Genomic DNA, 140,826 nt, shown 5'->3' on the forward strand with positions numbered 1-140,826 from the left:
TTGGGGGGTTATAACATTCTCCGGGGTATTCCTGGACTTTGGATTGAAAAGACATAAGAATAGTGACAAACACTGCAACCTTACCTGTAGAACCAATAGTAAAGGTGGTGGCAGCGAACAAAAACAAAAACTCGGTTAAAGCAAAGTACTCTTAGGAGCGTTTTCATTTGAGATGGATGCTGATGATCTTTCAAATAGCGTAGTCAAAATTCGTCTTTCATTGAAACGAGATTCTCAGCAGAAATAGGCAATGAATATTCCGACAGCACTTAAAAGGAAAATGATCATAATCGCTTATCCAAAAAAAAAAGAAATAAAAGGGACAAATCATTCACAAACTGGCAGAATGACCAAATCGTTTTATGTATAATGGGGGTGGGACGTGGCTAAAAGCAGAACATCAATGTAAGCTCATATTTGCGGTGATTTTGAGGATTGAAATCGAAAAGAAAATGATGGAGTTTAAGCAACTACAACGGAAGTCATCCCTTTGGACTTGGCCACACAAACACACACACTTGCTCTGTATATATCTTTATGTTTCTACCCAACTATATATCTATACCAGGTATATCTTTATGTCTCTCTCTATCTATGTTATTTTATCTATCTATCTATCTGATTTTCTATCTATCTATTTATCTATATATCTCTCTTTATTATTATCTATCTAGCTATCTGTCTGCTAGTATGTTTCTATGGCTAGTTAGCTAGCATTGCTGTTTCTATTCATCGAATCGTGCGCCTTATGTTCGAGTCCCCGAGGGAAAGGGGACTTGTAGGACAAGAACAGTGAGGAAACAATCTTCAAGAGGAAGAGAAATGTATCGGAACCAGAGTAGTTGATCATGGCACCGATGTTTCCCGTCTCACCTGGGCCCATTAGCGGCGTGGTTGAAGTGGATGGCTTAGCACCTCCCTCATTGTCCCGTTTTCAATAGGGGGCGTGCCAAGGCATTTACCCAAACACTTGTGCCGTCGGATCGAGGAAGAGAGGTATACAGCCAGCCTTGTTTGCACCTTTTAAACCTTACTACTTTGCAACCGCTTGTTTCCCTCTTATACCCCCCCCCCCCCCTCGGGACCAAAGGTAAGGGATGATTGAGAGGGGAGAGAAGATTCGATGAGGGGGAAGTTTTGTAAAAATCTAAGCACATAATGAACATGACAATACGTCCTCGTACACCTGGTGGCTTTCAGCAACTGGGAGATCAAACAGGTCCTTTGCCATGAGTGGCAGCTGACAGCTAAGGCTGTACACTGTGTGCTCTGACAGAGTTCTCGTTAATATTTGAGAGTGGTATGAGAACGCCATTTTGTATGCGCCTACAGGTGAAGTTGGTATAAGGAACGTCATTTAGTTTCAGTTCATTTTACCTCATTCTCGTTTGAAACGTATCATGTCCCTCTTTCAAATTTATATTATATATATATATATATATATATATATATATGTGTGTGTGTGTGTGTGTGTGTGTGTGTATAATATATACATATACGTATACATATATATAATATATATATATATATATATATATATATATATATATATATATATACATATATATGTGTAATTTCATTTCTCTATATCTTTGTTTAATAACGAATACAATTTACAAACGAAAATACAACAATAACAAAATAAGGTTTTCTACGGAAAATCAAGTTTTACAAACAAATTCACTGAATCATTTAGGTAGGCCCTACACAAAATACAGCAACTTTCTGCAATATTCTTACATGCATGTTCCATGTTACTTGGGTCGTCTCAACAAACATAATTACGTAATAATGCTTGATGAGATGACAAAACGACTAGAAAATTATTCTTGAGTATATTATTATTATTAAAAAGAAACCATATTATCCATCTTATTTCGAAGGTTCGAAGAAGGATGTGAATTGCTTCAGATTATTAAAGATCCGCCAGAGTTTAAAACTTATGTTTGTATTTCGAGGCACGGTTTTTTTACTTATTGCCGAAATGAAGTGAAAGACAAATTCATGTGATTCTTTCACTGCGGATAACCCGCCGATTTAAAAACTACAACCATTTGTGGTGCTAGGTGGTTTAACCACCACGCCGCTTTCATTGGAAATCACATAACGAAATGGATATTGGCAGTTACTTACCTGGAAATCGTAGTTGGCGCTATACAAGTAATAAGCGCAGTTCGAGAATACGTCTCTTGATATTATTCTCTCGAGACTGTGAGTGTGTTCTTTCTTTCTTTTTTTTTTTTTTTTCTTTTTGTTCGTCTTTTCGCTTCTTCCTCTGCTTTCTCGTCTGTTTATTACTCTTGTATCAATATGTATTCATTATTATCATTATCACTCGGATCATAATCATCATCATTATCAACACTGGTATTTACCATTACTATCGCTGTGGGAAGTTGACGTTGTTTCAGTACTTGCGTTTTAGTTTGCTCTTGTTTATGTAGGCAGAGGCGCTGGTGGCGTTGTTTTCCTTCTCTTACACGCAGGACTACTTGACTAGTAATGGAATCTTACCATAAATTCCTAATGCATTTTGGAAATATATCGAAAAATAACAATTCTGGGATAGTTCATGAATCGGGAGAACTCTACCACCGTCCTTCAACCGAACAGAAAAACAAGTTGTCCTCGTGTTACCATACAAATGACTCACTTTCTTTTAAACATGAGAATTAAGAAGACAATGATAATGATGATAATAATGATAATAGTGTCCCATATTTGAACGTCTTGTTTCAGCTGTTAGATTCAAACAATATTGTGCTCAGTTACTTTGTTCAATTGACTTTGTGTTGCATTTTATGTATGAAAAAGAAATACAGAAATGAAATCAATCAAATCAATCAATCACCAATCAAGATAAACGATTTATACATTTGTAGCTAATACGTGATTTATTTCACTCATCAGATGTCAAAAACAAAATCGGATGTATGACGTATAGAGTTATGAATCATGACCACCAAATTATCATTTTGACGGTCATGATTCATATTAATAACCTTTGAAATTTAGACATAAGATTTATGGACGAGCAGAAGGAAAATGATAATTACTATTAATCAGCGTCATGTCTCTATAAATGAATCTCACTGCAATTTAAGCTGTCATGCCTTACATCCTCTCGATTTGTTTACGATCTGCACAACGTCTTCAAGCAGTTATTTTGGGCAGAAATTTAGCCACCAATATTTTGCTACCTTCATCTGCAAAATGGAAAATCAAATCTTTTTTTTTTTTTTTTTTTTTGCATAAGTTTGTTGTTAGATGTTTGTCGATTTTTTTTTGGGGGGGGGGTTGGCTGTTGGTTGTTGGTTTTTTTTTTTTTCGTTTTTCCTTTTCTTTCTTTCTTCCTTCATCTCCTTTTTTCTGAATCTAGATGACCATGGTTAGCTAGAATTTGACAATAGAGGTCTCACATTAAAAAAAAAAAAAACAATTAACAAATTGCAACCCAAGCCCAATCATTTTTTTTCGTATCAAATATATTAAAAATAAATGGGGGAAATATGTTTTATAAAAATAAGCCATACATGTCTCTCGACAACAACAACAACAACAAAGATATGGATGATTGGTAAGGATGAATCCCTCTTTAAAATTCACTCCATTTACAGGCTGGAAACGCTTTTTTCCAAATTTAATTGAATTACATTTCTCTCGACGCAGATTTAGAAAACGCGATAACTTTTTGAGTGATAACATCGAAATCTTTAGAAAACTGAGCTGAGTTTGAGCGGACAGGCCCCTCTTGCAAATTTAATGGCAGAAGTGAAATGAGTTGGTCTAACTTAGACTTGAGACTGCGAATCCTTCGTTCAGTTTACATAATTTTGTAATCATATTTTTAACAATTGCATTGTGTCTGGGGAATCATTGACAGATGCGAGACCTCCGCTAGTTGGGGACAGATAAGTTTGTTGTTGAGTAGACGAGCGCCATCTACGACTTAATCATCGTACCCTTTCAGAAACTCGCCAGAACAGTGTCGATTTCATAATCATTTTGCAAGTGCGGTATTTGCTAAAGAAATAAACTAAGGCACCCCTCTGATGCATAATTCAGTTGAAGAGAATGCTTTATGCCTTGAAAGTGTCATGGATGTATTTGATTTTCATTAACGATTTATACTTTGGAAATTTAAGTAAAGAAAGTAAAGAAAGATAAATCCATAATCATGCACAACAGTTTGTTGGTATGTTTGGCACGCTGTAGTTATTAGTACGCGGAGTAAAAACCAAAATGTTCTCAATAAACAATACCTGTTTGATATTGCCGATTAGAGTGTACGGTTGATATTGCAGGGTTAATAACTAGAACCCTATAGTTGTAAATGTTTTGCAAGCAAATCTACTGGGTCAGAGATAAACTTGCCGGTCATTTAAAGACAGCAACGATATAATTATTATCTGACACGGACCATTTATACAGAGCTACCAAGTCTCACGCATTCTGCGTGAGACTCAAGCATTTAGGGTCTGTCTCACGATCTCACGCATGGCACCCATTTTTCTCACGCATCTGGTGAAGTCTGCAATTTGGGCCAAAAATAAGGAGCATATAGCTCAAAGGATTAAAGTGATAGTTGCAATTGAAGGTATATTTCCCTTTTGCTTTTCAAAATTAGTAAAACATAGTCACTTAAGTATGCACCAGATCGCATAATTAAGAGCTAATAACTTAAAAAAGCTCCCTACCATGGGAGGGGGACACTCCCCTCGTTCGCGCGCGCATGCGTGCGAGCGCCGAGATGCCGAGTCATAAAAATCTCACTCATAAAAGTTTTTTGAACTTGGCATCTCTGTTTATATCACATTCAACAATTTAGCTGAATAAACGCATTCTATCTTCCAGTGACATCTCCCATTGATCTTGATGATGACCAAATAATTAAATCTTTTTATCGCGATTCAGGAAGATTGGACAATTGGCCATATTGATATTATCATAAATAATTTGTATTATGAATATAAGCTTAAGCGTGCTGATCAATCCAAACTTAGATATACGTTATTTCCTATAAAAACACTCTGGTGAGAGTTATCGGATTGTAAAAGAAGCAGTTTTTGTTAAAGGCTTGGAATTATTCAAACACGATATGCAAAATACTTGAAAAACTATAATTATGAAACTTGCTATGAACCTTTCAAAAAACACATTTGATAATCTCATTGAAGCTTTTACCTTTTTTGTGTGTTCATGGCGTTCATACATCGTTACATTTTTCGTCGAAGTTGTTCCCCTTTGCCGTTCTGATTGGACGTGATACCATCTTTAATCATTGTCACGTGAAGAAGCAACTTTGGCGTCACATGAGGGAGAAAGCAATTTTGGCTCTCGATGGAATGATGTGACGAGAATAATGAGAGAAGTATACAACGTTGATTGCTCTGGCGCCCTCAGTGTTCGCTGCTCATCAAGACGCAATTTCGTCAATCGCGATATGAATTTTATCAATAGACATGATCTTGGTGTCAAAAAATACTTTCTTTCGTTATATTAGACGATATACTCCATGCACTATTTTCTGGGTTGTGAAGAGGATAACAAGGGGAGCTCTGATAATTTTTCTTCTTCATATTGCCTCTTTCTTATACCTGCGATTCTGCGTAATGTTCGGTTGTTGTTGTTGTTTTAATCACTGTGTTTGCTACATCACATTGCAGCGAGTTTGCCTAACTCTATGACAGCATAGATTGGGTTATTCTATTCAGTTCTTATGTACGTCACAAGGCAGTTGTCAAACTTTTGCCATCCACACAACTAAATCATAATAAAGTTTCAATGCAAGGGGGAAAAAATAGAAAATAAAAATCAGTTTTGCGTTTGCACAACGACGTTAAAATCTAAAAGCTGTATACTTCAAAACAAGTTTTTTTTTTTTTTTTTTTTTTGAGCGAAGATGAAACAGACTTACACAATGAAAGGTTAATGTTGGTTGCAAATGTATGGCAAGTCTAAACTTAGAAATAAAATGCTATCAGCCAATCAAAGGACAATTTACAGAAGAAAAAAAGAACACACGATCTGAACCGGATTACTTTCACCATTATGTCACGAAACAGGATTATATGCAGTTGGGAGCTCTTCTACAGATCTCAAGCAAATATATTAATGGCTTTCTGAGGATTGAATACCACCCCTCCTATTATAATTAATGACTTATCAACTGTTTACTTTCACATTCTGATCACGTTTAGACTTTTTGAATGCCGTAATGGATGCGCAACTATAGTAATCACGTGAAAATGTATAATGCATGTGCATCAAAGTAAGGTATGTTAGTGCATATGAGTGTCTCTTCAAGCCGTCATAGTTTATTTCATGTTTTATTATTATGTGCATTACTTTTAACAGAAGAACTGCATGTTCCCTTTTATTTTCATTTTTATTGAACGTGCCTTCATGTGTACTGTAAGAAGGGCAAATATGCAGTCATTATTCGCTTATTGGTCTCGTCGATATTCTGAAGTTTTCAAGGCAAACAAACAAGCAAACATTTTTATAAACTTATACACAAAACCTACATAGTTGGAATCAAATCAAAGGAATGTTATGACTCACACCCAAAACGGGCCTATCACATAGGCGTTGCCCTGAATCGAAATCATCTTTTGTGATCCTTAAATTTTGATTTCTCATCATTAAATTTTGATAAGTTTATTTATGATGATGCAACTCGATAATTTTGCTCTCAGCGTGAGGAAGATTGCACGCTCCATCCATGCCATAACAATACAATAAGAAAAGAAGGGAACCAACCTCCATGGGGATTGTTTGTTTGTTTGTTTGTTTGTTCAATTGACATTTATTTACATTTCAATGCCATTATATTGTTTGTCATTATTGAGCTGAAGCCACTTCACGGCAGTGAAAAATTGCTATATGGAACAAAACATCAAAATGCTTCTTTTTTTCCCCTTGTCCCTGACCCAATTATGATTCATTCGTCTCCGGGAAGAAATTATGAATAAAAGAGTATAATTATGATATGTGCGTGATTAATTACAATTAATTGATTATAATCTATGTAATTCCAAGTGATTCTTGGAATGTGTATCTGGAGAGATCTCACTTCGGAGAACGTCGTACAAGGTAATCGGTTGCCATTGATTTTTCATGTCACTGGGGATATTTTGTGATGAATGTGCGCAAGATCATTATCATCATGGTAAAAGTATTATCCTTTAAAGGGTGTGTACAATGTTCTGGTCGAGGTGAGGATTTAGCTTTTAACGTTTTGCGAGATATTCAGAAACCACTCTATGAGATGTCAAAGAGCATGCAGTTCTAAGGGGTATCAAAAGTTTATTCGATGAAAATCGGTTTTGAAATGGCTGAGATATCCAAAAAACAAGGTGAAACAAAGAGATCCTAATAAAGTTGTGGCATGTCACCTTTTATTATTAGCACTTTTTTTGATATCTCAGCCATTTGAAAACCAATTTTCATCAAATAAACGTTGAATCCTTCTTGAAATTACATGCTCTTTCATATTTCATAAGAGGCTTTTTATTATCTCACTAGGAATGTTCAAAACATGAATCCCCACCTCAACCAGTATACTGTACAGACCCTTTAATATGGGATACATTGTGGGCCACCATTATTAGCATCACTTAAGGCATATTTATAACAAAACAATAATTGTTTCGTTTGCGTCCAGACTTGGTACGCTGATTAGAGCCATTACAAATAATTTTCAATGTATGTCTTCCTTTTGAAAAACTAAATGTGTGATTCCAGACCACGTTTGTTTGCACCAGGGAGGAGAGTCTTCTCACCTCCCTGTTTACACATAATATTATATACTATATAAAACATAAATATTATATTTGGACTATAACTTCGCAACTATGGCAACTCATTTCTCATAAAAGCCGTCATTATCCATTTAGTTATAGGTCATTATTATATTCATGATTATTTAATCAATTATACACAATGATAATTATCCATTTAGCTATCGAGGTTATTATATTTAACTATTATTGTCGTTGGAATTGTAATGTTTTCGTAAATCTTTCCATTTTTTGGAGCGCGTATGGACATTGCGCACTATGGCGCTATATACGCACTGTTAATAATCATCATTATTATCATCATCATCATCATCATCATCATTATCATCATTATTATTGCAAGACTCTTATGTGCTGTCACTATAATCAAGATTTCTGTTTTGTTTTGAACAGAATTTCCAGTGCTACACATCCGATAAGTCTTTCAAGTTTGTTTGTTTGTTTGTTTTTTAACACTATAATATCTATGGGGAAAAAAATATGGAGCATGAAAACATTGTTTTCACCCACAAATTTTGTCGTAGCTGATAGATTTTATAAAATACACTCTAAAAAATATGTTCAACTTGGTACCTTTACCAGTGTCATACTGGGAGCGACTGGTGCAACTTTGCATCTGTTACAATGGTAGCACCTTCCTTAAAGGTGCAACTTTGCACCTTTCTGGTCTGATATTAGCGAAGTATATAGCACACATTAAAGGTGTTCCCAGTGTGACAGTGGTAATGGTGCAAAGTTGAACCTAGTTTTTCTTAGAGTGTGTAGCATAATATATAGTGCCAATCACGCCAGATTTTATGGTATTGTGAAACTGTGCCTTTAAAATGTATAAAACGCACATGCCTTTAAGAGCGGTCTCCAGATCAGACTTTGGAATCATATATTATTGTGGCGGAAACCTATATGGAGGCTCTAATGGGAATTTACGCGGATCTGCGGATTGCAAGAGTACAAACAGAAAGAAAATTTTCATGAAGATCTATAAATAAGGTCTGTGAGAGACCATGCTCTTGTTCATCTAGCAGTTTACTAGTGCATATCCGTGACAGTGAGACATAATAGTGACTTGTAATAAGGCCCGAGTGTAAAGCAAGACAATGTTAATCCAATAGTTGTATTAAAAAGGGGACATCCACTCCCGTGTTAGGCAGAGTACCGAAGTAATGATGCCACATTCTTCCGTTCTGGCTTGCACAAAAACTCCGACCAGGGGAGGTTGCTTAGAACCAGTTTCCATGGCGATGAATGTCCAGAACATCACACTTTGGTAGGCCTTAGGCCCCTATTATTGACTGTGATGATGAAATGATAAAGTTCGATAGACGAGCAAACATCAGAACGGGCAAGTTTTCAGAACCGGGAGTGTATGTAAGCAAAAGAAGATATGGGAGAAAAGCCTGCTGCAAAAGAATATAACCTCTCTTAATTCTATTATATCCCCTCTCAAAAAAGTAAGCAAAAAAAAAAAAAAAAAAAGGGGGGGTGGGGGCAAAGATTAATGCAGGTGACTGTGAGACCCGCGTGGTGATGACTTTATCATTACCTCATCTGCATCACCAGTGTGATTGTGATCACTCCATCTGCAAAATGGAGACACGCCTCCCGGACTTATACTCTACAATATTTTACCGATTTCCATCACTGGTTAAAGGGTGTGTACAGTTCTGGTCGAGGTGAGGATTTAGCTTTTAACGTTTTGCGAGATATTCAGAAACCACTCTATGAGATGTCAAAGAGCATGCAGTTTCAAGGGGTATCAAAAGTTTATTCGATGAAAATCGGTTTTGAAATGGGTAAGATATCCAAAAACAAGGTGAAACAAAAGACCCTAATGAAGTTGTGGCATGTCGCCTTTTATTATTAACACTTTTTTTTTGGATATCTCAGCCATTTGAAAACCAATTTTCATCAAATAAACGTTGAATCCTTCTTGATATTACATGCTCTTTCATATTTTATAGGAGGCTTTTTATTATCTCACTTAAGAATGTTCAAAACATGAATCCCCACCTCAACCAGTACTGTACAGTCCCTTTAAACTCGTCACATTAAACTCGAGAATCTTTTTGTCCCGTCTCTGATTTTGAACAAAGTGGGCTTTCTTTATCCAATCGTCTTGTTAGGCTCTAATTATATGAACCGCTACTTCACACCTTTCGGTGAATAAATATATTATTCAATTATCTCGAGCTGAGTATCTCTACTAGCTGTTACTGAAATTCAGTAAAGGAAAACAGGAACATAGACAACAGCAAAAACAAAGAGAAAAGCAACAACGCGAACAACACCAACAACTCGTCCTAGACTTGGTGAAGGAGCCAGGCCTATGACAAATCGGGGGAGGGCTTATTTCGCTGCAGCACAAATCTCGTCTACTGGATCTATGGTTCCGCGCATCCTTCTCTTTCCCATCGGATCAGCGCACTGCGTGAAACCAACATCGGAGTAAAGTGGGGACAACCCACTTTTCTGTGTTATGTGAGTTGTATGAGGCGAGGAGACAGCGCAGCGCCAGCACTGCACTAGTATAGTCTTACCAGGCAATCAGTGTATAATGTGCGGAAAACAGAACAGGGAAGTGATAAGATAGCATGTCGCCGTGGTGTGGTAAATAGGACAAACTTGGGCACAATTCTTCAATTTTCAAAATGTCTCGCCAGGAATCATGGAGGCAATGTGCAAGGTGGCTGGTGGAATGTGGCGCTCTGCACCGCGAGCACAAAATCATGAGTCCAACCGCCGAAGCTTTCGATTTGGGACAGACTTTACGAGATGGTGTTATTCTGTGTCACTTGCTCAACCACATAAAACCAGGCTGCATAGACACTTTAGAACTCTCGAACATACGATCGCAAACTTCGCAGGTAAATGCAAGTTCAGTCGCACTGTCTGTAGCTAGCTGGTTGTGTCAGGCATGAGTGCGGTGTGTGTATGTGTGTGGTTTGCATAGTGAGTATACGTGTCTTCAGTACCCATGGTATACGTTTTGATTGTGTGTTGAATACAGCAATGCCTCAAAAGTTCACCGGTGTTCCGAACTTCCTTGTGTCTGAACGGCCACAATACTGGCAATATAGATTGTATCTTTCTTTCACGTTTGCATTGTCAAATGCTTCAAATTCTATGATGCTGAATGAACTACTTGTCCATCATATTCATAGAAATGCAGAAGAAGAGAAATATGAATGTTGCATTAAGAATAAGAGCAGATATGACTGATTTTTTATATTTTTTATGCACACCAACTCTCTCCCACCTCTACTCTCACTCATTGGCTCCCACATACCCCCAAAGTTGGTGAGTTTTGATCTTCAGCACTGGACCACCAAACAAAATTGAATGTTAGCAGAATGCAGTGATGTTTCAATCTCAACATTAAAGTACATCGAGTTTGTAGAGATGAAATCTATTCATATCTAGAAGTAGAACATCTATGGCATATGCATGTTTGACTGCAATAGCAATGACATGAACATCAATTATTGCAATGCTTGCCTATGCAAATCTTTCCCTTTTCTGAGTTTCATACAAAAAGTTGTAGGGTCTACACCACAGACAGCTTTGCTGCAAGTACCGTACTTGATCGATAGAAACCAAAATGTTACATTGTAGGTTGCTAGTTGATGTATCCAGTTACTGATAGGATCAATCAAGGAGCTACAATTGTAATTTGTACAGTGTATGTGTCACAATCTTACTAGCTAGGCACAGAGGGTGCTAGATTCTAAATGTGTAACAACAGTTTACAAGAATTGTGAATTTCCTCGACTCTGTATGCTGTATTCATAGTCCGCATACAAATTGTAAGTCATCCCCATTACACTAAACTGTTTATTTTGACCAGGGTAGGCAGGAAAAGGGGGAAGTATGCAAGTAGATTCTATTGCTTTTTTTTTTTTTTTTATTGATACACTGCAAAAAGGCCAATATCTGATGAGCACCTTTACAATAGTGGCTAGCATGCACCAGTAGAGTAGTGCAGCTGTGGCAGACATAGACATAGGTTGAGAGATACACAGTGTGCCATATTTTTATGTGGCATGGTAATGCCACAAAATTGCTTAGATCTTTTCAGTCACATTGTCTTGTGTGAATGTCAATTCTACTAATGTCAATTCTACTTTCACTGTATCCATATGATTTCATGTACATACAATACGTACATGTAGTTAGATCTACAACTGTACATGTACAGTTACCATGGTTTGAAATCAGTATGCACAAGGGGAAAAGAAAACACTGATTCATATAAAGTCAAAGTTTAAGTTTTAATTAGAGTGAGAAAAATGTGAGGAAGGCATAATTCTGTGACTCCCTGTTTGAGTGATGTGTACATTTGACCTTTGTAGCACAGCATGTCTCATAAACTGTACTTTTTAGTGTACACCTGTATGCCGCACCCGTACAATTGTACATTGTATACATTCTGTGCTTGTCGGTATTATGCCTGGTCAATTGTCCGCTTTTGGAATCATTCCCCACATGAGGTACAATGTACTTGTACTATGGAGGTACAATGTACGGTAGGCTGTGATGAAAACACCAAAAAAAAAAAAAAAAAAATCAACTAACAAAAATAAAAGAATGATGAAAGATAAAAGAAACAAATAGTTTATTTCATAACTGCTGTACAGATTGGTGCAGAGCAGATTTTTATATAATTGCTGAAATCAAATACAGTATAGGCAGCTATTCAGAGAGTAAAGATTACTGGTGAGGTATTAAACCCATGCACATCTGCAGTATAAACCCAGTATTTTTGATTGTGGTGAATATTAGTATACAAAGTGATTGATCTGACAGGACGTTCAGGTCGTTGTGGCTATGGTCATTCATGCACATCATGTCTAAGATTACCAGCGCTCTATAAATAGCACGACACTGAAGTGTACTGGATGCATGCATGCATGGATGGAACAATGTCCTAGGTTTAACAACACCAGTACAACTGTATATTGAACATCCTGCAAGCTGAACAAAATTGAAGAAACACTGTCTAATTTAGTGATGGTTAGATTAAAGGGATAGTACAGTTTTGGTGGAGATGAGAATTGGGCTTTTAACTTTTTGCGAGATACCAGGAAAACACTTAAATGATATAGTACAGAAAATACCATTTTAAGATGAATTCAAAGTTTATTTGATGAAAATCGGGTTTGGAATGACTGAAACATCCAAAAACAAAGTAAAACAAAGCGATCGTAATAAAGTGTGGGTCCCACACTTTATTACAGGGACAATCGCTCTTTTTTGCACATCTAAGCCATTTCAAAACCATTTTTCATCAAATAAATGTTGAATTCCTCATAGAATTACATGCTCTTTTATATTTCATAAGAGGTTTCTCATCATCTCACCAAAAAATGTCACAAACCTGAAATTAGGTCTCAACCGAAACTATACGATCCCTTTAAAACAAAAACAAAAAAGTAACCTTAATGAGTGCGCTGCACGTGATGAAAGTGGACCAACACTTGAAATTATGATGGCACTACCAGCAGGTTTTGATACAATGTCAACATGCTCTTACAGGGTTACAGAATACTAGGAAAAATGAAGGAAAAACAAATGACATCTTATGAGTTATATTATTTGTTGTCCACATGCACCATATTCTACAATTGTATGTTGATATTTCATATGTGTCATTTGTGTATTACAGCAAGTCTTTTACCTTGAACTTTATGTTTTATCATAGTGCTTGAAATTACGTAGACCCAAAGATTAATCTCTTTTACAGGATTATATTGCAATGCTCACCCACTCCCACTCTGCCCTAGCCAATATTGGATGATTTCACAGTTCATTAGTCTGTGCATGATTAGTATGCAGTTACCATACAGTTGTATGCACTTCAATTTTATCTTTGATATAGTTCTTTCTTAATATAGCTGTTTGTTTTAAAATCTTTCACACTTTTTTGCCTGTAACAAAGGTTCTGCTAGAATCAAAATCTCAGGCCCCATATGACTCCATTTTATTCCACTGGCTCACTACTTTTGGATTTTATAAGCAATTTTCAGCATTTTTTCTACAATGATAATATGCGCTTACGTAAATGTATTAGTTTAACTTTTAAAAGGAATGTATGGAATATAATTCAGTTGCGTATTGTTTTTGATTCAATTAATGTTTATTAGTAAAAAAATATATATATATATATATTTAATTACTTTCTATGGCAATGTCTCTCCAAGATTCATCCAAAGTTGGAAAAAAATAACCACTGTTGAAACAAATGAGCACTAGATATGTTTGTTTCAGTGGTATTTTCATATGAGGCATTGTACACTGTACATGATGCATGTCAGATAGTGACAGGGATAATAGTCATTCTGTTTCGACTTCAGGCAGAAATTTGATGTGCCAACTTTTGGGTCAGAGTTCGCTGTTGCCCGTAGCAGCATGTGTGCTGCCTGGTACAAACATGTATTTACAGTTGACTTCCTGTTCCGACTAAACAGACTGTTCATTATTGTGTCCGTTGTCTGTGACAAGTGAGTGTACAGCATCGGGATCGAAGACAGCAGTGTTTTGACACACACGAAAAAGCCAGACAGTGGTGTTTGAAGAGTGCAGGAATAGCATCCCGTATGCTGAGCATGTACAGTATCCTGAAAGATTGACCAAGAATTAGCTGGTAACATGTACTTGTAGTATGCATAAAAGCTTTGTCCGAATTGTGGGGTATACCGGGGAAACTTGGGTTAAGAGTTGGGAAGACTCGGGCTCAAAAGGTGTGAAGTGCACATTGTATGCAATACTATTCAAATTTGTGTTTAAATATCAAATTTTCATCATACACACAGAATACTTAAACTTAAAGTTTGTGTACTTTTTTGTGTGCATTATTTTCAGTGTATATACAGCTTTGTAACTTTTCTAGATTCCATTATAATATATATTGTTGGTGGTATCTTAACACTACACAAGTGAAATTCACTGTTTGAGTGAAATGGAAGTGCTGTTTTCTGAATGATGACATCAAAATGCAGCATTTTGGCATGCTGTACTGTCCCAGGGTACTTGAAAGCCTTTTGTACATGTAGGTTACCCCCTCATGGTCATGTGGTTTCTTCTTGTAGTTTTATTTTTTGATTGCCAAGAAATTCATACAATACTCAGTACATTGTGGAATGATTTCATTTAAGATGCTGTGCTGTGTTCGGATGTTAGCAAGAGCTTGAAAATGCCTCGAGTTTAAAGGCCCCTGCATACACTGATTTGTACATGTATGGGCATCGATCTCTATATCATCTAGAGTGTGCCTGACCGATACAAGTTACTGACGTCACAGAAAAGTCTGTTGACCTGCCTTCAGGTATCGTGTTTATAAAACATTGAAGTACATTAATTAGTAGTGTCTATACCCTGCAATTGTTTTCCCTCCTGTACCAGTACATGTCCCTATTGATTTAAATTTTTTTTATTATGATGGGCATTCCCTAAACGTCCCAGATCTGGCTTTTACCGTGGAAAGTGTTATTTCACTCCAGGCTCCAAGCCTACAAGTGTACATGACGATACGTTTGTACATTGTAGCTTTTGTTTGTGTCTCACAGAGCCTGCCAAGTCGTGTGTGCCAGGCGTGCTTTCTCGTGAAATGATGGATTCTTGCCACTCATGATGTAGGCCTACTTCCTCTTCAATGTCTAGAAAGTACTTTTAAGGCTGTTGGAGTCCTTTGTGTTCAATCATTACAGAGGTGTTGCTGTCATATCATTTTCTGATACATGAAGACCTGTAAATGATGGGTGAGGAAACTGTCAGATACATGTATTTTCCACTGGAGGTTGTAGAATGCCATCGAGGGACGTACAATACACTGTAATAACTTTCTATGATGACGTTTCAAATGTGAGGCAAGCACAATTGGTGCATTCTCGCCATCAAAAGTCATCATCCATGCCTGTTTTAAAAATAGTAAATTGTACTGTGAAAACGTCTGCAGCTGTACCTTGGTACAAAGTCCTTCAGCTTGAATTTTTTATGGTAGCCATTTTCGCTGCATGAATACACTGGGAAGGCCAGCAGCATTCATGCCATGAGTACTGGTACCCAATTTTCTGTTTACAAGTGCTTCTTCCCGAAATCAAATTTCCTTCAATGCATACGGCATACTGCATAGAACTTAAAGAAAACAAAAAACAAAAACAAAAACAAAAGCAAATGCTGTAAGTTGCATCAAACCCATAATTGTATTTAATTGTTTAGTATTATACATGCAGTGTACCTTATACTTACATGAAAAAAAAAACACATGAAAAACATGAAAATGTACAGGGTACATACAATGTAGGCCTACATGTATCCTACAGTACAGTGTACACTACAAGGTTCAAAATGTAGTTGCTGACTGGCAGCAGTGTATTCAACTACGTACAATGTACGTATGTGTTTAAACCCATCATCATGCAGCAACCTGTAAATTTTTATTACTTGTACTAATACAGTAGAATATACAAGTACAATATGACTGCTTTTAACCCTCTGCATGCCCCATTCATTTCCTGTCCATAGGCATGTGTCTAAACATTGTGCACATTGGACTCCTTAAAACATAAAGGGTTAAAGGCATAATTTACCATTTGCAGATGAAACAAAAACCCAGCATTTGTGCATTAAAATAGTTCTGAAATGTGAGTTAGGGATAGAAACAACCACTGTAAATATTTGAATCCGTATAATCGATGTTAAGTATTGTTGAATATACAAAATGTGAACAATAGTTATAATAAGAATGCTCCCAGACTAATCCGTCTACAGGTACGGTTTATTGAGAAAAATACAGATATCTCCTTATATTTCAGGCTTTATTGCAAAAAATTTATATAGTAGGATGTTTTGTGATACAACAGACCTACACATATGCATAAAATCTGATATCTTGAACATTTTTAAAATCACTGCTTCCAAAGGTAAACAGGACCTTTAAAGGCATAATTTACCATTTGCAGATGAAACAAAAACCCAGCATTCGTGCAGCAAAATAGTTCTGAAATGTGAGTTAGGGATAGAAACAACCACTGTAAAAATTTGAATAGGTAAAATCAATGTTAAGTATTGTTAAATGTATAAAATGTGAACAATAGTTATAATAAAAATGTTTCTAGACTAAACCGTCTACAGTTACGGTTTATTGAGAAAAATACAAAGAAATACAAAAGGTACTTTAGGCTTTATCGTGAAAATTTTATATGTATTGATAGGATGTTTTGTGGTACAACAGACCTACACATATGCATTAAATGTCATATCTTAATTTTTTTAAAATCACTGTTCCCAAAGGTAACCAGGACCTTTTAGTAAAGCTCCTTTGCTATTCAATGCTATCATTTGCAGACAAAAAAAAAAAAAAAAAAAAAAAAAAACAGCTTTAGTACTTCAAAATAGTTCTAAAATATGAGTTAGGGATAAAAATAACCAACACAAAAATGTTAATCAGTATTATTAATTTTTAAAAATTAAAGTGCTTGAACAATAGTTTTATTAAAAACTTTTCTAGAATAAACTATCACCGCGATGCTCTATTGAGGAAATTAGTGATATCTCCATATATTTTTGGCTGTATTGCAAAATTTTTGTGTGGCAGAATGTTTTGTGATATAGCTGAACTAAACATTATATACATCAAATGTAATAGTTCTATTTTTTTTTTTTTAATCACTGCTCCCAGTGTTAAATAGTGGCTTTAATTATGGCAGTAGTTCAAAGCTCTCATCAGTCAGCAAGCAAAAATCCTCTGGTGAGCAAGCACAACTGATCACACCACAGGGAATAATTATCATGGTAGGGCATTGCTGCAATGCATTTTTTTTTTTTTTTTTTACACCACTACAACACAAACTTTCTTTTTGTAGTGTATTTATTCTACTGTAGTGAAGTGTACAGGATACCATTTGAAATATTTTTCATCAGCTGAAATTGCTAATCAAATTAGAGTTGAAAAATTACTCCCTCCCTGCACCAGGGGAGTTATTGGCCAACAGCATGGAAGTAGATTGTAGACCCAAGAATGTGCCTGTTTGTAGAAATTTACTTTAGTGGTTCCTCTTTGAAGTAACTGTGCTTGCTTGTACAGATGTAGACTTCCTGTTTGTACAGTTTTGTATGGGACTAATGGTATGTTTACAACTTTTGAGGCTATTAATCTGTGTGCAGCAGCTTTGAATCCTTTAAATGCAACCTTTTGTTGTTCTCTGAAAAGTCAACATTAAACTCAACCCTTTTGTAAGGGAAAAGTCAGTGGATATGCTACATGTACAGTGTGTATTGCTATTACTACTGTGCCAAACCTCCATATGAATGTATTGTACGTATATCATTCCAGGGATGACACCTTTTTCATTTGTATCTCAGTTGGCATATCTTTGTATTAATTGAAAAACCTAGACAGAACTCAATTTTGAATATCAGCAATTCTGATGTTAGTTTTAAAGCAGATCACTATGTATGGATCATCCTAAACAATGTTTCTGCTTGATTTGATGGTAACATTCATGTTCTTTTGTTATAAATATCTTTTCTGAAAATTCATGATATTGAGATTCAGTGCACAGTAGAGTTCTTGTCTCGGCAGGGACGATATGCTGTAGATTCCAAACAATTTGCAGGCGTAATATTTTGCAAATTGCTGTGAGACAATTTCACTGATGGTTGAATTTTCAGTCAGGATTGCGAATGTCATACTGGTACGTGCATGCGTTCAGCATATTGTACATAAATTATACTTGGAAATAGGTGTGCATATATGCATAGTTTGAATCACAAAAATAAAGACCCTTGCGAAAGTGGTATTCAGCATCCACAGTACATGTATCATAGATCAAGCCATGGAGAGCTTGCATGTTTACAATTTGTATATTTGTGTCCATCTGGATTTTGGGGGTTGTATTGTACCAAACAACTTTTCAGCAAATGAAAGTACATGTGTAAAACAATGGCTTGTGTGTTTATTTGTACCTTTCCTGTTTGATGAATGATGTCAAAAAGATTAGTCTTTGTCCTACATGGAGATTGAGAGTTTTACTTTCAGTAACGCAATTACACATTGTATAAAGTGCACATTAATGGTCCAGTAGATTCAGACCCCCCCCCCCTCCCCGAATACATCATAATTGTTCAAAGTGTTTCAAAGAGAAAAAGAGTACACTGTTCACAGGCACATGGATGTACAGTAGAGCCTAAAACAGAAGTTGTGCAGTGCTTCATTAGAGTTGATGCAGTTTTAGAAAAGTTATCATTAAATCTAATATGTACAGTTATGTAGCAAGCGTGACTGTGCGCAGATAAAGTTCTCCGGTACTTTTCAGAATGGACTTCCAGAATGAGCTGTCCTACATGCATACATTTTTAAATTCCTTTTCCTATATGGTCCAGTGATAGAAAGCGAATCGCTTTCACGTGAGCAACAGAAAGAGAAGTTTTTCTTTCTTCCTGCTCACCGGCTCTGCTGCGTGTGGCGTTGACAATGGATTCATTCTTCATGTCAGAGTATTTTTAGGTGTCTGATTCATCCTTGGGAATAACCGATGTCTTCATATATAACATCCCCTTCTCTCTCTCTCTCTGTCTTTTTTTTTTTCTTAAACAAGAAACCAAACCAAAGCCACTTCCTCTCCAGTGCGCTTTGCAGTCAAATGCTCGCACTCCCCGAGCCCTGCGTTTGACACTTGACCTTTAAACACAGAGACGGAGAAGGGTGAATGTAGTAGAAAAAAATGTTGCAGAATGATGATGCTAGTGCATGATATTCTTTTTTGATGCACAAAGTATAAACATAATTTATTATCTTTTGTTTCTTTCACCATGTACTCACATACATGTACCATGTACACTATTTAAATTGTTAATACTAGTAAACCTTAAAAAAAGCAACTTCTTGATACTGGTATTAGAATGCATTTGATTTACCATCCACCCCTTGCCACACAGTCAGTCAGTAGTGACCAGTACCATTAAAGGAGAAATCCACTCCAGAATCTTTAATATCAGTTTCATAAGAAAGAGAAAAATTCTGTGCAGAACAGTGCAAAAATGATCAAAATCAGATGAAAGAAATAAGGAAGTAATGGCATTCTGAAATGTCTTTTTTTTTAACACTTCTTGACCAGAAATTATGAATATTCAAATTAGCAAGTTGATGATGTCATGCTCTCACAATTTCTTATTCATTTTCAGTCATGACAAAAATCTCATATTTCAGCTGTATGAATATAAAACTTGCCTTAAACTAACCAAAATAAAAAGGAATGAATGTTAACTCTGATATATTTTGGTACACATTGGAATATGTTTTTACTTTTATTAGCTAAAGATAGCAGTTTTTCTAGTTTCATGTGTCACATTGTAACAAGCATGAAAAATTGTGAGAGCATGACATCATCAACTTGCTCATTTGAATATTCATAAGGACTGGTCAAGAAATGTTTTCTGAAAAAAAAATATGAAATTTCAAGATGTCATAGATCTTCCTTATTTCTTATCCAATTTTTGTCATTTTTGGAGCATTTTGTAGGGATTTTTCCCTCTTTCTTTTAGAGTTTATTTATTTTGGGGTGAATTTCCTCTTTAATTAATATTGCTGTGAATACCTCAATGCTTCTATGCAATATCATGATTGCTATTGTACACGTAATACAGATTGTAGATCCATTGTTGCTACTCAAAACAGGTCAGCGCAAATACTCAAATAGCAGAAATGCTATTGGTTGTCTGGAAATTCTGTTGTGTTGGAAGCATACAGACTGTACAATGACATGCATCACATCTAAAAAAACAAAGTACCGGTATCTATTTTCTCTCACAGTACAGGTGCCATAGTAGTGTGTGATATATACCAAAGAAATTAAACCTCCATTATGCAGTTTTTCATACTGCTAGTTGTTTCACAAAACAACAAAAGTTTGTTTTTGACTGCAGGCTTTTAAAGTTGGGCTCAGCCGGACTCTATGTGTGTATAGACTGATGCATTGTACGACAACATACCTTCATCATGAAGTTTCCGCAAGACTATGAAAAGCTCAGTACCCATGGCTATGTGTTGTCGTACATTCATTGAAGTTTCTTTCCCTGATAAGAGGAATATATGTACAGTTTCGATTTCGTATTATTGCAATCGTATCTGATGACAAGCTTGCCCCATTTTAGCCAATGTCTTGTCCTGTGGGGTACAGTAACATGCGTGTGAAACCTCGCTTTACTATTGCTCCATCTAAGTGGACACATCCGAATCCTTATCTAAAAATGACGGCAATATTTCACATTCTGATGGAGTTGCGTCACTCTGCCATGATCTCGCAAACTACGTTGTGAGATACAGGAACATGTCCATTGATATCTCATACCTCATATTGCCAAGATGCTACCAGAAGTTCAATATTTTCATCATGTTCTGACCCTATCATCATTTCAGTTGTGAGAGGTGTACAGCTTGTGTAGTCTAGAAGTGCAGCAGTCGCTCTCACAGACGATTGAAGTGACAATGATTGTGTTGACATACTGTACCACAGTATACATTTATATAGAAGTGCCAGTTGGCTCCTACAGTAAATGGGGTCTTGCACTAGGTCTTTGTATTCACAACAGCCAAGGCCATCTTTATTGCCAAAGGCAAGCAGGTACATACATGAACTGTAGAATATACCGTACATTGTATGAGATCAGGCAAAGTGTGAGGTGTGTGGAGGTGGGAGTGGGGAACAGTGTGATGGTAATGAAACAGTGGCAGTCCTTTGTTACCTATAAACAGAAGTATTACCTGTAGCTGGCTGTACACGTCCCTGGTCCCCTCCACTCGGCCATGGATACAATTGTAGCTAATGTAGGACTGCTGGATAAGGAGGGGCTCCTTCTCTTTCAGATGTTGGAGTAAATAGTGCAGTGTTCAGACCATGAAACCAGTCCTCATATTTTGTACAGTTTGCAATCAAACATAGCAGAAGTACCTCGCTAAAAATGAAGTTTTTTTTTGTGTGTCCTTTTGAACCAGCCACAGAAGTAGATTTGGGGGGGGGGGGGGACAAAGTGATGACACCTTATGTATTCCTACACTTGTATGTATGGGTGCAAAAAAGTTGGGGGGGGGGGGGCGAGCCCCCGTTTCTGCCGGCCCTGTACATGTAGTAGGCCGTATATTAGTACAAGTGATCCACATTGTATGCACAATGTACAGTATGTATTTTAGTGCTTCAAATGCCCTTCTACTTGTACATTATATCTGTTGAGATGGCCTGTGAAAGAATGTGAAATCTTCTACAAGGAGCAGTATTTATCCACACGTGATGAATCAGAACTATCTTATAAAGGAAAAGGATGAGTCCTCCAGAGGTGAAGTCACCCTAAATAGAAACTTTTATCTTTGAATGGAAAACAAGTGTGGCAAAAGCAATCGCTAGATGAATATTTGAGCTCCTGTAGTGTTTACCCACATGTACAGTGTATGCAGATAGCAAGATAACCTTTTGAATTATCAGTGAATCAACCAATATGATATCCCCTGGGTATCTCCCAATAAAGAGTGTAGTCATACATGTATGACTGGTGTGCATTCCATTTTGGTTAATTTGTTCTGTTTTGTTTTACATGACATTTCTTCTTATAGTCGCCCTCCTTTGGAAGAAACATTTTTCGCATGGTTCAATGAAGCCTGAAGGTGTCATGTACATGTAGGACTTTTTATTGATTTATTTATTTTTATTCAAAGGCATCTTCGAAGACACTGTCGATCAGAATTCTTCTTGCCATGAAATGCTGCACTTTGGAGATGATTTGATGAGTACAGAGTTGTACAGAGTTGCATATGGTGTTGATCATGGCTGTGTGACAAGGACAATGTGAATAACCCCCTCCTCACCCCCCCCCCCCCCCCCCCCGCCCACTGTTCAAATGGCCATTGCCAATACTGTAGTATTCAAACAAAATTTATAGAACAGCTACAACACATTTTGTTTTTTTCTTTCTGACAATACAAAATTTCAAATATTTTTTAATTTTAGATTTTGGTGGCCCAAAATATAATGAAAAAGGAGGATTCATTTATATAAGCTGCCTAATCTGAACATCAATTTTAGGTGGCCGCAGGTGATGCTAAGCCCTACTGATGTCTAGCCCTACTTGTATGACAATGGATACAAAGGAAAACTTAAGTTACCTAAATTTATTTTTGAATACTGTCATCCATAGAAAGATGAAATTAAAGCAATGAGTGAGCCCTGTGTGATGTGTTGGGGAAAGCTACACATGTAGTGCAGTTTTAACAGTTGAATTTCAGTTGTCAGTAGTGACCCAGTGTATGTACAACGTGTATTAAAATAATGATTCCTGATTGCTTTGTTTCAGTACATGTATAATAGATGCAATCGACAGCAATAATTAAAAGGGGCTGTCAAGCATTACAGTGCATAGCGTATCAGGTGACTTATCTGATATGTGCTGATCTCAAGTAATTAGCTGCAGATTTCATTTGCTTTGTTTGTATTGCTTTATCCGGAGTGCTCCCACCATGAAAACACTTCATGAGGACCCTCAATTTTGGGAGCTAATATTGCCAGTGTATTCAGTGTGTCGAACAGCAATTTAATAAATGCAGTTTCTCCCCTGCACCTCATTCTATATTTTGTCGTATGCATTCATGTATAGTAAGCAATAGACATAATTCGGCAGCTGTTAAAAAGTACATGCCGTATATTGTCAGTTTAAGAATAAGAAAATAAAGAAAAGAGGTAGAGTGGAAAGTACATGTACCACATTGAAACCAGCAGAGAAAAGGTAAATGAAAGTGACTTGGAAATTAAAAGGAACTAGAAAAGCACACGGAAAGTGCAGACCTCCGCCAAGCAGCTCATTTCCACCCATAATATGCATGCTATAAATTGCCCTTATTTCCCCAATGATATGAAGAGTTTAGGTCCATATTTGCCAAATGGAGATATTTGCGATTAAAGGTCAAGAAAAATAAAGAGAATAATTACAAAATTTTTGCTTCTTTTGACCATAACTTCAAGAATTTACCTCTATATGTAGTGACCAATATATCATTTAAAAGGTATTATTTTGTACTTTATGACAGAGACCATACTTCAAAATTTTCAAAAATGGACTTATCGGTTTTTGCAAACAAACTCTTCATATATACAATGTACACAGTGTAGATGTCTTGTCTAGAGCTTGTAGTTCAACATTGGGTACAGCACAAAACTCAATCATTGGTGTGAGTGTTGCAATTTCCTAGAAAGAGAGTCTGAGAGAGATAAATGCAAGACAACTAGAAGATACCCTCTCTACTGATACTCCAGGTGATATCAAATATGAGTGTTCATGTCTCAATGTATTCTTGGAAAGATGATTTCATAGTTTGCAAATATTACTTCTGTTCTGTGGATGAACCAGAATCAGCTGACATCACCATACACATTTGGAATCTGGCATACTTTGATTCTCTTCCAAAGGAGTCAAGAGGCAGAAAGAGAAAGAAAGACGGGTGGGGGGGGGGGGGGGGAGGTGGGTGGATATCTTCAAAGTATTTGAAGTATCCATTATCAATAAAGCCTAGTGGAAATTGGATCTCGTGGAACTCGACTGTAATTAGAGTACTTTATTGTGAATTATATTCTGTCAAACATTTTTATTGTTTGATTTAATTTTGCTGAATGTAAGCCTACTCATTTCATATTGTTATTTTTCAATTGAAAGGAAACATTTTGTCTGATTGCTGCTCAAACACCTGTTTTGACAATCCTTTCCTTACAGAAGTAATTTTTCCCTCATGAAGTCCTGAAGACTCATGCAAACAGCACATCAACAATGAGATGACCATTTGACACCCAAAAAGATAGAGTTAGTCAGATTGTCTTGAAACACCTCAATTTGTATAATTTTGCCTAAATTTCATGTGCTCTGTCTTTTCTAATCTTACAATGTTCATTAAAAACAACTAACTATCTGTGAGGTAGATTTCTCATTTGCAGCAAGATTCATGCATCTACGTACATCTATTTCTGGCATATTGATTGATATTCCTCTGAATATCAGCAATTTTAGTAGTGTTTTTATATTCTAAATACTTAAATGTATAATTCACACTGTATTTATCCATTCTTTTCAACAATAATTAATGTTTTGAAGAACAAGTACCTGTTAAATAGGAGAAACAAGGTATTCAAGACCCATTGTTGCTACTTTCAACGTACATGTAGCAACAACAAAGTCTGGTATTAGATGTGGTACATTTTTAAAATTCTGTTTCTATGTGTGTTTGTGTGTGTGTGTTTGTAACTGGTAGGATAAAAAACTCATGTACAGGTATATTAAAGATGATTGTTGCTTTTGTCAACATAACCTGAAGCTACATTGCAGACCAGTTTGTTCATCTACAGTGTTGCTTGTAGCATGAAAGCAAATACATGGAATTTTAACTATTGACTGCTTTGACTATGTTGACGATGTTTGTTTGGTATTCAAATTTCATTTCACTTTTAAAGGGGCCTATTGCAACAGTGCACATGTAACATGCTGTGCCTGTGTGGAGAAATAAGTGACGGTGAGACAGTCGTGGCACAGCTTTTGAATTCATGTGACCTACAATGCATGCTGTCTGTAGGGTACACTGTCATAGACAAATCTACAGTGACTTCCTGGTCAGAGTGAACAACTGAAGCGGAATAAGACGGCCATAAGAATTCTTTGGTGCCGTCCTGGCCGGTGTGGGTTTGATAGTGCATGGCGCAGAGGGTGGCATGAACGCGGGGGAATTTTCTCTGTGTGATGTAATAGAAATCCTACAGATTGCAATGTGTGTTGGTGTATGTGTGTGTTGGGGGGGGGGGGGTGTACTATATGTGTGTGAGTGTGTGTTGATAAATGTGTACCTACACGTGTATACATGTGTATATTTTAGCCCATGAAATGTGACGTAACTTAGGGCAAAGGCACGTTGGGCAAGATTATGCACTGTATTTATGACTTTCTGGACAGGGAATATCGATTGTAGTACGGTCTAATAGTGGGTAGCAGAGAATTCAGACTCCAATAGGGAGAGCAGATACAAGGAAGCAAGGGAATTTTAATGAGGAAGATAAACAGGTTGTTGCACAGATAAACATAATATGAGAGGTGTATCGTACAGCGTATCAGTGCCAGTCATCAGTTAGTTCAAAGTGCAGTCAAATATTCCTTGTAAATTAACAGACTTCTCTTTTCTCCTACTTTAATAGCATCATGTTGTTATACAACTGTACAAGGAGGATGTCCAAAAACTTTGGACAATGCTCAGTGTTCTATCCCTAGTTTGTTTTGTTTTGTTTGTTTTTTTTGTTCGTCCATGTTTGTCTTAGAAAACTAACTCTTATACAATGCAGTGATAGCAAAATAGCCTAAATGTAGTTTGTATCTGTGACACCACCATCTCAAAGGTGACGTTTGCGGACGTTTTTATGAAGTTTTGACAGTGAGAGCAATTTCTGTCCAAGCAATTTCAGGCCAACATTGCAGACGCGTCTGCATTGAAAGGGATTGTGTACTTTTATAGTTGAATTTTTTTTTATTTTTTTTTATTCATTTTACAACTGTAATAAAAGGTGCAGTATATTGTGGTTGCACCAAGTATGGGAAGAGATTGTTTTGTCTGCTCGAAGCCTGTGCCAAAAGCATGGCTATGATAGCCCTTTTACACAGTGCATAATTTTAGCTCACTTCTGAAGCGAGCTAACTTTAGCTTGGGCATAAACTGCCATTCTTGACCATCCAAGTTGCGAGCAAGACCAAACCTATCACCACCAACCACCGCCCCCCCCCCCCAACCCCCGGCCTAGAAGACAGTATGCAAGCGAAATTACAAGTACAATACTAATTCAGTTTCGTTGTGATGATTATGTTACGTGTGAAATTCAACCAGTCATTAGCATCTAGCAATTACTGTATGTACTGGACCATGTTGTTTGCCGTGCTCAAAGAGCTCAAGAGTTTTACCGAACAGTGAACAGTGTCAGCATAGAATATGGTACACTGTACGTGTAAATACACTACACATTGTATACAGTGTAGTAGTGCATGACGTGCACAAGATCTACTTCCCAAGAGCAGGCTAACTTTCACTCGGACTAAATACGTTATGACATTGTAGGTAATAGGGGTAAGCTCTCCTCAGGTCCGAACCTGAAGCAAGCTACGAGTGTAACTCCCAGTATAAAATGGGTATAAGTTTCATAAACATGATATAGCTGTAAGTAGTGTTGAACCATCAGGTATTCCCCCACACATGTATGCACACTTATAAAATGAAAAAAAAAAATAGACTGCAAATGAATTCATGAGACATTACATTACAAGTGTAGTTATTTGAGCTGGCAGATATTTAGCAGAGTAAATTAGACCATTGGTTTTCAAAACTTCTCCACAGGGAAGGAATCACTTTGCACATATCATCTTGCTTCTGCTGCCTTTGAAAACAATTTTTGTTCACAAGGCAACTATCATAACCAAAGTAAATATGTGATATAGTTCGAAACATCTCACTTGTACCTCTACAGAAATTGTTGAACTGTGGCCTAAAATATAGCGTGACTGGACAACTGAAGCATTTCCTTGTCAGTTGGTTCTCTGCAAGGTGAAGATGGCGGGTGGCGCGGGGGGGGGGGGGGGGGATGGCTGACTTAGGATGAGATATGGTGTCAAAAGCTCGTCAGGAATCGGAGCAAATCCTTTCTGGTGTGCATACACACAATGTGTCATACAAGTACATGTAGGTACCTGGGATGTAGCAAAAGTTGATTTCCATCTGGAGGAAACGGACTCGGAACTGCATTGCTTCCCTCGCTTTTGGATTGAATGTCTTTCCCAGTCCCCTTTTCAACTCAAATGTGCTTTTAAGATACCCATGCCTTCGCTTTCAGTGCACAGAGCCGCACAACCAGGGACGATTCTTGTAGACCTGTCTGTTTTAGAAGGAGAAATATCACACAAACTCTCTTTGAGTGCCTTCTAGGGGCAACCAATAACACTTGCTCCTTGGGCAAACTCATTCCTAGGTAGAACCAAAATGTATGTAGCTGCCAACTCTACCCTAATTGCCTCTGTAAAAAGCTATGTAATTCCATTGCAATGAGCTCTACCCATGTTTACTAGTTACTTTGACCAGAAGAGATAGAAGAAGGAAATTTTATCAAACCTTTGAGTGACTAATGTTTAAAGGTTTTGGGATGACGGCAGAATTTCCTCTGCCTTGCCTTCCCAAGTACTGTAAACGTCTATATATTTTCACGTGATTACATTATTTTGTTTTCTGCTGTTCTTGTCATTGTGATAATTTTCCTTTGTCGGAAACCAGATAGGAGCCTGCAGTAGATATTGCAGTATATATCCTCCTAATACATGTGATGAAGCAAGACCGGAGAATTGAGAACATTATTTATAAAAGAAATCAAATTTGATGCAATTTTGTGTATATATGAAGAAAGGGAAAGAGTTTTATACAACTTGTCCCCAATTTGTTAATCGCCCTCTAGTGAACACTGTGTGTTAATGGCGGCTATTAACTTCCTTGTTCCCTGTCAGATTTTTTTTAAATAGAATTTTCACTGATTCATGCACTCTTTTCTTTCAAAGTTTATCAGGGAAGTAACTGGAAATGAAAGATTTGGTATCCTTAAAGAGAGACCGCAGTTCAAGGAAGGGGGATTTACCTGTTTCTGTCTCCAGAACATTAAGCAATTTATGCAACAATCTGGCATACATCACTGGATTACATGTACTGTAGATATAATTTCGCGGCATGAAATTTTCGTGAATTGGAGCCAGCGGCCTTTTTTGCAGACTGAAATTTTCATGAGTTGCCGCTAACATTCAATGCATGCAGTGTAGACAAAAACTTTCGCATGTATTTTAATTTCGTGAATTTTGGCTCTCGCGAAATTCGCAAAAATCAAAATGCATGCAAACATTCCTCGTTTTACAGTATATGTAGTGAGACTTCAAGAATGGCTGCAAAGTTGTGTCATGGGAGTTAGACTGTGGTCCACAGAATTGAATTTTGTGGTAAATTTTCGTCAGAACCAAAGCATTCGCTGCAGTACAGATTTGGGAGAACATCCCTCCCACCAGAAGGAAACCTACGAAAAGCAAACAACCTCCCCCCTCAAAGAAAAACAATTAAATAAACAAACAAATACAAACTTAAATTCTCTGTTAATACACATACAGCTGTATATTACAGAAGACTCCAAAACTGACTGCAAAGTGGTGGGAGGAAAATTGTGGTCCACAAAATTGAATTTTGTGGTAAAGGTTCGTCAGAACTGAAATATTCACTGAATTATATATTTTGAGAGAACACCCCTGTTACCAGAGGAAAAAACCACATAAAGCAATCACCACCATCCCCCCCCCCAAAAAAAAAACCCAAACAAAACTAACAACAGCACAACCTTATTTTCTAGGTTAGACATGCAGTAAGGCTCCAAGAATGGCTATAAGTTGTAGGAGTCATATTGCAGTTCACACAGAATTGAATTTTGTGGTAAATTTTTGTCAGAGCCGAACCATTCGCTGAAGTACAGATTTTGGGAGAACACCCTTGACACCGGAAGAAAACACAGAAAGCAAACAAACACAAATTTTAATCATTTTCCCAGTTTTTTTTAAAGAATAGAAAAGTTCTGTGCTATAGCTGTATGTGTGCTTGTAACACAAGAAAATCAAACACAAAGACCAAATCTGACAGTTGGCTATATTTCTTCGATGGTAAATGATCAAACTTTTGGAAATTTGACTTGCTCTTCCTTATAATGCTATTGTCTTCAATCACTAGACCCATTCCTTGAATATCTTGAGCTAATGCTACAGTATCTGATACTGGCACCAAGTTTATGAGGAAAGAATTAAAGAAAATATATAATTTTGGCATGCTTGAAGCAGTCTTCTATTATTAGCTGGTAATGGGAAAAAGAAATATGCTAAAATTTCCCTTTTGTAAAATATTCCACATACAATGCATGGTTGTTTATATTGATGATTCAAAAGAACAAATGTATCAATAAGCAGCCTTTTTCACATACAGTGTTAATTGTACATACATACACATACATCATACATACATACATTTTCATTGCACCAAAAGTGCTATAGGTAATTCAAGGCCACAATGAGCCCGCTTGAGTTTGATACTTTCCCTCATTCCTTTACAGTGATCAGCTCACAAGTTTTAACCCTCTGTGGACCACGATCAGAAGTTACCACTAAATATGTAATGCAACAGAGTTGCCCCCAGAAAGGAGATGGTTCAATGTATCTTCCAATCACATCAAGAATTCACTATATTGGGGCCATTACACTTACATTGTACAGTGAAACAGCGTGGTATTCGCACAGTATTTTGCAATGTGAACACAATTACTCACAAAATATTGTGGTATTTAGGATGGTAACTCAAACTTTGTGCGAATTACGCATGCGACATTTGGGTATGAATCCTATCCCGAAATTTCTCCTACTGCACTGCGGTATATTTCTCATGTGATCTGACACACCTCCTAACTTCTCCATTTAGGAAATGTGCGTATGCGCAGTGCTTACCTCGGAGAAGTGTAGATATACAATGTAGGTCTTCTCTTGGGCCAGCAATACCATGGTATTTTCGTGAATGAGAACCATACCAACTGAAATACTGTGGTATCTATCACCACTGGATTTCACCAATAAAGGTGATGACAAATTGCCATGGTGTTTGATACAATGGCCCCCAAGTGATATCGAGCAGAGAGGTGTTCCCACCTCCCTGTATAGAGCCAGATTCTCCTGTTTATAGCATTCTGACCACAATCTGAATAATATGATGCATATGTCCTGCAAAGACAAATTATTTACTGAGTATGTTTTCATGGTAATGCACAGGATTGGTACCTGTAGCACATACTATGAAGAGGATCTCCACCCTCAAGTGTAATATTTCCTCTTGAAAACAGTGATGTCCAGTTTCAGTAGTGAAAGGCTGTAAATATAGCCATTTACTCAAGTGTCAGTTAGTTTCACGGAGTACATAGTGTACATGTATTATGTCCTCGGTAGTATCATGCAGCTCAATTAGACTTTTAGTCTTGCTTCCAGACACTGGTGTAGATGCAATTTTTAATAACTATTTTTCATTTTTAACTTGTGTGCAAAGCGCTTTTTATGGAGTAGAACAATATGTGAGTCTTGTCGGTCTCTACCACAATAGAATTTCGTGTGATGTTTATCCCAGGTGGCTTCCCCAGTCATTATCATTGCCCAGGATACTGACACAATCCTGAGATACCCACTTGTTCACCTTGGTACACGTGTAGAGTGAGAGAAGGGGACAAATTGGGTACCAAAGTCCAAGGATGTGCTCCACATTTGAGATTCATGAACCCACAATCTCCTTTTAAGAGTCTCTAAAGAGTCTTCCATTACAGTGCCCATATCAGCACACAAGTTTGTCCACTACTTTTAATGTCTATGTGGTAAAAGGGCTGTTGTCATGATCATCTTACACTGTCAGTGGTTCCACATTTTACAATGTAGGTTGTAGAAAGAAAGAAGTGTGAAACTGAGACTACTCGAGACTTGATGGCTGAACTGAAAGCAGGAAAAAGACACTTGACAAATGGGAATGTAAATTCTATGTGCTTTCCACGGCAGAGATTTTTCTTCTTTTTCTTTTCTTTCTACACCCCCCCCCCCCCCCCCCCCCCCCCCCCCCCGTTGAGAATATAATAATATGTGCAATTGTATGCCCCACCTGTATTTGTCCCTGACTGGTCGTATAATGGGTGCCCATCTTCATTACATGAACCCCTTCTGTACCAGGGACTTTGGACAGTGTGTACAACTCTATTTGGTTCTCTATGCCAATTGGTGCTCAAAGCACACAAAGGGTCAATGGGCCCTACCTGTGCAGAGTCTTTGATATTCCTCACAGAGAAGAAGTTATCAATATATCAAGTATGATGCTCCTGGTGATGATGTGTTGCTTGAATCATCTGAGAGAGAGCAGTAGATACCCTTGCCTTGATTGCTTATACCTAAGTGATGTTATCCCGTACCATACAGGAACCTGGTGGCCTGTGTATTAAGTCTATGGGGAATCTGGAATTCAGTATGGAATGGGTTATGTAAATCAGCTTTGAAATCTATGAGCAGTTGAACTTTAATAGGCAATGAAGAGGTATGTTGGGGGGGGGGGTATGAAAGATCCCCATTACATTTTTAATGTCAGAAGAAGGCAAGAGGAGGAGCTGTACACAGTAGCATTTGCAAAGAGCTGAAACAAGCAAAATCAGATATGCGTTTCTGTGTTACCTCTGATATAATATTGTGTCCCATGAGCGCCTTAGCATACCTGACAGTATACCCCCTTTCAGAAGAGAGATTTCTGGTATTGATGTACGATATACTTTAGGACGTTATTTCGCGTCTGATTGCCTGCATATCGATACGCCATTTCAATATACTGTAGGACGTTTTTCGTAACAATGTTATGAGCACCGTTTCGTAAAACTATCCTATATCTTTACAACCTTTTTTTTTTTTTTTTTTTTTTGCATCGTAGAGCTCTCATATTCATACATCATATGTTTTTTTTTTAGTATGAAACATTGAGCAAAGAAAGTGGTATTCCATCAGGATTCAAACCCGAGACCTCCAGATTGCTAGCCCGGTGCTTTACTGACTGAGCTGTAGAAAGCCCTAGTACGGTGTTCGTCCCACAAACCCTTAATTCTCAAAAGGCAGGGCTTATTCGCAACGCGCGCTTAGGGCCTGACCTCTACTGCTCTTGAGTCCAGCACAAAGTATTCAACATGAAGCGCTGAGCCCACACAAAGTCTGTACTGCTCAATGGAGAGACTCGTACATATTCATGAGCTTCCCGTGAAAGTTCAACTGAGAGAGAGGTCTGAATGCTCCCATATGATTATTGGATAATTAGACATTGCATCTGAATGGACTCATAACCAATACGGCATAATTATGTATCCATACGTCGTATGAATATATGATAAGTCAGTATGTCTGAAAGCACTTTTGGTCAGTCGTTCACACGATATGTGACTTAACTTCCTTATATTTAGTGAGAGAAAAATGTGTTCATGGCTTGGCTCAGGGTATATCGAGAAATATGAGAAGATGCCATGTTCTGTTGAGAGTGAAGAGGCAAGGAGAAGGGTTGCTGTTGTTGATACAGTGATCTACTTAGGATAGTCATCCATCTGTCAGTGGAACATGACCTTCCCCTTTAAGATGAGACCTCGTCAGGCAGGCCTCCTTGTAACATGTACAATACATTGTGCGGTGTAGTGACAGCTTTGTAAACATGTCAGGGACCTGGCATTCCGCACATTGCCGAGACATGGCTTGCAGATACCAAGGAGGCGTTGGCTGATATCATCACATACCACTCTAGTGGTGGTGGTAGTGGTGGTAGTGTCCTCAGCATTGATTCCAGTCATCATTTATCTAGAACATCCAGTTGGTCTACAACCCTGTTTACACCAAAGGCCCAGACTGAGCCAGGGCTCAGCCAGGACCAAGCCGTGGCTCAGCCAGGATTCAAATTTGGGGTTCAACGGTTGCTCGGTCAAGTTCATCCTGAGAAAAGGGGCAGTGGCAAAGTTTGACTTTCTCAATTTTGCCATCGTCGTAGTGTGCTGCATGTTAACAGAGAAATACCATAGTGAATTCCAAGGCTGAGCTGCAGCCGAGCCTCTAATCATTTACACAGAAAAAATGACCACATTCAGAAGTGGTCCCACATTGGGCTGTGACTCTTCCAAGTTTGACTGTTCATACCAAGCTTGGGGCGTGGCCGAGCTGCAGCTCGAGCTCTGGTGTAAATGGGGTCTAGCACCCCAGGCAGCTCTTCTTTACCCTGCCCAGGGGTTTGAGTCTGGCTACCTGCTGTGTCCATGACTCTTCCAAGTTTGACCGTTCATACCAAGCTTGGGGCGTGGCCGAGCTGCAGCTCGAGCTGTGGTGTAAATGGGGTCTAGCACCCCAGGCAGCTCTTCTTTACCCTGCCCAGGGGTTTGAGTCTGGCTACCTGCTGTGTCCAATCACTCTCCTCCCACCAATCACCCCCCCCACCCCCTGTACTCGCCCTGTGCTTATAGCATTTTATTCAAAGTCTCTTGTACTGTGCTGACTCTAGCCAGCCAAGCCATGCCTAAGCCAAGTGCATCAATACAAGGGCCTATCAGATCTGCCAATATGATAAATACAGGTTACAATGGACCTCATACATAAGCCAGGAGAAATAGGTATCACTACTCTGTTGGCTAAACCAACATACTCTTACTACTGAGTAATTAGCTACTTCAACCAATAGAATTGCTACTTTTGCCCATCGGGCATCAGTGCAAAAGGTGTAGGGCTCTGCTGATGTGTTGTACTGTTCACAAAGATTGGTCTCAATTAAATGTGTGTGAGTTCAAGTATTCAAGTAGATCTACAATGTATGCCCTCATGTTGGGGCTTGGGCCCTCACCGAAATATGGCGCGATTCTGTCCCATAGGATGACCTTCTGTGTGCTTCGCTAGCAATTACAGCAGCGAAGAGCCTTTGGCAAAGACTACATCTCTACCTCCTTTCTCCTACCTAGTGTTCGTTACAGACAGCCTTGAGGGTCCGATGATTATATTCCAATGGCTCATATTTTTGAGAGTGAAAAACACTACCTTTCCTCAAATCCGCGGTCCATGGCTGTGTCATAATAAAGCACATTGTGGGAACAGGGCACCTTTGAATGTTTCTATACAGATGAATGGCACTATATAAATGCTGTTTCATCATCATCATCGTCATCATCATCATCATCGTCATCATCATCACATTTCCATGGCTGCATGGTCTGTGAACAAGACTACAATATATTTGAGTTAGAGAGTGAAATTATTTCATCAGCATAGTGAACAAGAATAAACAGGACTCCGAAAATGAAACTACGAGTACACGTACCCATTTTTACAAGCCTCTGTTTAATTTTTATCAGGGTTTAAATGTGTTCCTGTATATATACTAATTCTTTGAATCAATTTATTGCTGAATGAAAAGAGAACTATTTTATTGGAATAGATAACATTTCAGTGACTGTTAAACTATGTGTAGTTGTACTCCCTTTTCCACTGATTAACCCATTGAGAATGGGCTGAGTTTGTTTCAACATGCGTTTTCCGTAGACACTTGCCCGAATATACTCAGGACTCGTCCTCAATTGGTTAAAGTTTTATATTGTTGCTTTTGCATACTCAATATCTGCGTACAAGAAAAAAAAAAATTGGAAGATGTTCATGTACTTGTAGTAAGAACATTCTGCAGGAAATGTTATAATCCTGCAGAAGAAACTGTTATCAGTTGTTGTTATGACTGCGAATGGACTGTTTAGATACAAAGGTATGCCAGAGTTCCAGCCTTGGTTCCCAGCACTGATACCAAACACTGATTTACAGGATTCAGCGATTCCCTGTGTGTTGGGAAGAAGTGCGAAGTATCCCAGCTGCTTAGTACTAATAGTACGCTCCGCTCCCCCGCAAGTGTCGCGGACACAGACCCCAGTAGGGCAATATTCTGGGCCAGTCATTTGGGTGGGTAGTCAAGCAAGTCGTTATGAGTGGGCTGCGAGTTTCATCACTGACCCTAGCAGCCTCATCCTGATACATGTGATTATTAAGTCACCTTTTTCGTCCATTCTTTTCTTCTCTCCCCCCCCCCCCCCTCACCGTTTTTCCCATTCTCCTGTCTTTTTTTTTTCCTTTTTGCTATGTGATGGATAGGATGGGATGTTGATGTCAAATTGGGAATCTACAGAAAATGAGTGAGCTGAAAAGAGGGGATAGGCCTACTGCACTTAGGAGTGTGAACACAAGGTCACATCCTATGATCTGTGAATGGGAGTTTCAACAGGGGTTACATTGTAGCGATCATTACATCAGAAGGCCAGTTCACACTCGTGGATAATCTGTGTAAGGCTGATAAAAGGAATGTTAGGTATTCTACTTGAAAGAGATTAATTCAATAGTTGTAATGCCTTCAATGTAGCACAGTAAAATTTATGTCATAGTGACATTGTAGCCAAGATGTTAGCATTTACAAATCTTTGGCCCCAGTTGTGTGAGTAAGTGGGGTATTAGTTATAATCTATAGAGAATTTGTATTGCATGATCCATTTCATTTTAAAAGTTTTGAAAAGTTATCAGAATCATTTTTTTCCCTATGATAATGTAATTGAACGTGTGAAGGTTTTTGGGGTGAGATGTTCCACCTGTTATTATTGACAGAGAGATAGGGGTAACCATAGAACAGATTTCTACAAATCGTCCCCGGTCACACGAACCGACGAATCCCTCAGGTTTGCGTAAGAATGACAATTCGAGAAAATCGCGTTTGAAGTCAACCCATTTTTGACTTATGGTTGCTACACTTTCATGTCTATAATTTCCAATTATTTTTGTAGTACATCAGACTTCAATTCTTGCTCTAACTTGTGAAGTTTTTATCGAATGGTATTGTTAACAAATAAGCGGGAAATCGTCAAAGAGCTGCATGCATGTATTTTCGGTCTGCAAAGAAAGTTGTCATTTTCTATGTGTGTCCATATGTACATGTACATTGAGCATTGTCATTGTCAACACATGTATTACATAGTACGCGCACTGTGCGCGCGGTCAATGAACTGTTGAATCTCAAAAACTACACGCAAGTCAATGCGCGCTGATTCGTCGGTTCGGTGACTGCGCGTACTAGTACGCGCGGTCACCGAACCGTCGAATCGCCTGATTGTTTAACACACGTGTCTATGGGGAAAACAAATAATTTTCACAAATGGAATTACATACTTCTACAAAAGTGATAACTACGTAAAAATTACACAGAATTACACACTGAGAATTTCAGAATATGTAGTATGGAATGTCTACTATCGAAATGAGTGAAAATCTCAAAATCGAAAATTTGACCCAAAATCGAGTGATTCGTCGGTTCGTGTGACCGGCGACGAAATGATTGGAATAGGAGGAAGGGGGGGGGGAAGTATAGTGCGAGCCATTTACAAATTCTCTCCTGTTCTAATTAACATAGTTATAACAAAATCTCACTGCAATGAAATCAAAATTCAGGTCCCAAAATTATTATTCATATGCAGTTTTTACTACACGTATCTTTTTGATTGAATTTGTTCAGCTTTAGATGATAAAATGTCAATACAGCGAAAGAAAACTGCTGGTTGAAGGACTTCATTGTACTGGGAGTCGCCTGAACTTGACCATGAACCGAGATGTTGCTGGAAGTCCTCCTGTATAGCTAGGAAGAGACTGGTACATGTTGTAATCCAATAAAGTACTCAGCACATCACAATCCATTCGCTGACGTAGATATATGATGATGAAATTAACTCCGGTGAGGAAGTGCTGTTTTCGTTTGGAGTGATGCATGGAAGATGTAACATTTCCTCTTGCCGCTGCAGCTCCTTAGACATCTTGTATGCAAACTAAAATGTTTCTTTGAATTGCAAAATTTGCTATTAATAAAGTTATTGCACTTTCCCTCTCTACATTATTTCAGGCCTACACACTGACTGGACAAGAACATATTAGTGTATGCAAAATTAAATGAGACAGGCTGGTGTTAACCCTTTTTGTGCCAGGGACTTTGGACAGTGTGTACTGTACAATGCAAAATTTTGTCAGTGCCAGTTGACACGCAAAGGGTTATTACCCGATGCAGATATTGGAGACCAGCTGTATGCGCTCTTGTTAAAAGTTGCCTGGATGTCAGGGGTTAGAGGGTGCTTCTCACAGCACTTACCAAAGTACACTATCTGAAAATGTGTTCAAACCTCTAGCAAGTTTAAAACATCAGGTCCTTTTAAAAGAGTTTGAAGTCACATGTATGCAGTTTATACAGAGACTAGTGGCCGTGTGTGTATGTGCAACAATTATAGTGATTACATCTAGTCATGCAGGCACACTCGAGTTCAGTCGTGTACATTGCCATTTCCTTCTAAGCTTTGTTATTCATGTTCATTAGAAGTGCCCCGCTTCTTCAGCAGCAGGTCGTGTAGATACCGGTCCTGACCCTGTGGTATTTGTCTGGTGTCACATCCAACTGCAATACTGTAAAAGTGGTTTCTTTCGCGTACAGATACTTTCGCTGTTTCCATTGGTGCCGACTTTTTCGCGTGTGTTTAAATTCGTAGTCAGCAAAATTTGTGTGTGTGTTGACCATCAATACCATCAATACTTGCAATGCGCAGAATTTTTGTGTGTGCGCAACAGCGTTGGAACAAGCAGCGTGTTTAAAACATTTCCTTTTGTGGTTAATTTCCAGGGCTGCCAACACTGGAAACTAGTTGAGAGTGAGACTCCCATAGGCCAATGCTATAATTTAGGAGTCAAAATGAGTGAGATCGATAGAAATGCGTGCAAATGAAATAAAGTTTTAGAGTGAGAAAGGACTGAAATGCGTGAGTGTCATGCTCAATGCGTGAGAGTTGGCGTCCCTGAATTTCGCGCGACTTTTCAAAACATTTTCGCGTGATGTTAAATTCGCGGTTCAACCTCAAAACGCGAAAAGCGCAAAAATGAAACCACCGCGAAAGAAACCACTTTTACAGTAGCATGGGGACAAACCGATAATTTCCCCCAATACAACTCCATAGTGTGCAATATTTGTAGCACTCCCATTGGGCAAAAACCTCTTCTTGCACAAAATGGCAACTGTATTAAACTTTTAGAGTACTTTTTATTGATCAGTGAAAGTAATACAGAAGTACCTGTATCATCAAAATAATTGATCGGTCCCCTTTATACCGGCTGCTACATTATATTTAATGTTTTATACATGAATTGCAGTAGGCCTATACAATGTATGAGTGGGATATATTCCGTGTGTTCATGCCTAGTACAGGGTCCCAAAGATGACCTACTGTGTGTGTTCAAAAAGTAAAAGTGAGTTGTAATGAACTTCCTGACCTATTATGAATGTCTTGTAGTTGTGATTTGGTTTGTGTGTTATCTATATTTTTCACCAAATGCAATAATATTTTTTTGCAGGTAGTAGAATATGAATTTACAACTTTTTTTATAGCATTTTGTGCTGAAGATCATGTATGATGTATCAACTCCAAAGCCCATTGCCCATTGATATGCAATTAAACCAAAAGCATCTCTCTAGGCTCGGTCAGACTGGCAAAAGATCGAGAAGTTTAAGATCGCAAAGTTTGGGCCATTGGTACGCGCGCAAGCAAGAGTGCGCCGTCCGATGGCTAGTGATTGTGACGTAACAATGCGCATCTGCACATGACAATTACCTCGCGCTTCGGAGGCACCACCCACAAACAGATCGAGAAATTTCGCGGGAAGTTTCGCAGGAAGTTTGCGGTCACACTGGCAAAACTTGGAGATCTTAAAGATTGTGATCTTAAACTTCTCGATCTTTTGCCAGTCTGACCGCGCCTTATAAGTGCTCTTTGGAACATCCCATTGTTGTTTATATAGGAGTGTTGGCAGCCCTAAATCTGTACTGGCATGGTTATTGTCCTTTTAATGTGATGCTGGTGGTGGTGGGGGTTGTCTAACATTACAATAGTCTTACTCTTGTAAAGAGATATGCATGTTTACATCTGTATGAAACTTCAGCATTGTGATGAATGATTCTACACTGGTAATGAGAATGCTTTAAGTATGTATTATCCACTCCAGACTTCTTGACTTCATAACCAAGTTTTTGTAACACCAATTGGCCATCTGAAACCACTATAGTCTCCCTTGAGTGAAATACACTGTTGTATGCCCCTTGTTTTAAATGGACACTTTATTTTTCTTTACATTCAAATGTTATAACAATGAATGCAGGAAATGCACTTCAACATGTCAAATTAATGGTGTTCCTACTAAGTACATTGTACTGTAGCTGAACTAAGCAGTAGCTGCAGATGTCAAGTGCTATAAGAGTTGCTGTCATAGGTATTGTATAATCTGAGAGGGTAGGAGTGGAGCATGCCAAACTTGTAAAGGAGAGCATAATTTGATTATCAATAGCAAATATAGTTGCCGGTTTCAGTGGCTTCTAGGAGTGTTTGCACTGTCTGCTGTACAGCAGGGACTGCTATCAGTTTTAATAGTGCAGTCTCTTTCTACTTCTCGGTCACTTGCACTGTGCTAAATTAAAGGGATGATGTAGTTTTGGTCGAGACGGGGATAGCTGCTAACTTTTTGCGAGATAATTACAAAACCACTCATGAGATATTAACCCATTGAGGACGAGTCCCAAGTATACTCAGGTACGTGTAGGGATGTATGGGAAATGCGTGTTGTAGCAAAATCAGTCCGTCCTTCTGAAAGTATGGCTATGATATCCAAACACCAGGCAAAACAAAGCAATCTTAATGAAAGGTGGGTCCCATCTTTTGTTAGGATCACTTTGTTTTGGATATCTCAGCCATTTCAAAACCAAGTTTCATCAAATAAACTGTGAATATTTCTTGGAATTGTATGTACTTTCATATGAACAGGTTTCTATAAAAGTTGGAAACCTGAAACAGGTAATCTCAACCAAAACTATACCATCCCTTTAATCTTTGCGATGATGTGATCAACTGCTACGGTGTACGTTATTGCTGCTTCACCAGCATTTACCGACACCAATTTCTGTTGCTATACTTGGAACCAAAACTAGCGAGAATATTCATCGAGCCTATCCTGGTAGCAAAGATGTTATATTCTTTAAAAATGTTTTTGTCTTCATGTATGTAATAGCTTAGCAGTATTCATCAGTTTAGTATGGACCCCCTGAGCTCAGATGTGAATACTACACATGTACATTATTGTACTATGATGTGATTATTACATGATACAAATGTATACAAGAGTATATGATGCATAATTTCCCTCCTTTAATACAATGAACAACAATCCTTGAAATCTTATAACAAGATTTAGGTTTTTTAGGTTAACCTTGGCCTCCAGATGGGTTGTTGACATTGAATGTGGAACTATGGCTTTTGGAAATGATTCACCTTCAATCACAATTTCAATATAAACTCTGTAGTTGTATGTTACATTGTATACTATGACTCCCCACCCCTTTCTTTTTAGAGCAGGGTCTAAGAATTACTATGTTTGCATTTCATTGTACAAATGTGTATGAGACCCATTGTACACAATGCTCATCTACATGTACAACTCTTACAGAAGTCTTGATGATGACCCCCCCCCCCCCCATCTCACAGAGTTCAAATTGAAGGACGGCATGAGAGACTTTGTTATGATTGCTCACAAGACTCCAAAACTTAAATGTGTATCAAAGACATGTATCATCCATGCTATAAATACTGTATGATGTATTACAGTCCAATATCAGAAAAATCGATAGTGGCTTAAAGGACAAGTTCACCTCCGGAGACATGTGGACTGAGTGAATGCAGCAATATTAATAGAACACATCAGCAATAGTTTGAGGAAAATCGGACCATCCATTCAAAAGTTATGAAATTTTGAAGTTCCTACTTAGTCACTGCTGGATGGGAAGACTACTACACCTTGTGATGTCACATGTGTACAACGATATAAAGAAAGTATAAGGAAAATTCAAGATATTTTCACTTTTCTCGCATAATAAAAGAACGCTTGACTTCCCTCTGTCAAAAGGCAGGGGGAATGATATCGGTGACAAGTCGAGGAAATGTGCACCTTTTTCAAAAAGTACAACTTTGTGAAATTTTCTTTATATTTTCCTAATATTGTTCTACGCATGTGACATCATGCACTCTAGTAGTCTTCTCATCCAGCAGTGACTGTGCACATATTTAAAAAAAAAAATCATAAATTTTGAATGGATTGTCTGATTTTCCCCAAACTTTCACTGATGTGCTCTACAAATATTGCTGCATTCACTCAATCCACATGTATATGAAAGTGGACTTGTCCTTTAATGTTGATAGAAAGTCTGTTTCAGCCGACACTGCTGATACAGTAAACATTTTCTCCCGGCAAAACTGTATTACCCTTTGTTGAGGGCCCTGTAATCTGTAGCTAATGCTGTGTTTGTCTAAATGAGAATAGAACCTCTCCATTACGAACTTTTTACGATGACTATCAAATATATGCAGGCAGTTTGTGAAATCAGAATATCGTGATTTCACGCAAATTTACGAGAAGGTTTGACAGTGTCGAGCGATGGCAATTATTGAAGAGACAGGGTATGCCAACTTCGTCGTCTTTTGTGCAGATTGCTACATCAGTGGCTATCCCTGATGAACCAGGAAGGTTGCACATGGCTTGCCGCATATAATGTGCAACAGCTACAATGTATTGCCATGTCCCCTATCCCTGGCCACTACTACCACCATCACACATTACACACTAGATATTTAATGTTTTGCTTTGACATGGCAAGGGCAACTATCTATTCAGGACATATTTAGGCATACTATGTGTAATATGCTAAATATTCAAGCTTTCAGTTGTCCTGTTCATACACAATGGAAATGAACACTTCTTCAATTTCCATTTTTGCAATGTAATGCCAAAACCATCTATTCCTATTACCTCCGCCAAGGGAGGAGGTTATGTTTTTGTTACCGTTGGTTTGTTTGCTTATAGTTTGTTTGTTTGTCCGTGTGCAAAATAACTCAAAAAGTTGTACACGGATTTAGATGAAACTTACAGGAAAGGTTGAGAATGACACAAGGAACAAATGATTGAATTTTGTTTAAATAGTGATTCGGAAATTTTTATAGGTTTTATGAAGGACTTTTGATCTTTTGCCACGTAGGGTCAATGAACCTTAGAGTTCAAGTTCATTTTTGAAGTTTTCATGCGCGCACTTAAGTGCTTGCTCTAATTTCTGCTGGGGTGAGGCGCGCCGCGCATCTGAGGGTTTATGATGTATTAAAGGCGTCTATATTGGGAAATCGGGCGATTTTTCAGTGGGTGGAAATCACTGATCTCTATAGAAGAGCAAGATCATCGGTGGAAAGTAACTGCTTGGCGGAGGTATGCGCTCTCGGAGTGGTTTTCTAGTTTACAGTATGCATTAGTTGCACCTTCATATTTTTTTCTTAATAAACCCTTGTGATAATTTGCCTCACACAGTGTGTGAACAACATGGAAAAAACTGGAGTTTTTTAATCCCTTGATACAACTCACAATGATAGGTTCACACCCTAGAGTACATGTACGATCAAATCAGAGATTTTAAGTGCTTCAGGTGCGGCTAAATGAATTTTTTTTTTTTTTTTTTGTGGCCATGTGTTATAATTGCGGCAAACATAACTTGATTTTTCTAAAAATCAATCACTTTTGTGTGTGAATGGGCCTAGTTTGACACCTTGCTCTTTCCATGTGTAGCACATGTATTTCCCTGTACGAACAGATTGCCTTTCATCTCATCACATGACACCCAGTTGACATGCCCCCAACTGTGAGTGGTAGAAGGGCGTTAGAGCGCTTCACAGAGCCTCTGTGGCCTCGCAGAGCTCTTATGCTCTCAAATGGATGATATCATTGCAGTGTCCACCATGAAAAATGGTACAAACTTTCCCTGAGCCAGTACCCAGTGTCCTCCCATTTCCTCATCCTTGGCTGGTGCCAAAAGCATCCTTGTGGGATTCCACTGGAGAGACAGTTTGACACAGAATTACTGTCTTCCTTGTCAGTCCATTTACTTCCTGATTCTCTGCTCTAGACCAATGTATTGCACAGCAAGATGGACACTAAATTGTAATAGCCAATTACTTTTATATATAGATGTGTTATATGTTTTATAATTCCATTTACATTTTTTGTTGTTGTTGTTGAGAATCCATGTATTATCCTGATATTTTATCAATGTCATTATGAATAGTCACATGAAGCAAATATCTTCAATTGTGAGGATATTTTATTCCCAGGAACATTAGTAACAAAGTGTTTGATCACTTGTTCGAATATTGAATGTCTACACTGTGTTCCACTATATACTGCTATGTTGGGCAAGTCGTGGGCAGGCTGTCTTGTTTATCAGCAATATTCTTAGGTTTGGAATCATGCATACCATGTGAATATAGAAGTATAAAATCATTCCATTTGATTCAGTGACGATGATGTTGAACTGTGTTCATAAATTTGTTCTGTCTCCCTCCTCCTCCACTTTCCTTTCTTCCACTCACACTCTCCCTCCTTATCCTCTCGACTCCCATTTAGACATCATAGCCCTGCATACATTTGTGTTTCATGTTTCTCCTGAAGGATCATTGAATTCTCGCTTAAATTCCAGAGAGCCTTTTTTTTTCCCTTTTACAGTGAATCACTCATAACATCAGTTAAACAGGTTTTTGCATTCTTTTCCACTCTTTCTCCATCGTGTTGTTCTCTCTTTAGTTTGTTTTTTCTAAACCTCCTTAGATATCATTTCAAGCCATATCTTTTCTTCTTTTACGGCTGATAGCTTTATACCCGACTGTGTTCATCCTGGTATCTCTTTCTCAGTATGAGCTATTACAGTGTACATGTATGTGGCAATGTACTGTGCTATATTGTGATTGTGTTATCGGGCTCTCTGTTACGTGTCCTCAATATGCTCACAAGTATGCGTGCTGTGAAACATATAGGAGGAGAAACAAGATGCAGTTTTTTCTACCAGTGCAGTGTAACCAGAGACTTGAGACGAAGACATGGGTTCTCTAAGTTAGTTTACGAGTTCTGTGAAGCCAGTATTAAGATTTCTCCTCTTGCAGGGCTGTAAAAGCAACGACTTGCACAAGGAAATATCAGATATCACTCGTGAAGTGGGCGAGCCACGGAATGATGTACACACATACAGTACAGTACGATGATTTTTTTTTTCTTTCAGTGTAGGGATCAAATGGACTACGTCTTTGTTTTTGTGTCACTCTTTGTTTAGTTTGTCAGCAATTTTTCTATTTTTGATCACCATACTTTAAAAAAAAAAAGAATTTGCAGTCTGTTTCGAGCTGCTAGCATTTACAAGCTTTGAGAATCTATAATCATAGTACCTTTGTCGTATGTATGCGTCAAAGAAATCTTTGGGATGTCCATGTTCAAGTCAAACAGCAGATGGCACATTTTGATTGAATGACCTCATCCGAAGGTTTTCATGATAACGGAAAAGGCAGGATAGCTGTGATAATCGCCAGAACTTTCTCTCCCCTTAGGCGGGGGAACGAATCAACATGTCACTCACGGACCATATGCAGCGCATTGCAAAATGGGGCTCGTAAGTGCACTCTAGTGTAAACCATGTTCTAACGAGCCGCACGCTTATCGCCCCCAATGTGCAGGTCTGACGTTGTTTATACCATGACCTCTCCCACGACACATCCCCTCAAGAAGATTTGCTGGTGAGATTTTCCAGACTACAATTTGTCATTTGAGCATTTGAAGGGAAAAAAAAGTGTGAAAATTGAGATGGAATTTGTAGGAGAGAAGTGGAGAGCAGTTTACGAAACAGTCAGAAATGTGACTATTTACAGAAAAGGAGGGTGTGTTCAAAGTCATTTGTGCAAGTTGGTATTTCACACTTGATATGTCTCCTTTTTGTATGCCGACGTGAATCTCTCCTAAACCTTAACATAGTCTTTCCGTCTGTCTGTCTGTCACTTTTTCTCCCTCTTTGCAACTTTTTCCCTTTTTGCAATTTTCACTGCAAAGCGTCGAACCATGTCTATGATTTTTCTTTAAAAGTTGGTATTTTCTTCCAACACAAAAAGTGGATTCAGTCCAAAAGTTATGAAAGTTTTATAAAAAGCTGTACTTACATCCATATGCTACCCTCTCAAGAACTTTTTTTTTTATAGTATGTCAATTTGTGATGTCACAACAGAACAACAACAATATGCTGTTTAAACAATATGAAAAGAATTTGAAAAAAAAAATCCTATGATTGTAGTGCAATGAAAGGAGACTTGTCTTAACATGGTCAAAGAGCACAAAGACTGAAAACATTAGCCTTAATCAGTAACAAGTTGAGAGAATGTGTAGGTGTGATTTTTGTCGAGCCCACTGGAGGTGCGGGGAGACTAAGGGATCGCCTGCGGCATCTGTCCATCCGTCGTCTGCTCGTAATGCTACAAAAACTTGAATGACTCTCTACTGAGGACTTCAATTACAGTCAAACTTGGAGGGAAGAGTGGTTTTACGAAGTATAATTGTTTACCAAACATGAAGGTCACCTCAAGGTCACAGGCAGTGGTCAATGAACTTCAGGGCCCAATGTTAAGTTTTTTACGGCGCGTTTCGATTATGGCTCATAACCTTAGATGTATATGTCCATTTGTGACCACATTCGGATGGTAGATGTCCCTTGGCAAGTTGAAGGTCACCACAAGGTTAAAGGTCATGGATGGGGTCAATGAACTTCTGGGAGTTAGAAAAACAGTAATTTCTTCTATGCGAATGGGCGAGACACATTTTGGCACTTGCCTTGTTTATTGGCCAAAAGAGAAATGGAATCTTTTTTTATTAGAGAGTAGACCCTGTGAGTCATGATGGTATATGTATATCTATTGCGTGAAAACTACTCGCCTCATTTCATTGTGGCTCATGTTCCTCCAAACAAGAAGCTTCGCTTTCTACTGATGACGATGATTGTCATCCGGCCAGTGCTCAGATGACACCCCGTCCGCGTTCGTCCATCACACGTGATTGTGCACGGCCCCGCGATAGATGGTTGGATGCTTGCTGTTAGCCTTGGGTGCCATGCCCGTAATAGGCCAGCTTTAATGTATTCAGATCCATGGATGCATCTACTCGGAAGATAATTCAATTCGTCTGTTCTTCTTGCATGGTGTGGTGTATCCCAGGAGTAATTGATTCAACCAAGTATGAATCAAATCTTCGATGTCCCCATGCCACTTTGTCAATGAGAACTTTACTTTCAGATAACAAAATACATTAAAAAGAGTATTTTAGGGGATCGCCCCTCCCTGATATCAACATTTGATATATTATAGAGCAATTCATATGTTATACCGTGTTTTATCTTGAATATTTATGTATACGTTTTGTGGCTATCTGGTGCATTGCTTATTTCTATATTTATTTTTGTTTTAATGTAAATCTGTCTCAATACAGCCTTTTGTTGTGACAAAGTTGATATCAATAAATAATTTCAAATCAAATAAAATCAAAATTGACAATTGAAATGAAACATTGAAAGATTGACCATATCAACTTCAGGGCCAACAGGAGATATTTTGGATATCCACTGCCAAAACAAACAAACAAACAAACACACAAACAAAACAGAAGAACCAACCAACAGCCCCAAACCCAAATACCTTTCTGGTGGTTAAAAGAATGCACAGAAGCATATTATGATCTCTTTTTGTTTCCTACTTATCCTTTCTGTAGAAACTTCATCTAAAACATGTTGAAGATAAACAAGAATAGTTTGATATAATTATGTTTGAATTACAGATATTAAAGTTCAATATATCTTATCATACATGTTAGCATTGCAATGTAAACATTTTGTGCCTTTGTAGGGAGAAAGATGCTGTTTACATCCAACTAGAATAAACCATATCCTGGATTAGAAAATAATCACACAGAAAACACCTAAACCTATTAAAGATTTCATAATGGTCGGGGAAAAACAAAGGTCTTGTACAGGTGCAGTCGGTACATAGAAATTTAAATGATTACTGATGTTTGAAATGATGCGGGGCATGAATGCATACTTTAATAGTCATACCAGAATTTGATAAACTTGGGTTCAAAGTTGATAACCATTGTCATCATCGTCTGTGCCAGTTTGGAGCGACAGGCATTCTCCCTCTCCCCTCTGACACACACACACACACACACACACACACACACACACACACACACATACACCCCCCAAACCCCCCCCCCAAAAAAAAAAAACAACAACAAACAAATAAACAAAAAACAAACAGCAACAACAGTCAACCAGCCTGGTGTGGAGACTAATGATTATCCACTCTTAGCGACTCCTCACTACCCCCCACTGCTGCAATCCGCATCATTCAGGAGGTTGTTGGTATTGTTTGCTTTTTGATGATGAATTCCTGTGGGAGAAAGGGATGACTCACCACCGCTCCTCGTCCCGACGTATCCTTATCCTCATCCTCATCCTCCTCCTCCTTCCCAATGCATCGTCACCATCACCATCTTCATCATCATCAGCATCACCCCCGCCGTCTCGTCTCTCCACCCGACTTCTTGACCCTCTCGTGCAGGCACTCTCATCAGAGGAGCCACTTGAAGTTTTAGTAATCTTTCGAAGGGGAGATCTAGGTTTTTGTGTCATGACCCAAAATAAGAAAAATGGTAATTCCCAAGCATATGTTTCACAGCTGTGCTTGCATTTATAAGTGACATTTTGGTATCCAGCAATGATAGGATTTTTTAAATTTTTTTTTTTTTTCAAAAGCAAGTTTCATGTTCCAACCCACCTGTAAAGTTGATGAGACGGCTAAGGATTATATTTGTTTATCAGGCTACTAATATAATAATATGTAAGATGACCATGTCTCCCTCAAGCATGGACGTTTTTTTTTTTTTTTTTTTGTGGAGATTTTGTGGAATTTTCTTCCAGTGCTTGCTTATGTGTTATTCCTTGTAGAGTTCACTTCACTTTTTTACTTCCCAGATGGTCTAATTTCAAAGGTCATAGGTCATACGTCGAAAAGAAATGAGATATCAATCATAAGCACAAATGGAATTGAACAGAAATGAATGGAATGCCTGAGAGTAGAATAGAATTCATGTCACAGCTCAGAAGTTTTAGGTACATATAAATGATCTCAACATATATATTAACCCGTTGAGGATGGACTTATTTTGCTGCAACATGCATTTCCCATAGACACCTGCCCGTGTATACTCGGGACTCATCCTCAACGGGTTAAAACAACATACGTCAATTCCAAGATTGTAACAAAATCTGCAGAAAATGATCAACTTGTCGACAACATGATGATTTCGTGACAAACTGTAGACTTCTGGTTGACTACCATGAAAAGTCTGCCTCATGAATATTTATGACAGTGCAGTGGAGCCGTAATATTTGATAAGTCGCTCTGTCCTTAATTTATGTGACCAGTGGTCATTCGGCACTTGCAATGGTCATGGGCAGTTGCAGACAAATCCGGCCGCAATGCCTGATGGGGGAACGAGAAGCTGTGAGGAGAATTTGCTTTCGTAATTGATACGCAGAATTGGCCATCTGTCGTCACTGTGCAGAAGCACAGCTGGGGGTAGATTGGATTGATTGGTGTGGACACGGTGGGTAATGATGTCGTGCATGTTCCCAATGCTGGGGACCCACAATCTGCGGGGCGAATTTCTGGTAGAGATGGTGTCGCAACAGTGCTGCTATAGTTAGCAGTGGGAAATGTTGCACTTAAGGCCTGAAGAAGTTTGCGTAGCTGATACAGTTCTTTTGATTTTTGGTTGTCTGCTTTCTGTTGTTTGTTGGTTTGTTGCTTTACCTTTAACACAAGAATGGTAGTGAGACCTGTGGTATTGCTTGTTCTAGGCCAAAGTTTCCTAAATGCACTTTTGTTGGGGCAAGAGACTTGACCATCTGCGGGCATGGCACACACACACACATTTTTTTTACATTACCCATTACCCACAAAACTACTAGCAAGGAGAAATGTGTATTACGTAAGCTCATCTGTTTGTTTTGTTGTTTTTGTTTTGTAGTATTCTGGAAAGTGTTCAGGGTGTGCATATTATGATATCCAATTTTACATATTGCCGGTCCTGCTGAATAAAGAGTGCATGGTGCCTGATTATTTTTAAGCTTTCATTTGAGAAAAAATTAGGTAAGGGTTTTTGTTTTCTTATTAAACAAAATGAAAAAAAAAAAAAAATCATACCAAAACCTGCATGCACATTGTGTGTGTGATGGTTCCAACGAATGTGACACCAGTATATACTTTGCCTGTACTGGTACATATTATGTACGTTTTTGTGTGTGTGTGTGAATGCTCATTCAACCTTTCTCCTTCTCTGTTTTGTGGTACGTCTATCTATTTTGTTTCATTTCCTTTTTATTGATTTGGTCTTTTAGGCCTTGGCTGGCTAATGTATTTGATCTTCTACAAGCTTACACTCAAAGTATAATGTCGGATACAACCATTTACCATTTGAGGCCTGTCTTATGAGACTGATGTTTACCCATCAAGTCCCGTAACACCACAGTTGTGTGGTTTAATGGTACAATAGCTTCCAGATGCTGATACATGTACATGTAGTTCTCCTTTTATTGCTAGCATTTCATAAAGTGCAAAACACTCTCTTCTATTTGAGCCAGTCTTTCATCATATTCCATAGTTTATTTCATTCACAGAGGATTACAAAAAGCTTCTAAAAAGCACTATTCATGAGACTGTTCCTTAAATTGGTAAACACATGTGGAGATTGATATGAATGTTTCTACATGTATCTCACATGGACAAATGTCAAAGTTTTTGAAATTTTGTTCTGATCCTTTTTTTTTTCCTTCTAGATTTAATAGGATTCAATGAAAATGTAGGCCTACATTTGTAGAATTCATAATTCAGAGTTTCCATGTTTTTAGTACAAGATGATAAAATTCTGCAGCAAAATTACTCCAGCACTTGATGGTTTTAAAAGATTTGCATTCAGTCTCTTTGGCTTGTATACTGGTGGTATGCCCTGGCACAAGTTGCATTGATATGTTATCCACCCTCCCCCCCCCCCCCCCAACACACACACACACACACACCCCATTGCATTTTTCAGTTGTGACCTATTTTCTGGTTGAGGGAGTCATCCCTGTATTTATGAGGTGCATTCATGAGTGGAGGAATATACTGCAACAATAATGCTCAGACATGCAATGTCCTTGTCTATCTCACATCTGTGTGTATGTTTGTGTGTGTGCAAGATGCATCCCAGCATGTAACATGTAAATGTATAGTGACTGCTTCTGAATGCTGGAGTGTGTAACGACTGACCCATATTTTTTCCTTTATCTTCACAGCAGTGTCATTCAGTTAGTCATATTGATTACTCTGTTATGATATACTACATGTATGCGTGTGTAGATTACATAGCATGTATATTGGAAATGCCAGATCAGTACAAATTAGAGTGTGTATATACTGTATTGTTCTTTCATTCACATTTTTTGTTTGTAGTGTCTTCAGATGATGGGGGTGGGGGTAAGAAATCAGATGTTAAAAGCATGTACCAGTCTGAAACCTGTTCTTCATACTCGGAACAGTTTACTATTAAAACATTACTGAATCATTAGCAATTATAGTACAAGTAGCAGCAACTCTCAATCACGTGTATCTGCCTTTAGAAAGGAGACATGTATTTTGTACAAGCTTTCAATATCTTTTTTTTTTTTTTTTTGCAAACTGCGATTTATATAGTAATCAATCACCTCTAACAAAATCTTTTTCTGTCTTCGACCGCTTTTCCACAGTTTCTGTGCATGAAAAATATCCGAACATTCCTGCGTGCATGCTCTCGAGTCTTCAACATCAGAGAGGCAGACTTCTTCGATCCAGCATGGCTCTACCAGATGTCAGACTTTGGCTCGGTGAGTATCGGCCCGATCCATAAATTACTTTAATACTGTGTGTTATTTTTGTGGAGAATGTTGTGAACTGGGTATGATGTATACAGAGATAATTGAACGGAATGATCCTCGTTCGGGTTCAATAGACTCAAAAGGCCATGAGACCAAACCATGATGATAACCACCTTTAATACTAAAATGTCACTCAATTTTGGAGACACATGATTACTGAAAAAGTTCATTTCCCAATGACAGAGCTGTTTTTATGATAACCTTGAATTCTTAGTTCAACAAGCTATAGTTGTAGTACCATCATTATTTCACAAAGTTTGATATCACATTGTTGCAAATTGAGAGATGCATACATGGCAGTTTGATTGCTTTTAATATTTTTGGCCCTTTGTAGTGTAATTACACCCATTGCTCTCAGCCTGTTCAAATATAAATTACCAGAAGTTGAGTTGAGAAATTTAAAATTATCTTCTATTAATTCTAGCAAGAGATACAACTGTATATTCAAGTTTTACTATCTTTTTTTTTTGTCCCTCCCATCCCCTGTGTTGTCCTTTTCTCACTTTTCTTGCAAATAATTAGTTTTTTTTTCACCCTGCTTCTCCGTATATTATGTTTTTGTCTTCTTTTGGTTGTAATCCGTTGGCCAAGTTGTTTTGTGTTTCCCATACTTGTTCATCTACAGTGAAAACTCTCACATATCATAAATTACTTTACTAGTGGTAGTTACTGTTCAATGTATACTGTACAGCAATTTGTATGGTGTTATATATGGAAATGATCCACTTATTAAGGCAGTGATAAATTGATATTGGAATCAAAGGGATGACAGATATGAAAGCAAGCAGATGACAGTTTTATAGCACTAATCAGTGTACAATTTTGTAGATCACCTAGTTTGGGGAAAAAACAAACAACCCACACACATGAAAATACAGTTTTTTTCAAGTGAAATCATTCTTCAGAACCTTGAACATCATGTTTTATGCTATGCAATATATTTTTACAGTATTTAAAAGTTTTGTTGTATTTTTAAGGAAAAAGGTAGTGCAAGCCTTTTTCAGACTCCTTACTGCTGTATCCTGTGTCATAAAGCCTTATTCTAAAAGTGCATCTTTGAAAGGGAAGTACATGTTTTTTAAGAAACAATTAAGAAGCTTGGATCTTAAACGGAAATTGGCCTAAATACAACAACAGTCGTATGTTTGCTCGGGTGAATGCATTACAGGCTTGATACGTACATTCAAATTGTCTGGTCTTATTCTTTTCTTCTTCTTTTTTTTCTTTCCAAAAAGGGCAGTGTTTTTAGTATAGCCTTATATCAATATAAAGAGCTAGTCATATTTCCATATCTCAATGCTGGACCATTTGGAATAAAAACTTACGATAAAGTCCATTACATCAAAATCAAATGTCATCTTTAAGACAAGATGTGGATAAGGCGAAGTAAGTATCGAAATAGCAAATGCCTTTAATACAGACCTTGACAGTCAAAGTGATACATTCAGAGTTCTCTCCGATCTCATCATTATCGAATAGAGGCCCCATCCATTAGCCTTTTTGAATGTTTTGCCTTGTGGTCATTACCGCTCTGTAGATGGTAGTCATTAAACCATTAATGGCCCCTGTGATTTTTTTTTCCCAAACTGTTTTTGTTTTTACTTGTTTTGGCATTGACATCTTTTTTTTCTTTTTCTTTTTTTTTTTTTCCAGCTCATCGATCTCCTCTCCAAACTCTCACACACGGAGGATGCCCAGAGGACAGGGGCAATGTGAGTATGCTTCTAGCACAAGCGTCATAAATCCTGTGTTTGGTGGTGGTACATGCGCTACACCCCCCCCCCCCTTTTACAAATGCTACATGTATGTGGTGTTACAAGTGTTTATAAAACAGATAGTGAATGGTCACAAGCGTAATGGTACAAGATTTTGCGCAAGGTGAATGTGTATGAGTTGGCCTATAGAGTGTCTCATCACTCACAGCTTGTGAGTTCTGGCTGTCTTGCACAAACTAAGTCTGTTCACTATTTGTTTTATGCAACACCTCAGACATTAATAGGCATGGTCCATGTCAAGACATAAATATTAAGACCATTTTTCAGGGCAGGGCTCATGGGGAACTTTCCACAACATTTATGGAGAAACTAAAAATCTGAAGTGTTTGCAAAGAAGAAGTGCTTGTAATATCAGATAAGATACAGTGTATCACATTGCTAATATGCAGATTAGTGAGGAGTGCTTCCTATAGATTGATTTACTTTGATTCAGTTTCGTTAAGTTCAGTTTGCATATCATACCTCATAGCATAAAACTTTTGAACACACTGATCAGAAGGAAGCAGATGTTGGAGGCAAAGTTGATACTGGTACATGAGTACAATTGTAGATATCAGATGATCTTTAGTTGATAAAGTATAGACAGACAAGCTGGCATTGTATTTCTAACAAGGTGGGTACATACAAAAAAACAAGTAACGTAATAGCACTTGTCATGACAGTTGTTGAGGGGTATGTGCAATGCAAGTAAATATGAAAGACAAGTCTATGTTTGGCGCTGGTGCCCATGTGTAGGTGGATATCTTATCTTCGCATTATGTAGATCTTGATAACTATTTCCAAAGCTCTTGATAACATACAAATTGTACATTGCATTTATGGAGAATATTGACATTGGAACAAGCATGTGACTGTGTGGGTGTTTACTATGTGTGTGTGTGTGTGCTAGCTATACAAATAGATGCATTGCTGATGCTTACCAGCTATGATCAATACATTTGTGTTTGTTCAAGCAGGTACTGTGTCTGGCAATAACAGCTGGTGGTGATTTACAGGGACTTCCCCAGTAGAGTGGTGGGGGGGGGGGGTGGCCCAAATCACACAAAAAAATATTATTCAAATGACTGTTGTTCAGACTGGAAGTATCTGCATGTATATATTGGTTTAAGCCATTGAAGGCTAGTCCCAAGTATACCTGGGCAGGTGTCTTTTGATAGGAAATGAATATTATATTAAAATCAGCTTGTCCTCAACGAGCTGTTAATTGATATTGCAGGTGATGTAGGAATGTCCTTCAGTGTACCTGTTCATTATCTCTACAGAGAAATCAGTTTGACATCCTTGTACCTCCTCCCCCTCCCTAACCCTTCCCCCCCCCCAAAAAAAAAAAAAGGAAAATAAGAACACCATTAAATATGAAACGGTCTTGTCTTTCTGCACACACTTATAATGATGTGCAACAGATCACTGCAGACGGTAAATTATGTGGAATATGCTTTTGAACTGAGCACATTTTTACGGCACAGCAGTGGATGGAAGATTAATATTGATCATGATTTGTTGGCTATCCACATTTTGTATTATGTACCATGACAGATTTCAAACCATCAATCACAAATCCAATTATTTAGACAAAGCCGCATACATGCATTAGATACATCTGTTTAAAGCTCACGGTATGACTGATCAATCCCATTTAGAGTAGTTTGATGAGACCTTCCATCTATATGAGTATGATTTAATGCTAGATACATGTAATTACTCAATGGCTGACAATTTGTTTATTTTCAGTCCATTACTTACTGTTACTAGTAATTGGGCGCAAGACAGCCGGGCCAGTTTTCTATTAAGCAAGGCCCTATCTGGGGTTAAAATGACTGTTTTGAATTTTTCCTGTAGTGTTTTAACATGTTCCTGGATAACAATCCAGCATGCTTAGTATATCGTACCTGAACAATGATCAAGAAAACCTCTAATACGATGTAGTCATGTGTATGCAACAAGGAAGTTAGACTTTTTTTTTTTTCCAGACCTTCAGCTAGATTTCTAAGCGTCTTTCCTATTAAAGATGAAGTGACTCCTCATAATACTATCAATTTGCCCTGCAGTCATCTGGAATCTCGACCTCTCCCTTCTCATATTGGAGCCCATAGTCCCTACATTTGATTAATTCTTTTCATTATTACTCTCTGTCCCTAACAGTTGGCTCTTTTCCTAATTACTTTGAAGGAAAATATCAAAAAGATATCATAGATAGAATGCATGATAGACATAATGGTTGTACAGCGTGCAACACCCTTAAAAGTCATAATTGTATGTGAAATAGTGCATGAAAATTGCACTCTCTGGATAAAAACAACAACAAACAAAATATTAACTTTGGCTGCTTTGTGAAATAGCATCAACTACTCATACAGGTGTAGTTAGCAGACATGAGAGAGTAAATAAAGACTGGCGAATATCCAGTCTGGTTTTCATGATGAACATCCTTATGGTAGAAAGTTTTGATTTTGTAGTAGTTAGCTCCATAAAATTCATACAAAAGATGTGTTTATAAAAAAAAAATGAATATTGTTGTACAATCAGAAATTGCTTTCAGTTTTGCAAAGACACATTAAAATCATACAGAGTTGTTGACTGAAACATATCTTTTTTTTTGGGAGGGGGGGGGGGAGGGCATGGGTTAAGGATAATATCTAATGATGCTTGAATGTACCAATATTGTGTTTTCAGTTATCCAGGCAGTTGTATGGCAATGTTCACATTATGGGAACGCACAGTGAAAGACTGTTCTCGTTCAAAGTCCAGTACATGAGGTTCCCTGGAGGGGTGAGCTCACAATGCATTTATTTGACTGAGGGGAAATATTCCTGGGGCCATGTTTCATAGGAAGATTTTTTTTTTTTTTTGTTAACAGCATTTCGAGCAATATTGACCCAGAAAGTGGAGTCATTATGAAGATTGGTAGGTGTACTCTGATGTTAAAAGTGGTTGAGTGGTTGGAAACAGATCCATTTTATGCAGTTGTACATCTCAGTCATTATTTTTGCTTTATGGTCACTGCAATGCTGATTATTATTTGTTGTATGTTCGTAAGCTCAGACATGAACCTGAAATTAGGTGATGCCATCATTAGCCAATTTACTTATTTATTTTTTAATCATTGATTTATTTTTAAATCAATTGATTTATTTATTTAGTTAGTTAGTTAGTTTTGTTTTAGTAGGGTAGCTCTGTCAGTGGCTACAAACACTAATATTTTCAGAGGTCCTACACATATATCCCAATATACACACACTAGTGTAGACACATGAAAAAGAAAGCAAAAAGAAAAGAACAATAATGTAATACATAATGCAGTAATGGTAAACTTACAATATGGCCACATCGTGTAGTATTGTATGCATAAATAACTTCATTCATAACGTTGCCAGTATCAGAATAGCACATTGGCCTTGGCATAGTTTGCTTATTCACGTGAAAACACTAGTTACAAATAACTCTTTGATGAACATTGGTGATTTTTGTTTGAAGTACAATATCTTATCGTAGAAAGTGAAATACCAATATATCTTAAGTACAGTCATCCAGAGAATAATTTTACTTCCTTCTCATGCATATTGATGTAAGGAAAAAAAGTCCAGTCACTTTGTGAGCAGACATTTGTCTCTCTTTAATAGTGTATCCAAAATTCACACAAAATTTAGCTCTGCACGTAAATTCTCCTCTTGAGTGGGTTTGAAATATTCAAAACCTCTAAAAGGTGATTGCATGTCAAACAAAGAGCTCAACTTTTCGTTTTTGAAATTACTGTAATGTAATTTATTTTCATTATTCATTTTGCTTTACTTGTAAATTAATTCACTGTCTCCTCCTTTGTACAAGAATGATAAAAATATTACACAAAATTTGTAAAGGTCTGATTCTAAGATATAGCATGCATGAGGCTCTGGCAGGATTTGAACCCAAGGCCTTGTAACCTCAAGCTCCTGAGCCCTGACCACTGTTCCAAGATGCTACAGTTATACCATGCAGCATGTATGAGCATGTGATTAAAGCTCATACCTGACCAATTTCTGGGGTCTTGATTTTTCTTTCTCCTTTTTTTTTTTTAAATCACTATCCCTTCACCCAGAATTGGAGCAGTGACGAATATTACACCCATTACTCGTCTCGAGACTAATAAGCTCGCTACATGCATCACCTTATTGACTCTTGACATCACACGGCGCTCCAATTCTCTCCCGCGGCGTATCTCCCGCTTTATTGCCCAGCCTGTGTGAAGAAACCAAATTATGCTTCAATTTGTGCCCCGAATGCATGCATACAAGCCAAGTATGCATGATATTGATTTCAGAGAGGTGAACGTAGAAGAAATTTTGAAGTTCTGAGTGGGATAGCTCGTTAACTATAATAAAGAAGGAATGGGGAAGGGGGGGGGGGAGGAAGGGCGGAGGGGGTGTTGGAAACTTGGTGATAAGGAGATGGTAGGTAAAACCTGACCATGATAAGTAGGAAGCCAATATTTCCCTGTAAATTACTATCGTGTGATGAGGTCGCAGATTTATCAATCGGAGCAGTGGAGAAGACTCATTTAATGAGAATGAGTAATGCACGGAAACACTCAGCCACCCGATCAGCGCGGAAAAGTGTGCCTCGGTCGCCTCTCTCACCCCGTTTGGCGGAGCTGGGGCTACGCCAGTTGAATAGACAAGCAGTGCATTGCTGGTTCCAAATGGCATCTTCAATTAAGAGTCTCATATGAAAATAAGAAGCAGCCATGAATTAATTTTCAGAGTCTGGGAGATGCCTCCAGGCCACTGAGTCTCCTTTAAGAAGCAAGAAGGCGCAAATGAGATTTCATGTGTAATGAAAAGACTGGGGGTCTGAGGAAAGAAGGAGAATTTAGTCAATCAGAAATGATAGGAAAAAGAATTCATCAAACAGATTTAATAACATGACACTGATTCACAATGTTTTCCCTTTGATGCATTTCTTCTCTTTCTCTCTCCCTTTCTCAATCTCTCCCCCCCCCCCTTTTGCCCATTAAAGTAGACATTCAAAGAGATCATTAAATTCTGCAATTTAGGCATCAGTAGAAAGCTCAGAAGACATAGAAGGCAATGGAATTTTGTTACCTCGCTTTCGCGTTGCTAGAAAGAAGTAAACGCTCACGAAAAACTGCGGTTTTCTGGAGCCTGATAAGGGCCAATTCGTCAGGAAAGATGCCCGTTTCGCCTGACGTCACGCACTGGATTTGCGGACTCTGCCCGGTGAATGTGTGTACAATGTTAACGGAGGTACAACCTGATTCTTTTGCAATTTATTTCCTTATGTAAAAGTCGAATTGAACGAAACATAACTTTTCATGGTTTAATAGTAATGAAGAAACATTTCTCTCTCGATTTTTTGTAATTCTTACAGATATTTTTGTCAATATTCAGGAATTCAAGCTACTTAGGTAATCTTATTTTTCTTACGTTTGTAATGTTAGCACGTTCAAGTTTCGCTAGTCACATGAGGCGTTTAATTGGAAATCATGAGGATGTCCATGACAGGATTGATAATCTAAGACATGGTGATGTTGACAATAACAAGCAGACTTACGAAAAATGGCGAAATATCAAAATAGGAGAGATTTTAAAACGAGGATCGAAATAACAACTTGTGCAGCCCAGTCTCGTAGCTCGCGATTGCTCGCATGCAGTATGTACTTGTATTAATCCGCGGTGAAGTGGCTCTACTGCTCCGATCCGCATTGGCAGCCGCTCGCCGCACCACCATCCTCACTGCCTGCGTGCCTGGCCTGTTACGTGATTAGCGAAGTCATGGAAGTACTTTCATTGGCGTAGGAACAATTGCATAACCACGTGTGTTTGTTTACGTTCGCGCCCGATACGATGTACTGTAATACTGTACGACTATACGAGATTCCAACCAGGGAGGTGGGAAGAGAAGGAGTGGAATCTTCGACATCGACAAGGTTCGGTGTTTTCGCAATTGCATCACTGCTTCACCAGTGTGCACACACTCGTAAAACTTCCGTAAATGACATCTGCTATGATAGCTATCACGCCATTGCGACTAGTTGCTGACCTCAAACCGGTCAGACCAAGGAGGTACAATACTAGGCTAGCAAGGTCTAATAGCAGGGCGGACATTAAAGCACTTCCCGATTGCTCGGGCAAGTGAAAATCAATGTCGTACAAGTGTTCTGAAGAAGGAGAAAAATGCTTACCCGAATCGGGCAGGCAAATAATTTTGAAGCCACCTTCTTTCTCCACATTTTCCCTTCAACAAACCCATGAAATCATGCACACGCAAGCCCAAAACTAACAACTTACTGTTTAGCGATGTCACGATTTCAACAACACTACTGTCGAACACTGACTTACTTGCAGAAGCCCGGGTATTGCATTGCGATGCCACATCAACGCTCATCGATATCGAACAAAGTTTTTATTCCGATACGATGTATTAGCCTATTTTGGCAGTAGAAAATAGCGGTAGCAGAAAAAACTGCCATTTTCTGCTCGCCGTTAGCTGCCTACAGGTGAGTCGCGTAGTCACTGGTTGTGCGTGCTCCATGTGGATACCGAGCACAGTGCGCGAATCAAGATAAAAATAACACAAATCAGTAACGCGCGGTCAAAAGTGAACACTAAGTTTACCAAGAAACAATAGGGACTTTTCGATTTGCACGTTGAGCCAGGCGTCACCCTGTTATGACGTAGTTTTTACGTACTGCGCATGCGCGAGTGTCGACCCTCGGCTCATCGCACAAATTTCGAACGCGTTAACCCCGGTTATCACCGTCCACCCAAATCGGTTGCGCCGCGCTCAACCCACCCTTGCTATGACGTCACACTCCTCTCGGGTATCGTGCGAAGGGCATGATGACTCTCGGGAAATCCGTGCTCAGTTCACCTGTTTTCCTTTTTCTTTCGAGAGAATATTTATATTCTAATTGCATGAAAGCTTATGATCTTGATACGTCACAGCAGCAGCGCTGACATACAAACTACAGCCTCTGGTACCTACTTTATTTGCCCGTTTTCACTGTTTCGCACTTTGCAACTGCCTACCGTAGTCCCACACATGCATTTACACGTAATGCTTTACGCAAACAGATTTTGGTGCTTGGCCTAGCTAGTGCAGCAGTGCATTTGCCTAGTAGTCTTACCATGCATCATGTTTTAAAATCCACATCATTCCTCCCAGGATACGCATCTAGTCAAAGACAAAATAAATATGACAAGTACAGAAACGAGTCACAAATTCCGCTTATATGCACGCTAGGCACAGGGCCTGGTTGCCTCCTGCACACGCCACGAGACGTGACGCCGGCGCCCGAAATCGAAACGTGTTTTAGCAGCGGGTCAACGTACAGACGTGACGCCTTGACGTACGGTTGCGCTCGGCGGCACGTCCTTCTCGTTCACCCAATCGAAAACTCCCTATTAAAAATTCCACGACGGCAAGGTGCCTGACTTGGGGATGGGGGGGGGGGGTAGAGGAGAGAGACCATGTTGACATAAAAGAAACCGCGCGTACTGGCGCATTCTTGGCGGTCATGAACAGTCTGGGGCCTGGAGGAATGAACAGGGAAAATGTTTGACAGGTCGAAGACCCAGCCAGGATTACAAACGTAATGATTCTTTATTTCTCTCATTTAATTTGCCTATAATAGGGCTCTCTCTCTCTCTCTCTCTTTCTCTCTCTCTTTCTCTCTATTTCCTTTTCTATTTCTTGTAAGAATTGTTTGTACTTACCGATAAAGAAAAATGAAATAAATAAACAGTGTTAAACTTGAAATGCCTTATTTTCCTGCTTTAAAATACTTCTCCATTTTGTACATTATTTCTATTCTGAGTTATGAAAAAAAGAGAAAACATGTTGCTGATTGTTACTCTAAAAGTTGTTTATTCCGAAGGTTCGCTAATCTAAAACTTAAGAAATAAGAAATTTAATCTGGGAACAAATTCAATTCGTTTTCAGATTAACAAGCCTTTTCCCCATTTTCACACTAACCAAACTACAGAATAATGCTACAAATGTTTGGATTAACAAACCCTCATATTTTCGGAAGAAAAACATTGGCACAGGGATTTTGCGTGTTTCAGATTTGGAATAACGAATTATAGAATACGTACAAATGTATCTCATGTCTTCTTCTTCTTCTTTTTTCATTATCTTAGGAATAATGAATACCGGACAAACAAAAAATTAAAGATGTCAAACTACGACATAAACTTATGAGAGAGAGGGAGAGAGAGAGAGAGAGAGGGGAAGAAAGGTTACTGGTCGTTACTTTAAAAGATCGTCACTCCCGAGGGTTCAATTATCCAAAAACTGGAAAAAAAAAAGGGTTCTTAAATCGAAAAGAGAAAAAGATGAAAATTAAGTTTCGTTATTTCGAAGTCCTGTTCACTCAAAAACATTCCATATTCTGAATGTTCGTTTATCCGAAAACGAAATAAGTAATTTCTTGCCGCGTAATTCAATTTCAGATAAACGAACTTTTCGAACCACAAATCAAATTAAACAAACCATGATTAAATTTGTCGGATTAACAAACATCCGCACATGCAATATGCGTGTTTCGAAATAACTACCATCGGGATAGTGAATCTTAGTCTTTTTCGGAATAACGAGCACCACGCAAAGAGACGCGATGCCAAACTAAAATTCAAACCTATTTTTTCTCCTTTTTTTTTTACCACCCGTCTATACACGTTTTCTGAACATTTCCTTATGCCCGACTAAAAAAATAATATTTGCACGTTACTGTGAAAGTTCGTTTATCCGAAAATGAAACAAGCTAGCTCGAGAGTCGATACTGTGAAGGTTTGCTAATTCGACAATGAAAAAAGAAAAAAAAATGTTAATCTGAACGTAAGATTAGCTTTGATTTTCTGATGGTTCGTTAATAATAATAATGATAATAATAAAGAGGTTTTGTAATTCCTTTTTTAGATTCATGTCCGGATAAACGCAGCTATGGAATCACAAACATTCTTGCATGTTTTTGTTTGTTTGTTTGTTGTTGTTGTTGTGTTTTTTTTGGGGGGGGGGGGACGAATCATATTTCATTGTTACACTTGCGATCATCTACATTCATTAGACAGGGCTCGACACTAACTGTGGCCTGGTGGCCCGGGGCCACCAAAAAACGCACGTCGGGCCGACAATATTTCAGAAATGAAGATTTTGGTGGCCCGATCGGGCCACCAAAAAAGTCGGATGTTTGCTTTTACTGTTGGAAATGAACAGCGGTAACAATCGGCTCCGTAAGATGCTAAAATAATTGGAAATGAATATCGGTAAGATTCAGCTCCTTACGATGCAAAAATTAATGTCATATATTTGATTTTGCGTTCGGAAATGAATAAGGATAACATTCGGCTCAGGAAGATGCTAAAAGTTGATGTCGAATGATCCCTTGTAAACGTTCGGAAATGAATAACAATGATATTCAACTCCGTACGATGATTAGATAAATGTTGGATGTTTGTTTTTACTTTCGAAAGTAAATAGCAATAACATTCGGCTCCGGAAGATGCTAAAATAAATGTCAGATGATTGCTTTTACGTTCGGAAGTGAATAGCAGTAATATTCTGCTCCATACCATGCTAAAATAACTGTCGGGTGTTTGCTTGAAGATTTCGAAATGAATAACAGTAATGTTTAGCTGCGTTCGATGGTAAAATAGTTATTAATGTTTGATGTTTGCTTTGACGTTTGGAAATGAATAACAATTATAGTATTCAACTCCGTACGATGATAAAATAAATGCCGGATGATTGCTTTTACATTCGAAAGTAAATAGCAATAATATCAGCTCCGGAAGATGCTAAAATAAATGTCGAATGATCCCTTTGACGTTCGAAAATGAATAACAATAATTTTCAACTCCATACGATGATTAAATAAATGTCGGATGTTTGCTTTAACTTTCGAAAGTAAATAGGAATAACATTCGGCTCCAGAAGATGCCAAAATAAATGTCAGATGATTGCTTTTACGTTTGGAAGTGAATAGCAGCAACATTCTGCTCCATATGATGCTAAAATAAATGTCGGATATTTGCTATAACATTTCGAAATGAATAACAGTAACATTCAGCTGCGTTTGATGGTAAAGTAAATGTCTGATGTCTGCCTTGACGTTAAAAAAATGAAAAACAGTATAACATACGGCTCAGTACGATTTAGAGTCTCGACGATCAGTATGTACGATGAATGACAGCGGCGGTTTAGACAAAAATGTGGAAAAAGAAGTACTTCCTCACGGCTCATTCTTCCACCTCTGTAAGTAGCAATTCGCTTCGTAGAACAGTATACGAAATACACAGATTACGTGTGGCGAACATTACTCGTACAGTATTGAGTTTATGTTCATCCATTATTATTACAAACAAAAACATGCATAGAGAGCGAGTGATCAGCTGCAGCATGGACCTTTTTGCTAGGTCCATGGCTGCAGGGGGTCTTGCGTCGAACGTCGAGGGGGCATGGAGCTGGCGCACATGTTCGAAGTACAAGTACGTACAATAGTAAATGTTTCCATACACACACGTGTTTACGCACAGCTCTCACTAGACCGAGGAAGAAATCAGAGCACGAACACTAATATATTCACACACACGCAAACACACACAACGCAGTGCGAACCACACACCAGCACAGTGCATGAACAGCCGATGCAGACCAGCTGAGAGCGAGACGTACCATCCAGCTTGCTGTGACCGGATCTACTTTTTGAAGGCACGGAACCGAAATGCGGAAAAAAACGTCTGAAAGAAATCTCTTTTATGCGCCGCTAGCATTCACAAATTTCATACTTTATGGGATGAAATGTAAGGAAAAACTGTGAACTCCAAGGAGACATGTAAGAAAACTCCTAATAAACTAAATAATTGGACTTGCTAGGCTCCTAAACACAACACTGAAAACAATTCACGGTAGTAGTCTATGGAGCGAACGTGTACTTTCAGAGTACGAATCCAGTGCGTGACGTCATCGGGAAGGGGTATTGGCAGACCGTTCATCGGGGCATTTCGGGTTCACTTTTTCGTCCGATTTCAATAATTAATAAAAAATAGTTGGGATTGTTCTTTTCTCTCGATATTTTGTGTACATCTAGGACAGATGTTCAAATTCAATATTTTCTTATCAAATTTGTGTTTCGTGCTCTTTGAATTTCTACTTTAAAGACATTTCTGAATCACAAATATAGATTTTGGGGTTTCTGCACATAATTTATACACATACCTATGTAAAAACAGACTTTTCCATTAAGTATACCCATTCCGCCAGGTACACAATATGAGCATTGTTCTTCTGCCTATCAACATGCTTGTTACAGATCTTCCTGTTGGTGTAGTACAACAAACTACCATTGAAAAAATATATTCTTGAAGACTTAATACATAATGCTGTATTTTGTTTTTACGTTATATATATTATTTTTTCCCCGATTTGATGCGCTTAGAAACATCAGTATTAAGCGCTATATAAATGTTATTCATTATCATTATCATTATCATTAACTTCTTGATGACACAAAATATGCAGTGCAAGATCAGCTTTCATTCAATCCCAACTTGATTAGCTTTTGATATCTAGAGTGTATTTTGACAATGCATATTAGAATGGGATCAGAGAGGTAAGTGAATGCCATACTTATTGATGCTATATTATTTGATGCTATAGAGCAATAAAACAGTCCTCGTAAATTGAATACTTCAGATGATTTTTTTTTTTTTTTTAATGGCAGAGGTAGTGGCACAGGTAGTATCTCTAATATAGTTTGGACGCTTTCAGTTCATTGTGATAACCAATATGTCATGTAATACAGATTACATCCTGTCTCGTGCAGGGTTTCAGTTTATCGCAATAGCTTTTCCTGTCCAGGAGCTCTGCCTGATAATGTATGTATGATACTTTCCTGTATTTCCTTCTCTTTAACTATCGAGAGTTCATAAATATAGTAATGTCAACTGGAAAAAAAAAAAAAGTTTATCAGACCGTGATTGCTCGAGTCAGAAATCTGTCGGTTTCATGTTTCATGGAGTAGAAACATTGATAGCGATGGGAGTATCTTGGTTTTCTAATCAAAGACTTTGCAGTTGTATCTACAAGAGTACTGTACATTACATGTATTTGGAATGCACAGTACTGTACATTATGTTCTCTTGCACATGCATTATGTAATTCACATATTAAAACAAGTTTTTGTAGAGGTTGAAAACATGTTTTATAATAATAATCAAAAGCACATCTCAATTTTTGTCCCCGCCGAACGAGTTCGAGCAGGGGACTATGAAACGGGCTCCGTACGTGTGTGTGTCCGTCCGTGCGTCCGTCCGTGCGTCCGTCCGTGCGTCCGTCCGTGCGTCCGTCCGTGTGTGCGTCCGTGTGTGATCAAAATGTTCAAAATGCTACTCCTTCGCCATTTCTAACCCGATTTTGATTCTGTTTGCTTTATATGATAGCACTACATGGGAGCTTTGAAACTTCTACACAGAATTTCAATTGTGACCTTTGACCTTGACCTTTGACCTATATTGTACATTTTGCTTCAAAATGCTACTCCTTCGCCATTTCTTACCCGATTTTGATTCCGTTTGCTTTATATGATGGCACTAGGTGAGGGCTTCAAAATTTCTACACAGAATTTCGACCTGTGACTTCTTTGACCTTTGACCTTGATTTTTGACCTATATTGTACATTTTGCTTCAAAATGCTACTCCTTCGCCATTTGTAACCCGATTTCAATTCCGTTTGCTTTAAGTGATGGCACTAGGTGAGGGCTTCAAAACTTCTACACAGAACTTTGACCTTTGACTTCTTTGACCTTTGACCTTGATTTTTGACCTATATTGTACATTGCCTACAAAATGCTACTCCTTCGCCATTTCTAACCCGATTTTGATTCCGTTTGCTTTATATGATGGCACTAGGTGAGGGCTTCAAAACTTCTACACAGAATTTTGACCTTTGACTTCTTTGACCTTTGACCTTGATTTTTGACCTATATTGTACATTTTGCTACAAAATGCTACTCCTTTGCCATTTGTAACCCGATTTCAATTCCGTTTGCTTTAAGTGATGGCACTAGGTGAGGGCTTCAAAACTTCTACACAGAATTTTGACCTTTGACTTCTTTGACCTTTGACCTTGATTTTTTTTTACCTATATTGTACATTGGCTACAAAATGCTACTCCTTCGCCATTTCTAACCCAATTTCGATTCCGTTTGCTTTATGTGATGGCACTAGGTGAGGGCTTCAAAACTTCTACATAGAATTTTGACCTTTGACTTCTTTGACCTTTGACCTTCATCTTTTTACCTATATTGTACATTTTGCTACTAAATGCTACTTCCGGCGGGGACATATATTACGCACCGCGTAATTTCTACTTTTCCTTGTTTCTTTTTTTCCTTCATTTTATTGCATTTTATTTGTATCTGTCTACTTTCAAAATACTCTTCATCTTCACCAACCACCACGTAATCTCCGTTCATCAAACTTACTAAAATTACAGGTACCTCGAATCAAGCATAATTGGGGGGATCGGGCTTTTTCATATATGGGCCCAAAACTATGGAATGGCCTACCAAAATCTCTTAGAGAAGCATCTTCCATTGATGGTTTCAAAAAGAATCTCAAGACATACATTTTCAATTTAAATTGACCATACCTGTATGTATATGTGTACGTATATATTGTTTGTTGGTTTATTGTTTTATCATTTTCTGTGATACTGTAGTAACATGACACAATATGTACTCTGTTCTATGTATAGCGCCTTGAGTATCTTTTTTAGGTAGAAATGAGTGCTTTATAAGAGTATCACTGTTATTATTATTATTATTATTTCTCTTTCTGATGTGAACAGAGCCCACTAGGAGATCTGTGCCCACATCACTAAGTAGCTATCCTGTATAAAGACTAAATAATAACAAATATAATATTCAATGATGATGATGTTGATAATAATGATAATAATGATTATTGTTATTTATTATGATAGCAATGAAAATGATTATGTTCCATATACGTAGTTAGTCTAATTTTTTTTTTTACGAATTGAGACTTCCAGACAGTTTCACGAGTGATTAAAATTCATGATCGTTGAGCACATTAATGAATGGAGAAGGAAAATTGCAAAATTAAAATGCACACAAAAATTTCTGGTTTTACAGTAGCACTAGTCCTACCATGGTCCTACACTGGTCTAGTAATACACAATGCTCTAATCATTTAATATTCAGCTCCCTAGGTTTGACAGGGTTAATCCACTTTCTGCACAGTTCTGAAATTTCCGTAGACTGTGCATAGAAACCCACCAGGTTCCATAGGCAATGGGTTAATAGAAATGGAGCAGAGTTGAAAAAAAAAAGATAGTGGATATGAGAGTGATTGGACAACTGCTTTAAAAGGAGACAGAGTGAGAGACTGAGATAAAATTAATGCCTATACTCATACCTATTTATGTGCCCCCATAATGCACCAGCTCAATGTCATCAACGGCAAATGGACCACGAGGACTGATGCATATCACAACACTTAATGTTAATCATTCTCACGATTTTTCGGCCTCGAGCCTTTGCCCCGCAGCAGCGGTGGCGTCTCTCTGCAAGGCCTATCGTTTGGAGCCCCGTAATGTCGATTGATCGTCATACTGTGATGCCCGCCAGAGCCACTTGGACCATTTCTGCTGGCGCGGTTGATTGATAATAACAGGCAGCTATTTCTCAGTCTTGCTTTCCTTTTTTGTGTGTGTATTAGTTTTTGAACCATGTTTTATCATTATTTTTTCTTTCCCATCTTCTTCCACCAGACCGTTCAGCACGGTACAGGAGGATATCTATGGAGGCCTGGAAGATATGGCAGAGTAAGTATTTGCACCCATGATTCGGCATACTCACAGTACACCATATGTAAATTTGGACCGCATTATGCAGGGTGCGAAATACCTAAACGCTTGCCAGATTGCCGAGTGCAAATGAACATCAAAGACAAGCAAGTCTTTTTAAAGGACAAGTTCACCTTCATAGACATGTGGATTGAGTGAATGCAGCAATATTAATAGAACACATCAGCAACAGTTTGAGGAAAATCGGACAATCCCTTTAGAAGGTATGAATTTTTGAAGTTTCTGCTTAGTCACTGCTGGATTAGAAGACTACTACAGCTTGTGATGTCATATTTGTACAACGATATAAAGAAAATATGAAGAAAATTCAAGATATTTCCACTTTTCTTGCATAACAAAAGAACACTTGACTTGCCTCTTTCAGAAGGCAAGGGGGAATAATATTACCCTTAACATATGTCAGGGGCGAGTCGAGGAAATGTGCACTTTTTAAAAAAAAAGTAAGATTTTGTGAAATTCTCTTTATATTTTCCTCATATTTTTGTACACATGTGACATCATACACTGTAGTAGTCTTCTCATCCAGCAGTGACTGTGCAGATACTTTAAAAATCCATAATGTCCGATTTTCCCCAAACTTTTACTGATGTGTTCTACTAATATTGCTGCATTCACTTAATCCACATGTATATGAAGGTGGACTTGTCCTTTAACAATTAGGAGAAGCGCTTGCCTAAATACTTGGGCAGGAAAGAATTTTTGAAGACTCCCTTTTTTTTTTTTTTTCCCCCTTCAAAACCATGAAGTGAAAAAAACAGAAGCCCAAAGATAATTACTGTTTGATTCGGCACGCCGTACACCGGGTTACCGTTGTAACCCGGAGTACCGCGTTGTATAGCGCCATCTCATGCCCATTATTTATAATGCGCATCCGAACTCAGATACGCCGATTCCGAATTCGGATACGGCAAAGTCGTCACAATGTGAACTAGTACATAGGTGTTTTTCGAGGTAATTTCTAGCTCCACACCGTTTTGTAAACATCATCTACCGTAACTTTTATTTTCAGAAAAAAAATAATCACCGAAAGCGCAGAAAATTCACCCCAAAATCAACTGTATTTCTTCAAAATTTGATCATGGGGGCTGCCATCTTTATATTCTTCTACGCGTGCGCGAATGGTCGATAATAAGAGATGAAATGCGAAAGAAAAAGGTTCAATTTAGATAATTGGAATTTATTTCTTAGATTAATAAAATATTTACGTGGATTTCTAATGTTATCATTAAAAATATTTCATTTAGATGATTTTCTTATTTCATTTTGTATTCATTAATTTACGGGGTAGTAGACTGGCAACTTCGTCTGCAATTGATTATTACACGTACACTGCGCTACGTAATTATAAGCACGAATGCTAGCATTACGCCAGCGCAACGGCCATAGTCATGGCATCTGCGTGCAGTGATGGCCGTGCTAGCAGCGGATACAAGGACCTACTCAAATCTCGCAAAAAACACAAGAAACTCAATAAAAGAGGTAAACTGGAGAATGCCAGTACTAACAATAATATGTACAATAGTATCAAACAGTTAAGATTATAACAGAGCAGAAAATAATTATCAGTTGCATGCATTAATTGTTGCATAATCACAAATAAGAAAACATTTTTGTGCATAATAATACTACAAAATATTTTGACACATTTTTTGGTAAGCCAGGGTACAGAGCTGAAAAAAAAAAAAGATTAATTCAACAAAATGGCGAATTTCACTTGGTACCCCAGGGTACCAAATATTGCATCGTTTAGTGATGCAATGCAGTTAATTTCATTTCAGTAACTTTTCAATGCTCACGTACATGAAGAAGTCCCAATGCAATGCAGCAACACTCGCTCAAACCAAGTTTGTTACTCCAGTGTATTCAAGCATGCGAACCAACATGTGCTGTTTATTTACGATGCTGTAAATGATTATGTTTTTATCAAGTTCTTCACTTACAAGTGATTTTCAATATCATTTTCTCATATGTTTGGACTTTCTTTTTGGGCAAGTAAAATTCATGTTGGGGCCAGTGTTCTGCAACAATTTGAAATTCTGTGTGCTCAACCGAGCAAGTGGCAAAAAAATCCCAAAACAAACAAAGTTTGTGTAGCACCCTGCATAATGTTTCTCAAGCATTGGGACCATTGTAAGATAATGTTCAATGTTGCTCTGTAGTGGTAATCATGATCAAGACTCACAGTGGTGGGAATGAGAAATAAGCATCCCTTTCTAAGAGTCATATTTAGCAATGAGTCATATTTAGCAATATCCCCACTTCTGAGATGATGTGCATTGCATGAGAGGCAAAATTTTGAAGATTCAAATTAGTGGACGCTTGCTTTGAGTTGATTTTAATTGCAACTGATTGACAAATTACCCTACATCAGTGTGTAATAGTAAGCACCTATTCAGTGTTTTAAAACAGTCATGATAGATGAAAAATCATGGGCATGCAGTAGTACACAATTGGCGAAGACTCTATTAGCCCTATTCCCCCTTGACATTTCGCGTGATCATTCCGCAACGCATGATGCTCTCGCCGCGACATTTTATGACTTTTTTCTTTCAAGTATCTCGCAGCTTTTGAGACCAAATTTGTCGCTCCCAGGCATACCGTTTTGTTATTATAAAAATAAAAATCTTTACTTTCAATGGCTGATAATGATTTATTTAAATAGCTTGATTATGTTTTAAAAAGTTTCTGCGATAAATTTTGATGAAAAAAACAACAAAAACAAAGAAATACATAAGAAATTCAATAAACAATAAAATACATAAGAAATAGTTACGAAGCCGAATTTTTGCTTTAATATTATTGTTGAGGATATTGAAAAGAATATGTTCACCAAAAAATAGAAGTCTTGGAGCTTCATTTCTTGATTTATAGGCAAAAAAATATTTGTGCATGAATTAGAATAAATTAATTGGTATAAAATACATAAATTAAAATTTGAAAAATCTAGCACTATACAGTCTTGTAGATTATATTGGCCTCTACCTTAGTGCAAATTTTCGCAAGGATTACACAATCCACGGCCGAGATCTGAAGGGGGGACCAAAAAGGTCCCCCCCCCCATGGTTTCAAATCCCCCCCCCCCAAAAAAAAAAAAAAAAAAACGGTGGGATTAGGGTTAAACCAACAGTCTCCTGATTAATAGACAGACATTGCTGCAATAAGTTATGATATTTTGAAGAGCTGTTAAAGTTGTAACCAATAGCAGGAGAGTTTCATGAAGTTAAAAACCAACTCCAAATATATGGTGAATGAAGAAATGTGTACAAGCAAATGGAACAAAGCCGATGACTCAGGAGAATTCCCCACTCGTCCCAATTGGTCAATTTTTTGTCGGAAGAATCCACTTCACGCTCGACACGTTTGTCTGAATGTGAATGTTGACTCAGTTTACTTTTGGATTATGAGATTGTGTCAAGGAGAAATTACCTGCAAGCTTCATACCACTTTCATATAGCTTTCAAAAAGAAACATGATCTGTCACGTAGTCAAACCGTTTCTTTCAGAAGCCTAAACAGGAATGCTGTGATGAAAGCTGTCCATGTATTTGTGCCAGTCAAGAACCAAACAGTTTATTTACGCTGTTGTTGTTTTTTTAGTGTGTTTTTTTTTTTGTTTTGTTTTAGTTTTAGATATATGGCCGGATAATTGTGCTTAGGAAATGCATCTTATCATATGTTTGAAATTGAGAACTGTCACATCAGAGCCACCAAACAGTACATTTTTACCATATATTTGGTATGGTTTTTATGTTTTTTCATGTGAAAGATATTATGGAATATAGCTATGATTGAAAATAATTTGTTTTTTTTTCAAAATCTTATTTGACATACAATGTGTTTCTATGGCATTTTTATCATATTTAAACTGAAATATGGTTTTTGCCTTCAGAATATTTTCTTACTCTGCATCAGTATCTATGCTTTCATATTCAGAGGGTAGCAGCTTTGGCATATCGTCCCTGGGGTGACAAGACCTTGTCTCTTAATTTGCATATATTTTTTTAAAAAAATAAAAAAAAAAACCCTTCAAACTTAATTTTCAATGTTTAAAATACTGATCTCAGTTTTAAAACATTGCAATTATTAATGTAATCATAAACAATGCATTCTACAGCAGTTCATGTCAGTGTTAATGTTGTTTTGTGAAAATGTTGCAAAAATGATCCCCTCTCCTGAAAACATCATGATTTGTGAGATATGAGATCTTGTCAGGGCATGGGCAATAGGCAACTGTAATATGTTTGTTCCATGTGAGGGGGAGGATATCAATTTCACTAGATGATAAAAGTTTTATGGCAGTACCTTTGATAAAGTCATATTTGGACACCTTTTCAAATGTCGCTGTCAGAGATGCATGTAAATATTTGCTACCGATTACATGGCACGTGTGTGCTAGTAGATAAGCATCTATCTATAATGCAGCTTCTATCCTCAGAAATGTAGTAGACGGAAGGGTTCAAGTATATAGAGATTGTACATAATCCATAAAGCACTTTACATAGAGATATGAAAAGTCAGACCTTAAAATGACAGGAGAAATTTAATTGAAAATTGTGCATTCAAAATTGCAGGTCAAATAAGTTGCATTACATCCTTTTCAATTTTCATTTCTATATTAAACCTTTTGTCTCTTGTGTCAGCTTGAATATATCTTTTGTTTTGCATGTTTGTACACTCAGCCTGTCAAAGAAAATGGGAAAGAAAAAAAAGTTACTTTTTCAAGGGGAAAAAATTACATTTTGGAGTGTTTACATTTTGTGATGTTGAGAGGAAGTGAATGTGCTACTTGTATGTTGTCTGAGTACAGCGTGCATTCAAATTCTCAGTGATGTCATGTCATTGCTCACCATTTTAGTAGACTGCATTGCATTTGTACCATGATGTCATTGTTGTTAGTTTAGTTTAATTCCAAATATTTGTTCATTTTTATTCTTAGTTATGATTCAGACGGCACAGTACGGCCATAGACAGGCTCATATGTTGCTATAAGTGTAAAATGTGTATTTGGAGGGATATTGTTTTAAAAAAAAAAAAATTATTGATTTGATTTTTTTTTTCCATTTGCATCTTTTCAGCGAGCACGACCTCCAGGATGAGGGCGAGATTTACGACACGGTGGACGAGGACGAGGGGGACAAGATCTACGACGACCTCGTCAACATTCGCAGGGAAATCAAGCAGGCCCATGCGCAACGGACGTCCACAACAGAGGTGACTGGACAGACTAGCCGAGTTAAAAGGACCAAACCATTTTGGATGAAGACACAAAAGATTTCCCTTATTTTTCCAAGAGATCAAAAAGAGAGAGGGGGAGGGATATTTTGTATGTTTCAAATTTCATTGGTTTGAACCTCAGCAAAATTTCAGGACACGTTTTTGCTTGGGACAGTATAATACCGGATGCTATCCTATGTGTAGATGTTTTTCACTTCACTTATGAGTACTGTTGAAGTTTATTCTCATAGTCCTTAAATGGCACAATATGATTATGCGCATTTGCATGTCCTATGGAGAGGATGGCAAAGGCAAAAACTTCACCCCAGTTTTGTGGACATTCCATGAAATGCAAATGAAGGGAGAGGAGAAGGAGAAGGAGAAGGAGGAGGATTGATAGAAGGATTGAAGATAAGAAAGAAGAGGAGAAAGATAATGAAGAATAAGGAGAAGAAGAGAGTAGCAAGAAATGCATCTAGACAGAATGATATTTGATTCCTCACCGAAAGGTTCCTCCTCCATTCTAGAATATAAAATTATGTAGCTTGTGATGAAATGGCTTTACATCACACTGAATGGCTTTACATCACACTGTGCTGTATTTTCTCTTTATATCCCGCTACCATCCATACAGTCGATGAAGGTCGACAAACGCGAGTTCTGCCGGCGAGAGATCGTCGAAACGGAGCAGAAGTATGTGGAGGCACTGCACATGTTGTGCGAGGTAAGTCGCGTTGTAGTGGCTCAAGGTATAAGTTTGAATTCTTTGTTCACTATGACTGTAATGAAGCGAAAGTTGTTTAAGGATTTGACAGAATAATATGGTAGTGTTGTGTAAGTATGTGTTTTTACCTTGTCCTCAGTATTATCACTCAAAGTGACATGGTATTCAAATCAAGCTATGAAAACAGATATGTCATTGCTTCACATCTTCCCTTAGTGGTTTGTATGCACACACAAAAAAAGGAGCATCACAGGCTCCTGTTAGTATGCAATTAAATCTTCACTGAATTTTTTTATCTGTTTGGCATTAATGCAGGAAGAATAAGTATCCTATCAGACTTGCAATGATTTGTATATAGCAAGAACAAGTTCGTTTGCATGTTTGTTTGTTTGTTTGTTTGTTTTAGTGGAGCTCTAGTTGCCACTTGCTAATTTATAGTGTTACGGAGGTTAACTTGGCCTAATGAACCATCATAACCACCAAAAATACCCAGACTCTCAAACAAGGTGTTTGGTCGATCTCGGTCATCTTGTCGAACTCTTTATTTACATATTCCTCCGCGGAACAATAAAGTGCCCAGAAATGATAGTACAATGCACCGTATCCATAACAATAGTTGCAGACTGTTCAAAAAATAGCTTTGCAATTTAATTGTATAACATGTGTATTTATATGAGTGTCTTGGTTGTTAATTAGCTGATGGTCTTTAGATTGCCATAGAAACACTCGGGCAGTTTCTTGAAAAGTTATCTGTGAACATCAAATCGATCAGAAGGAAAGAGTCAGGTTACTGAAATAATCAGAAGAAATGCCTGTAAAGTTGTGTACCTTCCGACTGCTTTTGACATATGGGGAATGTTGACAGGCTGCACTTGTGCCTCACGTTTGTGAAGAAGGGCGTCTTTTCTCCTCTCTTTAACCTCCACCTTCCAGCAATTCATCAAACCACTGAGGCAAGTGTTGAATAGACAGGACATCGACACAATATTCTTGAACATTGAGGTGAGTGCGCTTGATAACTTCATCGTGACATGACTGCATGCTTCACATTCATCCATCGCCATTCCTCACTTCTGTTTCGTTACATTTCATGTCAATTTTTTGTCTGGAAGAGTACTAGCATGGTTTGCAGGCATGTCATGCTTTTAAGATTGTTAGTCGGTTATAAAAGTGATTTATTAATTTTTTGTATACATCATTTTTGAACGACAAGTCTAAGGGAAGTTGCTGGCAATAATTTACTTACTGTTTGCTGTCTCCCCTGTGATTTAGTGTTCAAAAATGCTTCTACTGTTGCGGGTTGTATTTTTGATGATGTCAACGCTGGTGTTAAAACTGATGATAACACTGACATTGACGATGGCGACGATGGTAGTGACAATGATAGAGAGGATGATATTGATAAAGATGAAAATAATGATGATCTTGATGATGATGAAGATGATGATGATTATAGTGAGGAAAATGATTGTGCTTTGGTTCGGTCATGATGTAGAATAGGAATATGAAAACCAATCTTAGAGAGGATGACATTTATAAAGGTAATAATGATGATCCTAAATATAATGATGATGATGATGAAGGTAATGATGAGGGTGATGGTGATGGTGATGGTGATGGTGATGGTGATGGTGATGATCATAGTGATAGTAATGATGGTTGTAATGATGGTAATGGTGGTATTGATGAGGGAGGCAGGTGCATCAAAATCAAAAACATTTTGTAATGATAACTGACCTGCATTTCTAATACTGTATGTACGTCTGCATGTTTTTACCTCTGCCCAGGAAGGATGTTAAGTGATCATAGGCGTTGGTTTGTCTGTTTACAAATAACTGGAAAAGTTGTGTATGGATTATAATGAAACTTCCATGAAATGTCGATATTAGCACAAGGAACACCTCATTTAATTTTGGTAGTGATCCAGGAAATTTTATGGATTTTTGAAGGATTTTTCATATTTTGGCATATAAGGTCAACTGACTTTAGGGTTTAAACTATGCGTATTGCAGGTTTACATACGCGCACTACAGCACGTGCTCCGCTCAGGCATAAGGTGCAGTGCAATAACGTAAACAATAGGCTTCAATTTAGGGAAATAGATTGCATGTGTGAACAGGTGGAAATGAGTTGCTTTCTTGGCGGAGGTCTGCGCTCTCCGAGTGCTTGTCTGGTTGTTTGTGTTTTGTTCTGTTCTGGTGTCTTGATACTCTTACCCCTCATATAACCCTTTATCCTGATGAAAGTTGTGCAGTAATCCTCCTCCTCCTCCTCCTGAATTCTCCCGATGCAGGAACTTCATAGGCGCCATCGAGCCTTCTTCAAGGACCTTCAGGACGCCTTCCAGAGACCTAGTCCAACGATGGCCCAGGCTTTCAAGAAGCACAAGAAGAACTTCCTCGTCTATGGCTACTACTGCTCCATGATGCTCCACGCCCAGAACCACATCGAGAAGGTTTCAGCAAACCAGGCGGTTAGGATGAAGATCGAGGTTAGTCCCACACATTGTCATTGACGTCATTGTGTTTCACCCAGAGACTGTGCTCTATCAACAGTCAACTACATAACTCCCTACTCATTAGTTATTGGTGACTTGGAGGTAACTACTGCTCTGGTTCTAATCAGTAAGTGAGCATCTTATTAAAGTCATCAGGTCTTCTCAATGGCAAAGGATAGAACTTCTCACACACTTTCTCGGATACAGAGCTAGTTTGGGATGTGTTCATCGTACCATTCTGGGACTTAAATACAAGGACAAAGGGCGGGGGGAGGAAGGGAGCAATTTCACAGCTGTTACAGTAATAGAGTTGTACCAAATCTTAGGTGCACATTTTCAGACACAGAGCCCTGTTTCATGAAGCTGTTCATAAAGTTATGAACAACTTACGAGCAACTGGTGATCAGTTCTGATGTGCTATACTTATCAGAATTTCCATAATTCAGCACAAGAATTGAATACCAATGGCTGCTAAGTCGTTCGTAACTTTACGAACAGCTTTATGAAACGCCCCCCCCCCCCCCCCCCCCCCCCCCCCCCCCCCCCGGAGACATGACGTGTATTTGATATCGTATTGGTCAGCAGCGACCATCAAATACTAGCACTCGGTAGAAGGGGAAGCAAGTGGCAGAGTTTCCTACTTCAGTCAGTGGGCAGGGCAGTGTAGTCACAGTTCACATACAGTGCACTCCCGTTAAAAAATTCAGGCTGCAGCATTATCAGCTCTATGTTTTGTTACTGTTTTGATATTTGTTCCATTATAATGAAATTTCGATATAACGAAAGAAAACTGTCGGTCTTGAGGACTTTGTTATGATGGGAGTCCACTGTACTCATGACAAGTTCATTGGTCAAGGTCTTGCTACCCATTACTGTCGTGATAAATTTCCAGGGGCCCGTTGCATAAAAGTTACTATTATGGTAACTTTGCCATCCAGTGGTAACTACCATGGCAACAATACTCAACAGCTAATCAAAATCAAGAATTCCATGGAAGTTACCAGTGGATGGCAGAGTTACCATAATAAAAATTTTATGCAACAGGCCCCAGATGTCCTGTGACAAATTCAACTAAATATTTGTTGTTTTTCCTTACTTTTCTATTGAAGATATATTTAGGAAAAATAGGATTGTTCATTCTTCAAATCACACACACACACACACACACAAAAAAAAAAAATGGTGAAGTTTGGTATTAGAAGTGTAACATAGTGATGTATCTGTAACACAAAGACTCGCAAAGACTTGTGTAGCCTTACTCTGTGCTGCCGATTGTTTGCATGCATCTCTTCCTACTGTCTGCCCCCATGTCACTGGTAAATAAAGTCAGGTTTTACTCTTTTGTCTGCAGGAGTGCCAGAGAATTGCAAACGATAACAAGTTCCGGCTCCGTGATCTTCTCAGCGTCCCTATGCAGAGGATACTCAAGTACCATCTTCTTCTTAAGGTGAGGCGATATTCTACATACGTCTTGCCGCGTTTCCTGCAATGCAGTCAATGCAAGCACGGCCTGGCTCTGACTAGCTCTTGGTTCTCATCATTAAAACATGAAGTGTTGCATAAAACGTGAAGTGCTGCACACTTGAAGTACTTGCACATATGACACTAAGGCCCGAATTCACGAAGGTGGTACAAGTGAAACCATGGTTTAAATCATGGACAAAAACCATGGAGCGCCAAGTGCCGCATGGAATATTTCGTTACAAAATCAGTCATTTCGTGGATGAAATTATCATTTTGTAACGAAATGAAAACATTTTGTAACTAAATGAACATTCCGTCCACGAAATGATAATTTCTTGGACGAAACGGTCATTTTGTCGACGAAATGACCAATTTCTTAACGAAATATTCCATGCCGCACTTGGCGCTCCATGATTTTTGTCCATGGTTTAAACCATGGTTTCATTTGTACCACCTTCGTGAATTCAGGCCTAAGTGTAGGTGAAACTGCATGGAGAGTAAAGACATATATATGGTGTAACCAGAAGTTTGATGGTGTGTCATGTGTGTTGTATGAGAGTTTTTGTTTGTTTGTAGAAATTGTGTTCCCTCTTTGTAAGGGTTTTGTTTTCTTGTTTCTTTTTTTTTTTGTAGGTAGAAATCATTTAGTGTAGTTTACGTCAGACTCTGATAGGTAGAAATCATTTTAATAGTGTAGTCGGACTCTCATAGACCTGTAGAAATCATGTAGTGTAGCTTAGTTCTCTGATGTTCATCAAACACAAGCCCGTAGACATTGTCCAGTTTTGATTTACCATGTGTCAAATCTTACCACAAAATATTCAGTTGAATAGTATGTAATTCAATATAGGAAGGTATAAAGAAAGAAATGTCAGTCATATTCTTTTGATACTGTAAAATTGCATTTTCTATAGGTGAATGTGTTACAGTCTATCAGTTAAAGGGATGTTACAGTATTGGTGGAGATGAGAATTGGGCTTTAAACTTTTTGCGAGATACCAAGAAAACATTTATGATATAGTACAGAACATACCATTTTAAGAGGAATTCAAAGTTTATTTGATGAAAATCGGGTTTGGAATGACTGAAACATCCAAAAACAAAGTAAAACAAAGCGATTCTAATAAAGTGTGGGTCCCACACTTTATTAGAATCGTTCTTTTGTGGATATCTCAGCCATTTCAAAACCAATTTTCATCAAATAAACGTTGAATTTCTCATAAAATTACATGCTCTTTCATATTTCATAAGAGGTTTCTCATTATCTCACCAAAAATGTTAGAAACCTGAAATTAGGTTTCAATCAAAACCATACAGTACCTTTAAGTGTGGCATGCTGAAAAGTGAAATTGACTTTCATATTCTTTTTATTAGTGGCATCTCCTTCAGACAAATAACAATGTAATCAACAAAAAAGAACAAATATGCCACATTCACCACTTGAGTGTCACATTTTGTTAGGGTGCCGAGGTGCAGGGTTATTTATGTTACGGAGCTGTTAACCCTTGTTAACCCTTTGAGGACGAGTTAATTTTGCTACAGCACGCATTTCCCATAGACCCCTATCCGAATATACTCAGGAGTCGTCTGCAACGGATTAAGCTGTGATTTGCATGCCATGAGAGTCGGTCACTGCAGGTGAAACTGATCCACAATCGCATGAGAATCCAAAAAAAGAAAGAGAGAGAGAAAAAAAAGATGCATTGTGGCTCAAGTAGGTGCCGGTACAGTATACCTTGAAACTGAGGTGACACCTTCTCAGAATACAGCAATTGCCTGTGCCAAACCTTTCTAAGCTGTGGAACATAAGCTTCAGGAAATTCCAGCTCTTATTTCTAATTGCCCTGTGGCCGTTGTTGTATTTGTTCTGAGTTTTTGTTTCGTCCGTGTTCTTTTTTAAGTATCCTTCTGGAAGTGAGTTTGGTTTCGTAACTGCATCGAAAGGAATCTCGCAGCCTTCAAGACGTGCCGTTCTAAAGCACCACTTAACGGGAGTTTCAGCTTTGGAGTAGCGTGCCTGGTTAATTTGGCAAATGAGACGATGTGAATGCTTCCCTCGCAGATCTCCAATGATGATTGTTGTATGTCATGGCATTCAGGACTAGCGTTGGTTCCCAATGTCATAGCTCTTTTTTGCGGCACATCTTACCCTATCTGGATTACCTCCACAGAATGTCGTTGACATTGTACACACACAAACACACAAAACAAAATAAAAACAAAAGAAATAAGCTCTTTTTTGCGGCACATCTTACCCTATCTGGATTACCTCCACAGAATGTCGTTGACATTGTACACACACAAACACACAAAACAAAAGAATAAACAACATGCACTAATGAGAACTTTGTATATCATAAAGTAGGTTGAGCATTATATAGCAACATGCCACAACACTTCATAACATGTACATACCTGCAATGCATTTTCATGCCTCCGCCCAAAGGGTGCCGGAGGCATTATTTATGCATGTAACGTCTTGTGATTTTAACCCGACACATCACCTTGTACGCAGTTCAATGACTTCAAGAATACCTTCATCTCCAATATCCTAACTGGCTGATTTCATTTAATTTAATTTTCATTTTATTGTTTCTGCATGGTACAAGTTATCAGCTATGATCATTTTCGGAAATCAACACATGGTTCATGATTATTCATGGCTATTTTGCACATGAAAGGTAAGCAAATCACTGTGACAGAGAACAGAGATATAATGAAAGAAAAAAAAAATGATAACAGTAACAGCAAGATCAATGGACACTATAATATTGATTTTAGAAAAGAGTATAAAAAATTTTGCTAAAGAGGTTTGATCCCTAGATGTGTACAACTAGTACACAAAATGCGTGTTCATACAGTACATTTGTACATATATTTGGACATTAGGAAACCAGTCTATTTGGACATAATAATTCAGTTTGTTTTCCATTTTACAACCTGTTTGTATTTTTAGTCATTAAAATGATGCAGCGCCAGCGGGGGTTTTTCTTACATTTCATGTTATCATTTCCTTGTGTAAGGAATGCATGTATTAGATCTGCCACATGCAAAAATCATATTTACACGGGTGTACATGTATATGTTGTCAAATATAGTGAAAGGATTAAGTGACAGTAATGTGGGGATGTACTGAATGATAGATCAATCAAAACAAATTGCATCCCGCTTATCGCCGTATACATGTACATTTTCTCAGCAAGAGGCTTTTTAGGAAATGCAATGCCTACACGTACTTTCGGCTCAGGGAAACCACATGCGTAAGTTGCCAAGTTTCACTTATATGTCACAAACATATTAAAGGAAGGCATCAGGCATTGTAATTTGACATCTCCAAGAAAAACAAAGTTTTTGTTAGAGGAAAGGAATTGGATTTGACTGAGGAGGACTGAGAAGATTAACTGATGATCCATCAGTCCCACATACCTGAATCTGTGTTACTTGACATTCTTTTTTTTTTTTTTCACTTTGGTCTTTAGCAAGTACGTTACTTGACATTCTTTTTTTTTCACTTTGTTTGGTCTTCAGCAAGTACTGGAGGAATTATTTGCTTTGTTTCCTTTGTGTACAAAATGTGTATACATTGTACACTGTGTACATATGTCTGTATCCATATGTGCTTGTGTTTGTGTATTATTTTGTTGTTGTTTTCTGCCAGTTTTAGCCATTCAAAATTTGTCAGTATTTTGTTGTTGTTGTTGATTGTTGTTTCTTATTTGGCGTTCAGATTCCTTGCTATATACCCATAATTACTTTCTCTGTAGCAACATTTGACACTGGCTTCCAAGGTTGATTCCCTCATGGTGCAAATCAAACCAATTTGCAGCCAGATACATACAAGTATGATGATGACGTTCGGGGGAAAAAAAAGTACATGTGTAGGACCTAGTGTTGATTCATCTTCAGTTTGGAGTGCTGTTGCACTCCATTTTATAGAACGCTGAAATATGGGTAGGTCTTATCGAAAGTGGACATTGAGGGGAAGAGTTATGGTATTTTGTACGGTCAAGCTCTCTTGATTTTACATTACAGTGATATTTCATTTGTATCTCATGCACAAATGAGGACATAGTCACATCATCTTATTTGTATATTCCATGGCCATGAATATCCATCATATCGTTCATGTTGGAAGGGAGTTATCACCCATCTTAATTGTTGTCTATTTGTGTGGAAGGCTTGCATGTACCACCGTGCTGTAGATATACAAGGCAGTAACTCCTTTATTTGAGAAACATCAACATGGCTGTGCAAGCTCTTGTACAAGTGTAAAAGTAGCCTATATTGTATGTATACTGTAAAACACGATATTTTTGCGGTGAAATTTTCACGAATTGGAGCCGACGGTCTTTTTCACGGCATGAAATTTTTGCGAGTTGTCTCTAACATTCTAATGCGTATAGTGAAGACAAGAACTTCCATGTGCATTTTAATTTCTCGAATTTTGGCTCTCGCAAACTTCGTGAAATTGAAATGCTCATGAACATTCCTCTCTTTTTAGAATTTCATTCCAGTAGTAGTTGTTTCATTAATTTTTTTTTTGTTGTTTTGCTTACAGGAACTTGTGAAGCACTTAGTGTAAAAGTAGCCCACATGTATACTGTAAAACACGATATTTTCGCGACATGAAATTTTCGGGAATTGGAGCCGACTGCTTTTTTCGCAGCATGAAATTTTTGCGAGTTGTCTCTTTACGTTCAATGCGTATAGTATAGACAAGAACTTCCATGTGCATTTTAATTTCACGAATCTTGGCTCTCGCGAACTTTGTGAAATTAAAATGCAATTTATTATTGGAAAATTGAGCAAAGAAAATGGGATTCCATACAAAATTAAAATGCACACAAACATTCCTTGTTTTATAGAATTTCATTCCAGCAGGAGTCGTTTCATTTCAATCATTTTTATTTTTTTTTCCTTTTTCTTTTTTGTTTACAGGAACTTGTGAAGCACACGGACAAGAAGCACAGAGAGAGGAAAGAACTAGACGAGGCCCTCGATGAAATGCAGGTATAAAAATGCGCTTGGCCCCTTTGCCTGATTCTCTTCTAAATCCTTACTTTCATTACATGTGTATAGAGGGCAGTATTCAATCTCTGGCTTTTCATTGCCAGTAGCAATCATCCTGCAGCATGCGGCATTGCCCCAAATGAGTCAACATTCATGCAGTTCAGTTCAATTTTCGTAACATTGTAAATATAAAAGCACAAATTTGGGAAAAACAAAAGGACTGTCATACACATGCTAAGTGTAACTGGTCAAGTTGAAAATTATGGTCCAGATTGTGGAAATATATAAAAAAAAAAAAAAAAAATATGACAGAACCTACATACAATGAGTTTGTTTTAAAGGGACTGTACAGTACTGGTTGAGGCAGGGATTCATGTTTTGAACATTCCTAAGTGAGATAATGAAAAGCCTCTTAGGAAATATGAAAGAGCATGTAATTTTAAGAAGGATTCAATGTTTATTTGATGAAAATCGGTTTTCAAATGGCTGAGATATCCAAAAAAGTGCTAATAATAAAAGGCGACATGCCACAACTTTATTAGGATCTCTTTGTTTCACCTTGTTTTTGGATATCTCAGCCATTTGAAAACCGATTTTCATCGAATAAACTTTTGATACCCTTTAGAACTGCATTCCCCCTTACATCTCATAGAGTGGTTTCTGAATATCTCACAAAACGTTCAAAGCTAAATCTTTACCTCGACCAGAACTGTGCACACCCTTTAACTGTAAGCCCTGACTAATCAGTAGTCATGAAGCAAGAAGATTTAAAAATGCTTGAATAGACAAAACCAGAGAACTAATAATACCAAATACAGAAGATGAGAGAGAGAGAGAGAGAGAGAGAGAGAGAGAGAAAGAGGAGGAAAAATATACAATATTTATTTAAGGTAAACCATAGTTGTGACCTTTGTCCCATTTGTTGTCAGAAAAAGCAATAATCATTGCATATTTTGCATTTTACTATGCAAGAAATGTACAGCTTTGGAACTATTACAAGTATTTAATTCAGACACACACACACACACACACAAACAAACAAATGGTACTGTGCAATCACCGAGTGATCAGTGATCATGTTCATGCAAATTGATAGGCATGATGAAGATTGCTTGTATACATGATCGGGCAAATTGTATAGGTGTGAAACCAAGAAACAATAGCCAAAACACAATAGAAAGGGAAGGCTGAAAACGGGATACAATAGGCTTTCATGGAAAGAGCTGCTGAGATGCCAGCCTTTGATTTATAATAATAAGCATGGCAAAGAGTTAAAGCAGGGTTTAACACCCACAAGTTTCCACTGTACTTATATTTTTGTTGTAGCTGAATGAGAATGAGCAACCAGTAACGATGGCTTCATATGTAATGAAAAACAAAAAACAAAACTGAAGAATAGGGTGAAGTCAATTTATGCAGTGCCTTTGTAAACTACGGTGTATGCTTGTCTTTTGTGATCTAGATTGAATGAGTGAATGTAAACACCATTCAGGTCTTTGCATGGAATTGAAATGGAAATTGTGTGCCAATGAGAGGACTTTGAATAGTACGCTGTAGCAATGTTTAACCCTATTTTAATTGGGCTATTTGAGACCAAGTGTTTACTGGGGCCCCTTCAGATCTCGGCCGCTGATCGCGCGATCGCCGCAAAATTAGAGCTGGATGTCAACTACAAGATTACAAGGTCATACAATAGAAAAATATTGGCTTTCTATTTTTAGTGAATTAATTATAAATGCAAATTTACGCATGAAATCATATTTTCACCTATAACTCCATTAAAATGACTGAAGGATCCCTAAATTTTTTGTGTCAGAGTTCCTCAAGACACATCGAACAATTTTCTTTAAAAAAAATAGCGAAATCAAATCATTTTCTTTTGTTTTTTATTGTTTTGTTAATTTCTTACGTATTTTATTGTTTTTTCGACCTTTTATTTTCTATTGTTTTTTTTGCCAAAATTTGTTGCGGGCACTTTTTCAAACTTATCTACATTAGAATTGATTAATTTCTATGGTTAAAAATTGGCAAATTGACCCCCTTCAACATTTCCCTCCATGATTCCACAACATGCAAAGACTTTGCCGCGCCATTTTATGACATTTTTCAGTGAAGTCTCCTGCATATTTTGAGACCAAATTTGCGATGTTCGAATACACCATTTTGAAGTTGGATAAAGTTTTGCATATATGCATGTCAACCCGAAAACAGTTCAATTCATGATATTGTGTGCAAATCCAATGCAAATTGTGTGTTTTGTTATTTGTTCAATTGATATAGATTAGATTATTTTAACTTTTAATTATTGAAATTAATCAATTCTTATGTAGATAAGCTTGAAAAAAGATTGTGCTATTTTTTTTTTTTTTTTTTTTTTTGCAAGGAGATTGCCTGATGTGTCTTAAGGAATTCTGACAGCAAAATTTAGCAATCATTCAGTCTTCTTAATGGAGTTTTAAGCAAAAATATGATTTCATGTGTAAATTTGCATAATTGATTTACCAAAAATAAAAAAAAGATCAATATTTTTCTATTGTAAGACCATAAAATCTTGTAGTTGACATCCCGCTCTATGTTGTTCAGGCAAAATTTGGCAGCGATCGTGCCATTGGAGGCCGAGATCTGAAGGGAGGAGTCAAATTGACCCCCCGTAGAAGTGACATCACAAGCTGTAGTAATGTTCTCATCCTGCAGTGACTGAGCAGAAACTTGAAAAAATTCATAACTTTTGAACGGATTGTCAGATTTTCCTCACACTTTCACTGATGTGCTCTGCTGATATTGCTGCATTCACTCAATCCACATGTCTATGAAGGTGGACTAGGTCCTTTAAATTTGAATTCTCTTCTGTGTTCTAATGTTTTTTGTTTGTCTGTTTGTCTGTTTTCTTCTTGGCAAGGATCTATCATTGTATGTGAATGAGGTGAAGAGAGACTACGAGATCATGCAGACCAACGAGGCGATTCAAGGAAGGTAATTCTGGAAATCGAAAGAGACTTTTCCACCTGAAAAAAAAAGTTCTTTAATACAATGATAAGTGAGGTAAAAGCATTTTTAACCCGTTGAGGACGGACTGATTTTGCTATAACTCGCATTTCCCATAGACACCTGCCCAAGTATTCTTGGGACTCTTTAACAGGTTAATTGCAATGTAGTAGTGACAATGATGAAAGTATTGACCTGCCTGTATGATGCTATTGAAATGGTGATTAATTCTTGCTCTTTTTATTCGAGTTTATCCCAGGTTTTATCATCTTAGATTGTTTTGATAGATGTAAGTTTAATAACAGTGATTTATTTGCAGTGCAAAGTGTATTTGTTTTTTTCAATTTAAGTATGAATGAATGTATGTATGTATGTGTTTATACATTCTTTTATGTATGAATTGTTTTTGTTTTGTTTTCATTTTTAGTTTGGTGAACTACAAAGGAGTAAATCTGAACGAGTACGGCCGGAATCAGAAGGATGGGGAGCTGAAGATTCGGCTATCCGGGGGCAACAAGCGGTAGGGTTTTAGTGTCGGTTACGAATGTGGTCATGCTCGATGCCTAGAGTCAAGCCTCATTCACATGACATGGAAATGTCTGTGCCTTGATGTTCTGGGCTCGTATGGTTAGGTTGTATGTGTATTTTTGTGGGGGGGGGGGGGGGTTCCGTCTTTTTAAAACTATGCTAAATTTAAATAGCACTTGAAGATGCTAGAGCAAGTTTGAAATAACAAAGTATTTTGAAATAATGAAATTATTTGCACATGAAATACTGTGCCTATCGTAGGAGTGCATCATTTGATGATAAGGACAGACTGAGACAGGGTCTTTGTGCAGTATTTTCTAGCTACATGTAGCCCACAACAACAGAGATGCCAAGTGTTGCTCTTTTTTCTTTTTTTGCAGTATTTTGTACTTTTTTTTTTAGCCAGAAATGTTGCAGGTTTCATGGAAAATGCTGGGTTTTTTTCCCCTGAATTGCATCACAACAAATGCCTATTGTAGGGAAGGTTCATATTAGAGCCACTTAAATACAATCTAAACAAACCTTAGATGCCAAAGAGTTACTTACAATTTTGGCAGAAAAAAAAAAGAGATATTAGCATGGAATATGCATTAACTTTAGAGACACCTATCCACCTCACTGCAGCATGTACAAATTTCTGTGCATGATTGTGAGTGATTTAGTGTATTAAAAGCGTGTTATGATCCTATTTTCACCATTGTTTAGGTTCTTGTCGGAAACAGCGTGGGCAAGAAGATTTATGTCTGTCCAGTGTATGTAGAATATTTTTTTTCCCTGTAAGGTTTAAGAATCAACGTAGAGTGGAGATAATAATAATTATGTCAATGCAGGAAGTTGAATAGCTCACATGACCCACCAGTGGCATATCCTCTAATAAAACTGCTCCTGCCTCTGAACATTTTTCTTCTCTCCCCCCAACAGTCAGATGAACGCGAGGTACTGCTTTCTCTTCGACAAGGTTATGCTGATCTGCAAGAGTGGAAGAGTAAGTGCTGATATTTCTTGACCCTTTTTCTAGTAATTTCGTAGCTTTTTCTTCCCCCTATATTTTCTCTCTTTGATTCTGTCTTTTTTATGTGTTTGTGTGTTTGTGTATATATGGATGTATTTCTGTCCATAATATATGTCTTGTACTCTTGTGGTTTGAAAACGCTGTAGGTGATACATCCATCGACATTTTAATCTTTTTTTCTTTTTTTTCCCCCAGCAGCATCACTAGTATTAATATTAGATATAATTTTGGTACTGGGTTTATAGAGGGAAGGCTTACCTTTAGACATGAGAACAGAGGTTTTCATAGATTTGACTAATCCACAAAGAAAAAAAAAAAAGATTTACATCATTATTTAGTTTTCTTGAAACTGAAATGTCTGTGGGAAACATATGGCAGATACTAAAAGATACATGAATATCCCCCACCTGTTTTTTTTTAACTGTTTCTAATTTGTCCACATACCTGATCCAATATGACAGAGCTAGTAAAGTAAATTCGGTGTTCAAGGATACTGTATGGCATCACAAAGTTACCTCTTCTGCTGTTGATGGTTCAAATTTTTGATATTAAAATTGTCACTCACATGATGGGAAAATTCAGATTCTCTGCTTAGTGTGCCACGCATAGTTGCATCTCAGTCAAATGCCATACTTTTTTTTTATTTGTGTTTGAATGTCTATTTGTCTACAATAAATATTTCTAGGGTAAAATTTATGTTTGTTGAAATTATGTATCTTTTGTGATGTATCGTGTTGTTGCTGGAAATATAGCAAATATTTAGTTTGCAGAGCTTTGGATTTAACTTGCTATAAAAGTATCTGGGAACTTCAGAGAGTAGATTAGAGTATTAAAATATCAAGCGAAAAGCAGATCATGGGCGCTAACAATTCAGGATTTTCAGAGGAAATCTCTGGGCATTTGCTGCATGCTCTTCAGCTGTCTCTGACGAGGAGACTGGGATGTGGCTGGTAGACTCGTTGTTACCCTGTTCATGCAAAATGCCACTTGAAAAATATCTCTATTGAGATATAAGCTGTATGCATGTAATTGATAAAGGCAATTCATTCGAAAAGCCATCGTAAAAGTATTATGATTTGATACCTCAATATGATTGGTAATGGCTTTGTCACAAGAAATGCCGGTATAGAAAATGACGTAATGTAGTGGTGTAATTGCGATTGGCAATGGTTGTTCACAACACATTGACATCGTGAAGTAGAGTTTGAGTTGGATACATGTGATCAGGTAAGGCGTTCCACAAGAAGTGTTCTCAGATATTCTGCAAGTAAGATGTGCGTTTGTGATGGATAAAAAAGCTATTCACAAGAAATACCATAATGATGATGATATCAGGGGTCAAATCTGTACAGGTCATGGTCAAAGGACGCATTATAAGAGGCGAAGAAAGGGGTAGCGTGTAGATGCAGCAGGGCAGTAATCCACATTTGCACGGATCCCATCAGTAGAACAGAACTTCTTCTTTTTTTTCTGTAACCAGAGAATGCTGAGATCATCTTGTGCAAGAGCCTGGAAAAGCAAAATGACCTCATGATAATCCATAGCCATTCAGCATGGGATAGTGTTCATTTTTTTTTTTTTTTTACAACATGCATTACATAATGCTCCTGGGAACGTCAATATCTATTCATTTCTGTCAGGCGATGACATGCTGAAGTGAGCAGTTTCTGAAAAAAAAAAAATCTCCTCTCTACCCCTCTAGATCTCTTGCTATAGCCTCGCTGAGTCTCTCTCAGATATGTATTCAAGTATTGCTTGCTAGACAGCCTGGACATACAGTGCATATGTTGTAACCCATGAAATGATTCACTTCGTACTTCGCTTGAATTTGCTGATTTTTTTCAAACTCTAAGACGATTGACTCTGTAATGAGACCTCCGCAGTCAGCATTTATGCTTTCTTGCTACATACTGAGGAAAAGAGAAATAAAAAGTCTGCATCTTCACAGCTTTTAAGATGGTAAGAAAAGCACATCAAATTGCTGCAGACTATTAATGTACTCCTGCAAAATTTACATGGTTTTGTATTTAGAAATAAAAAGACAACAACATCAAATTCATTAATGTATTGAATTTACATGGTACTGCATCTAGTGGAAATATGCACACATCTCATCTATCCTTTATGATTGATGTTGCATTGTGTTCCTCATAGTACTGTCTAGTATACTTTGTATGCCTGACATTTTCATGCTGTTGAGGTTTTTATGTACGTCGATGTATACTCCTGGAAGTGTTCTTCTTTTACAGTAGCAGGATAATGCATGTCACATTAATAAGAGATTTATTTCAATTTCCTCCTCAAAAACAAAAACAAAACAAACAAAAACCACAAAGTGTATTGCTTTTGATTTTCCTGGCGGAAGTACCTTTCTGATTTTATAACTTTGTTTTGATATATGAGGTTTGCCTTGACCCTTGGTAAGAAACTCACTCTCCAGAGTCAGAAGTGCCTGTGAACAACATTCACCGACTTCAGAGCAGCTGTGACCAAAAAAACCAATTCTACCCCCAAAATCAATTGTTAATTAACCTCTTAAAATGCAGAAGCACTCTTGGAGAATAATGAAAGAGAAATCACTATTCTGAAATATCCTGCAAATTCTTGATATTAAAGAGACCAGTCATGATTCATCAAGTTGCAAGTGCAGGATAACGGGAAAGAAATTGGACATTCTCATGAAAAGATATGAGTCGGGAGAATGAATAAATAACTAAAGTTAACAAATTTTCAGTGGGTTTTCATCTTTCCCTGCTCTGGACAGCGATTTTAAGCATGTCTCAAAATGTTATACTTCTTTATCAAATGTTTGTGATTCAAGGTATATTTTTGTGGAAAAACAAAGGGGAAAAAAGAGAAACATACAAATATATACACACTCTACTACAAGAAGAACACTTTCCATAAAACGAAATAGTGCATAAAACTATTCTGTTGTAGTGTTAACGTCTCTTAAAAAGTAGTTTGCTCTGTTATTTTTCCTTTGTAGTTCTATCCATTTATTTCTCAGTCAATCTCTCTAATGTGCGATATATGAAATTGGACACCTCTCTATTCTTCATTCTAGCTGAACGTGGAAAAGTTATGGGTAGGTACTCTTTGCTGACTAAACCCCAAAAAAAGATAAAAAGAAAATAATAAACCTGCGGAATGCCCTCTTGTTGTTGTTGAGACTTTTTTCTTTTCATCATCCCTACGAACAAACATCTTGACACTTCAGAATGCTCTCAGCAAACTCTTCCCCTCTGGCCTGCGACCCCTGTCTTCTGATGCTGTACATACTACCCCACCTCACATCTGCCTATGGTCTAATAGCATGGAGTATAATTATTAAATCAATCATGCATGCACTGCTGCTAACTCTTATTTCTTGTTCCGTCTTTTTTTTTCCTCCCCCTTTATTCATTATTCCCCCTAAGTCTTCCAGTCCCGGCGGAATCTTTTTTATGTACAATGTCAATAGCATTAAAAATCTGTGGTCTTGAGACAGTTAACCCTGTAGGCACACCAAATTGGCATGATTGTATGTAGACTGTGTATAGTATTATGTTGTCATGATGTCTGTAGCATGGTGTACCTCACTAATTCCCAGTCGTAAGCTTCGTACCCTAGCCCGTCCCCCTTTTTTTTTTGCATCTTTTTTTTTAATCAACTATTTTTAAAATTCAAGAAAAAAAGTAGTTCATCGTAGTAGATTGTTTGCTTTTGCTATTTTGCAGTAGCGTGTGTGTTCGTTGAGAACAGAGACGTGCAGTTATGCTTGTGGTATTAAAGGGGAATTCTTCCCAAAGATTATATTGTTTTTGTATGTAAACAGAAAAAGTAGAGGAGTACATCAGTGAAAATTTAGGGGGAAAATCAGACACACCAAAAAAAGTTATGAACTGAATAAAGTTCAGAGGGGAGACAAATAGGCTACTCTGTGTGATGTAGATGTTGAGTAGCTCTCCATTGTTTTGTACACAAAATTTCACTAATTTTCATTTTCCTCAAATAGTTTGGCACAGATAGTACTTATCCACTGTGGATGACATGCAAAAAACATTTTACTCTTCTCAGTTACCAAGAACAGGTCTAGAGAATTTTTTTTTTCTTGTGAGAAAAATAAAGATTTGTAAAATTTTGTGTACAACGTTGTGCAAAACAAATGGAGAACTATCGCACAGAATTGCCAATTTGTCTTTATATACTCGCAAAACTTTATCAGTTCATGATTTTCCTTAGTTTGTCGGATATTTCCCTCAAATTTTCACTCATCTACTCCTCTGATTTTTCTGTTTTCATACAAAGCAACATAATCCTAGTGCGGAATTCCCCTTTAAAGGGATTGTATAGTTTTGGTTGAGACCTAACTTCAGGTTTCTAATATTTTGTGGTGAGATAATGAGAAACCTCTTATGAAATATGAAAGGGCATGTAATTCTATGAAGAATTCAACATTTATTTGATGAAAATTGGTTTTGAAATGGCTGAGATATCCAAAACAGAGCAATTCTAATGAAAGGCGGAACCCACCTTTTATTACGATTGCTTTGTTTTACTTTGTTTTTGGATGTTTCAGCCATTCCAAAACTGATTATCATCAAATAAACTTTGAATTCCTGTTAGAATGGTATGCTCCGTACTGTTTTATAAGTGTTTTCTTGGTATATGTATCTCACAAAAAGTTAAAAGCCTAATTCTCATCTCCACCAATACTGTACCATCCCTTTTAAAGAGGCAATTAATGTGTGGAGAAAGCCAGAGAGAAAAGTTTCAGAGTTGTGTGATTAAGAGATATGATGAGATAGGTAGAGGTTTTATTGACTAGCTTTTAGTCGATAAAAGATGAATGAATTGCTCCTTCTGTAGTTCTATGCATAAAGTTTCAAAAGGAAGGTTTGTCTGCCAGTGACTAATGTCTTGAAACTGGAGAGAGATATAATTGATAACAGTTTGAGAACTCTGTGATTAAAGGCATAATTTACCATTTGCAGATGAAAGCATTAGTGCTTTAAAATAGTTCTAAAATGTGAGTTAGGGATAGAAACAACCACTGTCAAAATTTGAATCCGTATAATCGATGTTAAGTGTTGTTAAATACACAAAATGTGAACAATAGTTATAATAAAAATGTTTCAAGACTAAACCATATACAGTTACGGTTTACTGAGAAAAATCCTGATATCTCCTTATATTTTAGGTTTTATTGCAAATATTTCATATGGTAGGATGTTTTATGATACAACAGACCTACACATATGCATCAAATGTGATATCTTGAACATTTTTGAAATCACTGCTCCCAAAGGTAAACTGGACCTTTAAAGTTTGTTGGTTCTACTTGTTTTATCCTGGTAAGTTTTGTATAAAGAAGTACCTGGCGGGTTTGAAGAGTAAGAACGGAAAGAGATGTGTAATGTAGTCTAGTTAGATTTCATTGTCTGGAGACACGTTGATACACCAGTTGACCTGCTGTTCCTTATATATGGCCTTCTGGTTTTATCCATAGTGATCACGTGACTGTAGATTCATCCTGGTGTTTTGACCGAGTCATATGACTGGACCTTTGCAATATTTTTAGCACATATTATTCACCACTTTTTCAAACTAAACGAACTGAATAACTAAAAAAAAAATAAGTGTTGGTATGGCAATATCAAAATGCACTCGAGCTGACTCACCATTGCTGGCTGAATATGTTATGATTCCCTTTAAACTTTTATTGGTTAAGAAACCGTCATCACACTAGAAAATTTGTCGCAGAGCTTATTGCGAGTGCACTTCTGGTACTAGTATGCGTCTGCCCCAAAGATGCTGGACATAGTCATGTTTTGAGTTTATTTCTGCTTCTGTTTGTACACAATGAGCTCAACTGATTAGATTTCTGAAGTGCTCCAGGGTTGAATTAAAGGATACTATTACATATTCGTTTTTTAATAAAAGATTTAATAACATCAAAGAGGATATAGCGTTTACATCTAATACGATATTCACTGCATAATCGGGCACCTGATAAATGGGGACATCGGTTAAAATGGCAAACGCCTCCCGAAACATTTCCAGTGCACGCTTTTTTCACTTGATAATTTGGCACGGGCATGCGATAAATGGGATGCTATTTCATCAAGCGATCTTTATTTTCTTTTTCATACTTAACAAACACACACAAAAGCTACCAAAAATCAATACAACTTTACAAAGATTCCCTATCAGTTGCTGCTTCAATATGCATAGGGTACTTGCAAAGCAAGTTTCGGACTAATCAGTTTGGGACCTTCATTGAGTAAAACCACTAACTTAATAAGCTATTTTATGCTTCGCGAAGCTTCACCGTGTGCATGTGCCGAGCTAGCTCAATGAATATTCAATCTAACGTTGACGACACATGTATACAGTCCAATGTACTCACATGTGGTGGTCGGCTGGAGCTCGGTAACATGTCATAAAAGCTACAATCAAATGCAAGTCGGGGGAAAATCAACAGCTGGTCAGATTTCATTATGTATTTCCCTTCGACATGAATTTGATAGTAATTTATTGCGGTCCAAAGAGGATGAGTTTTTGCTAGCTACATTTAGACTCAGTGATTGACTGAATTCTCCCTTGATGTCCCCACATCAATTCTAGTGTCTAATCATTGTCTATGGATATGGATTTATATGGAACATTCTACTTGCCCAAGCTATGAATAATCACGAAGAAAGAAATACAGCGATAAGGCAAGCGAGAACAAAATTAAGAAGGACTCTTTCTATGCCTCCGCCACGAAGTGGTGCCGGAGGCATTATGTTTTCGGGTTGTCCGTCCGTCCGTCCGTCCGTCCGTCCGTCCTTCCTTCCGTCCGTCCGTAATGAATTTTGTGGACAAGGTAACTATCAAAACCTGTTGAGGTATCCTAATGAAACTTGGCATGTATGTGTATTAGGGTGTGAAGTTGTGCCTATCAACTTTTGGGTGCACATGCTCAAGGTCAAAGGTCAAAAGGTCAAGGTCAAATACATAAAATGTCACTATTTCCACCATATCTATTGAATGCCTGAAGATATTTTCTTGAAACTTAGTGTATACATGTTTTACCCAATTAAGATTCTCTGGTGAAAGTTTGCGTCATGAGGTCAAAGGTCAAAGGTCAAAAGGTCAGGGTCAAATACATGAAATTTCACTATTTTCGCCATATCTATTGAATGCCGGAAGATATTTTCTTGAAACTTAGTGTATACATGTACATGTATTACCCAATTAAGATTCTCTGGTGAAAGTTTGGGTCATGAGGTCAAAGGTCAAAGGTCAAAAGATCAAGTAAAAATATCAAAACTTCTTTTTTTTTTTCTCTGTGCCTTGGAAAATTGTTCAAGGTATCTTCATGGAACAGTATATACATGTACTGACTGGAAGTGATTATCTAGAGAATGTAGGGTTCATGGGGTCAAAGGTCAGGGGTCAAAGGTCAAGTGCAACACTTCAAAATTTTACTATTTCCCTCATATTTATGCAATGCCAGCAGGGTTATTATTTTTTTACACTTGGTGTATGCATGTGTAACCTAATAGAAATTCTCTGGAAAAATTTTTTTTTCTTCTTTTTTTGCCTTAAAGGTCAAAAGGTCAAAGATCAAGTGAAAGTGCTGAATTAACTTTTTCCTCCATATCTCGAAGTGGCTCAAGTTATCTTGAAACTTAGTACATATTATGCATGTTCTACCTGAAAGTGATTATCTTATGAATTTTAGGGTCAAGGGCCAGATGAAAATGGTAACAATTTACTATTCATTTCAGAAATCGCACTTTTTCTCCACACCTGTACCTTGAAAATTACTCAATGCCTAAATGTATGAATGGGTCAAAGTCAAGTTAAAGTCCTTAAATCCCTAGATACATGCTCTCCTATTCATCCAATTAAACCTAGGTCAAGGAAGGTGAACATTCAACACATTTGTGACAAACTTGTCATTTCAATATTTTGCCAATTTTGTGAAAATGTAATCACACATTGTCCACATGTACTATCTAGACCTATTGGGAAAATCATGCATTATGGCGGAGGCATACCAGTCGCCAAAGCGACATTTCTAGTTTTAAAATAAATTGATTACTTTTCAATGTATGTCTTCTATGTTCAAACACACCTCATTGTGCGCATGCCAGATTGTCATTAGGGTGTGGGAGTGTGCATAGGGTTAACAACAATCTGCAATGCGCAGGGAAGTGCATTAACAACAATCTGCCATGCACACGACTACATGTAGGTGACAGAAGAACCTGGCTGCATTTACTCGGTGGTCAACGGTAATACAAGATCTTGAGGGGAGGGATATACATGTACACTGTAACAGTCGGGTGGTGCATAGAAAATGTACATGTGTGTACTATCAATGCCTTGAGTGTATCATCTCAAAATCAGGCACCCTGCTTAAAGGGGTGTTTTTGCCACTCCCAGCCTATCCCAATTATGAGGTGAGTATTTTACTAGACTGACTTTATTCATGTTCCGTTTGTTTTAGTAGACAATTTTACATTCAAAATGACTGTTTCTTTTAAAGGTTGATTCTCTCACAACACTCAATATGAAAGTGCCATCATCTCATCAAAATCATGCAACCATGACTGAAAATCTACATTGAATGCTTCATATGCAGGTTTTTTTTTAGCCCTTGTACATTTCATCTTGCAAGACAAAGGACCCCATCCTAAGATCTATTGATATTCTTTTCAAATTGTAAATTGCAGCATTTAATATGCATTTGATTTTTCTCTTTCATCCAACATGCAATGTCATCTACATTTTCAGAGTTCTTTTGTTTTGCTGGCAGGCGTATCCGTGCTTCACATTCATAGAATGAGAGATGTCGACATCCTAGACAGTGATATTAAGCAAAGTGCCTGTGATATACAGTACAAGTGATGGTTTATTTTTATTTTTTTATGTTTTTTTTTTTTAACAGAGAGAGGGCACGGGGAGAGAGTGAGAGAAAGGAAAAAAAGAACACCAACTGAATGAAAGGTCAAAGGTGAAAGTCTAGAAAATGCAACACAATCCAGTTAATCCACCATATTTGTTGTTTATGCAAGTTACTTTACATGTTACAAGTTACTTTATGTCCTTATGCGTCAGGGAATTGTTATGACAATACCTTTCAACTTCAGGATTTAGGTTAAAAGAATCATTCAAGCTAGATTTTTGCTCTGGCTGTTAGGACTGTCAGTAAATTTTCTTCTGGTCATTTCCTTTCAAATTCGTTATTCACCATCAAATGGCGTTTAGTGAGTTTGAGAACCCTCCCAGTCTGTGTTCTGTACGGTCCAGACTTCCTGTGCATGGTTACATGCGCCGTTTCATGTGCGTTGGCCCTCCTTCATTGTTGGAATTACAGCAGTAAACTTTCGCTCATGATTATCAACCAATCAAATCTTGCCACAACTCTTCAAGTGTAAATGTCACTCATTATATTTCCGTTCATACAAGAGTGTGTGTGGCCAACATGCTCTTAATTGCTGCACTTTATGAGGTGACATAATAAAATTGCAGACTAACACAGAAATGATACGAATAGAAAATGGAAGATCAAGCGAGAAAGGTACAATGTACATTTGTATGACGTGAAAGTGTTGACATAAAAAAAAAAAAAAATGGTCACATTTTATGTTCCGTTAGAAAGAGTTGATTAGCAAGTCTTACTTTATTTCCTGTTGTAATGGAGAAGACCTAGAAAACATTTTATGTGAATTGATCAATGTCTAAGACCAATGGGCTAGGTGCCTTGAAGTACCTGTACAATCATTCTAGATTCTTTTTCATGGGACTGGAGCATTAATTGCCTATTAATATTTTGTGCTTATCTAAATTAGATACTACCAAGAGTTTTCCTCTTTTTTTGTCGTTGAGAAATTCTCATCACACAATGGGATGATGGTATGATAATGATTTTAATATCCAGAATGCATGGAGTGAAGAATGATACTAGCCATTTGGGGTTTAGTCTCTCACTATTTCCTTCTTCTTCTCCTCCTTCTCTTCCCCTTCTCTCCTCTTCAACTCTTCTTCTTCTTCTCCTTCTTCTTCCGACTTCTCTTGAATTAACTCTTCACTTCTGTAGTAAGTTGTCAAATGAATTTGTGTATTAAAGAATGATCATACCTTGAAATCAATAATTTCTTCCTTTATTTTGAATAGATATGTAAAAGAATGCCTCCTCGCTAAAATCTGAAAATAGCAATCATCGCAATTCCTGGGAAACTGCATTGTTTGGGAGGATCATTTGAGGAAGAAAGTTTTGATAAGAAGTGTTATCTGATGAGACAGCTCCACCAAAGCCGTTTCATAGTAGATGGTATTAGAAGACATTTTGTTCAGGTAGAATCCATCTCTACTAATTACTTAACAGAATTGTTAGCATTTTAGGCTTGTGACTCTTTCCGTCAGTGACAGGACAGAAATCAACTGAATGAGCAAAACACGCAGAAGATGAAAAAAAGAAGAAGTATAAGACTGATCCACAGATTATGACCTTTGATTATGTCCTGTGTCATACCACAAAATTCAAACACCATAAATGACTCTTGTTTTTTTTTTTTTATTGGTACTGCAAGTTTTCTTCCGACAATTGAGGGTGTGGAAGTGTAGTGATTGAATACTCTTAAAGTGTGTGAAGAAGAGGGGGAAAAAAAACAACTAGATTCTTTACTTCTTGACTTGCATGCATATCAACATTCCCTTGACTATAAATCTATGATATTTCCGTGAGTTGGCAATTTCTCATTTCAATTGGTATCTTGTCACTCAGTCTGTTTGGTCCTATGGAGACACATCAATCACTGCTACGTGTATATGTAATTACAGATGCATACTCTGGGGAAGATGGGATTCTGTATGAGTGGATGTAATTTCTCTTGACATTGGCACTGCTATAGTTGTAACACCATGTTACAATTTTTCCAGGCTTACAATTTTTCCAGGCTTTCTGTATAAACTCTTTGTGTGGTTATGTAGTGTTCTACGACATGGCCCGAATTCTCAAAGGTGGAATAACTTTATTACACTGCTTGTTCCGCCGATTTATTACACCTCTTATGCAAATCAGGCCCTCGTGACGTAAAATGATGCGATTTATTCCCTGGAATCTATTCTCAAATGTGGAATAACTTATTCCCCGGAATAACTATTCCGCAGAATAGTTATTCCAGCTTTGAGAATTCGGGCCCATGTGTATATATCTGCTGTGGAAAATTGCATATATGGCTGCATGAATTATTTTCTCAAATGGATTCCTGTATTGGTAACTGTATATGAAGGTCCAGTAACCAACCATTTATTCCTCCAAACAGGGTTTATTATGCAACAACACAAAAAAGAAAGAAAGAAAGAAAGGAATTGTTTTCATAGTGTAGAATTATACATAATAATATTTTTGACACATTATAAGCTTTCTCGAATGACATAAACTCCTAATATCCAATATTTTCTTTAAAGTATGTTATCATTATATGAAGCCACACAGCACAGGTAAAGTGATCGTGTCAAAATCCAAGGTCGCATTTTTTTCCTCCAAAAAAAATTTGGTGGGGTACATGTATTGACAGAAGTCATAAACCAGGCATTATATTTCTCATATGTATGTACACATGTAATACAAGTTTACACTCTATGTCCCTGTTGACTGCAAATGTCCAATTCGAGAAGATCGTAAATATATATAATGTGGTGGGATTGATTGAGCATAAGTTTCTGTTGCTTGAATAATGAATGTTCAAACCTTCTCATAGCATTTATAATGGCATCACACATGCGCATCTCGGTGGATCAGCAATGGAAAGCAGCCCCGACCAGGTTGATATTTACTTTTGCTACCAATAGGTGTAGCTTTCTATGATGCTTCTACACGAAGTGATGAAACTAATCAGTGTATAAGAGAGTGTAATTAATTGCCTTGTTAAAGATGTTTATAAAAGTTTCCTGTGTCCATTTATTAGTACAAAGTCTAATACAAGCAAACCTTCAAGCTTTGATATGCAGTATCTTATGATCAGATGATGGAGCTTATAATCCATTCTTCCATGGCTTTTTGAATACTAGATGATACAAAACACACATTTCGCAGATCACAGAATGCGTAGTTAGGCTATTAAAGTTGCATGTGAGAATGTAGCTCATAACATGCCGGATGCCGTTCCACTAAGAGTAGCAGTAGCTAGTGCCCCCCACCAAAAATAAATAAATAAATAAATAAAATGAATGATTAGTAAATAAATAGAAATAAAAGTGCAAAAAATTGAAGTTACAATAACAATGATTTTTTAAGTAAAAAAAAGAGTGTTAGGCATGAATTATTAGTTGATTGCATCATGTTGTATGTGTGCTCACCCTAACTTGTTCTCATGCTTGCCAGTATACCTAGCCTACATTCGCATGATTGTGTGCCTGTTTCAAATTGTGTGTGATTGCCTTTGATCATGGATCTGTGTAATCATCATTGTTTCTGTTACTCCTCAAAAGTGACCCAAGTTTGAATAATTTTATTTTCCACCTCGTGGAACTAGTACAGCAGTGTTGACCGCTCCAGTCGGTTTGTCGGTTTGCGGTGCTGTTGTTCAGTTGTGTTCAATTCTAGGCAGTCATCTGTTTTACTGTAACAGTTGTTTTTTTTTTTTTTTTTAATATCATTGATCATGGCATGCCATAGCTGAATGTAGATGCTGAATGCCTTCTCAGTGCTTTTCAAATTTTAAGAAACACCCCCCCCCCCCCAAATATAGTTGATGCCCAGAATGGTTTTTGTCTTAAAATTTTTGTAGAAAGAAAAACTTTTGTTTCACTCAGAATAGAGTTTCACAACCAGGGTGTTCTTTGACTATTTTGATATTAAGGAACAATCAAGCAGACTTAATAATTTGCAATGCTAATTTGTTTCTTCTAACTTCCTGGAATTCATGAATATATGTGGCATGGACATTTTTGACTGGAATGATTTTGATTTGAAATGATTAAAAGTGATTCATAGATTGATTGAGTGATATTGGTATAGAGATCCAGACTGGGCAGTACAGATATTAAAGTTCTTCTTAGGTGTAAAGATCCTGACTGGGCAGTACAGATATTAAAATTCTTCTCATTGCATTCTTCTGATCAGTACCCGTGCATGCCAAAATGCAGTGTGTATTGTTGCCTTCTGTTTATATGAGCAAAAAGGGGGGTAAAATTTTGTCATGTTTCCTTGTCATGACTCCTCAAAGGGTACATTTGGCCTGCCATACATAAAACCATGCTCCAATAAAAGAGTAATAAATGTTATGTTATTGTCAATAATGCAAACTCCAACCCAGCGTGATATAGACCTCCCAGCTAGACATGATGATATTATTGTACTGCTGAGTACTGTTTAGATGCTAGTGCTTGATGTCCACCTGCAGTCAGCTATCAAGTTCAGACGGCATGATATCCCCCTTTGCCCATCATACTGTATATCTTGGAGGGACCAACTATAATTGAAGGCAGAGGGCTTTGCTGTCCCCATAATTCCTTTCTAGACGCATTATCGTCATTCAACAAAGAATCAACACAATGATGGGTATAGATATTTTATGTCATCCTTTTTGGGTGCAAATGATCCAAAAATAGAGCAAAATTTCACAGGGAGGCGCTGTCATATATTCTCATACTTACCATTTACCTGGACTTGCGCTTGTCCTGATTGGGGCATGTACATGTAGCTTCTGCGGCTGACTTTATTGTACAGTTGTTGTTGTTGTTGTTGCTGTTCCTGCTGTCAATTTGTTTTTTTTTTTTTTATTTAATCAGTGACTCTATATTTTCGATGCTGTCTGCACTACTGTGAACCACCCTTTTTGGTCTTCATATTACCTCCTCGATTCTTTGCAGGGCCAAGAGAGTCACGAGTATCAGACCACGATTGATCTAGCCCAGTACAAAGTGGAAGACAACCTGCCTAGCGGTAGAAGCGGACGGGTAAGAACAACCTCCCCGACACCCCCTCCCCGACACCCCCTCCCCCCATACAACCATGCGTCGTGTGTGTATAAACATCATAAGACACTTTTAATTGAAGTGTTTAGTTTCTTCTGTGCGACTATTAGTGGCAAACTTTTCTGTTTTTCTTTCACAATCACAAAAATTATTTTGTACCTTAGTACTTCCGCCTCCTACTGGTGGCTTCTTCAGACTGTGTCGTAGATTGCGGTATGACGCTGGACGTGAGAGATAGTGAAAGAAGAACATATTTCCATGAAATCACAAATCAGATGAACCTCATTCAGGATTTTGTCCTTTCAACTACCAAGAAAAGCTAGGCTCTTTCCTTTTATTGTTAGCCTGATATGTATTCCAAATTTCCCAAATTAATGTTGGCCATCCCTTACCCTCAATAGAAAAAAAAAAAAACCAAAACCAAACAAAACAAAACAAACAAAGACAACTACATGTAAAACAAGGCCTTCTTTGGTTTGTAGATGTTTGTGGTACCAAAGATTTTATGAATACGTTTATGCCAAGGACTGCAAAGGGGGCTAATGAATGCTGCATTCTTTAAAGTGAATGTACCAAAATTTTAAACGGAAAAAAAAAAATATGTACTGGAGAGTCTCCGGTAGTATAGTGCACTCCCATTATAACGAACACGGTTTAATATAACGAAATTCCGGTTACAACGAAGTAAAAATTCAGGCCGCAAAATAATCCGCCCTTTTGTTCTTTTTTGTTTATTTGTTCGGTTATAACGAAATTTTGATATAATGAAAGAAAACTGCCGGTCCCGAGGACTTTGTCATAACAGGAGTCCACTGTAGAAACTACATTATGTACCAGCTTTCAACATTTCTCCTTTTTCCTTCCCCTTTTTCTTGACAGTGGAACTGGTGTTTCCACCTGACCCCCAAGGAGCCGTCAAACAACCGGGGCAGCGTGGAGGTCTACTGCAAGACTGAGGAGATGATGCTGAGATGGGTGGAGGGCATCCGGCTGGCCCAGTAAGTCATGGGAGGGTGGGGGCCAGTGGGGGCCGGTGGGGGCCGGTAGGGGCCGGTGGGGGCCGGTGGTGGAGGGGGGGTGCTCTCTGCTCTGCCTCCTGGAAGACACTGACGATTTATTGCCACTTGGTGTAATATCAGATGGTTTATTTCCCAGTTTGTCTAATACCACTACGGCTATATAAAACTCATTTGGTCTTCTATCAATTTCTTCTAATGTCCATTTGGTCTAATCCTCACTTGGTCTAATGCCCAGTTTGACTAATTATCGTTTCGTCTAATAAACAGATGGTCTAATCGCAATTTTGTCTCCTTGGGATTTTTTTTCCCATTCGGTCTAATAAACTGTGGGTATTGGACGAAGTGGGCATAGCCCATCTGGAAGTCGGCCAACTGGTAATGAGGCTATGTGGCAAGTGGACTAAATGGTCATTAGACGAACTGGGTGTAGACGAAATGGGATTAAACCTCGTGGGTGGAGACTAAGTGGCCATTAGACAAAGTGGAAGTAGACCAAGTGATTGATCACCACCAGCGATGACAACGATGATGATGACGATGACAGTGACAAAAACTGCAACAACTTTGACAACAATTATTTCTATGCATATAAAACACAAGGCTTATGCTTTATTCCAAAGCCAGAAATATTCACCACATGAAATTTTGTAATTAGAATCTGTTGGTATTTTGGAGGCATGAAAGTTTTGCAAAAGGCTGACCATATTAAAAAGAACTATAAGTATGCAACATGTACTGAATTGTGTAGACAAAAACTTTTGTGCAAACTAACATGCATTTTACTTTTGCAAATCATGACTCCTTGCAAAATTTGTGAAAGTTTCGTGCACATGAATATTTGTGGTTTTGCAGTATGTTTCAGCATCATCTGATCATCTGTCCACGTGCCACTCTTCCAACGTTGGGGCCACTAAAAACCGATGTCAGGCCTCCAAATTTCCAAAAAGGCCATCTTTTCGTCTCCCCATCGGGCACATACAATGTAAGATTCAAATTGGATTGTTATGTTCCTGTTTATCTCGGGCCACTAGAGAGAAAAGTTAGTGTGGAGCCCTTTTTAACTATATGTAGATAGTAGTTTTGTGTTAAACTGAGTATAACATTGGGTCTTTTCCCCCCCCCCCCCCCCCCTCACCCCACAGAGAGAACATTCAGCCGAGGAACAGCAAGGGGCACAAGGTAGAGTACACATCTTTTAAAACCGAGGATCCATCCTGCGACTCGTGCCACAAGCTACTACGGTATGTACCCAGAAAGTCTTGTACACTAACACTGCCATTTTATATTTTGAAACCGCCAAATTAAACACATGAAAACCATTCTTACCCGGCCAAGCATATAAAGCTAATCACTCAAAAATGTTCTGCTTTTACAGTATTCAACCCCATGAGGACCTCCATCACAGAATGTCTCTGACATGGTGTGCAAATATACTGCTGATGGTAACAGTAGGGTTGAGTTAAATATGTGTGGGTAAGCAGAGGATTTGTGCTGTGCTCTCGTAGTGAGTGGTCGTCAAGATCTGTACCTGCCACATTCCCTGCATTCCTTTTTTTTTTTCTCTCTCTTTCTCTCCATCTCCTTTTATTTGCCATGGCAACAGAGGTTGCTTCTTCCAGGGCTACAAGTGCACGGCATGCGGCATCTCGGTGCACAAGGAGTGTCTGACCTCCAACCACACCCCATCCTGCCACATGAGCAACCACAGCAGCAACCAGGTCCAGATCCGGCCGGGCCGCCGCTACACGGCCCTCCACCCGTACAACGGTTCCCCGCTGCCACCCAACAACGAGCAGATAGTGCCACTGTGCGCCAACGACATGGTGCAGGCGCTGGAAAACGTCAACCCGATGTGGACGAGGGTCAAGGTGGTCAGCACCTCACAAATCGGGGTGGTGCCCTCCAGCATCCTCGTACGTATTCTGACAGAAAACCGACCTGTACTTTCAGTAATTAGTCCTAGCCACGGAACATATGTCACTTTTTCCTTCTCTTGTTTCAGTCCCGTGAAACTGTCGTCTCACATTGCAGGGATGTACTGTAGACTCATGCTTCTCAACTTTTTTCCACTTGAGGCCCATTTTGGCTCCCACAAAATTTGAGGTCCAGTTTGATCACACTTGATTTTTTTTGTATCATTTGTGGCCGACTTTACGGCCTTTAGTTCAGAAGCGTGGCTTTAGACCTATTGGGAGAAATATGCAATTTGGCAGAGTCATCCAGTAGCCGTAGCAACATTTCTATTTCCTTCTTCCCTACCAATGTTAAATACAATACATTTGAATTATTTTGAGACAGTGGTAAAATTATCCTCGAAGTAGCTACTGCCATGGGCGAGTGGCCATCAAAGTGAAGGTGGTCCTTTGCCATAATCTCATGCTACAAATGATCAAGAATTGTAGTTTAAGTATACTTCTAAAAAGGAAGTTACAATTCTCGACAATGCAGACAAGAAAGTCTGTGTTTATGGTGCTTTGAGTTAACCGTAACAATTTTGAATAGTTTGCTTGTGTTAGCAGAAGTGATGTGTTACTACTTTTAACAGGATTTAATGTGTAAGTGTTCCAGTGAACGGATCACCAATTGTTTCTTTCTGAGAGAATTTTCCACAAAATAAATAGATGTTTATTAAAGAAAAACTACCTTGGAAAGTATCTCTCAGAGTGTCAAGATTCCAATGTGCCATTTCACACCTGCAGGACGAACCCCAGCTGCCAACTCCGCAAAGAAATACCATTAACCCGCGAATGGTATGCCTCGGCATTATGACATTCCGACACCCGAAGTGTATAACCACACCGTCATGTCACTAACCCTTAGATTGTACAGTCAGGCTGAAGACAAGAGTGTAGCCATTTTATCATTTTGGTACTGGCGGGTTGGGGGTTGGTTGGGCAGACAGGGAGGGTGGGTGTCATTACAGTTTGTACCCCCCTGGTTCCATTCTAAATTACAGTTGTCCATGACATGTCTCAGTTGCATTTAGGTCATGTCATTAGCCACAAAAGTATATCGTCGCTGGGGCGACAAAACCTCGTATCTACAAAATGTCAAATGTTCAGGAGAGCAAAAAAAAAAAACAAAACATGGCAGCCAAAGCACTATATCCAATGGGATAGACACTCCTTTGACATGCCGTGGTGGCTTCATTTTTTTGGTAAGACATCTAGGATTTGGACAGGACATCACTTAACTGATTATCCGACCACTAATCCAAAAAAGTCATTTTCACCAAAATTGCAGATACAAGTTCTTGTCACCCCAGCGACAATATGTGACTGTGCATCACAAAACTAAAAAAGAATTATGCGCCTGATTTTACGTATGGACTCAAAATAGGTGAAATGGGTCTACTCAGTCAATCTTGAGATTTTCATGTTTTCTAAAAGATCATTTCTTCCTCTACATTATGTCAAAGTTTGGGATCATAAAAGGAATGGGAAGTTGTGTTTTTAGCAGTTTTTCTAGAACACTTTTTGTAGAGTAGTGTAATTTAAATAGTTATACTCTAGAGGTCCTAGTAAAGGCCCTTTTCATTTCTTGAAAAGTAAACCTTTACACACTCTTCACTTTCAACTTTTGAAAAGATGTTGCTGGTGCTGCTGCTTTGAAAGTTATTAGCCATGAACAGAACGTGTTAATAGCGCATACTTTGTTTCAACTTAATCTGATCGTCCGTCCATTGTTGTTGCTACAGTGGTTTACATCCTGTTTTTTTGTTGTTTTTTTGTCCCATTCATTGCACAGCTAACATGGCTTGGTGAGATTATAGCGCTTGAATAGACCCTATACTTCAGAGCCTCTTTTCTCAGTTCACACTTTTCCAGAGTGTGTGCTTTCTTTCAAATAGTTAGGTAGGTTAGGAGAGTCCACTTGAATTGAGTTATGAATACATCATTTTAAAGCTTAAACTCTGCTCTTTCAGAATCTGCCCTCAACTTGAAAATCCATGTCTGGCGACTTTTTGTTGGTTTTGTGATGCAGGGTCACATGTATGAACAGATTCTTTGTCTAGAGCCAGTAAGTCTGCCAGTGCTTTCACCAATGAAGGCATTAATAGTGAAAACTGTGAATGTGCCACATGTTTGTTTTACATTGTCTAGCCTACCTAGCCTACTTTATGATTGGCTATTTCTTCCATACACAGAATTACAATAGCACTCTTCATCTACATCTTCACTTATACATTATGCGTGCACTTGATTTTCTCATATGGAATGAGTGGAATTTTTGTTCCACTACTGATAAGATGCTGCAGTAGATATGATTTCCCCATTGCAGTTGGTGAATTATCTAATCCCAAAGTTGTTGAATAGGGTAAATGTACAATGTATGATTGGGTGTTACGTGATAAGACTATCTCAGCAATCCAACTTCATGGAAAAGTGACTAAGGACAAATCATCACTGATCAGTATTTATAACGCATGTCCCCCCCCCCCCAAAAAAAAAAAAAAAAAGAAGAAATACAATCGGATTTTCTGCAACAATTACTGTAAAAGTAGCTTATTAATTAAAATGCAATTTTAGGGTATGAAATTATAACATATCACCTACATCCTGCAGAAAAACCCCATTTGATTTGCTTCAGTGGTCGCAGAGAAATGGGGATCTTTGTAAATCATGGCAGAAGGCCCTCCCCACCAAGTTTTGTAAGGGGGTGTGTTGTCCATTGTGTTCACGCCTTACAAATACCAAGTTTTCATCTTGTTCTCTGGCAAAATCTAAATGACTGGTTGTTGTTTCTTTTCATTTTCAATTAAAGAAGTGAAAAATGAATTACAGCAAAGAGGACACAGATTTCTGAGTTCTGCAAACATTATAAAGGTGTGAAAATGAATGATTAAAGAAAGATATGAGATCATTAACGCATTGAAGACTAGATTGAGGTCTTCTTCCTTTTTGACTTTCTGTTTTCTGTTTTCTTTTCTTTTTTTCTCTCTTTTTTTTCATCAAGGTGATCATGACAGCAATATTTACGTACTCACATATTGATGTGATGTTATGCACAAAATTTGAATTCATTTTTTGGTTGCCCTGTTAGATGTGAGCAAAATGTTTTCATTCATATGGATGTTGGCATCCAAGTGCTAAACAGGGGAGAAATAATTACAAATGATGAAGATCCACATTTCTCCATGACCACTGAACCAAACTGAATGGGGTTTTCTGCAAGATGTACGTAACAGGTTATAGTTTCATAACCTGAAATATCATTTACAGGAGTAGATTGTTTCATTATCTTGAATGTTATCAATGCAAAGAGTCCGATTGTATTTTTTTTTTAAAGGGTGCATACTGTATAGCCAATTCACATGAACCTGGCCCTTGAAGGGCTCAAATCCAAGCACAATATTTACCTGTTGATATTTAAACTCCATTTCAAGACATACAATGTACCAAGACATGTGCTCTTTTTACTCACTGTTTTGATTTCTTCCTTTCTTCCTATGCCTCCATACACCCCCAAAGGGTGGCAGAGGCTTTATATGATACATATACATACATTGTATTTTTGTTTTGCTTTGTTTTTGATGGGTTTATTTGTAGTATTTGTAGATCACATCTACATGTAGTGTATTGTTCATTCATACTATGGTTGATGCACACACAGTATATTATGCTCATTCATTATTCATATGCCGGCATTTGCTGGCTTTGTTTTCAACTTTTAATTCACTTCAGAATTAGAAATTGTAGAAATGATGGAGCCACGCATAGGCACTTCTATAGCCCGAAGAATGACCCGTGATAAGGATTAGTGCAAAGATAATGTAGCAACACAACTCAAATTTAGCTGTGCAATTTTCTGTGCAACTACATGTAATGTGTTGGTTGGTTGCTTGGTTGTTTTTTGTTTGTTTGTTTGTTGTTGTTTTTTTGGGTGGGGGGCAGTAATCGCTCAATAGATGTATTCCATCAATACTTGTGTGTGTCGGGGGGGGGGGGGGAGCAATGTGCCAGGACTGTGTCACAATTTGGCTCCGCAGGCAATTACTCACTGGCAAATACTGCATAGTGGAGGTGCCAAGTCTTCCTGACTCTGCATGAGTCTCACTGAAAACTGTAATACAATGTACCTCTCCATGCTTTGATATGAGAATATGAAAGTCTGCATGATTCAGGACTTATTTTAGCCTACATTGAGATGTGTGAAGTATGCAAGTATCTCAATGAGTGCTGCTTGGAATCCACCTTATGTTAATGTCTGGGCCCCATTTCGTATAAAGAGATGTTAGGACAGCAACTCTTGCTGGAATAGCAAATGTTGCGGTAACGACGATAATCCAGCGACTTAATTTGCTGTTGCTATGGGAAGTTGCTATTCTAGTGAGACGTGCTATCGTAACATCTTTTATGATATTTAGCGTTTTTGGGGGTGGGGGATGGATTTTTTTTAATTTTTTCTTCAGGCCTGGAATGGAGAGTTGTAGTCCGGAGCATAGAAAAATGTGTTGGGCCAAGGATGGTCCTGAGGGATTTAGGAAAGTGCTTAGCGATGTTGTAGAGCAGGAAAAGGCATGTAAACTCCATAGAGCAAAGGGCTTATATTATGTGTATGTGGCATCGTCTCTGCTTTCAGGGGGAACAATACGAGCAGCACGTGCTTCCCATTCGGCAGCCTACTACCCATCAGCAGTCGGCGCCATCACCGACGCCAGAAATATCCGGCTTGTTCTCCTACCCCTGGTGAGCATCTCTTACCTATCGTACACTCTCATAAACCAGAAGAGGCCTGGCTGAAGAACATGAACGAGTGGGGACTTTCCCCAAATTTGTTTGTTGTGTTTGTTTGATCACTCAAATCACAGTTTAAAAATTAAAATAAAAATGAAGATAGCTTAGAAATTATACAAACTTGTAAAAACAAAAATGAGATTTTTGCTTTCTCTGAATGAGGTTTGATTTTGAAATACAGATACCGGTAGGTGATAACGTCAAGAAGTATTACGGTAGTACTGTGTTGTTGTAGTAGCTATCAAGAAGAGCATGAGGGCGGGGTTATCTGTGGTTTTGCACCTTCATGTGGCATCGTAAAAGGCAGTGTTAATAGTGGTGGCTGTGTAAAAAAAAAAAAAAAAATTGACATATCTCTGCTGATGGAGATGTACAGTGTTGTCCAAAGGGATACGAAGAGCACTATAAAAGCATTAGAAAGTTTTGCATTGCTATTGATACTATCAAGATATCTATAAGGAATTATGATCATGCTAGCAAATGTTTAATAAAGATTTAATTTTGAAGGGGATGGCTAGTAACTGATCAGTGGGAATCAGTGGGAATGCTTGGGGATGATTGTTCCAATCCTAGTGGGATTCATTTAAGAGGGTAAATTATTTGCTTCAGAATGGCCTCATATTCAAGTAATGTGCAGTTTAATGCCCCGTCACTGTACAGGCATGCTAACCTGGAAACATTAAACTGCACATTACTGCACAAGCCAAATGACCTTCTTACTACAAAAATGCTTGACCTCTTCTAAAAATAGCTCATAAGGTACGCTTTCTCAACAGAGAGCTTGAACGCTCCAAAACAGGTACAGTTCGGTACGGTATGCTTTGGTTCACTTTAGAGCGCTCGAATGCACACTAAGGTTTCTGGATTGATGTTCTATATGTCCAGGTACGTTGGCGAGATGGAAAGACCAGAAGCCAATGAGAAGCTGCTGCACAAGCCGGGCTGCTTCCTTGTCAGGAAAGGGAGGAGAGGCTACGCCGTCAGTTTGGAGTAAGTCAGTCTTCTTGCATCCTCGCAAATACCCCTCACTGAAATTGTTGTGTGTGTGAACAGATTACCTCCACAGTATATTATGATAAGGAAATAACTTTAAAGTAATTTTCAAAACTGCCGGAACTGGGATTTAATGGGTTTCTGCTGATAATTTTGACACTTAGACATGTTCTGAACATCGGCATAAAACCAGTTCGTAAAGTGAGTACAACTTGTACGTCGAAACGATTGTAATATTGTCATCTCAGTTCATCTCTTGATTCAGCCACTGTTCCTGGCTGGTCCAGCGTACATCAAATTGTGAATGACTATTGAACCTGTATAAAGGATGCCGCATGCAATATGTGCCATGATCCACTTTGATTGATGGTTATAAACTAGCTTTACATCATCAATCTGCATTGGGAAGAGGGCGGCGATCTTCATGTGATCCAACAGCGCCCCCTTGAATCCCAAATCAATGTGCCTTTATTAGTTATAACTTGACTTCAAAAAGTGTAGCTCTATCTGTGACTTTGTGTTTGACATTTACTCATCAGGGATTACTGTGCACTTTCCTCAGTCTATCAGCCTCTTGAATCCCAAATCAATGTGCTTTTATTAGTTATAACTTGACTTCAAAAGTGTAGCTGTACAGTCTGTATCTGTGACTTTATTTTTAACATTTACTCATCATGAATTTCTGTGCACTTTCTTCAGTCTAGATCAAGTATTTTGCCTTTTGTTTTTCTTCTTGACAGACACGAAGGTCAAATCAAGCACATGAAGGTCGTGGTTGAGAATGGACAGTTTGGACTCGCAGAACAAACCTTATTTCTCTCATTACCAGTAAGTTCATTTGAAGAAATAGATATGTGTAGCATATATATATTTTGTGTGTGGTCATGTGTGTGTGTGTGTGTGATAGATACATTGTAAGTCCACAAATTGTGCATTTTCTTGAGTGGAGAGACTTATCTTGCACTTATATACACATGTATGTAGGGGACAGCTCAATGAGTGTAATAATACATACACAATAAAGGTACAATACCTTTGTTTTAAATACATCATGGTGTGTTAATGTTACTTTGAAAGATATGCAGTTTGTGCAAGCAGCCAGGAAACTCATACTAATTTGATAGTGCTGTCAGGGAGGGCTTTCAGGCAACCCTATCAAGGTTCTGCCAATATTTTATTTTTTTTGAACGTCAAGCAGGGTTTCTTTTCTGATAACTGGCTTAGAACTTGTTGCCACAGCCGTGATATCCTTAGAAAATGTGTTTAGAAAACCTTTCTATTGGGAGCATCTGCATTTTTTAGGCAGTACATGTATCTTTCAATTGAAGAAATTTATGTGATGAAAGAAATGCCTTTTATTCCTGATAAGATGAATCATACATCGTAAAAAAGTTATGTATTAAAGCAGTGCTTGCTGTGTTGTTATTGGGCTCAGTTTGGTTGTGCCACTTTAAAAGTGCTATCTCATCACAGGAAAACTTTCCTATTTCAAATTACATTCCACAAGTTGAAATGTTGTAATTAGTGAATGATTTGATTGTAACTTCTTCTCCTTTTTTTTCTTCCTTTTTTTTTTTTTTTGAACGAAAAGGACATGATCAGTCACTACAGTACCAACAGCCTCGTAAATGTCTTCAAGGGGCTAGATGCCTACCTTAGAAAGCCCCTACGTACAGTGGCCACTGTGCCAGAGAATGGTAAGAAAGCAGAGCAGATAATACACAGTGTGCATATGTACATGTAACATTGCCCTTCAAAGTGATTAGGTATGTCTTTTGGGCTGCCTTATGTTGCCTTTTGTATGTGGAATGACCTACTGGTGTACACTGACTAAATACTTTATAGATGTATTAAAGGGACTGTACAGTAGTGGTTGAGGTGGGGATTCATGTTTTGAACATTCTTAAGTGAGATAATGAGAAACCTCTTATGAAATATGAAAGAGCATGTAATTTTAAGAAGGATTCAACGTTTATTTGATGAAAATTGGTTTTCAAATGGCTGAGATATCCAAAAAAGTGATAATAATAAAAGGTGACAGGCCACAACTTTATTAGGATCTCTTTGTTTCTCCTTGTTTTTTGATATCTCAGCCATTTCAAAACCGATTTTCATCAAATAAACTTTTGATACCCCTTAGAATTGCATGCTCTTTGACATCTCATAGAGTGGTTTCTGAATATCTCGCAAAACGTTAAATGCTAAATCCTCACCTTGACCAGAACTGTACACACCCTTTAAAGGGTGTGTACAGTTCTGGTCGAGGTGAGGATTTAGCTTTTAACGTTTTGCGAGATATTCAGAAACCACTCCATGAGATGTCAAAGAGCATGCAATTCTAAGGGGTATCAAAAGTCTATTTGATGAAATCGGTTTTGAAATGGCTGAGATATCCAAAAACAAGAGATCCTAATAAAAGGCGTGGCCTGTCGCCTTTTATTATTATCATTTTTTTTTTATATCTCAGCCATTTGAAAACCAATTTTCATCAAATGTTGAATCCTTCTTGAAATTATATGTTCTTTCATATTTCATAAGAGGTTTCTCATTATCTCACTCATAATAGGAATGTTCAAAACATGAATCCCCACCTCAACCAGTACTGTGTATTTTTTATTGGAGATGAGATGATACTCTTGCAGTATTGCACTCATTGAAAAAAAAAAAAGATTATATAGATTTATGTTTGGACCCAAGTGGAAGTTCAAAAGGTATGCCACCAGAAGCACATTACTGTGACCAAAAAAAAAAAAAGCTGTGATAAAACAAAGCAAAAGACAAATCCGATATTTGTGTCGGCTGGATGATCTAATTTCATTTTTGTGCTGAACAGGACTGAGGACCAATCGCCGCTACAATGTGATCGGCCACGCCAAGGCCATGTACGACTTCTCGGCCAGGGACACGCGAGAGCTGACACTTATGGAGAATGAGGAGGTGGCAATCATCAGTAAGGCTGGAGGACACCGCGGCTGGTGGAAAGGATGCATAGGAGACAGGGTAAGGGGTCATCAGATCTTTCTTGGGGGGGGGGGGGATTTTATTTAAATGAACAATTACCTTACTCTTAGAACACTTGTCAAATTTTTGCTTCCCGTTTTTTTTTTTTGTTTTTTTTCCAGGCTGTGTGTGCATGATGTATTCTGCATTTTTCCTATACGTTTGTTATATGTAAGCACATGGAGACAAGCAGGAACAAAAGGAGGGGAATGTATTTATCCCAATGTGATTCTAGCATGGTATATAATTTTCAAGTGTCTTTGTTAACCCAGTGAAGACTAGTCACTCTTGAGTTAGAAACTCGAGCAGGTATCTATGGATGGAAAATGCATGTTGTAGCACGTTCAGCTCATCTGCAACAGTTTAAACATACAAATCAACTCATTGTATGAGATGTGTATGCAGTAGCTAGGTGCATGGATTTAAATAGTGAGTTGCATAACTTCTCCTTGACTCAGAATTGTAAGTGTGTCATTTGGCAGTATGACATCATTATAAATCAAATGGTGATTATTCTTGCTGCAAAACTTGCCAAACTTGAACATTGAGGTGGTATTAAAGTTATATATTTGATGATATGTGTGCTATCTCTTCTCTATCCATTTCAGGTTGGATACTTCCCCTCAACCTACGTTGAAGAGCTCGACAATGGGGCGCCCATCTGATGACCTCAGCGCCGAGGCTGGCACGATTCTCGGGGGTCGGATTCCCCAGTGACATGCGCGGCCTAATACTGTCATAGTCTCAAAACCAAATCAAAAACAATTTCCGTGTCTGCTGTCCATCCCACGCCATCACAGACGCATGCTTCCTGGACCTTCCAGGCAACTTGAAAGCAGGAAAAAACTCCGTAATTATATATATATTTGCCTTTGTATAGATATATATTCATAAATGCATTAACATTGGAGCCGTGGAGTCCAATTCAAAACGATGACCTTTCAACCTAGCTGTGACCTATGCATTAGAAAACCAGACGTTCATCACTGATGAGCGAATGTACAGAAGCTACTAAACATGAGCATTGCACAACCGATATGGTGGGTGGTTTTACTTTTCATTTTTGTTCTGTTTCCCTCAACTGCTCTATCAATGGAAGCGTTTTGACCGGTGGCCCTCGCAATGTGCAGAGCGCAGAGAATTGAAAACGAAGTCAACAGATTTCTGAGAAATCTTGTACAGCTCTTAAGAGCGCTTGTGAGGAGGACAATTCATCCGTGGGCTGGCATCTCGGCTGAGAGCGTAGGGTTTTTTTTTTTTCTTTCCTTCTGTGTATGTATTGCATATTTACTCAGCAATGACATGGACACCCTTTGAATTTATCTACAAATTGTATGTCAGAAATGTGAATGTCAATTTTTTCCCTTTTTGCTCATTATTTTTTTTGTTCCATAGGGTGGAAGAGGCACATTGTTTACTTTTTCCTTTTTGTCTTTTAACCCGTTGAGGACGAGTGCTGAATATACTCGGGCTGGTGTCTATGGGAAATTCGTGCTGGAGCAAAATCAGCCCATCCTCGATGGGTTATGAGAGGTTTTCCATATCATGTGACAGATGGCATTGCAGAACTTGTATTTAGAACCAGAAATGTTGTAGATCATCTGTTACAAGCATTTGCGGGGAAGTCTACAAAGGATGTGGTGTTCAGTCACCTCTCTCGATCTGCATTCTCCCACAGAGTGGAGGAATTTAGTATTAATGCAAATGTATTATAGTATCTGGTTCACGATCTTTGCTTTATGAGATAGCTATAGACAGATGTAGGAGAGAGTTATGCACTGACTCATGCACTGTTGGTGATAAGGAAAAGTAAGTGGAAGAGGAAAATATCTGATCAGGGCCCTGTTTCATGAAGAGTTAAAATTGATTACTGTATACGCCGAATATTTCGCGAGGTTTTTATTTTCGCGAATTTCGCGAATCAGCTGCTATTCGCGAAATTAAAAACGCGCGAAAATATTGACTCTAATGCCAGTGTGAATGTGACGTATGGGTATAAATCTCTCCGTTCAGTACAAGACTCCACGATCGCGAATTCAACCACTCGCTAAATTGTCGGGAAGTCCCGATTCGCGAAAATTTAGACTCGCGAAATATATGGCGTATACAGTATATAGTTGATTTCAACTCTAAGTGTATGGCAGCTTGTGTGGTAAGGAAATTTAAAATAGATTTTATCTTTTGATAAAACTGGGTTCACTCTGTGGGATGGATGAATAATATAGAGATATCGCGGAATGATTACTTGTACATTCTGGAGGTGGAAGAAGCGACACTATGTATTTGCACTCTAAAACTGGCCTACACTTCCTTGAGAGAAATGTTAAAAAGGGATTTAAAAAAAGCTTTAATAAATGTCAGTCTATTCTGTCTTCCATTCTCTTGCACTTGGTTATAAAAACTGTGCATCCCCCCCCCCCCCTTCCCGACCTGATATTTTCTTTTCCTTCCATGTGACTGAATCCAAGGTTGTGGTATCAAGAGCTTCTGTTAAATCTCAGTATTGTATTTACTTCTGTGTGGTGTGTGATGCCTCCAAGGAATAATGCTTTATAATAGCGATACAAACAACTCACAACAAAGGTGTCTTTACACCAAGATGTAAGGAGTGAGAAATGTCTGCAAGTACAATCAATGATGAGCGTTATAAACATGGGCCGAGCGTACTTGATTGTAGGGTTGTGAGAGAAGTTTGGACTGTGAGCCGAGGGCTGGACACATGCCACAGCGGACTTTCGATGCAATGTGGACAGGCAGTTCTGTGGTGTCCTGGGGGTGCTATGATGCAACATGGGGCGTAGCGAGACGGCAGCCCAGTACTGTGAAGGAACTCGGCAGACAAATTACAATCGCTGCATTGTCGAACTCACACTCAGCCAGCTGGATTTACATGACTTTGATGCCTGTGTAGCTAGGATGGGTTTAGCCGTCCTGCTTCCACACATGTTTCGATGATCATGTGTCTATGGAGACACACTGATTTCATACTCAACATGGTTTTTGTTTTTTCTTTTTTTTTTCTTTTCCATTACAGGATTGATGATTTCATACCCCAGTTTATTTGGTATATTTTTTGTTTGTCATCAGGAGCAGCTTATATTTTGCTTGGGATAGATTATCATCTTTTGAAATTATTGTAGTACCCTTTGTATGGATTACAGTTGACCAGCCAGTAAATCACACTTGTTAAAGAACTAGAGTGCCATGAATTTCTAGCACCTACAGCTTTATTTGGGATGGCGTATTGTGAGAAAGCAGGTATTTCTTGCTCAAAAAAAAAAAGAAAAAAAAAATCCTTCAAATATCAGACATCAAAATTTGGTCCCTTGGCAATCTTTGTCAAAACCTTTGCATATTTGTAACATGGATGTTTTCTGTGAAATCAGTTTTGTGATTGAAATGCATTAAAGGTACTAAGCAACAACAAAAAAAAAAGAATAAAATTCTGTTTGGATATGTGGGGCCTATTATGAGCAGGTTTCTGTTGAAATACTGTTCCACATAGATTTCCTGTGAAAGCCTAACATGCATATACAAAAGTTGAATGTGTCTTGCCATGCAATTGTTAGCATACAAGCAAATCTTTGCAGAAATGTTTTACTAGTTGGCTTTGGGTTGTGGGTTGAAACTCCATGCTTTATATACAGCATGTCATGAATCATGCCTGTGGAAGTGTTCTCATCCATGTTTCTCACAAACTTGGGTCATTGATGCCTGCACTGAATGCTAAGATCTCCGGCTAATAAGCCAGTTCGGGGTTAGCTCATGGGCACATCGGTACAAATGACCTTTCTTCTTTCTCAGTTGATTAGGCACTCCACGAGTTTTCAAGCGAGAGAAGGTATTTCAGCTTACCCGACGTAACAATTTATGGAATTCATCAGTCATGTTCAAAGAAAGAATGAACTTGCGTAGACCAGGTGACCAGAATGATCCATCAATTAGCACTTTGGAAAGCATCCATTTCATTATTTCGCATTGAATGTAGTAACAATATTTTTCTATTGATATTGTCAAATACCGCATTTGCTGTCAGGTGGATGTGCTAGCAAGCACCACTCATAATGATCACTTGAATAATCATTACATCACAGATGCTTATCTCAGTGAATAAAAAACCAACATGCTCTGCCGGTACTAATGACCTTTTTCTGCTCATGCTCAAAGTGGAACCCCGAACTGGCTTATTGTCTATCTATCCATTTGTCCATCTATTCCAAATGCAACTCTTTGTATGTGTATGTGTACTCTTTGTATGTGTACAGGTGCGAATGAGACATCTGCCTTGTCGTTATTGTACAGTGAAGGAACAACTGAAGATTTTTCTTTTCTTTCTTTTTTACCTTTTGTAAAGAAATTACATACATGTGGTTATGAATTGGTAATTTTGTTTCAGTGGACATTTCAATAATAACAATTCCATCTGAGCTTCTTGTGTCAGTAGTTCAAATCGTGGTATTCTCCTATTCCTTTTACAAGCACCTCCAAATGGTTCTATCTGTATGTGAAGACGCAATCTGAGCGACTTTGGCGCAGCCAGGAACGAGTGACATGCTTGCCGCTTCTCTTACATACTCCAGCAGAATGAGTCTGTCCTTAACATTTACATCAGTGTGACAATGTGATGCCTTTACTGACTGTATCCATCAGGACAATGTTTCTTTCTGCTCAGAACTTTGAACGCCTCGTCTCTCGCAACTCTCTTTGCCATCAAAGGATAGACATTCCCATATTCATTGCTCTTTTTTACAAGATGCACGTCCATATAATCTGGAGCCACTGGTATTACTTCAGTGCTACATGTATGTTTTCATGTATGGGGGTGGGGCTTGGGGGATTAAGTGTCTGTAGCAACTTCATTGCGTATATAATGTGAATAACGTGTGCATTAGTACTGGACAAGCTGAAACTCCTTCAAAGAATGTTACATGTTACGGTCTAAAATTAGCTGCCAATGCCTTTTCCAGTGTGCTTGTATGGACGTGCTCTCTCCTATCTTTCTTTATTTTTTTCTTCAAGCTAAAGACATATCGCAGCCCTGGCATTATTAGTTTATTTGGCGACCACTGGCCATCATGGGCCACATTCATGAATCCCTGTTTAGAAGAACAATAAAACATTAGATCATTTTATCATCAGAAAAGAGAGAGAGATTATAAAAAGAGGATGAACTATTATATCTCTGTCCTTCTTGGCCAATCAGAATGAGTGTCTAGAATCCAAGATTGATTGTACATAATTTGTATGATTGATAGAGGCAAGAAATGATACGTAATGTATGACATTATTATTCAAGTGTGAATCCTGCCCACATCTCTTCACCACCGGCTTGGACTTCAAAGTCACATTCGGCATGAACATCAGCTGGAGAGACCATTCCGAAACTGACAAACCCAATGCTCGGATACGAACTGGAGCTGCTGACGACGACGGCGGCGACATCATGTATCAAAGCATTACATTCATTGCAGCACATTGGAAGGGATCATACGAAGATGATTATCTTACAAGCTAAAATAATTCAGAACAAAAAAACAAACACATACTGCAATACTGTGTAAATGTTTTTCGTGTCTTAAAGGCAGCCTCATGCCTGGAATATTACTGAATTGTTTTGTTGAAATTCTTGTTGGTGGTGGAACTTTCTCTAGCAGGAGATGTAGTACAGTTACCACTAGAACAACTACTACTACTGTTTACATTATCATTATTTCCATGGTTGTTATTGTAATAGTCATAGTTTTCACTGTGTGAAACCATAAAGACAAGAAAATACATCTGTACTCCATGAACACTTGCCTTTTTTGTTTTCCTTAACAATACTCCTTTTTCTACTCAGTTTTTTTTTTTACCTGCCTGAATGCAAATATTTTCATGCTGCATTCACAGACAGAAACAGCAAAAACTTGTATTGACTATTAAAAGTGTCCTATTCTTGATGTATACAATAGATGATATGCAAGAAAGATTGTTATGTATACCAAATGCTGTGGTGTTTGTTTCTAGTTGGGGGGGATAAGGGAAGCTGTAGATATTAAATGCAGGACAAGATAATCATCTCATCTACATGTTCTTTATGATGTATTTATGACGTCTTCTGTGAATTGAGATATTCATCGTGCTAGTTCTTCTCAAACAGACATGGATTGAAATATATATTTACAGTATATATATTTTTTTTTTTTCGTGCCTGGCGGGATGAGAGTAGTACAACCAGGTAAAGAAGAAAAACGTAATAATACTGTAAAACACGATATTTTTGCGACATAAAATTTTCGCGAATGGGAGCCGGCAGCCTTATTCGCAGCATGAAATTTTCATGAGTTGCCTCTAACATTCAAGGCATATAGTGCAGACAAGATCTTTAGCATGCATTTTCATTTCGTGAAACTCAGCTCTCGCGAAATTAAAATGCACGCGAACATTCCTTGTTTACAGTATTCTAAATCGTAATGCAACACACTCAACCAGAGAGCAACTCCTGTGTCATGGACATTGTGGAAATGTTGTTTGTGTTTCGTGGTTTGTGTGGCCTGTAGTAGCAACACTCAACAAGCATGCATGAATATACCTGCAAATGTGTATGATATGTGTACTTTAAGAACTGTTGTACTACAGAAGGCAGAGGAGAAGACTTTGAGTATTTGTATGTGCGTGTGTGTGTGTGTGTGTGTGTGTGTATATATATATATATATATACATAATATATGTATGTATTGGTCCATGTGTGTATGTGTTCATCACAAATGGGGCTGCTGCAACCAATTATATTCTCTATTTTCAAGCAGTGTTCCAAGAGTCTATAAAGTTTTGGAAGTGTGTGTGAGGGTGCGTGTGTGTGTGTTTCATGAATCTGTGGCAGAAGAGGTAGAACTCGGTGTACCTACATGTATCATCGCCTTCCCTATAAGAGAATGCACAAATACTATGTCTCTGGCTGTACGTTAGACCATGATCAAACCTATCACAGGATATGGAGCAACTCGCATTTTCGATAGAGCACTGATTGGCTGCTTCTATGTACAGAGACTCCAACTCTCCCGTTTTCGACGGGAGATCTCCCGCTGAAAACCCATTTTTGCAAAATCTCCCGTTCTCCCGTTTGAGATTTAATTTCTCCCGCCCTGGCTCTGTGTCTCCCGTTGGAAAGGATTTCTTACTTATTGCTATTGTATGTTGAAAAAAATAAGCCTTAGATAGCACCAGAGAGCATCTGTTGTTGTTGTTTTAAAGAACGAAAGGAGAGAGAGAGAAAATGGGGCCCTATACAAATAATTTGCCCCATAGAGAGCATCTAGAACCCTAGGAACCCTTGCGCTTCGCACACATCAACTTGGAGTCTCCCGTTTGCTAGGGGTTTCAGGCGGGAGAATCTCCAGATCAGAAGGTGCTTTGGGTTGGAGTCTCTGTATGTATACAGGTGGAAGAAAGAAAGAACTACCATAAACCCCCTTATAGTTTTTAAAATATTTCTGTAACATTCACTTGTTTTCCCTTCTTTTTTAAAAACTGAATCATAGTCAATTACATGGAATAGCTGCATAAGAAGCTCAAGCTGTATTTATGTGTGCAGAAGAATATGATCATGAAATATACATAGTCTGTAAGGCATCACTCAGCTATTGGAGTTTTACATATTGTGATAAAGAGAGCCTTGATTTCAATTACAGGGATGAAAGTCAGAGCCAGCAAAGATGTGAGTTTACTTGCACTGGAACATACTATCACAATTGCCTTATCAAAATATTGACTTGTAATGAAATGGATGGGGGGGGGGGGGGGGAATGCACAAGAATTGTAAAACTGCCATAGGAACAGCTTCTCAATGTATTGCTTTTCATCTGCACAGGTAGAGCATACCATTATTGAATGCTTGAAGTATGGTGACCAAATAAACAAGGATGTTAGTAGGTTGTGATAGATCAATCCTAGACCAAGCTTCATTATTGGTGTATAAGTTGGTTTGTTCTTAGTTTCTTTTTCATACGTTTGTTTGTGGGTTGCTATCGGTATAATGCCAAACATATGTATGTATGTGTGTATATGTATGTATGTATGTATGTATGTACTGTCTGAACAATTTATGAAGAAGTGTACTTAATATTGTAAGAGATACTATGTAATGCTGAGCAAAGGAAGAAATCAAAATGGGAAGTAAATATTGGCCATATATGGCCAGCTATGAAAAGTATGTGGATATTGTTTTAAGAAAATGAGATTTCTTGTTCATCATGAGGTAGTAATAATAGATTCTTCCACGTGTATGTACACAAAGTATATTTTACTCCTACTGTGTGTAACAAAATTAGGCAAATGAGTTTGTACAAAAGTGGAATTAAATTACTTTCATCAATGCTACACAGATTATATCTTTGTGTGATGTTCTCTCTTTGGTGTCAGTGATGTCATTGAAAAAATGTGTGTGATTTAATTGTCGGCATACCACAGCTACTGTAAAAGTGTATATTTTTGCACAAGTAATTTTTCGCGCTCGGCAGAATAAGTTGAATTTTGTGCATTTTTAATTTCACAAAATCAAGGCAGTTACATAATGTAAAAGCTATTACTTTCACATGGGTTGGATTTTTGCGAATTTCGTGAATCACTGTGGGCAGCGAATTTTACAACACACAAAAATATCGCAAATGGACAGGCATCAGTGTACTTGCGAAAGTCTTGATGTCAAATTACGAAAAATGACATCTCGTGAAAATATCTGTGACCTCCTTACAAAAATATCTGTACGCGAAAATAATAGCTTTTACAGTAGCATTACACATGAAACAAGCGAAAATGTTTGCATGCTTTTATTTTCATGCAACTTTCTGGTTGCACGAAATGAACAAAATTTAACAACACAAAAATTTCCACGTTTACATTACTTTGTTTATTGTCCCGCATGTAAGTCTGTGCTAATCAATGTGATGCCGTTTGATGTTGAAGAAGTGAAGATGGGCATGTTTGAGATAGTTATGAGATGGTCTCGTGCTGATCGAAGAGGGTGAACAGCATGAATGAGAATTGCGATAAATATACTAAAACAAAATACATGAATACACTAGTGAATAGACTAATGTGAAGAGCATATCACCAGAAGGTTTAAAAGCACAGGCTTTATAGCAAACATTTGTAACAAATGAAAAATTTCACAAAGGCAGTCTTAAAGGTAGAGAATCCCATCTGCATGCCTTAAATGAAGAGTTGTATAAATACAGTGGTATGTTGAAGAGAGTATCATTTTAGAAACTCCCATAAAGTATTGAAAGTGTAAGGTAACATTTAGTACATTTTTATTGACCGTTAGATTTTGAATTGAATTTTTTTCGGGGCTCACCCTGAGACTCCAACTCTCCTGTTTTCGACGGGAGATCTCCCGCCGAAAACCCATTTTTGCAAAATCTCCCGTTCTCCCGTTTGAGATCTAATCTCTCCCGCCCTGGCTCTTTGTCTCCCGTTGGAAGGGATTTCTTACTTATTTCTATGGTATGTTGAAAAAATAAGCCTTAGATAGCACAAGAGAGCATCTAGAACCCTAGGAACTTTGCGCTTCGCACACATCAAGTTGGAGTCTCCCGTTTGCTAGGGGTTTCAGGCGGGAGAATCTCCAGATCAGAAGGTGCTTTGGGTTGGAGTCTCTGCTCACCGTAAATTCCAGTACATTACTAGGCTACCTTTGCAGACCCATGCACTGCATGTGTGTCCATCATGTATATTTTGTGAAGAAGGTTCATCAAAACTTACAAGCATTTCTATATACATTCTTGCCACACACTCTATATGTTATTACATCAGCTCTTATACTTTTAGATTTGTGTTTATAGATAAAAAAAAATACAGAAGACTGCAACAAAAAGGCTAAAGTGTGGCTGATACACAGAACTACTGAGTAGTTGAGTTTTGTGCATTATTCAAATTGTAGATAACTGTTGACTTCCAAATTTCTCAGCATTGGCCTAAACAAGTCCCCTGAGGTTCATATTTAATGTTTTGCTGCATTTTGGGAGGTCTGTAAAAGGTATCCCCTACCTTTAATATTAACTTAGGAGGAACATGATCTCAAAAACCTCAAGAGGTATCCCCAAAGGACCAAGAACATGGAGTTCTGTGAATTTCAAAGGGACAGTTCACTCTAAAGATCAGTAGTTTGAGTGAATATAGAAGTAGAATAGAGCCTAGAGGAAGAGGACTGATAAAAGTTGACAAATTCTGATCAAAACTTAAGAAAGTTACTACAAATTGTATTTTTTGGAGCTGTTATCAAACATACACAAGATATTGGCAGTTTTTTGATGTCACCTGCAGGCTTCAACTCCTATGTTTGCTCTAACTAAACGAGATATCATGTATATGTATTCCATATAAATATAAATGTATTATAATATCGTAATATTATAATATTATAAATATAATACAGTTGTATAATATAATATAATATGATATGATATGATATGATATGTTATAATATATGATATGATATGCTATAATATGATATGATATACTATGTATATATATATAATAAAAATATTATATAATATATATATTCCATATATAAATTTTGAATGGTACATTCCATCCTTGATACAAATCAATCATTGTTACAAAAATGTTTCTTTACATGTACAACTCCTGCATGAAAAAACAAACAAAAACAAAATCTATTCTGCCATCAATTTAAAAAAAAAGAATATATATATATATATATATGAGATTAAAACCTAAAATGGCATTAAAACGCTTTATCCTGGCGAGGAAAGTGCACGTTTTGAAACAAGACACCAAACAGGTTAGTCATCGCATTCTTCATCAGCGACCAGGATGCGATGTGATGTTAGATTAAAAATCCGTTTCTGAAGCAGAACATACACACAAGGGTGTCTTTATATATATATATATATATATGAAGAGTTTGTTTGCAAAAACCGATAAGTCCATATTTGTCAAATGGAGATATTTGTGATTAAAGGTCAAGAAAAATAAAGAGAATAATAAGAAAATTTTTGCTTCTTTTGACCATAACTTCAAAAATGTACCTTTATGTGTAGTGACCAATATATCATTTAAAAGGTATTATTTTGTACTTTATGACAGAGACCATACTTCAAAATCTTCAAAAATGGACTTATCGGTTTTTGCAAACAAGCTCTTCATATATATATATATATATATATATATATATATATATATATAAATATATCTATATATATATATATATATATATATATATATATATATATATAAATATATATATATATATATATATATATATATATATATATATATATTTATATATATATATATATATATATATATATATATATATATATAATATATATATATATATATATATATTATATATATATATATATATATATATATATATATATATATATATATATATATATATATATATATATCCCTAGTTGGCACCTTAGGGAGACATATTGGGGGGAAGTGTCTTCATTAGGGAGACAACACTGGTCATTAAGGAGACAATTTTCGTGTCTCCATTGCGTAAACTGCCATTGAACATGTATATAATAAATTCCATATAAAACAAATGGAAATGTCTTCCAAATGACCCATCTAGGAGTATATATATATATATATATATATATATATATAAAGAAATTTATGTTACTTTGAATTGAATTGAATTGATTGAGCTGAACTCAATTCAATTCAATTCAATTCAATTTAATAACTGAACTTTGTCAAAACACAGTTATCAATTCTATCTTGATTACTGGTTTACGCATACTAGTATATCGTGTAGGCCTATTGATTACTAGTAGATGAAATTTGGCTCTTCGATTTGAGAGATACCCTGGGAGTATCATGCACAATCCTTTCTCAACTTGATTGCCATGCTCACAGTAGGCAGCGATCTTCACTAGATATCTTACGCCGTAATGCAGAGACACTATACCAGTCTCCTGTCACTCGTAATGATAGCACACTAGCTGAATGGTGGTGGTGGTGGGTGGGTGGGTGTGTTCGGTCGGATCCTGCGCGAGTGAGTACCCGAGTACTCATGATCATTCACACATCACAGGAGCTAGATCTACCACATCATACAGAACGGGAAGACAAATCGTGCTCGTACGGAACAGATCATATGACAGTCGACCTAGGCCTACCGGTAATCGTGTAGAAATGCACACCTACCGTTCGCTTCGCTGTTTGTCAATCAAATTTTTTGCAGCTATTGGAGATGCTAAATTGAACCATATCAGAGAGTTTTCATGGAATTAGAAGGCCGAAAAGGTAAGAAAAATGAGGAATCGGAGTTGAAAAGTACGTCGGTCGCGACCATAGTCTCCGACGTATTACTAGTGCACCGATTTCGCAGAGAACGATGTCAACGATTATAATCGATTCTGGTAGTCTCTAATTAGCCGCTTACTAACAATATCGAACTCGACTCGTGCAATACGTGTAGCCCCAAGGCCCTACTTTCTTTTTCGTATTTTTTTTTCTTATTGTTAGCTCACCCGAGTCGAAGCAGGGAGGCGTGGGACCACCTCCCTGGTCGAAGGCTCAAGTGAGCTATTGTGATAGTTCTTTGTTTTCATTGCCACTATGATGGCACTATCAATACCACTGTTCAAATTATTGATACGATTATTCATACCAGGATTAAGACATCGATCCTTTCTTTAAAAATTGTGGCAAGTATTGATTTTATCATGAAAAAAGTTGATAATAATTTAGATTAAATTATTTGAATAGTATTGAAGGGAATAGAATGTGGTTGAAGGAAAAGTGGAAGAAAAAGGTTGGGCTATTAGGGAGAGAGAAAGAGAGAGAAAAGAAGATGAGAAGGAAGTTGAATTCAAAGGGGATTTGTTTCTAGTAATTTTCATCATTCATAGGCCTAATTTAATAAATTAATGAGAATAGTATTACAAAAAGTGTATGTTATACAATCATGTATTACTATTCTGGACTTCTCATGAAGTGCTCATTTTACCTAAAAAGAAACAGAATATTGAAATTGAAATGGTAATATGTTTTCGATTGATAAGTTCAACTTACAGTAGAAAGTAATTGTTTTTATGATAGTATTTATTTTTCCATTTCATTTTTTTATTATGTATACAAAAACAGCAACCCAGTATTTGCTTTTGTTTTGTAGAAATCCATTTTATTGTGCAATATTCATGATGGATAATTCCCATTTTTTCATATATCTTTTACTGTTTTGTACACATATTATCCGTCCATCATTTAGTCAGCGAAAAATGTTGACAGATATACAGTCACATGCAGGAGAAAATTAACTAAAACGATAAAAAAAAAACAGACGCATCAAGATCACTTTCTTTTTTCCACATTATACTGTCGAGCCGACGTAATTATTGGGGTTAAACACCAAACAAGCGGCTGTATTACAGACTACAACGATCGATTATTCTCGTTATATCGCTCTTTCACATAATCGATCATCCATCATGCTACGCTGAGACAGTCGTCGATCGGCGTACTTTCGAGTCAAAATTAGCTACTTTTCTTCTGTAATTGACTATGAAATTTCATGAAACCGTCAGATATGGTCCATCTTGACATTTCTGATAGCCACAAGAAATTTTCATTGACAAATTAAGGAAGGAAATGGTAGGTGCGCATGGTGTGCATTTGTACATGATTACCGGCCTACCGTTACCTTTCCGATCCCAGGGGCGAGCTTTTGACCTCGTTGGTGACGTAGAATCCTATCCCTATCTAGTATCCTACGGCACATCTATTATAACTACAGCAGTCCCTTGCCTTGTATTAAACCAACAACCAACCATCGTCATCGTAAGTATTCGTAGACCCTTGGTCGTGCGTGTGTGCCAGTGCAGTCAGTAGTACATAAAGTAAACTTACGCCGCGGTTTAGGGCTTGTGTAGAAACGAATTAGGGGTCCTACCTCATCTAAACTAAAGAGAGTTCCCTGCCCTGTGATTCCATCGGATCCAGCTCAAACCGACATCGATTCATACCGTATGCATACCCCATTGTAAACACTAACAGTGTATTAAAGTACAGTCGACCTTATATCTGTCTTTTACACGTTGTTCACAACAGTCTCTGTGACCTTTACTAGACTCTAACGGTTAGTCAGTAATCATAATTAGATGCTATAGACACTCTAGGCCTATAGGTTTTCTGTCTTTTTTAAATAACATTTAGGACCTAGGTCTATACGTTAGATATAAATTACATGTAGACCTCTAACGTTTTATCTTACGCTAGTAAATTTATTAGTAACTTTGCCGAATTCTTTTCTTGTCTAAAGTTCTGATGTTATCACTTATTTGACTTACAGTAATTTTGATATTTATGCTGGATGTTAACTATACACAGCCCAGTCGCTGTACGTAGGTATGTTGCGACAGCGTACTTACAGCGTCTGGTCGGGCTAGCTGGATGTTAACTATACACAGCCCAGTCGCTGTACATGGTACGTCGCGACAGGGCTGTACGAGCGCGACCACCAACCACTAGGAGAGCGACGTAATCGTATCACGATAGCTTTGACTTTTGATACTTACGATCATTTTTGTCACCTCAAACTCATCGAGTATACTCTTCAATATTTACTCTACATCTGATGCTATCAGTATTCAAATGTATGTAATGAAACTTACCGAAATTGATCATCATATCCAGCATGTCCACACCGTACACAATCTTTCACGCCAGGCCAAGTTTAGATATCGGGTGGTCACGTGATGTGAATGCCCTTTCAAAAGGTCGCGCTGTCGACCGTGCTGCTACACGCAAGCAGCGTACGCACGGTTACTAGTATACAGCTATAAACTGTACTGGGCTTGGCGGCGGCTGGCGTCTGGTCGGGCGAGGAACATTGAGCTCCATACCACGGTTATTGTGTAGCAGACGCCAAGGTTTGTCCGACACTTTCAACGCACACGCGCTCGCTCTGGAGCACATCTGGTCACGCATGCGCATAAGTCAAGGCGCCATTTTGAATCCTGCAACGACGAAGCCCGACGGTCAGGAATTGCGCCAGAAAGTGTCATTTATTTGTTCCACGGACTTATCGCAAGTGGTCTCCATGGACCCAGTGTGGCGAACTATTCTTCTGTAATAGAAACATGCATTTAACGTGAGTAAAGTATTCTGTTTAAAAGGAGAAAAGTATACATGTTCCTAAGTTTTGTAGTTGTGTTGAGGTTCCTCACTTCGAGGCTGCATGCCGTGCTCGTCAGACGCTGTTTTCGCGTAGCGTAACAGTGTCTGGTCGGGCTAGCTGGATGTATGATGTTATCTTAATTAGCTTGACAAATTTTTAACTGTAGAATTAGGCCTAGGCTGTCTAATAGTTAAAGGCCTAAATTTATATGAATATCATAAATATAGGCTCCTTAAGATTTCATAAATTTGAATCACTTGCTACAGCCCTGGCCTGGTTTCGATGGCAGTGTTGGCACATTGTCGTAGCAGGTGCTAACTGCGATCAGCATGCTTAACGTTAAAGTTATTGGTTAAACTTAAAAAAGGAAAAAACTGAGAATGTAGCTTCAAAACTTATTGCTTGCCCAAAAAAGCAAAACAGTTTAAATTTAGAAGCTTTGAACATTTTAAGATTTGAATTTGATTTAATTTGGGGGATACTTTTCTTTGAGTGAACAAAGATAATTAACAAAGATATAAATGTAGTAGAGACCAACATATATCATCATTTACATTTGTGACAGTTTTGCAAACTTCGATGGATGAACGTTTTCAGTGCTTGCATTCCTGAATTCCGTAGACATTTGATGCAGAAAATTGCAGGGTATAGAAATGGTATCTACAGAGACAGAGTTAAAGCAAGTTTTGTCGGTCTCCTTGGATATTTAATACTGGTACTGAGGCAGGTGTCCAAAGAACTTTCAACATGGCAGACTCTGTGTTCACCAAGCCGCTGAATTTCATCGATGGGGAGAGGGTTTTGCCCACCAACACTGATGACTCCCAAGACTTCAAAGTCTATGAGCCAGCCACAGGTGAGCATCTTTGTGAAAGAGTAGGAGGAGGAGGAAGAGGAGGAGGAGGAGGAGGGAGGAGGAGGAGGACGACGAGGACGAGGAGGGGGAGGGGGAGGAGTAGAGAGAGAGACGGAGTAGGAGGAAGGGGGAAATCAAAACAACTGACAATCAAATTGCACATACTGCACATGCATATATCTACATTCATAGGCTAAATATCAATGACATAGATTCTAGCAATGTATGCCTGGTATCATAGATATTGTAACATAACTGTGGTCCTCGAGCTACACTTTGGGTTCTGTTATTGGCTTGTGTATCTTACGGTCATGGCCATTTCAGTCAAATCACTTATTAATTTAGTACAATATGTTTATGTACCCCCCCCCCCCCCCATCTCTCCCTTGAATGAATCAGTGTGACATGTTATTATTACATATATAAAGATACAAATTTTAGCCAGTGATTTTAACTGTGAATGGGCACTTTTGTGTTGGGAATATTCAATGAGAGAAATTTGTCCTGAGTCCCGAGTATACTCGGGCAGGTGTCTGTGGGAAATGTGTGTTTTAGCAAAATCGGTCCATCCTCAATGGGTTAATCATCATTGTGCATTATGGTCTTTTTGAGCACTTTTGTTCTGAGTGTTTTGATATCAGTATGGTTGCAAGAAGAAAAGACATGATGAAGAACATACTAAGAATGACTTTTCATTGAAGAGCTGTTGTGTCTCTGTGGATAAGATCGTGGTCTATCAATCATGAGATCTATGGTTCAAGCCCCCTGGCAGCAGTGGTTGTGTCTCTAGGCAACACACTTTATCCTCAATTCTAGTCCTTTGAAAGGAACTTAATTTATTCGTCCGGCTGCTTGTTTTCAAGCATTTATTGCTTCCATATCATAATTCAATGCCCATGTCATTTCCCATGCAGTGTGATGAATGGAATTTCAGAGAAAGGCAAATTTTGAATGGCATTGAAACACTTTTATTCACAGGCAAAGTTCTGTGCGAGTGCAAGAGCTGTAGCAAAGAGGATGTGGATCGTGCGGTGCAGTCAGCCCTGAAGGCATTTAAGGTATGGTCGGAAGTCCCAGCCCTGGAGCGAGGGCGCATCCTCCAGAAGACTGCCAGAAAGCTGGAGGTGAGTGGATGAGGCAAGACCAAGAGTCAGAATCTAATTTTTTTTCTCTCTCTCTCTTTAAAAAAAAAACAAAAACAAAACAAAAACAGAACATGTATGCAATGAAATCTACCACAGAGCAAATACTGACTTACAGAGCAGTGTAAGGAAAGTACAGTATATGCCATATATTTCTTGAGTATGAGCAAGTACAGTAATCCTCTCCCAAGTTGAATCCGAAGGGTCCAGAGAAAATCTTTGGACTTGACTTGAGTTTCGACTTTCACAACAGAATGAACAAATGTTTATATCCTTTTGAGGTAGAATTTTTCGGTGACTTAGCCTATTTTTCAAATTGTGCTAGGTCTACTGGAGTACAGTTTGACTGTACTTGAATTCATGATTGATAACCAGTTACAAAATGAGAAATATAAATTGATGTTCCTCTTCAGTTGAACAGTTAGAGATTTCCCATCTAAGATTACAGTATACAGTGTCTGTGTTACTGCAAGCAATACAATTTGTATTTTGTGCATTGTTAATTTTGCGAAACTCATGAAATTATCAAAATTAAAACAGCCAATATTTGCAGCATATACAGTACTTCATGGAATACTGTTCAAGGGCATTCACTGACACACTTCGTGCAGTATGTCTGTCTTGTGTAAGTGCCATTGTTCCATGCAATTCCCCTCATGAAAGACAGAAAAGCCCTTTAGTACATAAAAAGAAATGATCAATTTTTGTGAATCTGCAAGGACATGTACTTTAAGGGAGTATCAAGTAAATGTGGCGACGATCTTGCAATTTTTGTTTCGTCACAATCTTCCTCTTTCCCTTTCGTTGTAACCCAAGGACCGTCTGGAAGAGTTAGCCATTTTGGAGACCAGGAACAATGGGAAGCCCATATGGGAGGCCAGAGAAGATATCAGAAACATTGTTGAGTGCCTGGACTATTTCGGTGGCTTGGCTCCGGGCATTGTGGGTGAGGCTGCTATGCATATATTGCCACATCTTGTTTAATTTGCGCATGTGACGGTGAATAGTGTCACAATTCTAGGAAAACGTGTGACACATCAAAATTTCATGGCCTTTTGTCAATGTAGTGTCTGTCTGTCAATCTGAACATTGAAGGAGATTTTTACTTGACCCACCCAAAATTTAACTTGAAGTCAAAAAACAAACAAACAATCACACACACACACATAGGTGAAACAAAACCACAGTCCCTCATATGGATGGTTGCTATACAACAGGGACCTGTGGTAGGATTTTGGAATCCTTACTTGTGGACTGCTGGTTTCAGGAAATCTTTGTCAATCAGCGAAACAAAGAGTGCCAGAAGAGGTGCTGAATGAGAAGAAAACGAGACCAGTAAGATTCCAAAGCAATTTGTAGATGTTTAAATGTTTGCAGGGTGTATAACAGTTGAAACTAAGATGTAGATGTTACTCACCCATACACTATAGACATAATTTAGCTGTTTTTGTTAATGCAGTGGGGTACACATCGTCTTTGTTTTAGGGGAACATGTGCCGTGTTCGGGCGGATCCTTTGGTTACACCCGACGTGAGCCCCTGGGCGTGTGCGGTGGCATAGGGGCGTGGAACTACCCCCTCCCAAACATCGGCTGGAAGGCGGCACCAGCTCTGGCCTGTGGGAACACCATGGTGTACAAACCATCCCCTTTCACTCCGATCACAGCTCCAATCCTGGCCGAGATATTCATCGGTAGGTAGCAAAAGTCACTGAGCAAGACATACTCATTTTCTTTTCTCTGTCTTTTTTCATCTTATCTTCTCTCCCAGCCTCAGTCTTCTCTTTTAACCTTTTCTCAATTATAAGCGCCCCCCAGGGTTACTGTAAAACCAGAAATTTCGAGAGCATGAAACATTTTCTCAAAATTTGCGAGGAGCAAAGATGCGTGAAAGTAATATACACGCAAAAGTTTTTGTCTGCATAAAGCCTTGACTGCCAGTCACCGATTTATGAAAATTTCATGCTGTGAATGTTTCTGGTTTCACAATTAAGTGCTGCTGCTAAAATACCTATCACTCTATCACCCATCTGTGCAAGATATGTTTTGAAGGGTTAGAGTGGATGATCCATTCCCATTGGGAGTGTGTGTTAACAAGGAATACAAGACTTCAAGGTCTCATTTTATCTTCTGACAGTGGTATTAGAGATTTGTAAGTTAGAACTGTTTTTGGAATACACTGGAGAGTTCATTATTTCACATGTATAAGATACTAGCAACATGATTTTCCTTTTGAATAGCCAGTGAAAACACTGCTGTAACAAGCAAGAAATATGTTCAGAGCATCTGTCATATGCGTATCCAAATATAGGAGAGGACTAAAAATGCAGTCAGTATCCTTTGATATTTTTTTTTTTCTAGAGGTAAATTTTGTTGATGATAGCACCAAAACCTTTTTTGCCTTCCTTTCAAAACGTAGAGTGTGGCCTACCCAAGGGAGCCTTCAATGTGGTCCAGGGCCAGGGCCAGACTGGTGAGTTCCTGTCCTCGCATCCTGACGTGGCCAAGGTCTCCTTCACGGGGAGTGTTCCCACAGGAAAGAAGGTCAGTAGACTCCCCATAAATCTGTTGAATAGTACGAGACATAAAAGTTCTTTTGAAAGGTCATATTTTGTTGTATTTATTGATGACATTTTCTTGAGAGAGAGAGAAAAGAAGTATTTTTTTTCCCCCCAAGACCTCAACATTATGATTTCTATGGTCAAGTGAAATCAAGATGAAAAAAAAAAAAAAATGTACATATGTGAACAGTGCGAGTTCAAGTCTCAAACATGTTCTATTTTTCCAGAATTCATTTCTCTTCTATTTTTCATGATGCTTTGTAATATGGAGGCTAGCTGTACATGAATGTATTGATGTCATGTTGACATTTACATATGGGTAATTCCATGAAGTTGGGGCACAAATTGTGACATTTTAGCATAACTCAATACTAATTATGCTATACATATATTGTTCATAGGCTTTACATTTGTATTGAGACCATACATTTTCCTGGAAATTTTGTGCCATTCAGACTCAATTTTGATGAAGTTATCAAAACGATATGTAACGGTGTCCTGTAGCATCGTGACGTGTCCATGTAGCATCGTGATAGTTAAAATCTGGTCCTAAAAGACAAATTAATACAATTAGCTTGACCAAAATTTGATATAATATGCATAATTACTAGATTAGTCAGATAGCTAAATATCTTAACTCTCCTTTCCATAGTTTTACTTACTTTCCACAGTTTTACTTTTACAAGAAAATGACACAATGTGTCACTATGCTACGCGGTGTCCACCAAATGTCACAAAAAAGGACACCACATAGCATCGTGATACATTTTGTAATTTTCTTTTAAAGTTAAAACTGTGTACAGGAAATTTGAGATATTTAGCTTTCTCATTCATATCTTGTAAATATGCATATTGCATCAAATTTTGGTCAAGCTAATTGCCATAATTTGTCTCTTAGGACCAAATTTTAAAATATCACGATGCTACATGGACACGTCATGATGCTACAGGACACTGTTACATATTGCATACTTGCCAACATTTTGAAATCCTGAAGAGGTAGATTTTGCCGAGGGAGCGAAGCGACCAAGCCCGAGCGCGCTTGCGCGCGAGGGGGGGTGGGGGGGAGGGGGGTGTCCCCCCTCCCACGGTGTGGACTTTTTTGTTTTTCAATATCAAAATATGAGATTTGGTGCATGCTTTTTAACCTTTTTAAAGGGTTCCTGGTATTGATAAAAAAATATATAATTCATGTAAATTTATTAACTATTTTGTAGACTATGCATATAAAAATGAAATCAGATATATTGGTAAATAATTTTTGTAGGCTAAGCATATGTGAAAAAGTAATCAAACATATTGGCAAATAATTTATCCCCTTATAGTTTATTTTCTATTGTGGAGCTAGTGGAGCTAGTTTGATGAATAAGACATAATGTTGCCCTCACCAAATCTAAATTAATTAGCAGATGACCTGGCTGTGAGATTCCTGTACGTGGCAGATTTTGCTCTCTTCTGCAGTGTTTGGGAGGGTTTCCATTCGTAGCATTCACTCTTGCAGAACGTGAGCTACCAAAACATTTACGCATGGTTCTAGCTACACGTACACGTGTACAGTAAGTCTTGCACGCACGTAGATATGATAGAGACTAGTGCGCCACTGCAGTGTGCATACATGTGTGCATATTAGAAGGCTGAATACGACGTTTTTGAGGAACGAGTTCCTTGAAATTATTATTAGTATTCTAATTACTAGCTTATTTTAGGGAATCAACGCACCATGAAGGGAAAATATGACTTACATTTCATTTTATGGTAGGTTTGCTACAAAATCGGTAGATCAGAAGAGAAAATCGGTAGCTGGTCAAAACCTCTAAAAAGCGGTAGTCTACCACCCAAAGCGGTAGAGTTGGCAAGTATGCATATTGTTTAATAACTTCATCAAAATTGAGTCTGGATGACACAAAATTTCCAGGAAAATGTGTAGCCTCAATGCAAATGTAAAGCCTACAAACAATAAATGTATAGCATAATTAATATTGAGTTATGCTGAAATGTATTTTTTAAATATCAGGATGCTACATGGACACTGCCCCAACCTCATGGAATTACCCATATGTGACCCTGCATCACACAAAAAAAAACAAAAACAAATAACAAAAAACAAAAAAAAATCACTAAACATGGATTTTTAGTTATGGGCAAACTATAAAAGAGAAGACTATAAGCTTTAGAATGATACCAGTTAACTCGTGTCAAATGGCCTACCTAAGGCCAACCTAGCTAAATATTGGAAAGAAAGCACACACTCTGGAAAAGTGTGCAGTGAGAAAAGAGGCTCTGAAGTACAGGTCCATTCAAGCACTTAACCCTAATCAGGCTGGGGGGGGGGGGGGGGGGGGGGGGGGGGGGGGGGGCGCGGAATCCGCCCCCCCCCCCTTCGACGTTTCGCGCAATATCTTCGCAGCGCGATAAGCTCCCGCCGCGACGTTTCATGACTTTTTTCTGTCAAGTATCGCGCAACTTTTGAGACCAAAATTGTTGCGCCCGCGCGTACCGTTTTGACGCGACGCCCGTTCGAAAAAAATTTATCAACCCCAAAAGTCCAATGCAAATTGTGTTTTTTCAATTAATTCACATAAAAATTCATATCTTTACTTAGAATGGACGAAATTAATTTATTTTAGCATAATAGAGCTTCGAAAAATGTCTGTGACAAATTTTGGCCAAAAAACAAACAAAAACAAAAGGTCGAAAAACAAAGAAATACATAAGAAATTCAAAAAACAATCAAATACATAAGAAATTAATTTCGATACAGATTTTTTTTTATCCTATGTCTCAGGAGAATGATACAAGGAACATTTTAAAAAGGAAATTAGCTTAATTAGAGCATTAATAAGTGATTTAGAGCCCAAAACTTATTTTATGCATAAATTACAATAATTAATTAATATAAAATATAAGAAAAATTTTTCGGAGAAAGCAAACATACATTTTGATAATATACGTCACGGGCGTCGCGTGTGCTGATTTTCAGCGTGATCACGCGTTCCATAGGCGAGATCTGAAGGAAGGGGGGGCGGAATCCGCCCCCCCCCCCCCAGATATAGCATAGCCAAAAAAGCCCAGCCTGATTAGGGTTAATCTTTACCAAACTGTGCTAGCTGTGTGATGAATGGGACAAAACACAGGATGTAAACCACTGGAGCAACAACAATGAAAGGATCAATGAAGGGATTATCAGGTTCAGCTGAAATTGAGCATGCTCCATTAACACATTCTGTCCATGATTAATGCCAGCTTTCAAAGCAGTAGCATTATCTCTCAATAGTTATTTAGGGTTGAAAGTGATAAGTGTGAAAAGGATATTCAAGAAATGAAAAGGGGCATTAAGACATGCCTGATCTCAGGACAGTCAAACCTGCCTTAGCGGCCACCTGCTGTATATGTGGCCACTGAAAAATCACCCAAGACAAAAGCCTATCTGTGTATAGCAGCCACCTGACTGCATATGCTCCTGTGCTACAACTTGATGAACAACGGCATTGTTCAATGCATGAAACACACATGTTCATACGTGTGCATATGCATGTACATATACTTTTTGATGTACACTGTATGAAATGATGATACATGTAGGCACTGCACACAAAAGTTGGATTATCTGTCTATAACAGCCACCTGTCTATAACAGCCACTCTTTTTGCCTCCCTTGGGTGGCCGCTATAGACAGGTCTGACTGTATTTTACTAAAAAGGTTGTAGAAAAACTGCTGACACACTTTCCCATTCATTTTATCATTCTAAACGTAGGAATAATGTAGAAGAAGAGTGGCTATTTAAGAAAATATGAAAAACTCAAGATTGACTTGGTTGACTCATTTCACCTTTTTTGAGTCCTATGTAAATCAAGGTGTTTGACTTTTTGTTGGTTTTGTGATGCATGTTCGCATAATCAACATGATGCAGCGAGTGCTGTAATACTAGACTATAACGGCATGATGAGCTTTTGTTTGTTTTCCCCCTGCCCACTGCAGATCATGCAGAGCTGTTCAGGCCGTGTTGCCAATTTGACGCTGGAACTTGGAGGCAAGTCTCCACTCATCATATTCAACGATGCTGACATGGACAACGCTGTCAAGGGGGCAATGATGGCTAACTTCCTGACACAGGGCCAGGTAAACTCCCTTCTTCTCTCTTCATCCGTTATTGTCTGTCTAAAAGAATGTCTCTCAAAATTTACAGATTTGAAAGAAATATGATGATGATCATCATCATTATGATAATGATGACAATAATAGACTCCCTTCCTCTCTTCATCAGTCATTGCCTGTGTAGAAGAATGTCACTGAAAGAAATCATGATTATGATGATGATAATGATGGTAGTGATAATGATAATAATAATGATGATGATGATGATGATGAAAATGGTAATGATAATGGTGATGATGATGATGATGATGATGCATGACAATGATGATGGTATTGTTATTCAATGATTATCATGACAATGGGCTGCACCAAAGTTATGTTCCAGTGGATAATTCTTCACACAGTCCTATGTAATTGTGCATGATTTTTACATAAATAACCACACAGTTCCCCCCCCCCCAAAAAAAAAATAAATAATAATAATAAATAAATAAATAAATATATAAAAAATAAAAAATAAAAAAATCAATCAATCAATTAAAAAAAAATTGAAAAGAAAATAAGCAAAATAAAATTCACCCTTGTCAGGTCTGCTGCAATGGGACCCGGGTCTTCGTCCAGCGGGACATCCATGACAAGTTCCTGGACGCCTTCACCAGCAAGACCAAGACGATCAAGATCGGGGACCCGCTCAAGGAGGACACCATGATGGGGGCGGTGGTCAATGAGATCCAGCTGAAGAGGGTCATGGGGTACATCGATGGTGCCAAGAAGGAGGTAATAAGCCTGATGTGAAATGGGTCTGGGGACCACCGCAGTCTCTGGGGTCTCTAGATGGCTGTCTCCACACCCAGTCAGCTATCCCTGGTGCACCGAAGATGAGGTTTTGTCCCATCTCTGATTAAGATCTATTATTATATAGAGCATTTTTATTGTGGTGTTGATTGATTGATCATTTGAGTCTGCCAAATTACAACAACAAAAACGATGATGAGGATATTGATAGTGACAAAGCTGTGTTTCAGAATGCTGCAAAAAAAAACTGTAGCTGCCGATTTTAATATTTGAGATCACAGTCAATCTTGCCTATGTTGAATCCAAAGGGACTGTAGAAAACTCTTCAACTTAATATGTAAATTTTGATTTACACATTAGAATTAGCACATGTATATATCCATCTGTGGTAGAATCTAGGTAGAGTCTAGTCTATGATGTAACAAATTTTCCGACTTGGGTGAGGTTGACTGCATAATGCATGGTCTGAATATTCTAGTGTGTATGGCTTTTTAGAAGATTGTTTATTGTTGCTGAATTTTTGAAAAGGAAATCATAAAACAAAGGGTGAAATGTCCTTCATATGATGAATGTTTGCAGGGGCTTGGATGTAAAATGTAGTTTTCAGGTAACTACAGTAACTCTCCCAAGTTTTCCCTGAAATCTTGTAATCGATTACACCCATGTGCTGTATTGTTGCCATTCTCGATTAGGGTGCCACCGTTCACTGTGGTGGGGACAAACACTCCCCGGCCGACCCTGCCTGCGCAGGCGGCTTCTACGTCAGTCCCACCGTGCTGAGTGTGGAGGACCACATGAAAGTGGCCCGGGAGGAGGTCTTTGGCCCCGTCGTCTGCATTATGCCCTTTGACACGGAAGAAGAGGTCGTCGAGCGTGCCAACAAGACCGACTATGGTCTGGCCAGTGGTGTGTTCACCAGGTGAGTTTCTCTGTGTATTTGTAGCTCTGAATATGCATTACAGTCTTTCATGAATATTCAGGATACTAGGCATGGCCAACAAGACTGACTGCAGTCTGGCTAGCAGTGTGTCTGGGGAGCATTTCATGAAGCATTTTGTCGGACAAATTTGCTCTCAGCCAATCAGATGCAAGGATTTTAGTAGCTTGTAACAGTTCGTCAGAAAAATATCCGACCAAACTGCTTCATGAAATGCCCCCCAGGTGAGTTTCTGTGTGTGTGTGTGTGTGTGTGTGTGTGTAGCTTTGAATGTGCATCATCATCTGTCATGAATATTCATGATATTATGCATGACCAACAAGACGTACTGCAGCCTGGCTAGTGGTGTGTTCACCAGGTGATTTTCTCTGAGTGTTTGCAGCTCTGAATATGCATTACAGTCAGTCATGAATATTTATTATATCATGCATGGCCAACAAGACCCCGGCAGTGTGTTCACAAGATGAGTTTCTCTGAGTAGTTTGTTCTCTAAAGATTTGTCGTAGTAAGTCATGAATATTTATGATATGCATAGCCTGCAAGACCGACTGAGGTCTGTCCAGTGGTGTGTTATCGGGCAAGTTTCACTGTGTATTTGCATCTCTGAATATGCATCACAATCAACCATGAATATTCATGATATGCAGGAGGCAGGGAGGTGTCAATACGTGGTTGCTAAGGATCCTCTTCAGAGAGCTAGCCAGACAACATACATGTAGACAAAATGGGGTAGCCAATTATATTTTCACTGTAAATCATTTGCTTGATTTCGATTTATAGGATATTCATATCCAATTGTTCCTGCTTCACAATCGTATGTACTGTACATGATCACAGTTTGTTTCACAGTCGTACATGGGTCTTGTCACACAATTGCCCAAGCAGTACACACTAATGAAAATAAGCATTAGACAGAGAAGATTTGTAGGGTTTCATTTATTTGAATGCACTTATTCGTAACTACCACTTCCAACAGTGACATCAAGCGTGCCCATCGAATGGCTGCGAAGCTTCAGGCTGGCTATTGCTGGATCAACAACTACAACGTCAACCCCTTCGGCCTGCCATTCGGCGGCTACAAGCAGTCCGGCGTTGGCCGCGAGAATGCCCTGGATACCATCAATCACTACACACAGGTCAAGAGCGTTTACATTGAGATGGGCGACATTGACTGCCCCTACTAAGTAATTTCCACTGCTTCTTTTTTTTTTACATTTTTTTTTCCTGGGATATATAAGCAGTATTTGCTTAAACCATATATAAGAATGTATGAAGGGGATAATCCTGAAATATTGATAAAGAACATGTTTCTCTACAGTGATATTACTTGTGCTGTAAGCTCTAAATGCTGTGCAGCATGTACAGAGAGAGAGAGAGAGTTACACATACAGTACTAAATGAAGTATGAAATATGTCTGTATGTGTTCGTAAGATAATGATTTGTTCTACAAATTTTAACCCTGTCATGGATGTAACTCCTAAAGCAATTGCAATCGCAAAGTATTTCTTTCTTGTTTTACCCAGTATATCCCCAGTATATTCCATACTTTTCACATCTTACGATATCTGCAAAGTGCAGATCTTCACATGTATTATGCCTATTTGCTGATTGCACAGCTGACGTAAAACTTAGGTCAGTAATAATAGGTCTTTATTTTTTGGCATATTTCTTTTCTTCCGTCACTGCCGGAAAATTTGATCAGGAAATTCTATGCCGCTCCTGCGCAAGAAAAAAACAAAATTCTGCAAATTATTTGCTTCATTTCCATAGTGCTAGCAGGGGAATTCCCACAGTTTTGAAAAAATCCCTGAGACATACAAACTGTATTTTCATTTGATATGTCAGTGATTGATTTGCGCTTTGAGTCAGCAGGCAATTGTAACCGAAAAAAAGTTACATGAATCATGTATATCCTGTATGAAGACATCATAGATTTACAGGTCTTCCTTAAAAAAAAAAAAAAAAAAATGATCAAAAGATGTTTGTGTTCCTACAAAGTAGGTAATAAAGGTGTATATGAGATCAGGGACATTTTTATATGACATATTTTTTTTAATGGTTCTTTAATTGCACTATGAATTCACAGATTTGTTTTA

General features: G+C 38.0%; 2 protein-coding genes across 3 annotated transcripts in view; both read left to right on the forward strand.

Annotated features, from left to right (window-relative positions):
- The first annotated feature begins 10,382 nt into the window (after window positions 1–10,382).
- On the forward strand, window positions 10,383–115,719 carry LOC140240457 (guanine nucleotide exchange factor VAV2-like). The gene is made up of 24 exons (XM_072320227.1): window positions 10,383–10,666; window positions 51,235–51,351; window positions 53,056–53,114; window positions 67,969–68,022; window positions 73,139–73,274; window positions 73,912–74,001; window positions 74,935–75,003; window positions 76,295–76,492; window positions 77,850–77,945; window positions 82,901–82,972; window positions 85,872–85,945; window positions 86,385–86,477; window positions 87,407–87,470; window positions 90,565–90,585; window positions 101,352–101,438; window positions 102,336–102,454; window positions 103,618–103,716; window positions 104,079–104,388; window positions 109,058–109,164; window positions 110,098–110,202; window positions 110,946–111,033; window positions 111,797–111,902; window positions 113,039–113,205; window positions 113,814–115,719. The coding sequence occupies exons 1-24, from the start codon at window positions 10,451–10,453 to the stop codon at window positions 113,868–113,870; spliced, it is 2,604 nt and encodes an 867-aa protein (XP_072176328.1). The 5' UTR covers window positions 10,383–10,450; the 3' UTR covers window positions 113,871–115,719.
- Window positions 115,720–126,929: 11,210 nt separating this feature from the next.
- The window catches only part of LOC140240364 (4-trimethylaminobutyraldehyde dehydrogenase-like), a 14,757-nt gene continuing 860 nt past the window's right edge, over window positions 126,930–140,826 (forward strand). Inside the window, exons 1-10 of one of the 2 annotated variants that reach the window (XM_072320133.1) lie at window positions 126,930–127,005; window positions 128,910–129,200; window positions 130,179–130,324; window positions 131,159–131,288; window positions 131,828–132,034; window positions 132,760–132,884; window positions 136,881–137,021; window positions 137,586–137,774; window positions 138,485–138,711; window positions 139,706–140,826. The exon at window positions 139,706–140,826 is cut by the window's right edge and continues 860 nt beyond it. In XM_072320133.1, the coding sequence (XP_072176234.1) occupies window positions 129,092–129,200; window positions 130,179–130,324; window positions 131,159–131,288; window positions 131,828–132,034; window positions 132,760–132,884; window positions 136,881–137,021; window positions 137,586–137,774; window positions 138,485–138,711; window positions 139,706–139,913 (1,482 nt within the window). In that variant the 5' untranslated portion in view covers window positions 126,930–127,005; window positions 128,910–129,091 and the 3' untranslated portion in view covers window positions 139,914–140,826. The remainder of the gene's footprint in view (window positions 127,006–128,909; window positions 129,201–130,178; window positions 130,325–131,158; window positions 131,289–131,827; window positions 132,035–132,759; window positions 132,885–136,880; window positions 137,022–137,585; window positions 137,775–138,484; window positions 138,712–139,705) is intronic. The other variant, XM_072320134.1, reaches the window with a different exon arrangement.

The sequence above is a fragment of the Diadema setosum genome, chromosome 17 (genome assembly GCF_964275005.1).
Source record: "Diadema setosum chromosome 17, eeDiaSeto1, whole genome shotgun sequence".
NCBI classification, from domain to species: domain Eukaryota; kingdom Metazoa; phylum Echinodermata; class Echinoidea; order Diadematoida; family Diadematidae; genus Diadema; species Diadema setosum.

Bases quoted from the DNA above. Each gene is read 5' to 3' on its own strand.
- LOC140240457 (XM_072320227.1), top strand. From the start codon at position 10,451: ATGTCTCGCCAGGAATCATGGAGGCAATGTGCAAGGTGGCTGGTGGAA. The intron at 74,002-74,934 runs GTAAGTCGCGTT...TCCACCTTCCAG, and splicing joins CACTGCACATGTTGTGCGAG to CAATTCATCAAACCACTGAG. The intron at 102,455-103,617 runs GTAAGTCATGGG...CTCACCCCACAG, and splicing joins GAGGGCATCCGGCTGGCCCA to AGAGAACATTCAGCCGAGGA.